Source organism: Homo sapiens, chromosome X (genome assembly GCF_000001405.40).
Source record: "Homo sapiens chromosome X, GRCh38.p14 Primary Assembly".
Classification (NCBI taxonomy): domain Eukaryota; kingdom Metazoa; phylum Chordata; class Mammalia; order Primates; family Hominidae; genus Homo; species Homo sapiens.
In genome coordinates, this window is record NC_000023.11 from 153,894,429 (window position 1) to 154,008,955 (window position 114,527).

Sequence of the window (114,527 nt, forward strand, 5' to 3'; positions counted from 1 at the left end):
AGGTTGCAGTGAGCCGAGATCATGCCACTACACTGCATCCTGGGCAACAGAGCAAGACTCCATCAGAAAGAAAGAAAGAAAAGAAAGAAAAGGAAGGAAGGAAGAAAGGAGAAAGTGACAGATTAAGCACATACATTCACTTTCTCTTCCTCATGAAATCCCACCAAAATGACAGTAAATGACTTTTTAAAAAGAAAAACTCCCAAGGACAGAAATAATGGGAAAATAGAAAACAGCAGCAAAATCATGGGAGCTGAATTTCACTGCGGAACCCACACGCATCCAGAAAATGGGGGTGAGTATGGAAGTGCCATTAAAAGTCTGTTGAAGAGGCAGTCAGATCTCCACATGCTTTTCCCCATCCCAACGGAACAGAATGTTTATTCTTTGGAGATGATGAAACAAAGAGTGTTTCAAGTGGGGAGTACCAGGAACAGCTTAGATGGCACCATACTAAAAATGAGGGGGTTAAATAAATATTTACCTACTGAATTTGGACCACTTTGGACCCTCCTGGCCCACTCTGTTTCTCAAGTGCTGACAACCAGCCTCAGGCAGCAGGCTAAAGATCTATCTCTGGGTATTTGGCCATCCCAAGGTGAACGAAAAGGTAGTAAAATTGGGGTTCTCCAATAAAACCAGCCCCGCTACATCATCCTATGATGAAGCTCATAGTTGACATGTCCTTCCTTTTCAATCAGCTCATTAGTGCCCCATTCTTTTTTTTTTTTTTTTTTTGAGACAGAGTTTCGCTCTTGTTGCCCAGGCTGGAGTGCAGTGGCACAATCTCGGCTCACTGCAATCTCCACCTCCCGGATTCAAGCGATTCTCCTGCCTCAGGCTCCCAAGTAGCTGGGACTACAGGTGCGTACCACCATGCCCAGCTAATTTTTGTATTTTTAGTACAAACAGGGTTTCACCATGTTGGCCAGGATGGACTTGATCTCTTGACCTCAGGTGATCCGCCCACTTCGGCCTCCCAAAGTGTTGGGATTACAGGCATGAGCTGCCATGCCCAGCCTGCCCCATTCTTAAATATGAGAAGACAACCAAGGATCACCAGACACCTGAGGAAAACCTTTAGCATGAAAGCAGGAAAGATCAAAATCAAAACAAACAGGAAAACAATTGTTGGGAAACACGACTATGAGAGGTAATAATTTTTAAAACTAGGCTGGGCACGGTGGCTCACGCCTGTAATCCCAGCATTTTGGGAGGCCGAGGGGGGCAGATCACAAGGCCAGGAGTTTGAGACCAGCCTGACCAACATGGTGAAACCCCGTCTCTACCAAAAAATACAAAAATTAGCTGGGCGTGGTGGCGCATGCCTGTAATCCAAGCTACTCAGAAAGCCGAGGCAGGAGAATTGCTTGAACCCAGGAGGCGGGGCTTGCGGTGAGCTGAGATTGTGCCATGGCACTCCAGCCTGGGCGACAGAGCGAGAATCTGTCTCATAAAAAAATTTTTTTAAAAAGAATTTTTAAAGCTATTAACTCACTCAGGGAGATAATAGAATGTAAAAATATCCATGAATCAAGAATAGGATGCTATAAAAAAGGAACATTCAGCGAACAAACAAGAGTTTTTTGTGGAAGCATACATGAAAAATTCAATAGATGGATATTTTTCTTCTAACAAAATACAGAAAGTTGCAAGACAACATCACTCCCATCCTAGCTACAAGAAGCTGGATAACCTACAAATCATAGGATTTTTTTTCTTTTAAGGCTATCGGGAAGCTGAGGTTGGGGGGAAAAAAAATCAAAATCTTGAAAAGCCCTTTCTAGGAGAAAAGAGCCCCATAGCTGCTTTGATTTTTGGCACAGCAGCAGCAGGAAGAGGAGGCTGCCACAGACTTGTGTACAAAAGAAACAGAGAAACTCTGAACACATTTTAAAAGGCTGAGTGTGCGACGGCATGAGGCTATAGACTCTCTAATGCCTCCCATTCAAGAGAGCTTACATTCACCCACTAACTCTTTTGCATGGGCCTTCACCAAGAAAGTTTGAAGGCAAAGCAGGTGGGCCGAAAGATACTCTCCGAGGTAGACATGTGCTCAGGCTGCTGAAGTCTGGATGCAGGACAAGGGAACCGACAGGAACCCCCCTGGGGCTCCTGACCTTCCACTGAGTACAGAGCAGCTGTAACTGGTGAATGAAGCAGGGCAGGAGGACTGAAGAGTTCATCCCCAGGCTCTAGGAAGTCTTAAGGCAGGACAGAAGAACTGAAACAAACCTTCCGGTTGATTCTAATCCTTACACTGAGTACAAACCAGAAGCGAACTGTGGTTGGAGTGGAGGCAAAAGACCTACAATAGGCACCCGGGAATGTGCGCTCAGGGATCTGCTGAAGTCTACGGGTGAGGCAGGAGAATCAAAGAAACTCCCAGCCACTCAGATCACAAGTCCCACCAAAGAGAATGTTCTGATCCTGCTCTGAAATCATTCGAAGTATACAGAAAACTGAGTCTACGCAAAGCAACAAGAAACCCCAGACTCCACTTAACTACACACCAGCCTCTAATACACACACACGCATGCACACACTAATGGCCTGACAAGAAGGGTCATGCCCTTTTTGGGGCATAATTTTATGTGTATCTTCCCCACTGTTCTATTACATATATTTACCCCAGGAGGGATAAATATATATGATTATTTACTTCTTAAAATAGAAATAGGCCAGGTGTGGTGGCTCACACCTGTAATCCCAGTACTTTGGGAGGCTGAAGTGGGAGGATTGCTTGAGCCCAGGAGTTTGAGAACAGCCTGGGCAACATGGAAAGACCCTGTCTCTATAAAAATACAACAATTAGCTGGGTATGGTGGTACATGTCTATAGTCCCAGCTACTCAGGAGGCTGAGATGGGAGGATCCCTTGAGCCCGGGAGGTCGAGGCTGCAGTGAGCCGTGATCATGCCACTGCACTCCAGCCTGGCTGACAGAGTGAGACCCTGCCTTAAAAAAAAAAAAAAAAAGGAATTTGGGAAGGGCTCACCTGGGCAGTCCTGGCCCAGGTCTTTCATGTGGTGGCTGTCAGATGGTGGCCCTCTTCATATTGCCTCAGAGCCTTTTTTTTTTTTTTTTTTTTGAGAAGGTGTCTCACTTTGTTGCCCAGGCTGGAGTGCAGTGGCGGGGTCTCAGCTCACTGCAACCTCCGCCTCCCGGGTTCAAGCCATTCTCCTGCCTCAGCCTCCCGAGTAGCTGGGATTACAGGCGCACGCCAGCACACCCAGCTAATTTTTGTGTTTTTCAGTAGAGACAGGGTTTCACCATGTTGGTCAGGCTGGTCTCTATCTCCTGACCTCTTGATCCACCCACCTCAGCCTCCCAAAGTGTTGGGATTACACGTGTGAGTTACTGTGCCTGGCCTCAGAGCCATTTTCTGTGGTCCTTCCATGATGGCTGAATTGGGCTTCCTTATAGCATCAGGGAAGTTGGAATGCTTACATGGTGGCTAAAGGCTTGAAGAGTGAGTGTCCCTGTTAACAAGGCAGAAGCTGCATTACCTTTTCTGCACTAGCCTCAGAAATCAATCAGCACCACTTTTACCATATTATCTTGAGTACAAGAAAGTCACAAGCCTGCCCAGATTATAGGGGGGAGGGTTAAATTCCACCTCTTGATGGGGAAGTGGCAAGGTTCCAGGAGAGCATGTGGGATGGGAGATATTGTTGGGGCTACCTTTGAAAAACACAATCTGCCACACACACCAGTTAAAAGGCAGAGACTGTTGGGCTAGATAAAATAGCTATATGTTATTTACAAGAAGCACATTTGAAGCATAAAGACACAGACATGTTGAGAGTAGAAGTATGGAAAAAGATATACCAAGCAACCACTGAGCATAAGAAAGCTGCCATGGCATCATACTAATATCAGGTAGAGCAGAATTCAAGACAAAGAGTTTACTAGAGATCAAGAGAGACATGTCATAATGAAAAAAGAACACATAATCAAGAAAACACAACCATTTCAAATATATAAGCACCTAATCTACCAAATATATGAAACAAAATTTATAGGACTAAAGGGTTCTAGATACAGATAAATCTCCAAACATACTGGCCAACTTTAACATTCCTTTCTCAGTAAATGATAAAACAAATAGGAAAAAAATCAGAAGAATATAGATTTGAACAACACTATCAACCTAATTGACTCAATTGATATGTACGGAACACTACATCCAACAACAGCAGAACACATATTCTTCTCAAGTGCAGATGGAACCCCAACCAACACAGACAACTTCTGGGCAATCGAGCAAGCCTCAATAAATTACAAAGGGTCAAAATCATACAAAGTACGATTTCTGACCAAAATGATGTTGAATTAGAAATCAACAACAAAAAGACATCTAGGAATTTTCTAAATATTTTGAAATGAAAAAATATCTACTTCCAAATAACCCAAGAACCAAAGAAGAAACCACAAGTAAAATTATTGGTAGAACATATCTTTCACTGAATAGAAATGCAAATAAAATATGAAAATTTGGGAATTCAACAAAACAACTGATTAGAGGAAAAGGAACTACTTATATTAGAAAAGCAGAAAGGTCCCAAAATAATTATTTAAATTTCTACTTTAAGAAACTAGAGCCGGTCACGGTGGCTCACACCTGTAATCCCAGCACTTTGGGAGGCCGAGGCAGGCAGATCATGAGGTCAAGAGATCGAGATGATCCTGACCAACATGGTGAAACCCCATCTCTACTAAAAAATACAAAAATTAGCTGGGCGTGGTGGTGTGCACCTGTAATCCCAGCTACTCAGGAGGCTGAGGCAGAAGAATTGCTTGAATCTGGGAGGCAGAAGTTGCAGTGAGCCAAGATCACACCACTGCACTCCAGCCTGGGCAACAAGAGCAAAACTTCGTTTCAAAACAAAACAAAACAAAAAGATCAATGAAATTGATAAGCCTCTAGCCAGACTGATCAGAAAAAAAAAATGGAGAGAAGATACAAATTACCAATATGGAGAATAAGAGAGAGGGGGCATTATTACAGATCCTACAAACATAAAAAAGTGATAAGAGGATGTTGTGAAAAACTTATTCCAATACATCCAACAACTTAGATGAAATGGACAAATTCCTTGAAAGATACAAATGGTCAACGCTCATTTAGGAAAAAATAGATAACCTGATTAGCCCTGTATCTGTCAGAAGAGTTGAATTTATAACTGAAAAAATTCTCACAAAGAAAACTCCAGGTTTGTGTAAATAATACCAATTCTATACTAACTCTTCCAGAAAACAGAAAAAGAGAGAACACTTCCCAACTCGTTTTATAAAGTCAGCATTATACTCATCCCCAAACCAAAGATATTACAGAAAGGGAAAACGTAGACCAGCATCTCTCATTAATACAGATGTAAAAATGGTAAACAACAGCCAGGCACAGTGGCTCACACCTGTCATCCCAGCACTTTGGGAGGCCAAGGTGGGTGGATCAGAGGTCAAGAGATCGAGACCATCCTGGTTAACATGATGAAACCCTGTCTCTACTAAAAACACAAAAATTGGCCGGGTGTGGTGGCTCATGCCTGTAATCCCAGCACTTTGGGAGGCCGAGGCAGGTGGATCACCTGAGGTCGGGAATTCGAGACCAGCCTGACCAACATGAAGAAACCCCGTCTCTACTAAAAGTACAAAATTAGCTGGGCATGGTGGCGCTTGCCTGTAATCCCAGCTACTTGGGAGGCTGAGGCAAGAGAATCTCTTGAACCTGGGAGGCGAAGGTTGCAGTGAGCCAAGATCTCGCCATTGCACTGCAGCCTGGGCAACAAGAGTGAAACTCCGACTCAAAAAAAAAAAGAAAAAAAAGAAAAAAATTCAATACTCACTTGTGATAAAAGCTTTCAGTATACCGGGTGACAGAGTGAGAGACTATGCCTCCTCCCCACCAAAAAAAATATAAAAAAAAAAAAGAAGTTACACAAAATACTATGTACTCTTTTATTTATTTATTTATTTTTATTATTATTTTTTTTTGAGACGGAGTCTTGCTGTGTCACCCAGGCTGGAGTGCAATGGCAAGATCTCGGCTCACTGAAACCTCCGCCTCCCGGGTTCAAGCGATTCTCCAGCCTCAGCCTCTGAGTAGCTGGGATTACAGGCTTGCGCCACCACGCCCGGCTAATTTTTGAAAATACTACATACTCTATGATTCTATTTATATAAAATTCTAGAAAAGGAAAATCTATAGTGATAGATCAGTGGTTGCTAGGCTTTCAGGTAGGGGAAGAAGCTTGACTGCAAAAGGCCACGAGGGAACTTTCTGGAATGTCGAAAATATTTATTCTATGTCATGATTGTGGTTGTGGTTACACGACTGTATACATTTGTCAAATCTTACTGAACAGTACAATTACAATTAATGAATTTTACTGTATGCTAATCATACCTCAATAAAGCCGAAAAAAAAAAAAGTCATTCTGGAGGAGAGAAATCATTGCCTGCGGAGGGCCATTCCAGGGTGGTGAGTGCATGAGCACTGAAGACACCCGGAGCAGCTGCTGCAATAATCTGGGGGAGGAACGTGCAGGCAGAGAGAGCAAGAGGAAGTCAGACTGGGAAACCCCGAGGCAGTTACCCAAACAGCCCACTAACAGCAACTGCAGTCGGCCGCCTCTGGGGAGGAAAGCGGGAGGGGCCACTGCCTTTAAAAAAGAAAAAAAAAAAAAATCTCTGCAGTTTTGCCAGGGAGCCGCCTCCTGCCTGACTCTCACATGATGACCTGGAGGCCATCTATGGGTACGGCCCTCAAGCCCTCAACGCTCACCCTCCTTCTACCCCCCGCCCCTCACCCCAGCACCTGCTGGAGACCCTGGCCCTCCCTTCCACTCCGCGAGGCTCTTAATCTATCCAGTTCCATGGGCTGCCTTTCCGCAGCTATAAACAGGCTCTGTCCAGCTTTCCCAGTTATTATTCACTTAGGTGAATGGACACAATTAGATGATCATCCGCAGGCTGTCTTCCTGTCATCATTGGCACACGCACACACCCTCACACACGCACACACCCTCACACACGCACACACCCTCACACACGCGCACACCCTCACACACAACCCCCCCAACGCCACACACACACACACCACACACCCTCACACACAACCACCCACGCCACACACACACCACACACCCTCACATGCACACCCTCACACACCACACACCACACACACCCCACACACACGCCCACCCTCACATACGCACACTCTCACACACACCCTCACACACTCTCACACCCTCACACACGCACACCCTCACACACACCCTCACATTCACACAAGTACACTTGAGTTTTTATTAAATTTGTTTTTGTCCCCTTCAATCCCATCCTCCAACCCGTTGTTCCTCCCTATCTCCTGGGCTCTAGGTATTCTCCTTCGGGTCACAGTCCCTGTGAGGGCCGTTCCTGTTGACAGGCACTTGGCTCCGTCCTTCCCACTGCCCACAGGCTCCACCATCTGCACATGCACCCCTCCCACACAATCGGGGGCCTCTTTCTCCTCGTCCTTGGCTGCCTCCTCTTTGTCTTCCACCCCTTACAAATCCTTCAGGGCCCTTTAAATGCCTTTTCCACCTGCCTGCTCCCTCTAGCCCCGCTGCCCAGTGTTAAGTGGGTCGCACCATTTCTCTCCTGGGTGACAGGCACAGCTTCCACCAGCCTCCCTGCCTCCACTCTTCTCTGCAGAAGCCCATGTGCTCCTGGGGCAGAGCCCAGGTCCTTCCATCTCTGCAGCCACAGTGCTAGGCCAGCGGCACTTGCAGTTTGGTGAATGGAAGGTTCTGATCATGGGGAACCGGTAGATAGAGAGGGACAAACAGTGTCCCCCCAATCTGCCTCCTGTCCTCTTCTGCCCAGACACTAGGCTGGAAGATCAGGAGCCACACCTTGGCACTCACAGAGCCCTTTCTGCAAGTCTTAGAGGGACCAGTGGGAGGTGTGCACACAGGGGCTGCGCTGGCAGGAGTGGGGGCCTGGCACACCCCCAGGTAGATGCCCTGCCCGTTAACGCCCAAGGGCAGGGGCTTGAGTGACTCATGTGGGCCTAGCGTGAATCAGCACAGTCTGCCCTTCTTCCCATGGGAGCTGCTGCCCAGCCCCATCTTTCTTGGCCCCCGAGGGGTGGCTGCCCAGGGCCTCTCTCCTGGCACAGTTCCATGTAGTGCCTGCCCATGTGGCTCCCAGTTCCTCCCCGGGGTCCTGGCTGAGCAGAATGGCACTGGATCCTGATCTGGCTTCTTGCATCCCAGAGGAGACCGCCATGCGGGCCCTTCCTCCAGATTCTTCCCTAGTTTAACAACAGGAAGCGAGGAGTCCAGGGGGGCAGAGATTGCCACGGGCCTGGCCACATTGCTAGGGGAGGTCCCAACCTGCTGCTGAGATCCGGCACTGCACAGCCTCGTTCAGGCAGAGAAACTGATAAGGAGATGGTTGTCTGCTCACCCCAAAAGGTTAGCATGGATTCCTCGCCCTAGCCGGCTTTAGACGGAGGGAACAAAGGCTTTCCCAAGGCCCTGCCAGTCCCCACCCCTGCCCATCTTACCACCGTAGTCTCCCTCAATCATCAAGTCCCATTGCACAGAAGGGGAAGCTGAGGTGCCAAGAGCTGGCGTGGCCTGTTCAAGGTCACACTACTGGGCAGGGGCCAAGCAGGGGCTGGAGCCTTGCTTTCCTATTCCCCAGCCAGGGTCCCCAAATTCTCTGCCAGTTGAGGGAAGCCATCTCCTATTCCACTGATCTGGGTGGCATTAGGAAGGCCTTTTCTATGCTCCTAGATTAGTGACAGCATGCGGTTATTGGGGACAGCATGAGGATGTGCATGCGCTGAGGAGATGCAGCTGAAGCGTCAGGCCTGGGGTGCCAGCACTCTGCAGCCTGCCCCCAAGGGGCTCTGCAAAAACATGGCAAAGATGCGGGGTGTGATGTGCACCTGTGTGTGCTGCGGGTGTGTGCGTGTGTGGTGTTGGCTGTGCGTATGTGGTGTGTATGGCTGTGTGGTGGGTACATGTGTGGGTGTGTGGCGTATGGGAGTGTGTGATGTGTGCATGTGTGTGGTGTGTAATATATGTGTGCATGGTGTGGTGTGTGTGTGGTGTGGCGTATGGGTGTGTGGTGGGTGCATGTGTGTGTGGCGTGTGGCTGTGTGCATGTATGTATGTGGTGTGGTGTGTGCGCTGTCTCTGGAAAATGCCCACCCTGTGTTCCCACCACCCTAACAGGGCCGGGAGGGGCCAGGGTGCTGCCAGGCTCTCTGGGCAGGAAGAGGAGGCCTTGGCCGCGGGCCGGACTTGGGCCTGGTCCGTGAGGCTGTTTTGGTCTCTGGCTTCACAGGCAACAGAGAAGACAGACAAACAGGAAGAAAGCAGCTGCCTTGGGCTGGGCTGGGCTGGGCTGGCCTCGGCTGAGCCAAGCCAGGCCTGGGTGCGGGGGGAGTGGAAAGAGAACTACTGGGATGGGGGCTGGAGGGGGTGTGGGGACAGGGGAAGGAGAGAGGTGTTGGGGGAGGGAGGAGGAGGGCTCAGGTACAGGGAAGGTGCGTCCATACTCATGGTATGTTCAAGAACATGAGCGAGCGTCTCTGTGTTGTGTGTTTGTGGCTGTGTGGCTGTATCATGTGAGGTTGTGTGTGGTGGGAGGGAGCCCGTGAGCACACGGAGGTCCCCAGCCCCTCTTCCTAGGACAGGTAGTTGCAGGTGGGGCAGGAGGAAGAGGGTGGGGGTGTCCCTGGATCTCACAGGGGTTCGTGAAGCCTGGCTTGGCCCCTGCCCCACTCCTCCCTTTCCTGTCCCTCGTCTCCGGCCAACTGGGCCCTAACTGGGGAGGAGGAGGGGCCTGCGTGGGCCTGGGAGGGGCCCAGCGAAAGTGTTTTCACCCCTTCCTTGCCTGGGCCCAGCGAGGAGCAGGAGGACCCCAACTTGGGAAGGGGGCGTGAAGCTCCCATGAAAAAGCAGCGCAGTCCTGGGCCAGACCCACCGCTCTCTGGCCTCAGTTTCCCCACTTATAAAATGGGAATGCTGAACTAAGTGACCTCCCAGAGCACTGCCAACCCAGACAATCCAACCAGGGGGGCGTGGTAGGGTGAGGGTGGGCGTGGAGGCTATGGCAGTGGGAGGAGGGAGTCCTGGGCCGGGACCAGGGAGGCCCTGGGGAAAGGAAGGGAAACAGGAGGCCAGGGGAGGCCTGGGGGAAAGGGGGAGGGGGAGGAAGTCCCCTCCTGGCCAGGTCACTCCCAGAGGCTGGGCTGGGCCAGGGCAGGGCAGCCGATGGAGAGCAGATCTGAGCACCCAGCCACCTTCACGCCACCGCCCAGCTGCCCAGGAGCCCAGCCAGGTAAGGGGCTGCGCCTGCCTGCCCCCCTGCCCAGTCCCCAGCCCTCGGATGGTGGCCTCTCTCGGCCTCGGTTGGGGCAGGGGAGTTCTGCGTGTCTGTCTGGGGTGCCCACTCCCAAACCCGGGACTCATGGGCTGCCTGGGGGATCCTGGGTTCTGTGCATCCGTCTGTCTGACCATCCCTCTCAATCTTCCCTGCCCAGGACTGGCCATACTGCCACCGACACGTGCACACACGCCAACAGGCATCTGCCATGCTGGCATCTCTATAAGGGCTCCAGTCCAGAGACCCTGGGCCATTGAACTTGCTCCTCAGGCAGAGGCTGAGTCCGCACATCACCTCCAGGCCCTCAGAACACCTGCCCCAGCCCCACCATGCTCATGGCGTCCACCACTTCCGGTAAGGCTTGCCCCTCCATGAGTCCGGTGGGCAGAGTGGGTTTGACGATTCAGGGAAGCCCCTCTTTCTAAAGACCTCCTTCACCCTCACCTCTGGGTGTGTCTCTCCAGGCTGCCAATGAGTGGGGAGGGGAGCACAGCCCCACTTCCCCGCCAGGGCTGGGGCTGGGGCTGGGGCTGGGGCTGCCCTTCCTTCTGGACTGCATGAGCCTGGGGTGTGTATCCCTCATAACATGGCTTTCCTGGAGTCCCCTCTGCTAGGAGCCAGGAAGTGGGTGTCCGGATGGGGGCACGGGAGGCAGGCCTGAGTCCCCCTGCACAGCACCCTCTCTAACCAGGCCCTCTTCCCGACTCCTTCCCAGCTGTGCCTGGGCATCCCTCTCTGCCCAGCCTGCCCAGCAACAGCAGCCAGGAGAGGCCACTGGACACCCGGGACCCGCTGCTAGCCCGGGCGGAGCTGGCGCTGCTCTCCATAGTCTTTGTGGCTGTGGCCCTGAGCAATGGCCTGGTGCTGGCGGCCCTAGCTCGGCGGGGCCGGCGGGGCCACTGGGCACCCATACACGTCTTCATTGGCCACTTGTGCCTGGCCGACCTGGCCGTGGCTCTGTTCCAAGTGCTGCCCCAGCTGGCCTGGAAGGCCACCGACCGCTTCCGTGGGCCAGATGCCCTGTGTCGGGCCGTGAAGTATCTGCAGATGGTGGGCATGTATGCCTCCTCCTACATGATCCTGGCCATGACGCTGGACCGCCACCGTGCCATCTGCCGTCCCATGCTGGCGTACCGCCATGGAAGTGGGGCTCACTGGAACCGGCCGGTGCTAGTGGCTTGGGCCTTCTCGCTCCTTCTCAGCCTGCCCCAGCTCTTCATCTTCGCCCAGCGCAACGTGGAAGGTGGCAGCGGGGTCACTGACTGCTGGGCCTGCTTTGCGGAGCCCTGGGGCCGTCGCACCTATGTCACCTGGATTGCCCTGATGGTGTTCGTGGCACCTACCCTGGGTATCGCCGCCTGCCAGGTGCTCATCTTCCGGGAGATTCATGCCAGTCTGGTGCCAGGGCCATCAGAGAGGCCTGGGGGGCGCCGCAGGGGACGCCGGACAGGCAGCCCCGGTGAGGGAGCCCACGTGTCAGCAGCTGTGGCCAAGACTGTGAGGATGACGCTAGTGATTGTGGTCGTCTATGTGCTGTGCTGGGCACCCTTCTTCCTGGTGCAGCTGTGGGCCGCGTGGGACCCGGAGGCACCTCTGGAAGGTGGGTGTAGCCGTGGCTAGGGCTGACGGGGCCACTTGGGCTTGGCCGCATGCCCCTGTGCCCCACCAGCCATCCTGAACCCAACCTAGATCCTCCACCTCCACAGGGGCGCCCTTTGTGCTACTCATGTTGCTGGCCAGCCTCAACAGCTGCACCAACCCCTGGATCTATGCATCTTTCAGCAGCAGCGTGTCCTCAGAGCTGCGAAGCTTGCTCTGCTGTGCCCGGGGACGCACCCCACCCAGCCTGGGTCCCCAAGATGAGTCCTGCACCACCGCCAGCTCCTCCCTGGCCAAGGACACTTCATCGTGAGGAGCTGTTGGGTGTCTTGCCTCTAGAGGCTTTGAGAAGCTCAGCTGCCTTCCTGGGGCTGGTCCTGGGAGCCACTGGGAGGGGGACCCGTGGAGAATTGGCCAGAGCCTGTGGCCCCGAGGCTGGGACACTGTGTGGCCCTGGACAAGCCACAGCCCCTGCCTGGGTCTCCACATCCCCAGCTGTATGAGGAGAGCTTCAGGCCCCAGGACTGTGGGGGCCCCTCAGGTCAGCTCACTGAGCTGGGTGTAGGAGGGGCTGCAGCAGAGGCCTGAGGAGTGGCAGGAAAGAGGGAGCAGGTGCCCCCAGGTGAGACAGCGGTCCCAGGGGCCTGAAAAGGAAGGACCAGGCTGGGGCCAGGGGACCTTCCTGTCTCCGCCTTTCTAATCCCTCCCTCCTCATTCTCTCCCTAATAAAAATTGGAGCTCATTTTCCACATGGCAAGGGGTCTCCTTGGATCCGGGTAACGGTGGGTGTGGAGGCAGCACAGAGACATACACAGACTCCCCACACACACCCACAGTCACGTGCACAGCTCTGGAATCCATGGCGCAGGCAGCCAAGTCTTCAAAGCTGCAGGACCCCTGGGGAAGCTGTTCTCACCTCCAGCACCCACCTGCCCACCCGAGACAGAGAGCTGGCTCCCATCGGGGAATCAACACGAGGTCTTTATGAATCGCCACCCAGCCCTGCCAGGCATCTGAGCAAGGGTACCCGCCACCCAGCAGCCACTGATCAGCCTTCCACAAAGCTGCAGAAGAGGGCTTTCCCCAGCATCCTTCCTCAGCTGCCTCCAAAAGGGGCCTGGGCCAGGGCTGAGGGGCAGGCAGGATGTGGAGCGGGCATCCCTGTGTGCACGGCCCCATCCCACCTCTCTGCACAGGGTGAAGTGCAGGCACCCTGCACTTGCTGGACAGGGCTGGAGAGAAGCAAGGGGGCTGGGGAGAGTGGCCGGTCCAGCGGGTAGCCGCCGGGGGCACGCATCTCCAGCAGCGGCACCTCAGTGTGGCTTGGGGGTCGTGTCTAGGCCCTGGGGGTGGGAAGCTGAGGGTGAGGCTGGGGCCCCAGGGCCCCGGGAGAAGCCTTTGTTCCTGCCCAGGCGGCTGCTGGGCGGGGCCTTTGGGCTTCGGGGCCCAGGACTGGGAGAGGTGGTAGATGCTGGCCCAAGGCCCTGGCGGACAGAGGTCTTTCCCAAGAGCTCCTTAAACACAGAGTCCATGTTCTGTGCCACAGCCTAGCGGAGGGGAAAGAAAGGGAGAGTGACCAGTGAGTTCCCCCGACTGACCCTGCCCAAGACCCACCTGAGTTCCTCCCACTCCCAAAGCAAGCCCTCAGCCAACATCCCCAGTCCCTCAGCCTCCAGGTCACTCTCCCCCACTTTGCACCTGGCATCCCTCCTGTCCCTGTTGGTGTCTCTGTCACAGTCTCCTCTGAGGACAGCAATTCCTTGGTTTAGCCCGGAAGTGGGGACCCCCCTCTTCTCGCCCCCACTCTTTCCCTGGCAGAGATCACAGCCCCCTGCCCATGGCCTCAGGGACCGCCAGCGTGCGGGGACTCCCCAGTCAATGTCCTCCCATGGCGTCTCCTGGCTGCCCTGTCCCTGGCTCCCGCTCCTGCTCCTCCGTGTCTACCGGACCCTCCCTGGGCTCCCTGGGCCTGGGGGCTTGGCCACACCTGGGACACCCGCATGTTCTTGGGCTCTCTCCTCCTTGGGCTTAGCAACTGTCCCGCGGGCTTCCACGTTCAGCCCGACAGTGTTCACAGGGCCCATGGTACAGAGCACGGAGCAGGGTCCCCCAGGTTGTGCGCTTGCCAGGGCCACATCTTGAGCCTTCGCTCTGCTCCTTCGAGAGCCGCTGCTGCCCCACCCCAATCCCCAACCAGCCACCCCCTCCTGCCTCCCTGCCATCTGTCCCTTTCATCCTCCCTGGCGTGCCAAGCGCCTGCCATGGCACCGCCTGTTACCTAGCCCAGCTACAAATGCCAGCCTTGAATCTGCCCTGGAGTCCCTTGCCTCTACCAGGTAAACAGCCTTAACTCAGCCCTGCCACTCCCTGCTCTGAAGCTGAACATGAATCCCAACGTGCAAGCCAGGTGTCTTCTGTCCCTCTCATCCCTGCCTCCGTAGCCGTCCCTCTCCATCCCCACCCGCCCTCACATCTTTGCCTTCCTGCCCTCCACAGGCTCTGCCTTGGGCCTGTGTGTCTGGCGGCAGGTTCCCTTGAGCTAAGGCCAGGGAGGGCAACGACTGGAACCTCGAGGAGGGAGGAGTTTGGCTTCCAAGGGGAGGCAGAGATCCCCCAGGACAGATGTCCCTCACCTGCCACACACCCACTCTCACCTTATCCACCTCCACGTGTTGCTCTGGGGAGGCTGGGACCAAGCAGCGTCGTCTGTGTCCAGAGGGTCCCATGGCCTCAGGTGAGGTGCATGGCTCTGGCCTGCAGGACAGACAGGGAGCCTGGTGGGGGCCCTGGGAAGTCCCTGAGCTAGCTGGGCAGTGGCTCCTCCCATCCTGGGGTGTGGCCAAGGAAAGGAGGCTGGCCCAGTGGTCCCCAAGCTCCTCTAGAGCCTCTCCCTGTCACAAGCTGGGTCATTCTGTCACGTCCTCATCTGCCAACTCCTCCCACTCCCACTGGCCAAAGCCTGACCCCAGTCCCCTCTGGCCTAGAACAGCACACGTGTGGCCCCCTGAGCCCCGTCTTCTTGCTCACCGGTGGACCAGCTCCGATGCCAGGAGGCCCTCGGGACTGCTCCCAGACTCCCCTGCAGTCTGCAGCCCTGCGCCCACCACCTGCTTCTCCGTCCTGCGGTGGGAAGGACCGGCCTGTTTCGAGTGCTCCTTCCCTGCACGGGGTCCAGGGCCAGCAGCTCCGCGCCAGCCAGGAGTGGTCAGAGAGGCTCTGTTCTCTGGCCCAGCCCAGACCTTCAGAATCTAACTTGGGGTCGGGGGAGGGGTGGATGAAGGGGAGACTCCGGGAGCCCTGGGGCCTGAGGGCGCGGCTCACTCACCCGGCGGGCAGCGTGATATACTTGTGGGGGATGAGGCCCCGCATGCCGTTGTGCTCCCCCCGCCACCAGTCGCTCGAGGCCCTCTCGTGCAGCCGCAGTACGTCCCCCCGCCGGAAGCTCAGCTCCTGGGCTGTGCGGCCCGTGTAGGCAAAGCAGGCCACAGCCTCCACGACCCCCTCCAGGTCTGGGGAGGAGAGGGGGTCCAAGCTGTGGGAGGGGGTGTGGACACTAGGGTGGGGACAGGGTGGGGCTCTCTGCCCATCGCCCTCACCATCCTCCTGTGCGGGCATCTCGGCTTCCAGCTCCGGCTCATTGTCCGCCCCCAGGCTCTCCAGCTGGGCGTCCCTGAGGTTCAGGGCAGAGCGAGGCAGATGAGGGGGGCTCTTCTCCAGTGGACCCCCCAGTCCCCTCGGCAGCACCAAGGGTGTACCCCAGGCAGCTGGCGGAAGGCGGTGCCATGCACTTCTCGTAGACGGGGCCAGGCAGCGAGGTCAGGGGCGGGAAGACCCGATCGGGCTGCACTATGAGCGTCTGCACCAGCTGGTTCACCCGGCCCTGCAGCGCCACCGGGTCCTGCCCAGCGGGCACCGGTAGCAGCGTGGGCCCGAAGCACACGGCCAGGTTGTAGGGGTCCATCATGTTCTCATCGCTGTACTGGGCCAGGCTGGGGGGACACGCACATCACAAGCAGAGAGCCCGCACCCCGAGTCCCCCTGTCCCCTCGACCCCTGGCCCCCACCCCAGCACTCGCCCCGCAGCACTCACTGGTTGAGGAAGGTGAAGAGGTAGCGCAGAACCACCAGCACCGGCGCGGGCAGCCGCCACAGCAGGCGGCTCACGTGCTCCACCCTCTCCGCTGTGGCCTCCAGCTCTGTGGCCAAAGCCGCCCAGAGAGAGCCGCGTGAGCGGGGCTGCCCCAGCAAGTGCCCTACCCCGCCAGCCTCAGGCCCCAGCCTCACCCGAAGAAGCCAGCAGCTCGCCGAACAGGTCTGGGGGGAAGAGTGGGGGCTCCAGGCTCCGGAAGTAGAGCTTCAGCACCCCGGCCACCGAGTCCAGGTCATGGGCAGTGCAGCCCTCCACCAGTGGGTCCTCCCCTGCAGATGGGCGAGTGGTGCGGTAGGGGGAGGAAGCTGGTGACATCTGCCCGAGCCCCCACCCCCGCCCGCCCTGCCCGTCCCCACCTCTCTCGAAGGCATCACGGATCTCTGAGACCCGGAGCTGGGCACCCGATACCCGGAAGATGCCTTCATGCTGCAGGCCTGTGGGAGGACAAGGAGCTGGTGGGCACTGAGCATCTTCCCCAGCCCCTCCAGGATGGCCTCCCATGCCAGGTGCTGGGAACTGGGTGCTGGGTGCCAGGACATCGGGAGGGGCTGGGTCCTGCTTACCATTGAGGTTGATGAAGCGAATGCAGCTCTCCACCACCAGGGGCACAGGCTGGCCTGAGCTCTGGGGACAGAGGGTGTTTACTTCACCATGGACACAGCATGCCCTGTGTTGTCATTCAATTGCTTTTTTTTTTTTTTTTTTTTTTTGAGACAAGGTCTCACTCTGTCACCCAGGCTGAAGTGCACTGGCGTGATCTCGGCTCACTGTAGCCTCAGCTTCCTGGGCTCAAGTGATACTCCTGCCTCAAGCTCCCCAATGGTGGGATTACAGGCATGAGCCACCGCACCAGGCTGAGTGCTTTTATTTTCTCTGAAGAACACATCATCGTTGTCGGCACAGAGGCTTAGCACACCGTTTGTTAGATCCACTCGTAGGTGTCTGATATTTTTGATGAGGTTTTAGGCAGTGCCTTACGTTGTATTTGCAAATTGTTGCTGGAATATACAAATGCAATTGAATTCTGTACACCAATCTTGAATCAAGTAACATTTCAAAACTCAAGCTGGGTGTGGTGGCTCATGCCTGTAATCCCAGCACTTTGGGAGGCCAAGGGAGGAGGATCACCTGAGGTCAGAAGTTCGAGACCAACCTGACCAACACGGTGAAACCTCACCTCTACTAAAAATATAAAAATTAGCCAGGTGTGATGGTGCACACAGCTACTTGGGAGGCTGAGGCATGAGAATCGCTTGAACCCCAGCAGGTGGGAGGTGAAGGTTGCAGGGAGCTGAGATCGTGCCACTGCACTCCAGCCTGGGCAACAGTGCAAGAACCAGTCTCAACAAATAAAAAAAAAAAAAAAAAGAAAGAAACTCAAAGTGCTCGTTTAAAGAATCTGTTGATTCTTTTGAATATGCTACACGCATAACCACATCACTGAAAATGACGATATCAGTTCTGATCTTCTGGTATTCTCCATGCCTGGCCCTCTCTGATGCTTGCTTGCTTCTTTTCTTTTCTTTCTCTCTCTTTTCCTTCCTTCCTTCTTTCCTTCCCTCTCTCTCTCTCTCTTTCTTTCTTTCACTGGGATTACAGGCACGTGCCACCATGCCTGGCTAATTTTTGTATTTTTAGTAGAGACGGGGTTTCACCATGTTGCCCAGGCTGGTCTCGAACACCTGGGCTGAAGGGATCTGCCCACCTCAGCCTCCCAAAGAGCTGGGATTACAGGTGTGAGCCACCGTGCCTGGCCCCCTCTGATGCTTTCTGATCTCAGTATTAGTTTTCTGATCTTTCTTGCTTCCCCTTATTTCACTGTCCAGGACCCCCAGTACCATGCTGGCCAGAAGTCGCAGGGGAGAAGCTCTCAATATCTCGCCCCTAAAAATGCCGCTGCCCCAGGTTTTCTATACGTTCCCATTACTAGTTAAGGATGCTCCCTTCAATCAGCGGAGGCTATAGGGGAGCCCAACAGTGGCCTGGAAGAGGCCCACCCAGAAAAGGACAGTTGATGACTGATTGAGAGTGGAGGACCCTGGGATCAGGCAGCTGCTCCGGCCACTGAGGTGACCCAGAGCTGAAGAAAGATCAGCATGTACAGGTGGGCTGGCATGTGGGGCAAAGCTAGTACCTGGATAAACTTCTCCATGTCTCCCCCAAAGAGTCTCTGGTTATACTGGGAGCTGGGGCGGGGCTGGCGGCTCTTCTGGAATTTTCTCTGTGTGTACTGGGTCCTGCAGTGAATGGGAGCTGGCTCTGAGGGGGCCAGGTGTGGAGAATAGGGTGCCCCACCCCCCAGGCCAGCCAAGCCGGCCTCTAATTCTCTGAAGTTATTCCACAATCCAGTGCGAAAACTGGGGAAGTGAGGCCCAGGGGATTGGGCAGCTGAGCTGGGCCCCAGGAAGAGAAGAGATGGCGGACCGTCGCAGGGCCCCAGCCCTCAGGGAGGACTCACCAAGACACCTCCTGCTCCTCCTTGTCACCTGTGGGGTGGGAGAACATTGGTCTGCCTCTCGGGCCAGGGGTCTTCAAGGCATCCCAGAGAGAAAGGTGTGGATAAGAGCCAAGGACAGGCGGGAGGGGAGGACCGTGGGCTAGACAGGGTCCTGGGCAGGGGAGAGGCGGGGAAGGGGGCAGCACTGGGCCCACCTCGCTGAAGGGCCTCCTGCAGCTTCTCGTGCTTGGCCTGCAGCTTGGCGAGGATGCTCCGTCCACTCAGATACTCCTGGAGCTTCTGGGCAGCCCCAAGAAGAGCCCCAAGTGTTAGCCCTGGCTTGAGCCCCTCCCTCTGCCCCAGCAATGCCCCCACGGGTCCCGCCCACCAGCCCAGCCCTCCCCACCGTGAGGTAGAAGGTTTCGGTCTCCTGCTGCTGGCCGCGCCTCCGGCCCGCCTGCCGGCTGCCTGGGTCTGAGCTGGTGGACTTGAGGGACTCGGTGGAGGGGCTGGTCTGGAAGGAATCAAGCACATCCCCGTCATCCGAGGCCACCACCTCCAGCAGGGCCTGCAGTGTCGCCTTCAGAGTCTTGTTCACCTGCAGAGGAGACCACACCAGGGTGGTAAGAGGTGGGGGACAGGGAGGGAGACAGGAAGTCCAAGTCAGAAGGAAGGGGCCAAAGGGAGGGGGGCAGGCAGGGCAGCCACTTCCAACAGCAGGCTGTACAGGCTCCAGGCCCTCGTCTCCCTCTAACCCCCGGTGGGCTGCCCAGACCTCCTCTGTCTCAATGGTCTGTCGGTCCAGGCGGCTCTGGATGTTCTGGGCTCTGGGCAGAATCTCGTCCCGCAGCTCCATTTCAACGCAGATCTCAGCCACCTGCAGAGGGCGGCGGCCAGGGGGCTAAGGGCTGGGCTTGGGCAGTAGGTGCCAAGATCCCCGGGGCATAAGGGAAGCAAGCACCCTTTTGTGGCCTGGCGGCCGGGCACAGGACCACCAGCCCAGACGCTCAGCTGAAGAATGGCAGGAGTGAACACACGTGTCCAAACCAAGACTTGTCCACAGAGGTTCGTGGCGGCACCACTCATCCAACTGACGGATGGCTAAACTCAGCGCGGTCTACCCACAGAATGGAAGAGGATTCAGCCACGAGAAGGAATGAATCCACTTATGTGAAGTGTCCAGCCAGGCAAATCCATAGAGACAGGAAGCAGAGTGGGTGCCAGCTGGAGCAGTGGGGTGCCAGTGGGGCTGGAGAGGAGAACGGGGAGTAGTGGCTCCTTTAGGGGTGACAAAAATGTTCTGGAATTACATGGTGATGGCTGCACAACCACCAAATTGTACACTTTACAGTGCTGAATTTTATGGTATATGAATCGTACCTTAATAAAACTCTATTTAAAACAGAATGGTGGCCCGGCGCAGTGGCTCACGCCTCTAATCCAAGCACTTTGGGAGGCTGAGGCGGATGGATTATCTGAACTCAGGAGTTGGAGACCAGCCTGGCCAACACGGTGAAACCCTGTCTCCGCTAAAAATACAAAAAATTAACTGGGCACGGTGGCATGCGCCTGTAGTCCCAGCTACTTGGGAGGCTGAGGCAGGGGAATCGCTTGAACCCGGGAGGCGGAGGTTGCAGTGAGCCAAGATGGAGCCATTGCACTCCAGCCTGGGCGACAGAGCGAGACGCCATCTCAAAATAAAATAAAATGAAATAGAATGGTAAGGAAGACTGGGGTCTGAGACAGAACAGGGAGAGCCCAGCCCCACCTCTTCCAGGGAAAGGAGTGGACGGAAAAACTGCTCACTGTAACTGGGCAGACATAAATTTCCCTGTGGCAAGATGAGAGCAGCTTGCCTCATGGGCAGAGTGGGAGCCAACGCTTTAGAAAGGAAGGAATTACTCTTTTAAGCATGTAGACATCTAGAAAATTGACATTACAGTTAAAATTGAGAGTGAGGATTCAGCTGTGGCTAAACACTTGCCCTGCTCTCCATCTCCACCAAGCCCCGCCGTACAGGACTGCATGAAGGCGCAAGTCACAGAGTAGAAAGTAAGGCCATTTTGAGATGGGCTCCAACATGGCTGACCCTTGAGGACATGGGACTCAGTGAAAGGAGCCAGTCACAGAAAGGCCCGCACTGTAGGATTCCACTCCTGTGAGGGGCCTCAAAGGAGAGCCGTGAACTCTGTAGAGACGGACAGTGGAAGGGTGGGTGCCAGGGCTGGGGGGTGGGGAGTTGGGGTTGAACGGGGCCAGAGCTTCAGTTTGGGAAGATGAACAAGTTCTGCGGCTGGATGGTGGTGATGGCTGCACAGCACCGTGAATGTGCTTCTGCCCCTGGGCCGCACACTTACAAATGGTGAACGTGGTATGTTTTATGCTATGTGTATTCTGCCACACCTTTTTTTAAAAGTCCATCTAGGCTGGACTGGCTCACACCTGCAATCCCAGCACTTTGGGAGGCCGAGGCGGGTGGATCACTTGAGCCCAGGAGTTTGAGACCAGCCTTGGCAATATGGTAAAACCCTGACTCTACCAAAAATACAAAAATTACCCTGTCTCATAACCTGGTCTCAAAATAAATAAATAAATAAGTAGGTTAAAAATAATTGTTTTTAAAGTACAAATCTTAGCCACGCATGGTGGCATGCACCTATAGTCCCAGCTACTCAGGAGGAGGCTCAGGCAGGAGGATGGCTTGAGCCCAGGAGTTGGAGGCTGCAGTGAGCTATGATCACACCACTGTACTCCAGCCTGGACAACAGAGCCAGACCCTCTCTCTAGAGAAAAAATAAGTGTATGCATACTCTGGGGAACATTGAAATTTTATCCCTCCTCTAAACTCACACGATCAGCAGAAAACTAACAATTTGCTCTCTGGAAAGGATATAGCAGGGATTTTGGACTCAGGGACACTGGTCCCAGATGAGGAAGATGAGAGAACACAGCAGCCCCACCATCGGAAGCTGGCCTGGTCCTATCAGCCCGGCCTCAGTGCTGTCCTGCTGAACACCGGAAATGACCCAGAGCATCAACATCAGGCAAGGCCACTGTGTGACCTTGATGGGCGAAGACAGAAACAAGACCACTCTGCGATCACGCATGAGTGAGGACAAAATCAAGAACTTCTTCCGAGCCACAAAATCATCCCTCCATCCTGGCTAATGTAAGTGACTGTCACTTCCTTGCATCACTTCAGCCTCCATCACTGTCTCTTTCTAGATAAGATTAATCAAGACATCCAATCATACAATTACCCTGCTTCCAGAAGGCATCCAATCCAGGACCAAGCCCCACTTACCTGGGCCCTCCCCCAGATCCCCTAAGGCAAGCCCAAGTCCTCTAAGGCCTTTCCACTACCCTCTCACTGAGAGGCCCCAGGCTCCCCACGGAGCAGGGCTCCCTCCAGCAATGGAGATTATAGGGCTGTTCCTGCTAGGCTTTGGCTGGAGGGTGTGGAACTAAAACCAGGTAGTTCCAAGGAAATCCACACAGCAGAGTGAGCCCCCAGCCCTCTCACCCCCTCTCCTCCCTAGACAGGGTCAGAAGAGTTTCTACTGGGGAAACTGGCCGGGCCAGGAGGAAACACCACAGACACCCACATTTGTGGGGTATGTGTTCAGGCCTCTTCTTAAATATGAACTGATGGCCAAGAATCACCAAACAGACACGATCAGCAGAAAACTAACTATTTGCTCTCTGGAAAGGATATAGCAGGGATTTTGGACTCACGAACAAAAGCAAGAAAATAGAGCAAATGCAGGAACAGGAGAAAACAAAAAACATTTCAGGCCGGGCATGGTGGCTCACGCCTGTAATCCCAGCACTTTGGGAGGCTGAGGCAAGCAGATCACCTGAAGTCAGGAGTTCGAGACAAGCCTGGCCAACATGGTGAAACCCTGTCTCTACTAAAAAATAAAAATAAAAGGGTCGGGCACGGTGGCCCACACCTGTAATCCCAGCACTTTGGGAGGCCGAGGCAGGCGGATCACCTGAGGTCAGGAGTTCAAGACCAGCCTGGACAATATGGTGAAACCCTGTCTCTACTTAAAATACAAAAATCAGCCAGGCGTGGTGGCGGGCACCTGTAGTCCCAGCTACTCAGGAGGCTGAGGCAGGAGAATTGCTTGAACCTGGGAGGCAGAGGTTGCAGTGAGCCGACATTGCGCCACTGCACTCTAGCCTGGGCGACAGAGAAAGAGTCTGTCTCAAAAAATAAATAAATAAAATAAATTAAATTTAAAAAATTAAAAAATTAGCCAGGTGTGGTGGCAAGTGCCTGTAATTCCAGCTACTCGGGAGGCTGAGGCAGGAGAATCACTTGAACCCAGGAGGCGAAGTTTGCAGTGGGTCAAGATCGTGCCACTGCACTCCAGCCTGGGCGACAAGGGGGAAACTCCATCTCAAAAAAAATAAAAGCTTCAGAAAGATTCAAGAAGTACTGTATTCATGAAATAAGAATAAAGGGTTGGCCGGGCACAGTGGCACACCTGTAATCCCAGCACTTTGGGAGGCCGAGGCAGGCCAATTGCTTGAGCCCAGGAGTTTGAGACCAGCCTGGGCAACATGGTGAAACTCCCTTGCTACAAAATATAGAAAAATTAGCCTGGCGTTGTAGTGCAGGCCTGTAGTCCCAGCTACTTGGGAAGCTGAGATGGGAGGACCAGAAGGTTGCATCTGCAGTGAGCTGAGATCACATCACACCCCTGCACTCCAGCCGAGGGGACAGAGTGAGACCCTGTTTCAAAAACAAAACACAACAAAACAAAACAAAGAATACAGACATTTTCAGATGTGCAAAGTCAGGAAACCCTTGGTGAAGGTGTCACCAAAATAAGGGTATCAAACTAAGAAAGCTGCTGCCGTGGAATCCGGAAACAGAGCACTGGGCAGAAGTGAAGCACTCCAGACTGGAAGGCTCTGGGGGAGGGCGCAGAGGAGAAGGTTGACCTCACAGGTGCCTGGTGTGGAGGACAGTGCTGGGACGAGGTAGCGATCAACTCCTAGCAATGGGCATGTTCTAGCAAGCAGCATTCCTGAGGCAAGAGAGTTATAAATTCCAGAAGAAAAGGAAAAATTGTCCAAGGAAGGACATGTGATCCTAATACAGTACATGGCTCAGCTGCCAACAGTACCTGTTGTCATGGTGATTTAAACATTGAATGTTAATTTAGCCAAAAATTCTGGGATAAGCCCACTGGGAGAACAAGATGCAGGGAAGCGTGTGGTGGCTGTGAGAGATGCTGGTGGCACTGGGTCATCATTGGCCAATGGAAAATGGCTGCTTGACACCGGGAGGTGGGTGGCTGTTTCTGGGGGTGGGAGCTGGGAACGGGAGGGGTGGGTTAGGGAGCAGCTGTGACGCCATCGGAAGCCCTGGTGATGCCGGACTCTTCGTAAAGTTCCAAGTCGGCCCGAAAGGGGCCCAATGTAATCCCAGATCATTGACAATGCCCATCAGGATAAACTGCTGCAGGAAAAACTAGCTCGACGGAGAAGGATAAAGAAGCCCCATTCCATCTTACTGCCAAGTTTGTGTCACGAAATTTAAAAACACAGAGAAACCAGCCTAGAACAATGTATGGGCAGCTACACGGCTGCCTGCTGCACGGTTTGAACAGTTAGTGTCTTGCCCTCCTTGGCCATTGCGGGGGTGCACCCTTGGAGTGAGGCTGCAAATGGAAGTGGGACACTTCTCTAGCTGCCGCACTGCCTGAGACCATGGAGAACTTGGATTCCTGAGCAAAGTGTGGGTCATGCCACTCCACTGCCCACCATTACAGTGAAGGCCAGAGAATGCCAAGCCCAGCAGGGGGTGACCCTCACCTCATCCCCATCATGGGGGTGGTAGTCAAAGCGCAGCGGGGGACAGAAGACGGTAGCATGCACCTCGAGAACCTTGGCTTTGTCCCCTGGAGGATCCAGGGCCTCCACAGCTTCTTCCAGGCTGCCCAGGCCCTGCACTTGGGAGGCTTGGGTGCGGCTCTCAGCGGCCGTGTAGCTCCGGAGCACCTGCCCCAGGGCCAGGTGGAACCCTGTGTCACAGCACTGAGGAGGAAACAAGGAGATGCTTGGGTAGGTCCTGGAGCCACAGCTTCCCAGCCCCGAGGCACCAGGCACCTTTTCCCACCTGCCCACCAAGGACTCACGTCCATGAGGTCCAAGACGTCATGCAGGTAGTAGTTACTGACAGCAGCGTTGACACTAGCCAGGCTAAGCAGGTACTCGTTGCGCGCCTTTGTGCACTTGAGTTTGTGCTCCATGAACTTGGCCTGCCGCTACTCAAGACAATGCAAGCGTGCCAGGGTCACGCACGTGGCCAGCCCCTATCTCTAGCCTTTCATGTAATGCCCATCGCCTCCCCTCCCACTGTGGACAACTACACCTGAACTGGTCAAGCCCAGAAGTCCTGCTGCCTTCCCCACGCCACAGTCCACAGTGTGCTCAGCCCAGTGCCAGGAGGTGACTTGATTCCCCGGCTGTTCACCCGCCACTTGCCTTGGTTCGAGCCACAACATTCCCCACAGAAGTGGGGGATGACACAGAACTATTCACAGATACCTGATGAGTGGAAGGTGCGCACATGGCACCCCACCATGGAGGGTGCACGAGAAACCCAGCTTGGAGCCAGCACACAGGTGCACAGCTGGAAGCGGCCACAGGCCTCTGCGGGGGCCAGAGCTGAGGGGGAACGAGTACCCCAAAGGGTAGGGATAGATCATCAAGAGCCATGAAACAGAACCTGCTGGCACCTGGGTTCTAAAACTGGCACTCTATTTTTTTTTTATTTTTTTTTTTTGAGACAGAGTCTCGCTCTGTCGCCCAGGCTGGAGTACAGTGGTGCAATCTTAGATCACTGCAACCTCCGCCTGCTGTGTTCAAGTGATTCTCCCGCCTCAGCCTCCCAAGTAGCTGGGATGACAGGCACCCGCCATCATGCCCGGCTAATTTTTGTATTTTTAGTAGAGATGGGGTTTCACCATGTTGGCCACACTGATCTTGAACTCCTGACTTCGTGATCCACCCACCTCAGCCTCCCAAAATGCTAGGATTACAGGCGTGAGTCACCGCACCTGGCTAAAGCTGGCACGCTAACCACAGCAGCCAGGGAGACCTTCCCCCAACACAGCCAAACTCTGTCATTTCCCCTAAGAACACCTGAGATGCTCGACTCCCTCCTCTGCTCCCAGAGTCCCAGAGACCATGACTGTCAGCCACGCACAGCCTGGCGGCTCCATCCAGGCATTTCCCAGCCTCCCCACTCTCTGTACTGGGCTCACCTCGAAGGCCCTTTCTCCGTGCGTGTCACCCCATCACCCACCCTAAGTGTCTTCTTGCCCCCCTCTGAAACCTTACGGAATGGCTGGCAGAACAGCAGAGCTGCAGGGGCCCCGCTGGGAGCATGGAGAGGCTGCATGGGGCTGTCCAGGGCCAGGCAACTGTTTTCCCCACTCTCTCAGGCCCTGGGAGCCTTCCGTATGGAATCCCTGGAACCTGATGGCACTGTCCTGCCACTCCTGCCCTCCCCTGCACCCAGCCCTGACTTCCCCCTCAGCACAGCAGGTCCTAGTTAGGGCCCATGGCCCATAGGCCTGCGTCTGAGGTGCCCTCCAGGCCCACCTTCTCCACCAGCCTCCCTCCCTTCTTGAGGGAGCTCTTGCGGAGGGGCCCTGCCTCAGTGGCACCAGCGGTGGTGGTGGGGACACTCCGGCCTGCCCGCTTCTCCTCCTGCCGCTCGGCCTCCCGGAGCTTGGCCTCGGCATTCACGCTCTCCATGTGATATGCCTGGTACGTCTTCTTGGCCTGCAGGGAGACCCAAAGCAAGGTGGTGCTGGTGAAGGCCACGGCTGGGCCAGCCCCCAGCCCTCTACCCCTGCCCCTCTGGAACTTGGACCTCAGAGCTGGGCGATCCCATGTGAGCACTTAGCCTAACGCCCTGTGCCTAGGGAGAGAGGCCTTTGCCCCTAGGTGCGTGCTTCTCCCTGAGCCTGGCTTGGGGTGATGTGATGGTCTGGCGGTGTTCCTCCCCCACTGTGAGTGGCATTTCTCCCTGGACCATTGGGGCAGGCCCCTCCCCAGCCCTTTCCTCACCGTCTGGAGCTCTGAGACCACCTCCAGGAGCTCATCCTGCAGCTGCTGCTCCAGATCCCTGCTCTAGAGGCAGAGGCAAGGGTGAGCACGGCACTGCCCAGAGCGGCCCCGCCAGGCACTGGAAGCTCTGCCCAGATCAAGCCCCATCGGGGGGGCACACAGGTTCGCTCTGCCTGCTCCCCACCTGGCCTCCAGTGCCCTCCCAGCCACAGTGCCTCCTGATCCCAAAGCCTCGAACACTTCCCGTGGCCCAGGATGAGAGCCTCACCTTCTTGACCAGGCGCCCCACGTCCTCTGCAATGTGACTCAGGCGCTGGGCCAGGGGCCCGGCCAGCACCTCACTCAGGGCCGCGCTCTCCCGGCTCTGCTGCCGCGTGTGCTGCAGCAGCACCGCCCAGCAGTGCAAGGGCGACAGGAGGGACGGCTCCTTCCTGGGGGTAGAGGGGCACTGAGACCTGGGAGCGGAGCTTGGGCCCTGCCGTGGCCCCCCTGCCAGCACATCACCTACCGGAAGCTTTGGTGCTCCCGGCTGCTCCCCAGGCGGCCTCCACGGCTGGAGAAGCGCTCGGCCAGCTTTTCCAGGCCCCGGGAGTATTCCAGCTCCACCTCAGCGCGGCGCCGCATGAACTCTGCCAGCTCCTGCAGCAACTCCCGCCGCAGCTCGCCCTGCAGCTCCAGGCAGCGCAGCTGCTCGCTCAGCTGCCAGCGCATCTCTGTGGGGGGAACCATGGCTCAGGCCTGGTCAGCACGCCCTGCCTGGGTCAGCCAGGCCAGCGTGGGATGGGAGAGGCAGAGGCACACAGACCCCAGTCCCGTCGGCTCTGAGGGCTCCTTCGGACCCAGCCTAGGCTGAGGGCAAGAGCTAAGAGGGGAGGAAAGAAGCTAGGCCCCTGCAGGCAGATCTGGCCTCAGCTGTCCAGCCGACCTCTGCGCTGAGGCCAACAGATGGCCAGAGCCACCCGGTTGAGGGGGAAGGGGAAGGGTGTCCCAGAGAGAGGGGAGAGCCGCCCCAGCGCCAGCCAGGCACCTTTCAGTTTGGCTTCCTGTCTCTCCCTCGTTCCTGGAAAGCCTCTGAATGGTTTCCCCTGCGACTTCCTTTCCCGCCGGTACCCAGGCTCCGGGAGGTGGCAGCCTCCCTTGCAAACACACGGATACACAACACACAGATCACAGTGCTGCTCAGGGCAAGCCTGCAGCGATCTCGCAGTCTCAGTGGCTGGGGAAGCCTGCCCTCAGGCCCCAGGGGAAAGGACAGTCCACAGTGAGGGCTGGGAGCCAGGGAGAGCTGATCCGGCCTTGTAAGTGAAAGAATGGGGCAGGGAGCTAGCCCCCGTCTTCTGACCCCACTTCCCACTCCCAATCACCCCCCGCCCCACCTGTGCATTCCCCCACCCTGCAGAGAGAGTCACACCCAGGGCCCCATACTGCCGGCCTTTTGACACCCTATCACTGGCTTGATTTGGCAACGCTGCTTCCCCCACACAGGCCTGAAGCAAAGAAGTGCCTGTCCAGCAAGTTTAAGCAACCTGCGGAAGACACTTTTGCCATCTCCTGAGTGCCCGTCCCGAGTAAATAAGATGCTAGCTCAGCTTCTGGCCAGCAGGCTGCCCACCTACTCATCTCCATCCACATCCCCAGGGAGGGACATGAATTGATGTCTTCATTCAGCAGAATGTTGATTATGCACCCATTCTGTGGCAGGCACGTTTTAAATACAAAGGCAAAGAGGTTTGACCAAGTGTCTGCCCTCTTGGAGCTGGGATTGGAATGGGGCACGAACACATATCAGAATGCCCAGGAGTGATGGGTGCGGAGAAGATGAACCCACAAAGCAAGATCAGAGCCAGGGGTGGGTGGGGACAGGGAGGACCTCTTTTTAAAGGAGGGTGGTCAAGAACAAGCCGCATCGTTGGAGCAGAAGGCTGGAGCTGGCTGTACGTGGGCAGTAGGGGGAGTCCGAGAGACCGGTAGGGACAGATGGCACAGAGCCCGGGGTCTGGGCAGAGCTCCCAGCTGGACTCCGAGTGAGAGAGGAGCCACAGTAGTGGGGTGATGTGGTCCAGCTTCGTTTTCAGGGCCCCCTCACACTGCCAGGTGGAGCCCAGGTGGCAGCTACTGTGCTAGTCCAGGCAAAAGACGGCAGGATTCAGACCAGCAGCAGCGAGGGAGGACTCCGCTGAGAAGAGCTCAATCCCATTGGATTTCTGTCCCGCCAGTGACTTCCCAGGGGCTGTTGCATGGGGACCCTGTGGGTTCCGCCTGCCCAGCATCCCTACCTCCTCCCCTGATCTCCTATTGGAGAATGTCCCCTTCCTAGTCTCAGCCCCCTTGACTCCAGGTGCCCCAGCCCTGGCTGCATGCGTCACCCATCCCTCTGTCCCTCCACTCCCTGCCCCCACCAGACTAGCCAGGTGAGGGACCCAGGAGCCTGACCCTTCCAATTGAATTACTGAACAGGAGAGCTCTTCCCACCGGCAGATCAAGCTGGGTAAGTGGAAGCCTGGGGCACGGGACCTCCCGACAGAGCAGGGCAGAGCCCACGATGCCAAGTGAGACAGATGGAGAGTGTCTTCATCCTATCCGAGGCTGGCCTCCTGTGGTTAACTCGTCAGCTCCAAGGCCAGGTGGGGTGGGCGCTAATGCCATTTGAAATCAGGAGAGTCCTCACTGAATCAGTTTAACGTTTTGTTTTGATTTTTTGTTTTGAGACGGAGGATGTTGCCCAGGCTGGAGTACAGTGGTGCGATCTCGGCTCACTGCAACCTCCGCCTCCCGGGTTCAAGCGATTCTCCCGCCTCAGCCTCCCGAGTAGCTGGGACTACAGGGGCGCACCACCACACCCAGCTAATTTTTGTATTTTTAGTAGAGACAGGGTTTCATCATGTTGGCCAGACTGGGTCTTGAACTCCTGACCTCAGGTGATCCGCCCGCCTCGGCCTCCCAAAGTGCTGGGATTACAGACGTGAGCCACCACGCCTGGCCCAGTTTAACATTTTTTGATAAAAGTAAATTTCATTTCATTCCAAGAAAGGTGTTAGACAACTGCTCGCCTCACTGGCCCTCTGGAGCCTGCCCTGCCCTGCTTCCCCCAGAGGAATACAATCCCTGGGGACTTATGACAACTGAACAGTGCAGAAGGAACCAGCAGAGGGAACCGCTGCCTTTCTTCATCACTGCCGGCAGCAAAAGCTGACTGGAAGCCATGTCCTAGTCCAGATCCGGGCATGCACACCGGCTGGTGTTGAGCAGGCAACTTGTGAATTGCAAGTCGATTGCATTGGTGGCTTTCCTGGCAGAGCTTTCGGATCTCAGTTCAGACAAACTCGTCAGCACACCCTGTCCTGACCTCCCCCTAAACTAGGGCTGGCCCTCTTCCGACCCCTTCTTGGCACCGTGCACTTTCCTTCCCTTTGTAGTGCTTATTATCATAATGCAAAGTCTATGTCTCCCCCACTAGACCCGTGAGCCATGTGAGGGCGGGGTGGCCACTGACGCCATTTGAAATCAGGGGAGTCCTCATTGAATCATTGCTTTTACTCTGGGTAAAAAGCCAGGGCTGGAGGGGCTGGAGTCGGGGTTCTCTCTGGTACAGCAGTATACTCCCAGGGCCTGGGACAGCACAGATGTATAGGAAACATCTGGCAAAAGGAGAGCTGGAATCCATGTCTGCCTGAATTACAGAGCTGGGCCCCGGGCCCCACCAGCACTTCCTGTGAGCAAGGCATTTGGTCTCACTTCTGCTGACAAGCAAAACAGAAGAAAAGATGGTCTCCAAAACCACCGCTATGCTGACCTTTGAGAATTTAGGGTGTCAAGACAGTGACCCCACTTTGTAGAATGGTAGGAAGCTTTTCCAGGGTGTGGGATGCAGACCCAGAGCAAGTGAGGAACCCTTAGACAGTCGTGCTCGAAACCCCAACTTTTCAGTGTGAAATCACTGACCCATATTTGCTGACTGAAGTTTTCCAAGTCTTTCAGCTTCATGGCATTTTGGGGAAGCAGGATGGAGATCATTACCTCCATCTGAGCAAGATGATGGCGAGGCTTGGAAAGCTGGCTCACCCTGTGTAGTCACCTCAAGCTGGCTCTGGACACAGGCTGCCTTTTCCAAAGGAGGACTGGAGCATACTTTGGTATAAATTGCTTGCACTGAATAATGATGTTAGAACCTACATCTCTGGGTTCAAAGGCACTTCAAGGGTCATTGCATTCTACGTCCTAGAAGTTGCAGTGCTGTATGACCACGGGCAAGTCACTGCACCTCTCTGAGCTTGTTTCCGTAATTGGTAAAATGGAGTGATTGAGAGTGATATGGACGAGCTGCTGGCACTGAGCTGCTGCCTCTTTCCTTTGCAAGAGTTACCATGCCCTGAATAAGATGGGCACAAGCTATTGGCTAAGAATTTGCAAAGCTGATTTGCATGTGATTTGCACATGGGTGTTTATCAGAACCCAGAGGTTCAATTTCAGAAGGCTGAGAAGCCAGCCCTGTTAAATCTCTCAACCAAGACTCACTGCGCCAGCTTGACCCAGAGACAGTGGCCCTCGCCTCTGCTCCCCCTCAGTGCTAAAGGGAGGCAAAAGGTGCTGAAGCTCCAGGGACTGCAGTGGGGTTACGGCCAGGTGATCTCCACCAATCCACTCACCCGGACTCCCTTACTCACCCCCCAGCCCAATCAAGCTGGTTGACTTCACTGTAGCTAAAATACTGCCTTCTGAGGGGCACGTTGGTGCATCTGGCTCTCTTTTACCAGCGGCCACCAGTGTCTCCACTGAACCTTGGGTGAGAAGCGGTAGACCCAAGGAGGACAGAGACCAAAGGAAGGAAGACAGGAAAGAAGGAAGGGAAAATGGCAGGCGGTTGAGGCCAAATGGGCGTCGGGAGGCAGGCAAGGGGCTCAGGCTCCCTCCTCCACCCCCGCTCCAGAGGTCGCTGGGGAGAGCATCGGGCCCTGGGCCAGCGCGGGGACGCTTGGAGCTCCCTCACGACCTTGGGTTCTCCGCAGGAAACGGGCCGGGAGCGCCCGGCGCCCTCTCACCTTTGACTTGCGTCTCATACTCAGCCTGCAGCCCCCGCTCCCGCCGCAGCTTCCCGTGAGCGGCCATGGCGGCCTCGCGGCCGCGCCGTCGAACCCCACTGCTCCCACGCGGCCGTGAGCGGGCCCGGCGCCGGGACTTGGGGGCGCTGCGGCCAGCACCCTGCGCGGGCTCCGCCCAGCCCCGCCCCCAGCGCGGCTCCCGGTGGGGCGGGGCGGCCCAGGGCTGGCACTGCCCGCGAGGGGCTCCTGGGGGGGCAGGGCGCCCCTTCCAGCCCCACTGTGCCCCGGCCTTGCCGTCCCCTCCCATTGGGCCTGCACCTAGGCTGCCTTGTGCCCAAAGCCCCGCTGCCAAGCAGCCGGAGCAGGTGTGAGAGCCCCAACGTAAGCTGGCATCCCAGGCTGCCATCCCACCACCTCCAGAAGGCTGTCCCTGGTCACCACTGCCAGACTGTACCATTCACAGCGGGGCCGCTGGCCCACTGTACCAGTGGCCATGAACACCATTGCTGCCCCAGGCTCTGGACTCCCCCTGGGTTGCCTCCTTCCCCCAGACATCCGATGGGGTCCTCCCTTCCCAAGTCAGCCCCCAGAGAGGCCCAGGGAGCCCCAGGGAGCCTTGAGAGCTGGGGTGGGAAGTTCAGAGGGGAGGGGGAAGGAAGGTCAGCACCAGAGAGCAGAACCTCAGCAGCTGGCTGCCGTTCCCTCCAGGCCCCCTTGGTAGGGGAGGAGAGTTCAGCTCCGGTTCCCCTTCTGCTCAGCCCCACAATTTCCCCATAGGCGGTTACCACTTCCTGCTGCCGGAAGAGACTGCTCTGCCTCCCTTCCCCTGCAGCTGCACCTGCCCGTCATAGGCCTGAGGGGGGCAGCCCCCTCGGAGTGAGGTCTTAGCTACCCTGGGGGCAAGTCTTGGGGCCCCCCTCATCCAGGGGTGGTGGGGCTTTCCTCCACCCTCTACCACAGGGCAGCAGCTTTTCTCCGGGAAATCGGGAAGGCGGGAGGCGGGAGGCGGTTGACAAGCCAAGCAGACAACTGGCTTCAATTTGGTGGGAGGGAAATCCCTGGGGTATAGATGTGGGGAGAGAGGCAAGGCACTTGGGCACCAGGCGTGTGTTCCGAAGGCGGGCGTGGGGGCACTAGTGCAGGGGTACTAGGCGTGTGTGTGCACGGATGTCAGAGTCAGGCTCTGTGCAAATGCGGGCACACATGACCTTGACCTGCAGATCTGGGGAGGGGAGGCTGTGCGGGTACTTCCTGCCTTTCAACTGTGAGCAATTAATTCTCTTGCCCAGAAGGAAAAAAACACTCCCTCAGCTCCCCGCCCCCTTCTCCCAGTACCAAGGCCCTTCTCGAACACGTCGTCGTGTGTGTCTGCAGGACCTGGGGCTTCAAGGCCTGGGAGCTAGCCAGACCCAGGACCTGGACTTCCAGCAGCTGGTCTCGGAAGTACCGATGTTCGAGTCCTCCAGCGAGACTAGAGAGCCTGCGCCCCTGCCCACAGCGCGTACAGCCGCACCCACACTCCAACCTGCTCCTGGTCGGGAGACTCACACGTCCCACCGCTGCCTCAGGCCAAGGGGAACCAGGGAGCCCCGCCTCTCACTAGCTGGCCCCAACACATCTTGCCCCTCCATCCGAGCCCTGACTGGTCCCCAAAGGTCCCTCCACCCAGCAGAGCCAGCCACAGGGCTCAGGCAGGCAGGAAAGGCCTCAGCCGGTGCCTTCAAACGCTCTCTTCACTCCTTTTTTCACTCCAGAGCTATTCCTAGGATGCCCCATTCAGCCCGTACTTTAGGGCCTGAGTGTTGGGCCCTGGCTTTTAGGGCACTTGTTTGGCATTTAAGGCCCTGAACGCAACTGCCCCCTGCTGCTCCGTCTATCCTTCGCTCCATTGTTCCCCTTCAAAGCATCCAAAAGCCAGGCAGCCCGCAGAAGGCGCGGACCTGCCCGCATGGGGACGGAGGCTCAGCGGCCGACAGGCATCGGGCCCGCCGGGGACGGACGGCAGAGGGCGGGCCGGGTCCCATGGGCCTGGCCGGGGCGGAAGGAGGGCGCCGCGGGCGCCGTGGGAGCCTGGGACACCTCCCTTCCACCGGTGCCGGGGCGCGGCCGACGCAGTGCGCAAGCCCGCCCTTCCCCCGCACCCTGCGCGCGAGCCCAGTGCCGCCGGACCAATCAGAGCCTGGGAACGAACCTCGCCGCGGGCTTGCGAACCGGAAGACACTGCCGCCAGGCGCGGGGCGGGACAGGACTCCGCCTCCGGCCCATACAAAGGGAAGCCCACGTCTTAAGCCAATCAACACAGCCTCGCCCGAGCCGGGAAGCGGAGAGCTGTGGGCGTGCGCAGACGCGCCTTTCCGGCCCCGGCCCCGCCCTGCCGCGCTCTGGGCTCCGCTTCCACAGCTGCCGGCTGCCTGCTGGTCACGTGCGAGGCGCCAGCCAAAGAGAACCGAGCTCCAGGCCTGTGTGGCGAGTTTTCAACCCGGCGGAGGAGCAGTGTGCCACCTGCAGTAGCAGGACACAGAGAGGGCTCAGGAATACAGGGCCCGCCCAGGGACTAGGGACAGTAAATGATGGCTTTGCAGCCGGAGGGGAGGGAAGGGAAAGGAGGAAAGACACAGAAACGAGCGTTACGGTTAGGGTGACTCCATGAAAAACAGGATTTTGATATATATGTGTATATGTATATATATATGTATATATATATTTTTTTTTTTTGAGACGGGTCTCTGTCCCTGGAGTGTGGTGGCATGATCAGGGCCCACAGCAACCTCCACCTCCCGGGCTCAAGCGATCCTCCTGCTTCAGCCTCCCGAGTAGCTGGGATTACAGGCATGCACCACCACACCCGGGTAAGTTTTCTATTTTTAGTAAAGATGGGGTTTCGCCATGCTGCCCAGGCTGGTCTCCAACTCCTGAGCTCAAGTGATCCCGCCCACCTTGGCCTCCCAAAGTGCTGTGATTACAGGCATGAGCCACCGCACCCAACAGCCGCCCAGTTTTGTATTTTGCATGAAATTGTTAATGAGGGAATACATGGCTTTATGCATTTGTGTAACCCCATAGAAACTGTACAACACAGACAGGAAACCTACTGTAAACCATGGGCTGTAGTTTACAATAACTTATCAGTATTGGCGCATCAACAATAACAAATACACCAACTAATACAAAATGTCAATGGGGAAACGCGGGGAATTGTACTAAAAATAAATTATTTTCAAATGCAAACTCAGGTTAGGGAGTAGACTCAAGAGGTATCATGGACTCACTGACCATTAGGGTGGCAGGGGAGGGAGGACTCAAGGACTGTTGATGGGGCATCTGGCTGGGTCATTACTCAGACAGGACATTTGTAGATAAGCCCAATGAGCAGTTGGATGTCCACATCTGGAGCCCACGGGTATGCTGGGGAGCTGCTGTAGCCCGAAGCAGGTGTGATTAGGGAGAGAAAGTCTGAAGGTGAAGGTGGGAAGAGAACTGAAGGCCACCAAGAGTGGGAGCCCTGCTGTTGAGCTTTGAGCCTGAGCAGCCCCGGCTTGTGCCACAAAACACATTCAGCGTGGCCAAGCAGACCTCCAAGGCAGGGTCTCTCCCATAAGTCCAGGGCCTCCTTCCCCGGGGCCACAGCTGCTGAAGGTCATGAGACTAGGGAGTCCCACCTCCAAAGCTCTTTCCTTGTACTCGGGCCTGGCAGGATGCTCTGGGTCAAAAGGCCAAGGCTCACATCCCCACCAGAGGACCTGGAGAAACACACCCTCTAAATGTGCGCGCGCTCACACACAAAGTTCCCCAGTGCCACGGAGCGAATTTATTGTGAAAGCTCGTGGGGTGAGGAGGGGATGGGGCAGGCTCTAGGAGGCTGAGTCGGAGGCCTCTGAGCTGTCCTTGACATCTGTGCTCTCTGTGGTCTCGCTGACCTCGCTGAGGTCCTTGCTGTCCCCACCACTATCCTCGGCAGCCAGGCCCTTCTCCTCGCGACAGGCCTCTCCTGAGCTCGGAGGTGAATTGCCTTTGCTCTCCACCTTGTTCTCGATGGCACCCAGCACCACGTGCCTGCCCTTCTCTTTCAGCTCCAGGTGCCGCCTCAGCTGCCACCAGGAACCCAGGGAGAAGCGGGGGCAAAGAGACAGGGCCTAAGTTTCCAGACAAAGGGAGCCTGGCCCTGTCGCTGGCTGAGGAGAGGGGCATAGTGAGGCAGCAGGGCTAGGCAGGACACGCGGGACTGAGTGGGGACACCTGGCTGGAGCCCCAGTCCACCGCTACCTGGGCTTACCGACTACCATGGAGGCCCCCACGACAGAGCGCTGCCCCTTGACCAGCCCTGCCACCCGATGAGCCTTGGGCAGAACCCTGACTCAGAACTACCTTTGAGCAGGCAGGCCACCCACTGGTCCCTAGACCTCCCCACTTCCCTTCTAAAAGCCTCCTCCCTCTGCCTCTCCCATCACCCTCCAGGCTGCTAGGCAGATGGCCTCCTCTAAAGCCCAGCCTAGGAAACTGAGGTCGTGACTCCTGGCAACGTAGCCACAAGAGCTGGCATCCAAAGTCGGTCTCGCCTGCAGCCACTGTCTTGGGGCTCCTGAGTGCCGCCCCCGCTCGCCTTGCTTGGCTTCATGCAGGCGCTTACCTCGTCGGCCATCTGAGTGAGGTCCCGCTTCATGGCATAGGCGTCCTCCCCATCTGCATAGTATTTGGGCTCCACTTCACTGATCCTGGGGGCAGAGGGTTAGAGAGCAAGGAGGAAGACCTGTATCCCGGGGACACCCTCCTCCACTCCTGGTATCGTGGCTACTGGAGCAAGGTGCCATGTTTTCTCCCTGAAGGCTCCATCCTGAGACAACAAGTCCAGTGTGACCTGCCCTCTGTTCTCTCCAGCAAAGGCTCCAGGACACAGCGGCCCGCCCCACCCGTCCTGCCCCCGTTCTGTGTCCTTAGCCTGGATACTAAGGATCCATTTCTGCGGTTTCTTGTGAGCTGAAGCCCTGAATTCAGCCTTCCCCTTCCCTCCCTGCCCTGCGCCCTGTCCCTTACTGAGCTGCCTCACAACAGCCATCAGAACCCAGGAAAGACGGTGAGCCCTGCCTGAGCAGCTCTGGGGCCGTGACTACACTGGGCAGGTGTGTGTGCAGACTCGCGTGGCCATGTCCCTGGAAGGGGAGCTGGACTCAATGGCCTAGGCTGGCCCTGCCAGGCCTAAGACATGAGGATTGCTGACTTAGCTATAAAGCAATTCCCACCAGACATCGTCATCTGGGTCACAGATCCCTCTTGCCAGCATCCAGCCCAGAGGCCACCGCCCTTCCCAACAGTCCCTCTTCTTCATCCCCTACCAAACGGGCTGAGTGCAGTTAGTGTCCCTCCACAGGCAGCCCACCCCAGCTTCACTTGCAAGCACTTTTTTCCACTGTCTACTGGGCATGCCAACTGCCAGGTTCTCTCTAGTGTGCTAGGCACACGGGGCCTCCTGGTCCTCAGGCAGACCTCCCCCATCCACTAGGCTGCCTGGCCACTGGCCCTTCCTTCCTGAATGTGCATTCTCCTCGATTCTGCTCTCTCTTGGATTCTTCTAGGTGCTTGGTCATGCTTGAGTCCTGCTCCTCAGCATCTGCTCACGCCAGGGACCCACACCTCTCTATTCCCAAACATTACTAAACAGCCCGTGTGCCCTTCGCCAGCCTCAGCCATCATGGGCCAGAGCTCCTCCATCACAACACATGGAGCACGTTTCAGCAGGCAGGTGCTGTCTCCATGCCGGCTTTTCAACCATCAGCCGCCGAGTGAATGTGGAGGTATCCTGGCAGTGCTGGGGTCCACAGCCTCTTCCCCACAGCCGGCCCACCCCCGACCTGGAAGGCAACTCAGCCGGTCTCAGGTGCCCTGATGGGCCAGACCTGGGATCAACCCCAGCCCATTAGAAAAATCGAGATCTACTTACTGAAAGTTGAGGGTGTTGGAATAGAGGTGCAGGGCGGCCCGGTTACTGCAGGGGAACAAGGCACTGCTGAGCTGCACGGATTTGGCCAGGGAGGGGTAGCACGTCCAGGTCTTGCCCCTCCTCCTGGTCCCTCCTTCCCCCCAATCCCACTTCCTGGATCTTCACCAAAAGCTGAGGTACCCCAGGACCCCCGTCAAGGCAGTATCTCTCCCCCTCAATCCCCCTTCCCTCAGCCCGGCTTCCACCTCTTCCTGACATGCAGGGAGACATATTTGGCATTGAAGTTCTCTATCATGGCTCGAGAGGCCTGGTCCATCAGTTTCTGAGCCAGACCGAGGCGCCGGTGGGAACGCTTCACAGCCTGGTGGGAGAAGAGCAGAGATGGGGTGAGGGACTGGGACCTTGAGGGCTGCCCCAACTAACCCCCACTTCCACCCCCACCAGAGAGCCTGGGTGGACCTTACATACCAATGAGGTGATATGTCCATGGGGCACATCATCTGGGTCCTCTTCCCTGGAGAGGGAGAAAGGAGAGGCTGCAAAGGAGCTCAGTGTAGGCACAGCCACCTCCAGCCCCCCTGCCATTTGTAGAGTGGACATGCACTACAGCCCCCTAAGACCCCAGCTGGGGGAGAGCCGGGAGCCTCTTGGATCAGAGCAGCCGATCCTGCCACCCTCTGCTGCCTGAAAACCCCAAGCCTGCCGGGTGTGGGGCACACGCCTATAGTTCCAGCTACTTGGCAGGCCGGGGCAAGAGGACTGCTTGAGCCCAGGAGTTCGAGACCAGCCTGGACAACACTTTTTTTTGTCTCTACAAAAAAAAAATCAAAAAATTAGCTGGATGTGGTGGCGCATGCCTGTGGTCCCAGCTACTTGGGAGGCAGACATGAGAGGATCACTTGAGCCTGGGAGGTTGAGGCTGCAGTGAGCCATGATCATGCCACTGCACTCCAGCCTGGGCAACAGAGCGAGACCCTGTCTCAAAAAATAAAAAAAGAAATGAGCTGTCAACCCACGCAAAGACAAGGCAGAAGCTTAAATGTGTATTACTAAGTGAAAAAAAGCCAGCCTGAAAAAGCTGTATATAGTATGATTCCAACTCTGTGACATCCTGGAAAAGGCAAAACCATGCAAACAGTAAAAAATCAGTGGTTGCCACGGGTTAAGGAGAGGGAGGGATGAATGCGTGGAACACAGTGAAACTATCCTGCGATAATATGAAGGTGGACACATGTCATTTGGTCAAAACCATGGGGCTTACAACACAAAGAGAAGTGCAGTAATGTAAACTATGGGTTTAGTTAATAATAATATATCGGCCAGGCGCAGTGGCTCACGCCTGTAATCCTAGCACTTTGGGAGACAGAGGTGGGTGGAAACACCTGAGGTCAGGAATTCGAGACCAGCCTGGCCAACGTAGTGAAACCCCATTGCTACTGAAATATACAAAAATTAGCCAGGTGTGGTGGCATGTGCCTGTAATCCCAGCTACTAAGGAGGCTGAGGCAGGAGAATCGCTTGAACCCAGGGGGTGGAGGTTGCAGTGAGCCAAGATCACGCGACTGCACTCCAGCCTGGGCGACAGGGCAAGACTCCGTCTCAAATAATAATAGTAATAATAATAATAGTAACATATCACATTCATTTATCACTTGTCACAAGTGGACCACACAAATCCAACATGCTACTAACAGAGGAAGCTGGCAGGGAGGGGATGCTGAGGGGTGCTATAAGAACTCCATGTCCTTTCTGTTCAATTTTTCTATAAACTTTCAACTGTACTGAAAAGAAGAAGCCTATTCATTTTTTTTAAAGCCCACAGAGGCATCCACCAGACACGTGTAGCTTCTGTCTTCCTCCTTGGTGACTCACATTTTGGCCAGGACATACCCCACAATCTTCCCATTCTCGTCCTCAGCAATGTAAGAGAGCTGGTGACAGGAAAACAGAGTGAGAAAACTTCTTGTCGGAGCTAGAAGAGCCCTTTAGAGGGACACAAACTGGACGAGTGGCGAGTTGTGTGATGGCTCATGACCTCCGGGCTGAGTGGCTTGGTCTCCCCCTCGCCACACTGTGCCCTGCCCATACCCAGAAAGAAGACGCAAAGTGGGGATCCTGCCCCTATTCTCTGCTCCCTTCGGGCGCCTTCTTTTCCTTTGCCCCTGTCTGCCAGCTGAAAACACCCAGGACGCCACCGACCATACAGCCCCCTGGGCTCTGACAGACTTGTCCACTCCCTCCAAGATGGCCAGATGGGATTTTCCTCGGCCTGCTTTCCCCCATGCCCAAATTCAGAAGCTGCCCACCTGGGGCCAGGAAAGGCCATGGTAGAAGTAGTATTTCATCTGGTAGTTCTCGGGCAGGCAGAGGAGGTTGCAGTGCTGCATGTTCATTAGGTCCTCTGGCTGCAGGGAAGGAGGGCAGTGGAACGCGCTCAGTCTAAGGCGGCGGTGACCACGGGTGAGAAGCCTGCTCCCCGTCGGTCTGCTCGGCCCCGCTCCCTCGGGGCTGGGCAGGCACTGTGACGATCTGACTTTGCACAACGCCCGGAGCACAGGAACAGGAGTGGGCGCCCCGGAGGTCCCCGGAGCCCACCCAACGGAGGCCCGACATCACGCAAACAGGAGGGAATCGCAGCCCCGGCCCCGCGCCCCGGCCTCTTCGGCGGGCTGGGCCAGCCCCATAGGTCCAGCGGCCGCAGGCACACTCAGGGCCACCGGGCCGGGCTCGGCCGGGGCCCTCGGGAGCATGCGCGGCAGCCACCCGGCCCGGCGCCCACGCGGCGCGGACAGCCTCCCGCCCCGGGCGCTCACCCTCGCATTGCGGATGTTCATAACGGCGGCGGGGCTCGCGGGTCCCAGCGGATCGTGAAGGCGCAGTCAGCTGCCGCCGCGCTCCGAAGCGACGCCGGGACGGCCGGGGCTGGGACCGGAGCTGGGCTCGCTGGGCGACGGCGGAAGGGGCGGTGCGCGCCGGGCCGGCCACCGGCCGGAAGTGCACGGCCGCCGGGCCCGTCCTCCCGGCCGCTTGGCCAATGCGCGGGACAGGCCAGCGCACGGGGCGGGCCAATGCGCGGAGCCGGTCAGCGCGGGGCGGGCCTGGGGGCGGGGCGGGCGCTGCCCCGGAGCTGGAGCCGGCCCCTCCCTCGGCGCGACAGCCCCCCTCCCGCGAGCCCACAGACGCGCGCACAGCCGCAGGTGGAGCGGACTCAGCCTTTATTCCGCGCCTCGGCAGGCGGGGGTGGGGGCGGGGGAGGGGGCGGGGGCGGGGCGGCTCAGCAGGGCGCCCAGCATCTCCTCGCACATGGCTAGGCACCGCGGCACGTGGAAGCAGCCTGCGGGTAGAGGCGGGCAGGTAGTGAGGGCCGGGGGCAGCCGAGAGGCGCAACCCCTGCGGCCCCGCCCTCTCCCCCACTCACCTTTGAAAGGACCTCCCTTGATGGAGAGGGCCACCTTGCCCTCTCGGCTCAGGTAGCCAAACCATTCCCCGTACTCGGGATCGCGAAACTGGAATAACAGAGACAGTGACAGCTAGCGCCTGCAGGACCCGCCCAGATGCCACTGCATCGCTACCAGGGGTCAGAGCCTGGGTTGACCCCAGGTGACGTGGCTCCAGAACCAGCGATCTTAACCGCGACACTGCGTCCTCCACAAAGATGAAAGCAGGGGTGGGCGCAGCAGGCAGGCTACAACTATATAACCGACTGGGCAAGGGGATGAGACACTGCTAGATGGAATGAAAGAACTCTGCCCTGGGGTGTAGAAACGTTGTCTATCGGGCCGGGAGCTGTGGCTTGCGCCTGTAATCCCAGCACTTTCGGAGGCCGAGGCGGGCGGATCACCTGAGGTCAGGAGTTCAAGATCAGCCTGGACAACATGGTGAAACCTCATCTCTACTAAAAATACAAAATTAGCCGGACGTGGTGGCACGCACTTGTAATCCCAGCAGTATACTCGGGAGGCTGAGGCGGGAGAATAGCTTGAACACAGGAGGCGGAGGTTGCAGTGAGCTGAGATCACGCCATTGCGCTCCAGCCTGGGTGACAGAGCGAGACTCCATCTCAAACAAACAAACAAACGAACAAACAAACAAACAAAAAAGTTCTCTATTGTGATTGTAGTCGTGGTTACGTTGATTCAAAGAAACAAAGAACCCGGCCGGGTGCAAAGGCTCACACCTGTAATCCCAGCACTTTGGGAGGCCGAGGCGGGCGGATCACAAGGTCAGGAGATCGAGACCATCCTGGCTAACACAGTGAAATCCCGTCTCTACTAAAATACAAAAAATTAGCCGGGAGTGGTGGCGGGCACCTGTAGTCCCAGCTACTCGGGAGGCTGAGGCAGGAGAATGGCGTGAACCCGGGAGGCGGAGCTTGCAGTGAGCCAAGATCGCGCCACTGCACTCCAGCCTGGGCAACAGAGCCAGACTCCGTCTCAAAAAAAAAAAAAAAAAAAGGAAAAGAAAAGAAACAAAGAACCCTGATGGAGGCGACGACCTGTCATGAAACTCTTAAGAAGTGACTCCCTTGGAGCTCCCATTCCCGGCTTCACAGGCCTGTCTTCCAGTAGATGCACAATCTCATCTGACTCCTGTCCTGGCTCACCATTGGTCCCAAACTCATCTCCTCCTCCCTCTGCCCCTGCCCAGTGCCCATTCCACTCTCTTTCCTTCTCTCTCCACTAGCATTCCATGGGGCACCTGTCTCAGGGAGGCTTGTCAGTTCAGCCCCTTCTCAAAAGGATCATGGACTCAATTACATTGAAGTCCACTATGAAAATGTCTCTTTAAATGGTGGCCCATAAGAGTTGGTGTATTCTTCTTTGTAGGAAGTAAAACTAGTCCTGGGCTGGGCACAGTGGCTCACGCCTATAATCCCAGCACTTTGAGAGGCCGAGGCGGGAGGATCACTTGAGGCCAGGAGTTTAAGACCAGGCTGGGAAACATAGTGAGACCCCATCTATACAAAAAAAAAATTAAAGAATTAGCTGGGCGTGATGGCACACAGCTGTAGTCCCAGCTACCTGGGTGGCTGAGGTGGAAGGATCGCTTGAGCCCAGGAGGTTGAGGCTGCACTGAGCCATGATTGTGCCACTGCACTCAGCCTGGGCGATAGAGACCCTGTCTCAAAAATAAATAAATAAATAAATAAATAAATAAATAAATAAATAAATAAAAACTAGTTCTGTGTGTATTCATTCTGTCTTTTGAGTTACATTGTTCAAGTCCTTACTTATTTTTTGACTGCTTGACATGACACAGGAAGGTAAAGAAGAATTTCCTTCAATGTCTGGATTTTTGCCTTCTGTATTCTGTTATGTTGGTTGATGCATAATGACTTACCTGTTTTTTTGTTTGTTGGTTAGTTTTTTGGTTTTTGTTTTTTTAAGACGGAGTTTCGCTCTTGTCACCCAGACTGGATGGAGTGCAGTGGCGTGATCCCAGCTCACTGCAACCTTCACCTCCCAGGTTCCAGTGATTCTCCTGCTTCAGCCTCCTGAGTAGCTGGGATTACAGGCACCCGCCACCAAGCCCGGCTAATTTATTTATTTATTTTTTTTATTTTTTATTTTTTTTAATGGAGTTTTGCTCCTGTTGCCCAGGCTGGAGTGCTTCCCGGGTTCAAGTGATTCTCCTGCCTCAGTCTCCCCAGTAGTTGGGATTACAGGCACCCGCCACCACACCCGGCTAATTTTTTGTATTTTTAATAGAGATGGGGGTTTCACCATGTCAGCCAGGCTGTTCTCGAACTCCTGACCTCAAGTGATCCACCTGCCTCGGCCTTTCAAAGTGCTGGAATGGCAGGCGTGAGCCACCGCGACCAGCCCAATTTTTGTATTTTTAGTAGAGACGGGGTTTCGCCATGTTGACCAGGCTGGTCCAGAACTCCTGACCTCAGGTGATCCACCCGCCTCAGTCTCCCAAAGTGCTGAGATTACAGGCATGAGCCACCATGCCCAGCCGATTTACCTGTTGATTATAACTTTTGTAATTGTTTAATGTCATCTATATCTTATTAAAATGTATTCCTTCAATTTCATTTTTGAGTTAGAACTGGTGGCCCCTAACACACACTCTATGAATGCATTAAATATTAAGATATAGCTGCAGGTCTAACAACCCTGCTGCTTTGGAAGTAGTGACGAATATATGTGATACTTGCAGATGTCTCTCTAACTGCAATGCAATGTAAACACATCTGGATTTCTATCGGTGACAAAGCCAGGCACTTCTATTACCAATGTGGTTCATTGCCTCCACTCATAATGGCAGCAAATGCTAGTTTCAGTTAGAGGTTAGTACAAATAAAGATGTGATTCTCCGCCCCCGGTTTCGAAGCTCACAGACCCCAGAATAAGATCCCCTGCTATAGTCCTCGCAGTACCAGGGTTCACCAGTGGAGTCGGAGTCGTGGCTTTAGAAACGCATGATGAATCTTCATTCATTCACCACCCAGGCCTTGCCACCACTGGGTGCCATGCCCTTTCCACTGGGTGCCATGCCCTTTCCACTGGGTGCCATGCCCTTTCCTGTGTTCAGCAGCTCGAGTTGCCTCCTGGGCAGCAGTCAAGACAGCTTATCACTCTGCTCCTAGCACTTGGGCTTCAGGGAGCCCCTGGCTTGGTTTTCTTCCTGCGTCACCACTGATTCTTGTCTCCTTTGCTGGGCCCCCATTTCCCTTTTTGCCTCATAGATCTCAGCAGCATCTGTACTGTTTTTTTTTTTTTGTTTTTTTTTTTTTTGAGACCAAGTCTTGCTCTTGTCCCCCAGGCTGGAGTGCAATGGTGCGATCTCGGCTCACTGCAACCTCTGCCTCCTGGGTTCAAGCGATTCTCCTGCCTCTGCCTCCCAAGTAGCTGGGATTACAGGCACCCACCACCACGCTTGGCTAATTTTTGTATTTTTAGTAGAGATGGGGTTTCACCATGTTGGCCAGGCTGGTCTTGAACTCCTGACCTCAGGTGATCCACCTGCCTCAGTCTCCCAAAGTGCTGGGATTACAGGCGTGAGCCACCGTGCCCGGCCTTTTTTTTTTGAGACATAGTCTCGCTCTGTTGCCCAGCCCAGGCTGGAGTGCAGTGGTGTGATCATAACTCATTGCAGCCTCAAACTGGGCTTAAGCAGTCCTCCTGCCTCAGCCTCCTGAGTAGCTAGGACTACAGGTGTGCATGACACCCAGCTAATTTTTTAAAATTTTTTGTAGAGACCAGGTCTCGTTATGTTGCCCAGACTGGTTTTGAAGTCCTCGGTTCAAGCGATCCTCCCGTCTCAGCCTGCCAAAGTGCTAGGATTATAGACATGAGCCACTGTGCCAGGCAGCATCTACATTCTTGTGATACTGAAAACATTCATGGTGAGTCCAGATCTCTCCGTCTGAACTGGAGACTCAGGAATCCCACTGCTGCTCCACCAGACTGTGAACCCTCTGTCCCCACCAGCTCCCACCTGGGCCAGCCCTCACTGGCTGGGATGACAGCTACAGCTTCCTCTGCTGTCCCAGCTTCTGCCCTGTTCCCTACAGACTTCCCCCATAACACCCTCCCCTCCAAGCCCCAGGACCCAGGTAACAATGGAATCAGACCAGGCAGCTGGAGTCCGTCCCTTGCCCACTCTGCCTTTATCCTCCCGGGCTGCCAGGCCCCCCTGCTGTGCCACATGCCCCACCCTGCCCAGACTCCCAGTCCCTCAGACACACCCCTGATTGACTCGGCCCCTGCTCAGTGCTTCCCTGCTGCCACCCCATAGGAAAGAGCCCCCCCACAACCCTCTCCAGTGGTATTATTCCCACAGCTGTCACTCTCACCACCACCTAGGTCTGCTTGCTTACACTCTGCTCCTCCCGCCCCCACCACCAAAATTCGAGCTCTAGGAGGGCAGAGGCTTCTTCGTTGACTGAACGAACAGCACTGGGGCTCCGGAAACTCTCAGACCAGCTGAGCGACTGTGCTCAGCGAGGGGGCAAGAGCGCAGCCGGGCCAGACTCCCCCCATTCCCCCATTCAGCCTCTAGAGGGGACAAGGAGGCAGCTCTCACCTGGCGGAAGGTGTACTCAGCCACTTGGTAGAAGAGGCGCAGCAGCACAGGGTCCCCACTGTCACTGTAACCCATGAGGAAGGCAATCATGGCTTCACTGTGTGGCCACCAGAGCTTCATGGCCCACTCCAGCTGAGGGGAGAGCAGGGGCAGGCATCTCAGCAGGAAACTCCCCTCCGCAACTTTCCAGACCTGGCTGCGTCTCCATTGGCCCAAGCTACTGGAGGTGAATTGCGGGACATCTTTGGAAGTTCTGAAGGACCCCTCCCAGTGATATCAGCTTCCTGACCTGTAGATTCTTGAATAGACACCAGGGCCCCAGACGAATGGCATATATGTCTGAGCATCAGCGTTTCGCCAGCTCCCTGGTGGCCTCCATATGACATGGTGTCAGAGGTGTGTAAACCAGAGCAACTCCATCTTAAACAGGAGCTGGGTCAAATGAGGCTGAGACCTACTGGGCTGCATTCCCAGACGGCTGAGGCATTCTAAGTCGCAGGATGAGATATGAGGTCGGCACAAAATACAGGTCATAAAGACCTTGCTGATAAAACAGGTTGCAGTAAAGGAGCCGGCCAAAACCCACCAAAACCAAGGTGGCGACAACAGTGACCTCTGCTCGTCCTCACTTCCAACAGTTTACAAATGCCATGGCAACGTCAGGAAGTTACCCTATATGGTCTAAAAAGGGGAGGCATGAATAATCCACCCCTTGTTTAGCATATCATCAAGAAATAAGCATAAAAATGGGCAACCAGCCGGGTGCGGTGGCTCACGCCTATAATCCCAGCACTTTGGGAGGCTGAGGCGGGCGGATCACCTGAGGTCGGGAGTTCGAGACCAGCCTGACCAACATGGAGAAACCCCGTCTCTACTAAAAATACAAAATTAGCCAGGCATGGTGGCCCATGCCTGTAATCCTAGCTACTCGGGAGGCTAGGGCAGGAGAATCGCTTGAACCCGGGAAGCAGAGGTTGTGGTGAGCCGAGATGGCGCCATTGCACTCCAGCCTGGGCAGCAAGAGCAAAACTCCACCTCAAAAAAAAAAAAAAAAAAAAAAAAAAAGGCAACCAGCAGCCCTCAGGGCTGCTCTGCCTATGGAGTAACCATTCTTTTATTCCTTTACTTTCTTAATAAACTTGCTTTCACTTTGCATTGCGGACTCGCCCTGAATTCTTTCTTGGGCAAGATCCAAGAACCCTCCCTCTTCTGGGGTCTGGATCACGACCCCTTTCCTGTAACACTGGCACAGAAGCTGAGAGCAGGCCTCTAGGTTCCAATCCAGCCCCAGGTTACCCTCTAGAGAAGCAACCACCTCCCTGGGCAGAAAGCCTTAGAACAGCGTGGGTCACACATGGCCCTGGGCGCTCTCCCACCTGGGTGGGGCAGAAGTTATCAGCATCCTGGAAGTAAAAGAGGCCTCCGTGGTCAGGGTCCCATCCGGAGTGGAAGGGCAACAATAGGAACTTGTCAATCACGTGGGCTCGAAGTTCGGGGTCGCCTTTCCGAATGCAATGACGGAGCAGAAACCAGCCGGCTTCCAGCGTGTGGCCTGGTGAGGGGTGGAGTACGGAAGGGCGGGGGGCGGGGGGTGGGGTTGAGGGAGGGAACAGAGGGAGCAAAAGCCCCTGGCACCTCTCTGCTCCCTCCCTAACAATGAGCGAGGCTCTGAGCTCCCTGGCCCTGGAAGCCTGCTCCTCTGCAGAAACCCCCAGCCTTGGGAAGCCCATCCTCGCTCCTCTGCCTCCTCAAGGCGCCCCCGCCAGGCACTCCCATATCTGAAGCCCAGAACACAAGGCTCAGCGCTCCCCTCCTCCTGGGTGGCCCCCAGCCCACCCCGCCCCTCACCTGGGTTCTGCTGTCTCCCCAGGCAGCCAGGAAGTTCCTTGCCACCCTCTGACACATTCTCCAGCACAGCTTGTCCATCCCTCTACCGGGAAGGAGCAGAAGGGAATGTTGCCTCCAGCCCTTTCACCCACCCAGCCACCCAACTAGAAAGACCCAGCTCCGGAAAGCCCTTCCTCCCTCCCTCTTACCCAAGCCCCTGGACCTGCTGGCTTGGGTGGGCCAGGCTCAGAGGGGCATTTAAGGAGGGGCTGATTCACTCCCTTGGGCCTAGCAAGTTGTTGTTTTTTTTTTTTTTTTTTTTTTTTAGACAGAGTCTTGCTCTGTCACCCAGGCTAAAGTGCAGTGGCCGCAATCTCGACTCACTACAATCTCCACCTCCTGGGTTCATGCGATTCTCCTGCCTCAGCCTCCCTAGAGGCTGGGATTACAGGCATGCACCACCATGCCCAGCTAATTTTTGTATTTTTAGTAGAGACGGGGTTTCACTATATTGGCCAGGCTGGTCTCCAACTCCTGACCTCAGGTGATCCGCCCGCCTCAGCCTCCCAAACTGCTGGGATTACAGGCACGAGCCACCGCGTCCAGCCCGGGCCTAGGAAGATGTAATCCTCACTTCTGGCCTGATCCTCTCCAGCAGGGGAGGGTGAAACATTGAATGGGGACAGACAGGGCGGGTTTCACGGCCCAGAGGCCTGGAAGGGACTTGGGTGGGGCAGGAGGGGTCTCCTTCTGTCAGGGCTTGCCTGGGGCTCCGCATCCTCCCTCCAGCCCTCAGGCCCTCCACCTTCCCCAGGTGGGGACATCCCCGAATCTCTGTCTCTCCAGGTGTGTCGAGCCCCAGGGTGCCCAGGGGAGTGGGGGAGTGGAAGGCCTCCCACCACCCCAGCTCCCCAGGCATCCCCCACCTGCACGTGCTGCAGAATCCTCCGGGCGCACCAGTCCCCCAGCTCTGCGTATTTGCCCGCCAGCTCCTCATCTGCCTCCCCGAGCTGCTCCACCAGGTTCAGTAGCATCATGGGCACCGCCATGGGCTCCGCAGCCGGGGCCCCCTGGAGCTGGGGCCGGCCCAGTCCCGACGCGTCCTCCTGCACCCAGTGGACGATCTGATCCATCATCTCCACCGCTTCCGTCTGGGGGTGCAGGAGGCAAGGGGAGGCCCAGGCTGAGGCTACATCCTGTGCCATCCCCCTGGACACGGCCCTGGGGTGGGAGAGCCAATTCCTCTCCTGAACCCAGAGACACCTTCATCCAGGGCCTACTTGGGGCCTGGCACCCAGCGTCCAGTAGGGGCCAGTCAGATCCGCCCCACTCTGCTCCCAGTCTGGGGGTGCAGCCCCTTCCAGGCTGTGGGGTCAGGGTCTGGCAGCACAGGGAGCCCAGGGAGGAGGGAAGGGCCTTTTCCCAGTTGGGGGCAGGGCGTGGATAGGGCCCTCTCCGTCTGCGCCCCTGTGGGGGTAGGGGAGCGTTCAGAGGTGAAGGGGACTTGGCCCACAGATGGGTCCATGGGAGGGGACTTGCGTAGTGAGTGGGAATGCATCAGGTGGCCATGGCAGGGTCGCAGGGTGGGGTCTTCAGGGGCACCCTCCTCTCACACACCTGGTACCGCACTTCCCCTGTGGCTCTCCACAGCTCGTTCATGGCCATGGTGTAGAAACACTCACTGAAGATGGTTCGCTGCACCTTGACCGGGCGGCCGTCCCGAGTCAGCACAAAGGCACACTTCTTGCCAGGAGGTGCCACCCGGGCATACCGCAGCAAGAACTCACCACCTGGAGGTTGGGGGGTTGGCATGCCAGGGGTAAGGCCAGGACGCCCCGCACACACCACCCTTGAGCCTCCCCAAGTCCTTCGCTGCTTCTAGATCCCTCTAGGAACTCCGCACATGTGCCCTGTTGAGTAAACATGGACGGAGTCACTGGGAGATGGGCAGGAAGGGGGCACCTACCTGCTTTTGCTGCGTCCAGAAGCTGAGCATGGCGGAAGCGCTCGAAAGTGCGGTACAGGCGACAATACATCCATACCTGCGGGGTACGGGAGGGAAAGTGGCTTAAGTGGCCGGCTGGGGTGAGGTGGGGAGACCTTTGAGGCGATGGGCCGTGTGCCTGAGCTTCCAGGCTGGGAACACCATACCTGCCTCCCCTGCAGCCACACATACTTGAGGTCATCATACACCCGCCCCTCGCGGCCAAGGCACGTGAAGAAGCCCCTGTGGGAAGGCAGGGTTAGCAAAGTCTGGAACGGGCCTTGCCAGCCCCTCCTGCCCCTCTGGGGCCAGCAAATCTGTGAGGTGCCTGAGAGTGAGAAGGGGCCTCAGGAAGGGCAAAAACCCTGCTGAGGACTCCAGAAGCACGCCGAGTACCCGTGCTCCTGGTCGTGGGAGTGCTCCATCCAGAAAGCCACCACGCGGTCCAGCTCCTGCCCCACGCGCTCCTTCCAGGCCTGCAGAGTCTCTCGCTCTTTCTCCATGTCCTAGGGGAAATGGGGCTTGAAGGCGCAGCCCCCACATGGGACCTAGGCCCCCCCAGCCTCGGGAACCAGCCCTCAGGGATCTCCCCACCTCTGCACGGGGCTTCAGACGTCACCATCCCCGGGACCCTCCAAGACAGCACTCCCCCCAAGCACCCCACCACTGGCCTGTCGCGCTGGGAGACCCTTGCTCATCCCTCCTGCTCCTCTAGGAAGCCAGACAGAGTTGGTCGCGGTCCCGTGACTGTCACTCAGCTGACACAGCCGCGCCCGGCTCACCCTCCCCCTCCTCTTCAGGGTTCCGCTGGGCCTGGGGCGGGGCTTTGAGCCCGACCCCCGCACTTGTTCCTGCCGCGACCCTCCACTCGAATGGGCCAGTCCCTCCAGGGCCCCTGCTGGGAGCTCTGGTCTCAAGATCCTGCTTGGTGGGAAAAGCTGGGATGGCCGGAGGGTCTGGGATGAGGGGGAACGGGGCTGCCACCCACCCCGCCCTACACCAGGGGCCCCGGCAGGGCGGCTGAGGGCCTTGGCCCTACCAAGCCTGTGGGGCAGGGGTGCAGCAGGACAGGGAACAGCTAGTGGGCCTGAATGCAGAGGTCCCTCTGACCTGTCACCACACAGGGTAGACAGGAGGCAAGTTCTGTTTTTGTTGTTGTTGTTGTTGTTTGTTTCTTTGTTTTTTGAGACAGTGTCCTGTCGCCCAGGCAGCTCACTGCAGCCTTGACCTGCCAGGCTCAAGCGATCCTCCCACCTCAGCCTCCTGAGTAGGTGGGACCACAGGTGTGGGCCACCATGCCTGGCTAATTTTTGTATTTTTAGTGGAGACAGGGTTTTGCAATGTTGCCCAGGCTGGTCTCGAACTCCTAAGCTCAAGCGATCCTCCTGCGTCAGCCTCCCAAAGTGCTGGGATTACAGGCGTGAGCCACCGCACCCAGCCTAGCAAGTCCTCTCTTTTGAATCAGTTTGTCACCAACTACCTCAACAGTCAGTAATGGGCAGCCATTGGCGCTAATTTTTTTTTTTTTTTTCCCAAGATGGGGTCTTGCTCTGTCGCCCAGGCTGGAGTGCAGTGGCATGATCTTGGCTCACTATAACCTCCGCTTCCCGGGTTTAAGCAATTCTCCTGCCTCGGCCTCTGGAGTAGCTGGGATTACAGGTGCCTGCCACCATGCCTAGCTAATTTTTTTTTTTTTTTTTTTTTTTTTTTTAGTAGACGGTTTTTCACCATGTTGGCCAGGCTGGTCTCAAATTCTTGACCTCGTGATCCACCTGCCTCGGCCTCCCAAAGTGTTGGTATTACAGGTGTGAGCCACCGCGCTCGGCCTTGGCACTGACTTCTTTACACAAGTGACACAGCTCTAAGGCCAGACAGTAACTGCAGGTAACAGCCCACACCCCCCTTCTCTGGGCCTGTTTTCCAGCTGCCCAGATCTGTCTGTAGCTCTATGACTGACCCGATGATGCTACAAGGCAGCTGGGCTGAGGTGGTTCCTACCTTCCAGGCCAACAGTGCACAAAATGGGTTCCAGCCTCTGGGCGTGGGTACTGCACTGCTGGTCTTTGATGCCACAGTGGCTGTCTCAGTCCCTGCTGCAGGCTGACCCACCCAACCCCAAACAGTTCCCCTTTGGGGTGCTTGGTAATGAGGCTGATGCCCTGGCAGCTGGGGAGGCATCCTCTGTGTGCTCCCACCCACCCTCGGCCTCGGCTCATGCTCAGGGGATGAGCTTTGTGCCCAGCCGGGCTGTATCTACCTGCCCTGCTCACAGGCCTGTCATGTTCACATTCATGTCCAGCCTCCCTCCTGCCTCCCCAGACTGAGTGGTGCCCTCAGACGGAAACGCGGTATTTTCAGATAAACACCAGAGGCATGACTGATGTGGCCCTTGCCTTGTGGAGTGTGATGCAGCCGCGGTGAGACAAGTGAGCTGAAGGAATGCGGAGGGTGGGTAGCCCCACAGGTGCCAGCTACAGAAGTGGGGTAGGAAGAAGCCTTGTACCACCCCCACCAGGCGAAGCGCCCACAACGCCATTTGCCAAAGGTATGGCAAATCCGCAAGGCCCCTCGGTTCTGGGGCCAGCCCCATGTGGCCCCTGGCCTCCACCAGCCCCAGCCATGACTCCTACCGCTCTGCTCTGAAGGACACTTTCCCACCCCTCTCCTTGGGCCTCTGCGAGGCTAGGCTCCAAGGCAGGTCACAGTTGGTGCGGTGGGTAAGACAGAGCCATGGCTCCTGGTGTCAAGCCCTGGCCAGTCTGCTTCCCCCCACCCCCACATGACACAGCAGACCCCACAGGACAGAGGCTTCCCAGAAGAGGTCGCATTCGACAGGGCCTTGCACACACACCCATGCCACAGGTGGAGACACGGAGGCTTTGGTTACTCCAGGAGCTTCTGGTAGCGGAGTGCCTGGGTGCTCTGAGAGGAAGGCTGGGCAGTAGAGGTGTGTAGGGGAAACAAAGGCAGGCGGCAGGGGCTTGGAGGGGGCGGGGAATGCAGGTGCGCCAGGAGCACCAGGCCCCAGAAGCAGGGTGTCACTCCCCTCAGACCCGCCTAGGCCTGTGCTGCTCCGGCCACCTTGCCCCGGAGCTTTCTGGGCCTCCTGGTACAAATTCAGCCCACGGGATCCCAGCTGTCCTACCGACCCAGCTGCTAGGTGGTCAGTCTGGATCACAAGCTCTTGCTTCTTCCCCTTGGGGGCATGGCTCACATTTAAGAGGAAGCCAGAGGAAGGGATCCACCTCTGCAGTACCCGTGGTGTACTTGACTCAGCCCACCTCCCCCCAACCCACCCAAGGAGGCTGCCGCTGGTGACCTGCCAGGCCCTTGCCCCATCCTATCCTCTAGTGCAGGAGGGGAGGGAGGGAGATCTGGGCCCCAGACACAGGAAGTCAGCAGCAGCTGCCCAAGGGGCTCTTTGGCCCTTGCCCTGCAAGGCAGCTACCAAGCAACCTGCTGGACCCTGGTCCGACTTGGTCCAAAGACCGGAGGCCACAGCAGAGGCCTCACTCTGGGGCCTTCTACGCTTTCACCAGAGCTCAGGTCTCCCTCCAGGGGGCTCCCGTGAGCCTCGGGCAGGTCTCAGCCTTCCCGCTCAGGCTTCCTGAGAGGATGCCGGGACACAGTGAGACACCTAGTGGTTATTTCAAAAAAAGTCTTTTAATTGTTCAAAATAGCACAAAACGACATCGCACTATGGTAATATTGAGTCACAGGGGTTACTCTACAATAGTGAACGGTGTACTCTCCTCAGAAACAAATCAATAGGCGCGCGAGAGAAGGGATGGGGTAAAACAACAGGACCAGGTGAGTGGGCTCCAAGGTGACTAAACGTGACATTTTCCACAGCGAAATATACTATAATACAACAAACCAGAGGCCCTGGAGGACACAGGCTGCTGCGTCTCCAGGCAGAGGTCGGTAGGGGAGGGCTGGAAAGATTGGCTGCTCGGTTCAAATCCTTCTGACTTGCTGGCAAGCCTTGCTCCTCGACAGAAGTTTGGGGTGGGGGGCAGAAAACTCCAAGCAGATCCCCCAGCCTCGGAGCCTGGCCTGAGTTCCATGCTGCACAGCTGCTGCTGGTGGCCTGCTCCATTGCCCTAGCCTCCCTTGTGGGTGACACTACACAGTCACCCTCCCAAGCTGCCTCCAAGGACGCCTGGTTCCCCTCCATTCTCCACCCTTTCCATGACGATTTGGGGGAGGTGGAGCAGTGGCTGCGGAAACCAGCAGCCCTGTTTGGGAGGCGGTGCCGGTGGTGCTCAGGGAGGGGGCATGGGGAGAGCTGGAAATCCAGGACAAGGAGGCCCCAGCCCTCCCTCAAGCTCCCCTAGGCTCGACCCTATAGATGCGGAGTGATCGCCCATGAGGAATGAGCTGTCCTTCCTTTGTTCCAGCGGCCTGAGGACAGGCAAAAGGGCAGAGGGCAGGGGCCAGCAACAGGAAGTTGGGCTGGGTGGCAAACAGCAGGCCCCTCGTGGCAGATTTCACACCTCTCCTGCCCTGGCTGGCCCCAGCTTTTCCTCCAGAAAGATCCCTGCCAAGAATTAGCCAAGAAGAAAAAAGTAAAAAAACAAAAACAAAACAAAACAAAACAAAAAAAAGAGAAAAGAAAAAAGATTACACATTCTGTACACAGCTAACAACAACAAAAAAGGGACAAAACCCCACACGCTAAAATTACAATGAAAGTGTGAACTTCACCAATTGCAACCTAAAAAACACAACAAATGCAGCAGTTGGCAGTGCGGCCTGCAGGGAGGTCTGCACAGGCGCTGCCCAGGCCGCCGCGGGGCTCCTTGCCCCTTTTTTCTTTTTCCTTCTTTTCTTTTTTAAAATGGGAAAGAAGAGGGGGAGGGTAGAAGAGGTGGGAGCACAAAGGCCTCTGAGAAAATGTGTAAGCTTCCTGTGGGGTCACTGAGCAGGGTGGGCCGGGGGAGCCTGAGGAAGGGAAGTTAGGTGACTGGAAACACAAGGGGAAGAAAAGAAAACAGAACCAGACACCCAGGCCAGGGTGCCAGGAAAGCCACTCTGGGGAGGGCCAAGAGGGACGCCTTTCCTCCCCTCCATGCCTGCCCCCGACCTGGCCCTCAGGAACGCACAGCCTTGGGAGGGCGGAGCTGGCTGTCCTCAGCTCCGCCTTCCCTCCCCGCAAAAGTCTCTCCCCAGGGTGGGCGGCAGCGGGGAGGAAAGGAAGCGCGCTCCTCTCTCTGCTTTCCCATCTGCCTCTGCTTCCTCCCAACAGCAATGGTAAAATGTGCTTTCTTTAGATTATTTTAAAAACAGAGAGAAAGAGAAAGGGGAGAGGAGTGAACAGCGGCTCGCGAGGGTGAAGTGCGAATGCTGGGACGGGGTGGGAGGGGTGGGCCCTGGCGGGTGTTCCTGAAGCAGGGGGGTCTGGAGAAGAATCCAGGGGCTAGTCAGCTTCCTCTCACTGACCATCGGCCTTAGATTTCTTTGGAGCAGATTTCCTTGGAAGGCAGAAAAAGGAAAGAGAAAGTTAGTGTGGGCCCTGCACCACTGGAGGCCCTGCTGGTGCAGGGCCGGTTAGGGGCCCCCAGTCATTTGACAAGAGGCTGAACCCAGCTATTTCCACCCCTAGTCTCAGAAGGTTCCCGAGAGGGGCTTCCTGCTTACATTTCTGGAGAGGACATGGGCCGCTTGTTGGCTGGCTTGGTGCCAGAGCTGTCTTTACTGGTTTCTGGAAGGAACGGGAGAGATGCGTGAGCAGCATTGTGACAGAACGAGAGCAAGGAACACATGCGCCCTGCCCGCCTGCAGAGTCTCTTGGTGCCACATGGCATGACCCGCAGCTGGCAAGGGTGGGGCGCCTGCCCTATGGGTGGTCACCTTTTACGCCACTCCTTGGGACCAGAACACGACACCACTCACTCCCCTCTGGACGTAGGTTAGAAACCCACTCAGCTCAGCTCCCACCTCTCACTGCCCTCCCAGGTCCCAGAGCCCCAGGGGAGCTGGAGCAGGAGCATGACCTGACAGGAGGCAGGCTGGCCTCCATCCCTCACCTGCTGCACTCCAGGGACCTGGGACGTGCTGTTTTCGGGCCTGGAAACCTACACTTTCCCGCCAGCCCTCTCACTGCTTGTCCCCTCAAACATCCTGGGGTGGCGTCCCCTGCACCCCCAGGCCCGGAGCTGGGTCCCCTGCTCTACTTGATGGCCACCCCCGTGGGGGGCTGTGTGCGCGCCAAAGGAAGCAGGGAGACGCCGCACATGGGAAAAAATCTCAGATGGTGACAGTTCCTCCTGCTGCACCCGGCTTCCTGGGCCTTCCCTGTGCCTGAAGAGCTCCACGAAGGACACTCACCCTGCAGCCACCTCACTTGTGTGGCCGGGCCATAGCCCTTCTCATTGCGGGCGGCGATGCGGAAGATGATGGCGGGCTTGGTGGTGTAGTCGATGTGGGCGTTGGAAAGGCTGGAGGACTGCACCAGGCAGGAGGGGCTGGGCCCGCAGTACACCCGCATGAAGGCCAGCTGGGCCGGGGTGGAGCTCTTGAGCTCGCCCCCAGCCTGTGAGCTCTGGATGGCCAGGTACACGGAGTACTCGATAATCTTGCCGGAGGTCACAGAGGGTGGCTCCCAGGTGAGGTGAGCACCATCCGGACTCTAGAAGCCAGGGGGTCAGAAGGTCAACAGAACAGGCTAGAGGCTTCCAGAACTGACTAATCATGGTTCCCATAAGCCATTTTCTAACACAGTAGAGATATTCCATGTGGTAGTTCAAGGAGCTTCAAAGAGATCTTCCCCCAAGTGGAAGGACTAAGACAAACTGGGACTCAAAACCTAGCTCTCCTATGCCCCCCCCCGGCCACCTCATGTGCTGAGGCAGGCAGAAACCAACCAGGGACAGACGGCCACCCCACAGCAAGACTCACTTTGCTGATTTTAATGGCACAAGGGGCCCCTGGGAAACCAGGCAGGCACGTCTTAAAGGCTGAGATTTCGCTGAAGGGCCCCCGGCCACAGGCATTGATTCCGGCAACACGAAACTTATAGGCTGTGCCTGGCTGCAGCTCCTGCTTCTTCAGCTGGTTATAGTCAGGGACGGTGCCCAAATCATCCTAGGAAAAGAGGAGTGGCATGAACGCCACTGTGGAGAAGGCAGCTCTGGGCCACCCCAGGAACACTGCAGGTCCATGGTAACTATGGGCCAGAGGGAAAAGAGGTCAGCGGTGGCTGGCCCCTCACGGCAAGGAGGGACGTGGCGAGGCTGACTGTGGCCCGGTACTGGCGGGAAGGAACCAAAGCTCTCCTTTTCTACTGCTTCAGGGGGGATGGTCTCTGCCCACCTTCCTCAGGCTTCCTGGCTACTCAGCTTGGCCCAAAGATGGAGGAGTTTCCTGTAAGCCCCGCTCAGGGTGGTGGAGCCAAGACCCACCCACCTGAGGACATCAGCACCTGGGGACACTTACGTCTGATGGGACAGCATCATCTGGTGGCAGGAAATAGTGTGTCACCATTACATTGGTGCCCTTAATGACTCCCACATCAAACCACTGGTTTTCCTTCTTCATGGGGGCTTTGCTGGGTGGGGGCGGCAGGTCTGGCTTCTGCAAGACAGAATCGGTGCGACGAGATCAGGCCCTCAGCACCTAGAGGCAGTGCTGCCCCCCAGGCCACGGACTCAGGAGCCCCAACACACCCGACTCACCACACCCAGGGACTCGATGCCATTGGCCACTTCGGTCAGGGTAGCTGCAGCCTGCAGCTTGGCTGGGCTGGCCACCACAACCGGCTGGGGGGCCACAAATGTGTTGGATGGAGCCAGGCCTAGGAAGAAAGAAGGTGTCAGCGGGAAAGACTCGGGAAACCTGGCTCCCAAGTGAGACCGAGCCTCCCGTCCTGCCCTCACCTCCCTGGGTGCCCCCACCACCCCAGCACCAATTCGCCCTCAGTCGCTTACTCTCAGTGGCCGTTGAGGGCAGCAGCGCCACAGTGCTGGGGACCGTGCCGGCCAGCTCATTGAGGCAATTGCTCTCAATGGCTGGGTCGTTGAGACTGTCGGCAGGGGCCAGGGCCTCAGTGGGGAGGTGGTGATGCTGCTGCTGGGCCTGGGCCTCCTGCAGCTGCTGCTGCTGCACCAGGGCAGCCAGCTCCTGCTGTGTCAGCACAATGGGTATGGTGGTGGCCTGGCCCTCCTGACCCTCGGCCGACAGGTGCCCCAGCTCCGCCTGAGTCACGGTTGCTGCTGCCTCGGAGGTGTCCATGGGCTCGCCGGTGCCTGCTCCAGGGTCGAGAGAAACACTACTTACTAGGAAGGCTGGCCAGAAGCGGGCAGCCCGGGCGGAGGCCCCCAAAGCCTGTCCTAGAGACCCCGTCCACCTCCTACCGTGCTCCACTGTAGGCTAAGCCCTGGCCGAGGGGCCCTGCCTGTTTCCCAGGCGCTAACCCCAGCCAGCCTGTTCTACACGGCAGTCTCTACTACTTGGCCTGCCTGGGGTCCCCTGTGCTCGTCCTCCCCATCACATCTGGCTCATGCCACCCTCGAGGGAAATGGGCTCCTCTTCCCAGGCTGTCTCCGCGGCCTATTGCTCCCCCGAGCGGCCCGGCTTCCCCAGGGTTGCACCGGCACTCACCCATGACGGCCTGCTGCGCGGCCTGGAGCACCGCCTGGATGGCCAGGGCCTGGGCTTCCTCCGTGGCTGCGGCCTGGGCAGCTGCTTCTGCAGCAGCCGTCACTGCCAGCTCCTCGGGGGTGAGCCCCGTTACCATGAGGGTGGTGGTGCCAGCTTGGGCCTCGGCCATTAGCTCTTGGGGAAGTGATAACTGGTCTACTTCGGACTGTGTGGGTGGGGGTGGCTGGACCACCACAGTGGCCACCACCGCAGAGCCGGCAGACTCCTGGCCCGAAGATGGCTCCCCTGTGCTGCTCAGATCCACGGCGGCCGGGAGCTCAGGGGTCTGGGAGGCTGACAGGACCTCGGCGGACTCCCCCATCAGGGCTGTGGAAGCCGACTGCAGAAGCTGCCGTGGCGGCAGCTGCTGGCGAGGACCTGGCGACACCTGGAGTTCCTCTGGGGGCTGCAGGATGTCAACAGCAGAGAAGGGCATGTCAGAAGTTTCTGTGTTGGCTATGGTCACTGTTATTTTGGCCGGGATGGGGACTTCAGTAGTCAGAGCCCTTGGGGCAGTCTCAGTCATTGATGAGATCTTCTAGAAAGGGAGAGAAGCCCCTGTCAGAGGGGAGGAGAGGGGCCAGAGCCAGGCAGCAGGGCTGAGAAGCAAGCCAGCCCTCACCTTTCCTTGTGGGCCTAAGTTTTCATTCTTGATGGGCCAGCTCCAGCCCATGTTAAATAGGGAGGGGACAGTGGTTCTCTGACCAGCATGAGGAGAAAGGCCCTTGAGACCCCCGGTCAGGTTTAACCCGTCCTCAGTCACCCTGGCCTGGACAAATGGGCACTCAGACCCCCGCCATGTCTTATACAGGCTGCGGTGAAGTGACACGCGATGAGAACCAGTCCCAGAAATAAAAGCGCCCCAGAGATGCGGGGGACGGTGAGGCTCCTGCCTCCTGCCGCAGCAGGCACCGAGGCTGCCCTTTTATGGTCCGGAAAAGGGACCAGGAGCGGCCCCATGCCTGGTACAAGAGCGACATCTGGCGTCTGAGTGTGGAACTGCACGGGCGTAGGCCGGGAAGGCGGGGAAGAACACGGCCCCCTGGGCTCTTACCGGCACAGAGGGGCCCGGGACCGGTGTGGACTGCGTCACGGTGGTCACAGCCCGCGTCAGTGTGGAGGACACGGTTGTCGTGATGGCACTGGAGCTGGTGATGTTCACGCTGTCGCCCTGGGTGCTCTCCACCTCTCCCTGATCGCTGGCAGCAGGTGGGGGGTCTGTGGGGGCGACAGGCAGGCGGCTGCTCAGCAGGAGCCCCCCCGGCCTGTACTTGGCTTGACCACCACAGGCTTCCTCTACCACCAAGGGGAGGGCCAGATAAGGCAGGACAGGCTCCTGGAGACCTCTGTCTGCTTCAGGTACAGCCAGGACGCCCCAGCTCTCCCCACTGGTAAATTGGGTGCCAAGGAGCCTGACTGGTGGACTCTGGACGGACCCCCGCCATCGTTGTCTTGGCCTTTCAGCCTGGGGGGCTGGGAGACCATGAAAGCCAGGCTGGCCACCTTCACTTACCTTGGTTTGAACTCATGTTGGAAGTGACAGTGGTGGCCGTGTGAGTGGTGCCCGTCTCGTGGGTCTCACAGGGGGGGTTGGAGCACACCCTCTGTGTTGGGAAAGGAGCCAGCAGCGCGGTGCCAGCCTGGGGGGTGACGCTGGGTGCCGCCGCCACCTCTAGGCCAGACTCCACGGTCCTGTGGGAAGAAGTGGCGTCGGGAAGCAGGGCACCCACGCTGACCGACATGGTGGTGCCAGTGGAAGTGGTCTGGTGTGTCTCACAGGGGCGACCAGCAGGGGGCTGCTGCCCACCCTCGGGCTGGCCCGTGCCCCCGTTTGAAGTAGCGGTGGTGGCCGTGTGGGTGGTGCCCGTCTCGTGGGTCTCGCATGGCGGGTTGGAGCACACCCTCTGGGCGCTGCCTGCATTCGAGGTAGTGGCGGTGTTGGTGGTGCCTGTCTCGTGGGTCTCACATGGTGGGTTGGAGCAGACTTGGGTCACGGTGGCCGAGGGGCACAGCAGTGCCTCCAGGGCTGTCACAGTCACTGTGGTGCTGGGCGAGCCACCCTGGAGGCTCTCGCACACAGGTGCCATGCGGGGCTCCCCAGCACCCACGCTGGAACGGGTCATGGCAGCGGTGCTGACCGCATGGCTGTGGCGCCCCGCAGGAAGGTCCTTAATGCTTGGGCTGCTCAGCCTGACTTTGCTGCTCAGAGGGGCCAACTGCACAAAAGCAGGGCTGCGGCCCCCGGGCTCCCGTGCCATGCTCGGCCCAAGGAGTGGGCCGGCCGAGCACGGGGCCCCGGTGGCCATCACAGTCATGGTGGTGCTGGTCGCGCTGGTCTGGCGGGTTTGGCACTGGGACTTAGAGCCCTGGGCTGCCTCCAGCGCCCCAGTGGCCACACTGATCCGGATCACGGCAGGGGTGCCAGCTGCACAGGCCCGACGGGCATCTCGCTGGTGGTTGGCGCCGACGCTCGACATGGCTGTAGTGGCAGTGTTGGTGGTGCCCGTCTCGTGGGTCTCGCAGGGTGGGTTTGAGCAGCCATGCTGCCCGGCCATGTTGGAGGTGGCGGTGGTGGCGGTGTTGGTGGTGCCCGTCTCGTGGGTCTCGCAGGGCGGGTTCGAACAGACTCGGACCACGCTACCATTCTGCTGGCCCACAGTCGAGGTCACAAGAGAAGCAGCTGCCTCCTGTCTGTCACAGACGAACTGCACTTGGGTGGGCTGGGGGTGTCCCCCAAGGTTAGCCACAACAGTAGTGGTGGCCGTGTTGGTGGTGCCAGTCTCGTGGGTCTCACAGGGTGGGTTGGAGCACACCAAGGTGACAGTGCCAGGCTGCACATCACCCTGGCCTGAGTCGGCGATGGTAACTGTGGCGGTGGGCTGTTCTGTAGTCGGGGAGGCCAGAATGGACACAGGGAGGTCATGCACAGGCTGGGCCTCCACCCCACTAGGTGCCGTGATCAGAGTTACCTGGGTGGGCTGGGACACGGGCTGGGGAGACACACGAGGAGGAGAGTTAGTGCTGCAGCTGGCTGTCTGCCTGTCCCTCCCACTGTCCTGCACTGTCACCACACAGGCTGGGACCACTGACCACTTCTCAACGGCCCTGGCAGACGTAAGACCCACTCACCCCTGCCCCCAAGACACTGACTTGCTCAGAGGCCAGGGAAGAGGCACCACTTTGCCTCAAAGGCAACTGGGATGAGGAAGAGGCTGTGAGGACAGGGCAAGGGGAAGGCAGGAGGCTGGCTGAAGTCAAGTCCTTTGTCAGAGAATGGAAATCCCCCTCAATGCTCAAAGGCCAACAACAAACGTTTCACCGTTTTCCTTAATATGTATGAACAGAACACTGCACACACATGCAGACGAGCTGCGGCGTCCTGTAGAACACTGCGAGAGGAAGAACCCGGTGTTCAAACACCAGGCATGGCCAAACCATGACAGCCAAACCACGGACTATGACACAGGGACCATGTGACACCAGGGAAAATGCCCCAGGTGAGGAAAGGCCTGCCATGGCTGCACCCGGCAGCAGCGCAACACCAGGAAGGAAAGGCCTGTGGACGGACGGCGTGAGCCTCACGTGCTTCCACTTGTGTGGGGTCCCTCGCCCACACGTGGCCTCAGGCCCTGCCCTACCTGCATGGTGATGGTTGGGGTTGTGAGCCCGCCTGCCGCTGTCAGCGTGGTCTGTGCGGCCGACACAGTGATGGCAGTGGGGTTGATCACCTGGCTTGAGAGGGTGGCAATGGTGCCCAAGGTGGTGATGGGCGTGGCCAGGGAAGCACTAGTGCTGTGGCCCCCCGCCCCGGCAAGGCTGGTGGAGACGGTGCCTGTCACTGTGCCTAGGGTCGTGACACCTGAAGGAAAGGAGGCAAGAGTTGGGCCAAGGCTGCTGCTGTCTCCTTCCCAGCAGCTCCTCCTGCACAGGCTGGGGCACTCTGGAGCTGCTTGCATAGAAGGCTCGGGAGAGAGGAGCTGCTGTGCCACCCAGCTGTGCCATGGGGATTGAAGGCCAGCCCTGCTTCGTTATAATCTAGGGGTGGCAGGGGACCTGGCCTATGGGTACACACCTGTGGTGCCTTTCACAACCAACGTGGTGACGGCTGGCTTGACGGCGGAGACGGTGACGGGTGTGACCAGGCGAACACCCCCCATGGGCACAGTGCGGAGGATGGTGCCTGGCTGTCCCGGGGCCCCCTTAAGCACCACCTGGAACACCAGAGGAAAGTGCCACCAACGTCACCACCAGGCTGGTAGATGCCACCGATGCTGCCCCTCCCAGGCCTGTCGGGAGGACCTGCGTGGCGTGCTGGGGTGGACTGCACTAGGACACTGGGCTGAGAGACGGCTGGGAGTGCCTCACCTGGGTCACTCCCTGCTGCCCGTGGCCAGTGGCAATTTTGGGGACAGCAGTGATGATTTTCGCAGGTGCTCCAGTTCCTGAAGTCATCACCTTGGTGGTGATGATGGTGATGGGGGACTTGATGCCAGGACTGCTGGTCACACCTGGATGGGAGAGTGGGGCCCAGGGGAGACAGGCTCTGTGAGGGCTGCCCCTGCTGCCCCTAGACTATAATGAACATCCACAAGTCACAGCCATAGCCCTGCCCATCTCCTCACTACCCTTAGACACAAAAGGCAGCAAGGAGAAGATAGAAAAGGGTAAACTAAACAGAAACACAGCACGCCTTATAACCCGGACTCCATTTCCCCTCCAGTGAGGACTTGCAGACACTCATATGTCGGGGGAGGCCCCTACCCGTGGCGCCCGCCTGGGTGATGATGGCCGACATGGGGATGGTTTTGATGATGGTGGTCGTGCCGGGCTTGGTGGTACTGGGGGAGACGCTGCTGATGCCCAGGATGGTGGGCTTGGTCCCCGCCCCACTGGCCTGCGTGGTAGTGATGATGGTGGTGGGCTTGCCATCTGCTGAGGTCACCAGCTTCAGGATTGTTCCCGCTGGCAGGGGCCCTTTGGTCTGAAAGGGGGAAGCAGGTGCATGAGCCGGCATCACTGCCAGGAAGGGAAGTGTGGTCTGGCTACTCTCCGCCGGCAGCCTTGGCGGCTCAGGGAATGTTCTGGAGGCTGTGGGCGAGGGGAGTGAGCAGCAGAACTTGCTGAGCCATGTGTGCTCATGGGATCTTCCATGGGCAGGGACATGAGTTCTTCCTGTGGCCTGGCACCCAGGCCCCCACTCTTGCGTATGTGCAAAGACTGAGAGCTCACCTGGATGATCTGAGTCACAGGACCCGTGGACGCCTGGCCTGTGACTGCTGAAGTCTGAACTGGTTTGGTCTGGACCACCGACATCACTTTGCCCAGATTGGAAATCTAAAAAGGAAGGGATGGAGCAAGGAGTGATCTGGAAACCAAACAAGGGCATGGCCTGGCTGAGACTCTCCTGGAGCTGGCCCAGGGCGGCCATTCACCACTGGCAGTGGCCGTAGCCTGGCAGCACCCATCACTCACCAGAGCACTGCCTCCTGGGACAGAGATGGGGCTCTTCACCAGGGTGATGGTCTTGGTGACCCCGCCCACAACTGTGGTCACCACCTGGGCTTGCTGGGCCACTGTCACAGTGCCTGACTTGTGCACTGTGATGATAGGGCGGGTAGACGTGTTGGTGGCGGAGGAAACCGATGTCCCCACCTGGGCGGCTGCAGTCTTCAGCATGCGAGTGGCAGGGTTGCTCACCTGGAGGAGGCAGAGACGAGTGACAGGCCAGGCAAAGAAAGCGATGGGGAAACCACCCAAGATGTCCACGGTGGGCCCATAGCTCCTGCCTCAACACTCACCTTCCTCCTCCTCCTGCTCCCAAGCCCAAGAACAGCTTGGTTCCCCCTTCCTTTAACAGGCAAGGGAGGAGGCTGAGCCTGCAGCTCTCACCTGAGGCCATGACGCCCCTAATGGAGACAGCTTATTCTGCAGCCCACGGTCCAACGGCTAACTCTAAAGCCCGGAGGGAATGACTATGCTTGTTTGACCACAGTGACAAGCCCCGGAAGACGCTCACCATGACTGGCGAGGAGGCCACCTTCACAGTGGCTGGGAGGGTGGTAGTGCCAGGTGTCACAGCCATGGTCTTCACGATGGTGGTACCCGCTGGGACACTCAGCACCGTGGGTGCCGAGGAAGGGGGGATCTTCTGGGTGGCAGCGGCCGCAGCGGCCAGTGCGGCCATCCCACTCATCTGTGGGCTACTGCCAATCACCTGCAGCAGGCACGGGCATGTGAGGCCAGGTCACAGGTGCCACCCACCTCCCTGCTTGGTGGACCTCACCGGAACCTGCCCAGGGGCTGCCCTGCTCTTGGGAGCCTCATCCCGCCAGCATGGCTCAGCTTTCTCTACTGCCAGACCCCGCTCTCCTGGCCCCAGACACAGAGGGCTCCCACCACCCACCATGCACGGCAACCCCCGTGGCAAGAGGCAGCTGGGAGCTCTGGATCCTTTCTAAAGACCAGAGTCAGGTCCCGTTGATTCTCATGGGCCTGTGGCAAGCCCAGCTGGCTAGATCCTCCTCTCAGGCTGCAGGACAAGAAAGTCCACGTGGCAAATGCTCTTAGGATCAGGCAGCAGGTTAGGCCTTCTAGGCATTAACCTATTAATTCCCACCATGACCTCGCAGGAGCGTTTCCCCATCTGCACGTCCCAGGAGGGAAAGGTGTGGGGTGCGTGGTACCAGAGCCCGAGAGGGATGTGAACCCCTCAGTACACTTGCAACTTAATCCACTGGATCAACAGGAAATCCCACCCGCCCCAGTGACCACTCCTCACCGTTCCCTGGGCACTCTGTGTTGGCACAACCATCCGCACTCCGGCGGGAAGGGAGGTCACGGTGACAGGGGCTTTCCCAGCCTGGCTGGCAGGTCGCATGGTGACCAATGGAGTTCCTGTTGTAGCCTGAGGACCGGTCACTTTGAGAACAGCAGGGACACCTGATGAGAGAAGGGGCCAGCCGTCAGCCATCACCTTCTGCACGATGTCCCCAGCCCCTTTGCAGGCAGCCCTGAGCCACTTCTGTTGGCCTGCTTGTGTGGGAGTCTGGCTCTTCTCTGTGCCCTGAGAGTGACCATTTCCACAGGTGGGGCCAGGCTTTAGCATCCCCCTACAACCCTTGGAGACAAGCCCAAAGCTCCCGGCTGCTGGCCTGCTGTCTAGGCTGCCGTCTCGCAGCCCCTACTTGGCCGCTGCCTCTCCCCGGAGGCTAGCCCCCTACTTTCAAACGTCCCTGGTCCCCTGGCTCACCTTGAGTCCTGGCTGCGGTGGGCACAGAAATGGAGCTGCCAGGCACCGTTGGCAAGACCTGGATGGTGGTGGTGGTCGGGGGTGCGGGGGCAGCCTGGGGCAGGAGCGTGATGCCTACTTGGGTCAGCGGCTGCACAGCAGGTGCGGCTGCTGCTGGGGCAGGGCTCTTGGGAGGGTTGGCAGGCACAGATGGGACCGGATTGGGTGTAGGGGAGGTGGCAGTAGCAGCCGTGGCAGGAATGTCATATTTCTGGAGCTGGAGAAGGTAGCTGTCGGCTGTTGCCACTGCCCCCCAGCTCACCTCCAGGGAGTTGGTGTTGGCGCGTACCAGTTGTACTCGGGCTGGGGGTGGTGGCTTTTCTGTGGGAGAACGCAGTTGGTGAGAAGGGGCGGGAGGCTATGGGAGGAGGGGAGTCGGCTGGGCCGGGCCTACCTGTCTCTAGGTACCAGAGGTCCTTGCAGCAGACCTGGTTGTTCCAGGCCTTGCGGTAGCCGTCACGCCCACTCCAAATGTACAGGCGGGTGTTGATGGCGACTGCGCAGTGGCCAGCCCGAGCACGGGGGATGTTGTCCTCCAGTGTATCCATCAGGATGGTCTCCCAGGCCATGGTATCTGGGGGAGGGCAGACAAGGGAGGTCAGCAAGGAGGATGGAGGAAACCCGCCACCCCTGGTTGCCCTTGGTTCTTTTGTTGTCAAGGATGGGAATTAAAATCAAGAAGTTATTGGATTATTACATTAAAAACAACAAAACAAAGAAACCCTTTGTGGCAAAAAGCAACACAAAAAATAAAATTACAAACCACCAACGGCCAACTAAGAAAACCATGAGAAACACAGTCAGAGGTTTACCTCCTTGCCCGTTAAAGAACACTACAACTCACAGAAAGAGACGGCAATGGGAAAGTGGTTTAGGGAAAACGTGATAGAAAGATCTTAAGAAAAAACACACACTCTCACGCAAAAGAAATCTAAACTTCAACCATCGGCGCCTGGCATTTTTATTTTCAGGCCCGCAGCAGCTGGGGCTCAAGGTGAGCCGGAGGGGGAGCTTCGGCCACCCATCAGGCTTGGCAAAGAGTGGCCTGACCATTCCGTGAGGGCACCACTGGAGGCGCCTACGTGGGCACAGCCTCTGTGCAGGGCAGTTCAGCCGCATCGGACAGCAACCCTACTTCTAGGTTTTCACCCCTAGGATACACTTGCACACGGGTGGAGATGGTGCAAGGATACTCACGGAGCGGCGCCTGTACAAGTTACAGCAGCACAACCGCAACTCGAAGGAGGCTGCTGCGGGGCAGGGACGTGGAGTGATCTCCAAGATACGGCGGATGAGAAAGGCCAGGTGTGGCACTGCGTGCGCCAGGCTGCCACTGTTTGTTTTTAAAGGGACCTATGGCTAATGCTCAGATATGAAGAGCCCCTGCAGGGTGGACAGGAAACCACCCACATGGCTGCCTCTGAGAAGCAGAACCGGAGAACCGGGAGGAGGGAAGGAGGCCCTGCACCGTAGAGGCTTTTGCACTTTTGGATGTTGGGCCATTTGGATGGAGAGCTCATTCAAAAAACTCAGAGGCGGAACATTGCTTCAGAGAGCTCTGCCCACTGGATCCTTCCAGTGGATTCCAAAGGGAGCCGGGGGCCCAGCTTGCTCCCCGCACACCCCACACAGCTCTTAGGCTGAGAAGGGCCAGCCTCCTGCAGCCTCCCACAGGCCACTCGGAGCCCGAGGAGGCCATACCCAGGTTGAGACAAGCCAGCGTGTTGGTACACTTCCACTCCTTCTCGTGTGTGGCCACTTTGACGTCATCCATGACGAGAGGCACCCAGCCACCAAACACGTACATTCTGGGAGTGAGGAGGGAAGAGTGGGAAAGGATTGTAGAGTTGGTGCCAAGCTAGAGGCCACCTCTGCTACCCCAGTTCTAGAGCTCAGTCCTCTGGCTCTCCCCAGGAGAGTCCCCAAGGATGCGTGAAGCCTCCTGACGTGGCCCTCTCCTGCCTGGTGGCTCAGCCCTCAGGAGAACTGTGTCACCTCTACCACATAAAAGTGCCGTTCAGCTCATCTAAAGCTCACCTTCATGTCCACAGTTTCTAGGTTCCCTTTAGGACCTGGACATCCACAAAGACACCCAGGTGCTTGCACAGAGGACCTAGAACACTCTGTACCTGATAGGGCGGAGCCTCACAGGCCCGGGGAGGGTCTCAGACTCAGCTTGTGTGTGGCCCTCTCCCCCCTGAATCTGTCTTTCCTTGGTCCCCCAGGGTCGTAATGGAAAAACAGGGCTGCCAAATGCCAGCCCAGCCAGAAAGAGGCATCCTCAGGCCTTAGGGTCTGACAGGACAAAACTGAGTGAGAGCCCTTCGGGGGAGGGGCCACGCCAGTCTAGAGAAGAGAGACGCAGGTGAGCAGCCACTTACTTATTTCCGATGGTGGTTGCCGAGTGGAGACTGCGAGGAAGAGGCGCCACCCCGCTGAGACTGGGCTTATTCCACGTCAGGGTGTCTGCAGAGAGACGGAGGGGAAAGGGTTACACAAGGTAGACTGCACACAGGTCGTTCCCTGGATTCAAGCTAGCTCAGGAAGGTAGGATCTGTCTCAGTGAGAGAATTCCATCCCTGGCTTCCCTATAGCCTACGGCAGGCCCTCTGACTGTTGTCATGGTAGCTAGATTCCTGTGTTACCCAGGCGGTTTCGACCAGGCTAGCAATAGCGCTCCTTCAGGTACATCCTGAGCACCTGCCCTGAGCCAGGACTGCACTCTGTGCTGGGGGAGGAGTGGTGGGCACACCCCGAACTCTCCATGAAATACGTTCACCGCCATAACCACCTTAGGCTACAGACATTTTGGCAAACTGTTGGAAAATTCTCTCACGGGAAACTGCTTCTTTGGAGTGCCGACTCTGATCTATAGGACAACATCGCCATCTCCTCTCTCCCAGCTGAAGAGGCCTCCGGAGATCCACAGTTAGTAATCTTTCCCAGCCACTCCTGATACCACCACCTGGTGACCGGCCCAAGCAGTCCCCGAAGGCCTCACGGTTTACCGGCATCCAATGGTACCACAGCAGTCAGACCAGGATGCAGCACTCCACACAGTCTGACCACTGACGAGTCAAGAGGGACTAATGCTACCCGGATCCAGAGAATTCCATTCTAGAAAGCCTTAATGACTTATTCTCTTATAAGCCCGCAGACCAATTCAGCCCACTCAGCCAGCACAGGGCAGAGATAACAGCCCCAAACCTAGGGACGATCCAGGGTTCCCCACCCTGGCCCACCATGACAAGAGGAAAGCACGAAGTGGTATGCTCCAGCTCCCTAAGAGCCCCACCTCACCATACAACAGCGCCACCCACGGGGCCAGCCAAGAGGCAGACCCGCTTTGTCCCATGGCTGCTGGGGTGCTACCACCCTGCTCACCAATATCTAGGGTCCACAGGTCCCCCAGCCTGCAGCCACTCATCCCGCCGTAGATCACCAGCTTGGACTTCTTATTGTCTTTTTCGGTGTAGACCACGGCAGTATGTGACTCCCGGGGTGGTGGTAGGACCCCGTAAGTGATGGGAATGTCCCAGGCTACCACTCCAGAGCCTGGCCGTAATTCCAGGATATATAAGTCATTCAGGTACCTGACGAGGAAAGATCAGTTACGGCAAGTCTCGACTCCTCACGCCAGAGGCTTCGCTGGATGGCTATCAGTGAGTGGCAGCCTCCCCAGAACACAAAGGGGCTAGGGCTGTGGGAGCTCTGAAGTTCTTCTACCCTAGCTCTTGAGGAAGGGGCTGCCAGAAGCTCCCTAGGATGAGTCCAACTGGAACAGGGGACACAGGGTGGGTGAGGCTGCACAGCAGCCCCGAGTCCAGACCCAGCAGCAGGCCCCCGCCATGCACACAAAGCTGGGTATTATATGAGGGCTCCGCAGAGCAAGAGGGGGCGCTGGCTTGGGACTACCTCCAGACAGAGAGTCCTTGGCCACGGGCCTTGGAAAATACCCATCAGGAAACTTGTAGGCAGCGGAGGCTGAGAAGGAACGCGAGCAGCTCTAAGCCGACTCCGAGAGCTGGGCCAGCCCAAGGCAAAGTGGCTTCCACCTCCAGCTTGGCCCTCCTCCCACGAGGCCTGCTCAGGGTCAGTAGCGATTTTGGAGCCCGAAAGCTCCTGAGAGGGCATCCGGTGCCGCTCTCTCATTTACAACCCAGCACGAGAAAGGGACCCGGCCACGGGGCTCTGCTGCGCACATTCTTTAGGACACCATGGAGCCCTGTGCATGTGAGAGCACACCCACCCGGGGGGTTCCAGAGAAAAGGACCAAGCCTCACCTTGGAATGTTGTTCTTTGGGTCCTCGCTATCATTGGCCAGACCCCCAAACAGGTAGCATTTGTTGCCCACAAGGGAGAAGCTGTGCCCGAGTCGAGGACACGGAGGGGGCCCGTTTTTGGGCGTCTTTGCTTTGAGTCTCTTCCACTCCCACCGGCTCGCCTGCAAAATCAAGACCTGGAGACTGAACCGTGGGATGAGAAGGCCACCACTAGGGACCCGGGGCAACTTGTGGTGGAGGAGGAAATGGCCGGGGGTGAGCGAGGTGCCTTGCTGGAGCAAGAAGGTCCTGGGTGTTGGTCCTTGCTGCCTTCTTCTGAGGTGGGCCAAGTTCAGAGCAGCCTTGGCAGACTCTCAAGCGTCCCTTCCACCTCCCGCTTGCCTCAACCCTGAAGCCACTACCGTCAGGTCACATGGGGCCAAGGAGGCAGAGTGAGAACCTGGGGCTGCTTTACCTGGAGTTCGTAGAGGTCATTGCTGTATTTCCCATACTCCACCATCCCACCAAACACCAGGAGGCGAGTCCCGTCACACACGAAGCCATAGGCTGCACACCCAGGGGGAATGTCCCCCCTCACGGCTGGGATGAACCACTGGTTGGTTGCTGGGGAACAGAAGGAGGCAGAAGTCAGAACACCCGGGAGCCCCCATTCCTCTCATTCCCCAAATGTGCCAGCCGTCAAGCTTGGTGAGAGGGGCTGAGCCAGCACCATCCCTGCGGGCGCTCTAGCAACTCCAGCTGCGCTACCTGGGCCATCTTCCAAACCCCTCGACTTCAGGCCAGTGCAAAAGAGCCTGTGACCACCCTGCTTCTCGCCAAGGTCATCTTAATGAGCGGGAAGTTACTGTGCAAGATCCCTCATCAGCTACTGGGAATCTAGCCACTGCCTTCCTTCCCTAGCACTCAGTGATCAGACATGAATTTCTCCCCAAAATACCCTCTTGGTGGGCCTGTGCTCCTCCTCCCTGGAGCCCACATTTTTGTCCCTTCATCACAGGGTCAGGACAGCCAGAGCCCAGAGCAGCACTTTCAAGTGGCCAAAACAGTGACCGCTGCAGGCTACGAAGAGCCATGGGGATGAGACCCGGCCTCTGCTCTGACCTCCCGGACTTCCTCTGGTCTCCTAGGTGATGGTCCACCAGCATCCCTCCCTGCCCCTGCTGCCACACCTATGGTACTCCAGAACATTCTTGCAAGCCAGAGGCAGCAGTCTCAGCAGAGCTGTGACAGAAGCTTCTCAAAAGCTCATGAGGGTGAGGCGACCACCAAGAAAGAGGGAAATCAGACCTTAGGCACTGCTTTGCTTCCACAGGATGGCACAGCAGCCTTCAGCTGGGACCAGGCCCCTCCCTCATGTCCTCAAACTTGACTCCCCTCACACCTGGCAGGCCAGGGCTTCCCCGAAAACCTCCTCCTATGAGGGGTCCCTCAGAGGATTCACCACACTCTTTCCAGAAACCCCAAACTGGGGGCCAGGTGCAACCCCGACTCTGTGCCTCTGAGCTGGCCTGGGTGAGATCTCAGCAAGCAGACGGCAGAAGGAACTGAGGCCCCTCCACATGACTCAAGACGCAAGATGGGTCCCCCAGGACGTGACAGGGCATGGGGGGATTCCTGTGGGGTGGGAAGGCTTCCACACAGGGATGCTGTGATATTGTGATATAATACAGACTATTCAGTTTGGTGGCCAAAAGTGTTGTGAGACCATAGAAGAGGAAAAACAGTGTTTTTTTTCCATATTCAGGTGTGCACCCAGGGCCAGGCGGCTGACCATGGTTGGGAATGCATGCCCCACTGCACTCTGGTCCCACCCAGTCTCACACTGTCACCCCCAGGGCTCAATGCGGAACCGTGTGCAAGGCTAGCCCTTATCCAAAGCACAACTCCCAGCCTGGGTAGCACAGGGAGACCCCGTCTCTACAAATAATTTTAAAACACTGGCTCAGTGTGGTGGCATACACTTGTGGTCCTAGCTACTCAGGAGGCTGAGGCGGGAGGACTGCCTGACCCTCAGAGTTTGAGGCTGCAGTGAGCTGAGACCGCACCACTGCATCCCGGCCTGGGCAACAGAGCAAGACCTAACCTCAAAACAAACAAACAAACAAAAAAAACAGAAAACCCCACACAGCACAACTGTACCACCACCGCTCCTCCTGAGGCGAGAGCACCCCCACCCCGCTCTCCAGCACCCACTCTGCGGGTAGGCTTCGAGCAGGCTGACAGCCTCTGCAGCCATTCAGCTGAGTCACTGGGCCTCGGACATGCCGAGCACTAGAGCTCCCCTGCCATTTCCCTAAAGCAGAGGGACAACACCTGTGCCGCCCGCATGTGCAAGCTCGGATCCTGGCCCTCTGCCTCTTTCTCATTCCCAGTGCAAAAACCACCCCAGAAAAGCAAGAGCTGCCAAGGCCAACAGCCTTGCGCACTGGAGAGCCGTCCTGACCAATCCCTGGAGGGAGCTCCATGCAAGCTACCAGGGTAAACGCATAACGAGACCTAAGGCTGCCTGGGCCAACTGCTCTCGGTAGGTAAAGGGGCAGAGCCCAGGAGGGCAAGCGACACCTGAGGTCACAGCGTAAAACAGAGACAGAGACAACAGCCCCATCACTGACTTGAAGCAACCGATCTGTGCCTTCCCTAGGGTCCCATGTCCAGGCAGCCACCCTCACTCCCCTGAGCACCCTCGTGGTCAAAGCCCACAGCTATGGGGCTGCGGGTCAGAGTTTGGGACAAAGCTAAATGGCACGTGGGGTCAGTGGGCAGCTTTCCTATCACACGCTGATCAGTGAGCCGGTGGGCCAGGCCAGAAGCGCCCTGTGATATCTTTGGGGATCCCGCTCACCAGATCCTTCTACAGGACCCAAGAGGTGCTGATCTCATTCTAGAACACTCCAGGCAGGGCAGGGGCCCTCCCCACCCCCGTCAAGAGAGGTCTGTCAGGGAGCACAGCTCCTGGTGTGACGACAAACCTGCGGCTCCTCATCTCACCCACGAGTCCTGGTTCCGCCCCCTGAAAGCACACGAGCAAGCTCTCCTCCCTTCTCCCAGCTTTTCAATGTGACAGCTGCTCTCAGTCACCCCTGAATCATCTGGGGGGTGTCATGTAACCCAATCCTTGGGCCCCTCATCCTGGAAATGCTGGCTCTCAGCTGGGAGGGGAAGGTGGGGAAAGGACCCTGCACTAGATGAAGACCACTCCAGCTCCCCTCTCCTGAGCAAGGCTGTGCCCCGGCCTCTCTGTGTTTCATCAGCTCCCCCAACCACTTCATGCTCTGCAAGCTCCATCCCTGGTTGCCACTGTCCCATCACCACCTAGAGACTGGTGCCCATGCAGTGAGGTGGCCGGTCAAGTTCAACGAGCTGCCTTCCTCTCTGTTCTACCTGTCACATTAGAGCATTTCCTGTGTGGCATACGACGTGCTGGGAGGCACAGAGGACACCGATCTTGTGCTCATACTCCCAATGGGGTAGGAAGGCTGCATGCCCCCCTCCCACGATGAGACAAACACCCTAGAAGAGCTCTGACCAAGCCGGGCCCTTGGGAGCACAGAGCAGTGCGACTGCTGGAGAGGGGAGGACAGGAGTGGAAAGGGCTTCTCAGAAGAGGTGACGTTTCAGCCGGGCCTTGAAGGGTGAACAGGATTTCCCGACAAATGAAACTAGCAGGGCCAATCAGGAAGTGACTGCAAGAGTCTAGTAAGAGGAGAGGAGGGCTTGGTGTGGAAGGGGACACATTTGATGCCTGCCCAACGCAATGAACAATTAGATACAGGGACAGAGGAGAGAATGGAGGCATTTCAAAGGTGATGGGCCCCAAAGACAGGTGGCAGAACGGCCTCTATGAAGGTTTGCACTCCCGCCCAACTCCGCCACCAGCTGGGAGGGCGACCCTGGACCTGTCACTTCCCCTCTTGGACCCCAATTTCCTCATCTGCAGAAACAAGGAAGTAGTTCCACTAGGTATTTTCCAAGGCTCCCTCCAGCTCCAAGAACCTATGGACATTACAGAGCCACCGTAGCCAAAGCTCTCGCTCCCCCACCCCCCACACCTGGCAGCACTCTGAATCCTTTGGCTTGCCACATGGAACTAAAATTCCCTAAGGACAAGCACAGTAGCTACCCTAAGAGCTCTCAAAGCACACACCCCCTGAAGCTTTCTTATCCTAGCAACGGGAACCCCTTCCAGATCAGCTCTCTCCAAAGGTACAAGGCTTTTTGAGGACTGATCCCGCAGAACTGCAAGGGGCACAGGCGTGAGAATATGCCCTGATCTCATCCCAAACACAACAAAAGAAGACAAGACAAAGGTGACGAGGCCGGGCTGGCGGGAGGGGGCAGAAACCCCGGTGAGGAAGAGGGCTTCAGGTCTGCCAGCTGCTCTCTCGTCTGAGGAATTGCCGATGACAGTTTCCAAACTGCTACCCTGGAGGATCCCAGAGCTTCATTTTAAGCAGCCCTTTGGAAGGCAGGCTACCCCTCTAATGCACAACCTGTCTTTGCAGACTGGTAATGAATTCATGCCAAAGTGGTCAATTCATTTTAATAAACTAATGAATATGCAGAGGCCCCAGGAAGCCAAGGCAGCAGTGGTGGTGGACTCTGGAGCCGACTGTAATTAGGCCCCTGCCCTACTTTCTAAAATTGCATTTCCCTGCCAGGGAGCCTGCTCCAGGCCTTATGAGAAGAAAGTCGGTCCACAGAGTGGAGAAGGTGCTGCTCATGGTGACGGTGCCTCTATAAACAGCCCCACCACTGGAGAAGCCTTAGCTTACTGAGCTAATTCCTGCTACTGCAGCTGCCTGGGCTGGCGCGGGGCACCACCAACCACCAAGCGCCCCCGCCCGGGGGCTGCTGAGAAAGGCCCTGCTCCCTGGAGGCAACAGGTGCTGAGAGACCTGGAACGAAAAACGGTCACAGACAACCCACCAGCCTTTCAAAGTCAACGTGGTAGGTGGCGATAATCTCCGAGATGTGGAGAAACCAGCACTTTCTGCCTTGGGGGGTGGGGAAGGAAGCGGCACCCAAGAGCCCAGCTCCAGCCTTCCCAACTCCCTAAACCAACTTTCTCCCTCCAGGCAGCTCCAGCTTCCCACCCCCAGAGCATCGAGGCACTGGAGCTCAGCCAAAGAACAGCAGCCTCTCACCGCTCAGGACACAAAGCCCACTCAGCGAGGGTTTGTCTGCAGGGCCACCACCGAGGCCAGGGGATCGCTAGAGCCCCCAGGAGAGAACGGCCGCGGAGCAAGGGGTTAGTGCTGGGAGCCGTGCCTGCCACTCAGGACTAGGGCATCCCAAGGCCCTCCCCCAGCCGCCTGCAGGGGGCTTTTCCCTCACCCAGACTCTTCCAGCTCTTGCCTGGGACCGAACTCACCCTGACCCTGCCTTCTGGGCAAGGCCAGGGTCCTGTGGGCCAACGGGCAGTCAGTAGGCAACTTGGGAACTGACCCTTGTGCTAGGGGCACAAAACGGGCCAAGTAGCCACCAAGAAAAAGGATGCCACAAAGCTGTCGTGGACAGCAGCAGGCTTTCTGCCCTAGAGACTAAGCAAGGCTACTAGGCAGAGGCAACAACAAACGGCCCCCACGAAGGCCGTGGTGCATCAGCCATACCTGAAGAGAGAGGTTCCTCCCCTTCCCAACTAACGGGCTTTGGGTTTTGCAGGGAGGCAGAAGAGCGGGTGGGGTAACCCCCTGGATCCGCAGAAGCGGGGAGACACACGACTACGCAGGCCGCTGAGGGGTAACTGGAATTCAGCTTGTAAACCAGAAGGCACCAGATTAGGAGAAGGGGCGACTTGGAAAGAAATGCTGCAGAAGTAAACGTGGAAAGGGAGAGGCGGCCCTGCCGCCGGCCCGTCCTAGGGGTCCCCAAGGCTCCGGCATTACCCGGGTCGGCGGATGTTAAACTCTGCGTCCTAAGAGCGCTTCCCTTCCCTCCCTTTTTCGAGAGACAGAGAACGAATCTGTAATCTAGAAATGGTCATTTCTCCAGAATGGGCACTCGAGATGAGGGAGAGCTGAGCAGGCGCAGGAGAAGGGAGGGAGGGAGGGAGGGGAGCTCTGCCTGCGCCAAGGGGACACATCCGCCCGCCCCAGCCCCAGCCCCAGCCCGCTGGGTAACGGTGTGGGTCTGAAGTCACCACCGCTGGCGACAGCCCCTCTCCCTCACCAGTCGGACTAGGGGCTTTCTTTTAACTAACGAAAACCAATCCTCAAACACGGGAGAGACAAGGGAACGGGGAGAAGATCAGAGAAAAGCACTGAAGCCCGGCACAGCAAAGGGGAGGGGCAAGCCGATCAGTGGGGAGGGAGGGGGAGGAGGGGAGAAGGGGGAGGGGGACGGGGAGAGGGGAGAAGGACGGGTAAGGGAGGAGGGGAGAGAGAGAGGGAAGGGTAGAGGGTGAGGGAGGAGATGGAGGGAGGGAGGAGAGGGAGGGAGCAGATGGAGGGAGGGAGGAAAGAGGAGGGAGAGGGAGGAGATGGAGGGAGGGAAAGAGCCGAAGACCCAGCGGGCTTTGCACTCACCCGTGTTGTACACGTGCAGTTCGTCCACTATTCCCTCGTTGCCGCCGCCAAACACCACGATGAGCTCCTTGATGGCCACGGCGCGGTGGCCGTGGCGGGGCCGTGGCACCGGACCCGACCAGCCCACCACTCGCTTCCAGCGGGGCTGCAGAAGCACCGCTGGCAAGTTGGCGGGCGACACGGCCGAAGCCATAGTTCCGGGAAAGGGTGCGGTGGGGAGAAGTCAACAAGCGGGAAGGGAGCCCCTCAATTCCTTTCACACACCCCCTTTCGTCTAAGGCAGCTCTCACGGAGAAGCGGTTTCTCACACAGCGGTAGACGACTCCATGGAGGCCGCCATCTTAACTGCCCTCCTTCCCTTTGGCTCTTCCCTTTCTTCTCGCTCACCCCGTCTCCGCAAGAGCCGCCCGAAACTGTCGAGCGCCTAGGCTCAAGAAGCTGGAGGCCGCTGAGTCCCGTCGCCCCGACTACTTGTCCGGGCGCTCCCGCTTACAAGCTCGGGCGGGAGGCCCTGGGAGCCGCCATCTTGAGCCGCCTCTCTCTCCTCCCTTCCTCAGTCGTAGCCCTCCCCCGCCGGAAATGGCGGAGCCCCGGCCCGGTTCCCACACCCCCAAGTCCCCAGCACTGGCCGGCTTCCGGGGCGGGTGGAAAGGAGCCACAAGCGCCGCGGTCGTCGCAGCCCCGCCGGCGCTCAGACCACAATTGTGGGAGCCGCCATCTTGAGACCGTCCCGCTTCCCCGCCCAGCGCCTTAGTGCAGCCGCCGCTCCCGAAACAGCCTCGACACACCTAACGAATGGAGGCGGGCCGGAGGCCGGTGGAACCAGCTCGAGCTCTCGAGGGCCGTTTGGGGGCTCGCGCCGTACGGCTTGTGAAGTCTCGCGCCTCTCCCCTTAGTCCGCCTCTGCTGCTCAGGCTGCGCCTGCCGCCGTGGGAGCCGCCATCTTGAGACTAGCTCCCCGTTCCCCCCTATTCTCTTCCTCCTAGGTCAGTTCTTCCACTGCACACCAAACTCAAGGCGGTGTCCGATCCTCACTTCCCGCCTTATGACTCCTTCCCACAGGAGCCGCTTCAAAGAGCTAGAGTTAGGCCCCGAAGCGGCAACTGTACGGCAGAAGAAGCGGTAACGGCAGGGCGCTCATGCCTCCTCCCTGGGAGCCGCCATCTTGTGTGAAGAAGTAACAACTAAACATGGCGGCAGCGGCGCCGGCGGTCGGGCGAGGAGGCGGAGCCGGGTGACGTCACCGCTTCCCCCCACTCGCCCTCGCACCGCTTCGCCCCTGGGCCCAAGCCTCTTAAAGGACCCCTGCGCTGCCTCGCGGCGGGGGTGGGGGTCGGCGCTGCCGCGCGCTGGGCTAAAGCTCGAGTCGCGCTCAGATCAGGTGCAGGCGCAGGCGCGCCCCGCCCCACGGCCCCCCCACCGGGCGAGCCTCCACGCCTCCGCCCTGGGAGCCGCCATCTTGCCACTTCCCCTCGCCCGGCCGTCCGCGGGCGTCAATAGCGACTTTCAGCACAAAACAAAGATGGCGGCGGCGGCATCTCGGAAATGCCCGGATGAGACTGCTAACCCCTCCGACGCGCTCGGCCCCGCCCCCTTGGGAACGGTCTCTCGGGTTGATAAGGGACGCACGCCCGAAGAACTGCCTTTAACCAGCACTGGGGACAGCGGCACGCAGGTGGCCGGGGTTGGCGAACAGCCACTGCAGCCGCGCCTGCGGCCGGGAAGCGAGCATTTTCGCGCCCTGCACACCCAGCAGCCGCAGGAGGCGGCCCGAGGCGCGCCGCGGGGGAGCCGGGGGCGGGGCGACAGTGGGAGGCGACGCAGCCGAGCGCCGGCGCCCGGGGGTGGAGCCTCCGCCCGCTCCCAGGCTCCCAGGCTGCGGGGCCCGCCCTCGGGCGCCACCGCCTCCGCCCGCGCCGCAGCAAAATGAGCCGGGCCGCGCGCCCCAGACCGCCGCGCGCTCGGCCGCCCCCACTGCCGAGAGGCCCGCAGTCGGGCCGGTGGCGCACGAGCCGGGCGGGCGACCGCGGGAGGCGTCCGCGTCATCTCGCGTCACCTCGCCCCGCCCGCTTCCCAGGCTTCGAGTCCCGCCCTGCGCGCAGGCGCACCGGCGCTGCTCGGATCCTCCCTTTTCGGAGATTTGAATTTCCCCCAGCGAGGCGAGTGAGGCGAAATACCCGTATGGTGATAGCTGGCCTTTTCGCGCCAATACTGTAAGTGCTCACCGCAGCCCTGGGAGGTGGGTCCCGGCCTCGCCCCCACGTTTCGCCTCCTCTAGGAGGCCGCCCGGGCGCGGCGGCGGCGGCGGCGGCGGCGGCATCCGCCCTGCCACGCGCAGGCCGCAGCGCGGGGACCCAAGCTGCTGCCCGGGAGCGGCAGTCGCCAGTAGAAATGGACAGACCGGTCCTGTCAGAGCCTGTGGCTTTTGTTGTAAACGTCTAGAAGTTCAGTTAAATTACAAGATCTACCAGATCTACCGGCGGGCAGAATTATTACTTTGAAGTTACTGAAGTTATGCGTCCTGCTGGAAGACCTTGTAATTTAATGCGTTAGTAAAGAAGCACACGTCACCCTCTCACACATTTTCAACAATATTTTTAAAGTCGCCTCTCAACATATTACATGTATTTTGTAATCGTCTGTGTTTTAGTTCATGCAGTTGGAAGTATCCATTTGAGAAGGGACAAAGAGAAGAATTCTTGCCTGTCTGTGCCACCACCTGCTCTTTGTGACCTTGGCTAGTTACCTCACATATGTCCCCAAGTCCCCCACCCATGGTAAATAAGAAAACTAAGGCCTGATGCGTTGGCTCATGCCTGTAATCCCAACACTTTGGAAGGCTGAGGTGGGAGGATTGCTTGAGCCTAGCCGGGGCAACATAGCGAGACCCGGAGGCATGGTGGCACACGCCTGTGGTCCCAGGTACTTGGAACGCTGAGGTGGGAGGATGGCTTGAGCCAGGGAGTTCAGGGCTGCAGTGAGCTGAGATCGCGCCACTGCTCCAGCCTGGGCGACAGAGCAAGACCCTGTCTCAAAAACACACACACACACACACACACACACAAAAGCAGCTGCTGGTTTCCAAGGGCCTTGCCTGGAATCAGTCCAGAAGCTAAATTAATGTTAATTGATATTCCTTTATCCACAGAAAGACAGCAAGAAAGGTCATGCGGAGCGGGGGACATAACTAACCATAAATGCTAAAGGCCTGGAGGTGACAGTGCCTGCTGTTTAAACGCGTGCGGGAGAGTCTGGGGCCTTTAGCCAGGAGATTGTCAGGCTTCCCAGGGCTTCCCTGAAAGACCCCAGACCCAGGGGCCAGTGCTGTTGAGGTGTTGGCTTTCCCATGCCAGGCGCTGGGGGAAGCTGTGACGAGATTTGAGTGTCACATAATAAGGATCATGGCAATTCAAAGGTACAGGGAAGCTAGGCTATAAGGTAACCAGCTCGGTTTTCCTGGGGGTCTTGGACAGGTGCTTTGATTACATGGTCACTGTCAGCCCGTACCCCCGGTCAGATAGACTGAACCCCTGCAGCCGGAAAGAGGAGTTGCTTTCCATGCCCTTCCTGGAGTTCTTCCTCGATCAAGTTGACAGTGTTTGACTCTTGTTCCAGCTCTCCGCCCTGCTTGCTGGCAGGCAGGAGGGTCAGACTAGCATGGGTGCCATGGGGCCCTAGGTGGGTGCAGGGAAGGACCTGTAGACGCCATGCGGGGCCTCAGCTGGTGTCTCAGCTGGAGTCAGGAGCTGAACGGGGAAGTGCCTGAGAGGAAATGACAGCTGAGTCAAGGGCAATGGCCAGGCGAAGTGGGCAAAGGGCTTCCAGGACAGAGCTGGGCCTGAGGAGCTCACAGGGCTGGATGGGGATGGCACTTTAAGTCTGGCCAAGACTTTGGGACATGATCCAGGACATGGAATGGGAAGCTGGTCATGGAAGGGTGGAAAGCCAGGGCAGACATGATCCCATCCAGGGCTGCTCAAAGATGCTGGGGCTGCGGTGTGCACACCCCTGGACCCAGAGGCTTTTTTGACTGGGAGGACGGGGCAGGAGGAGTTCGGGTGCCCCATGCTGAGATGGCAGGCTTGTGTGAAGCAAGGACGTATGGAGTGATAGTGAGGACTGTGGTTCCTGTGTGGCAACACCATGCTTCAGAGGGCAATGGGGCACCCACATGCCAAGCCTGGTGGCCCTCCTCAGCAACGGAACTCCAAGGCAAGAAGGCTGAGAATGAGGCCCAGGAGGATGCGGTGGGCCCCAGGACCTGCTTGAGAAGTGAAATAGCAAACAGGACTGGTAAAAGGGAGCAGAGGTGCTGGCTTTGTTCTTTAATATAATTGAATTGAAATTGAGCAGGGCTTCACTGGGCATCTGAGGAAGAGCAAGGAATCAGACCCTGTCCCACCCATTTGGGGCCTAAATTGCAGTAGGGCAGATGGACATTGCACCTCAAAAATAAACAGTGCTTGTCACATGAATCATTTGCAAATATTTTCTCCTATATTGTCTCTTCATTGTTGATTGCTTCTGTGCTGTGCAAAAGCTTTTTACTTTAATATACTCCCATTTGTCTGTTTTTGTTTTTGTTGCCTGTGATTTTGGGGTCTTAGCCATAAAATCTTTCCTGGAGCATTTCCCCATTTTCTTCTAGTAGTTTTATTTTATTTATTTTATTATTTGTATTTATTTATTTATTTATTTTTTGAGACACAGTCTCACTCTGAAACCCAGGCTGGAGTGCAGTGGCACAATCTTGGCTCACTGCAACCTTAGCCTCCTGGGATCAAGCGATTCTCCTGCCACACCCTCACAAGTAGCTGGGATTACAGGCGCATGCCACCACCCTGGCTAATTTTTATACTTTTAGTAGAGATGGGGTTTCACCATGTTGGACAGGCTGGGCTGGAACTCCTGACCTCAGGTGATCTGCCCGCCTCAGCCTCCCAGTGTGCTGGGATTACAGGTGTGAGCCACCACACCCAGCCTTTTTTTTTTTTTTTTTTTTTTTTTTTTTTTAAAGACAGAGTCTTGCTCTGTCGCCCCAGGCTGGAGTGCAGTGGTGTGATCTTGGCTCACTGCAACCTCCTCCTCTTGGGTTCAAGCATTTCTCCTGCCCCAGCCCCCTGAGTAACTGGGATTACAGATGTGCGCCACCACGCCCGGCTACTTTTTGTATTTTTAGTAGAGACGGGGTTGCACTGTGTTGGCCAGGCTGGTCTAGAACTCCTGACCTTAAGTGATCTGCCCGCCTCAACCTCCCAGTGTGCTGGGATTACAGGTGTGAGCCACCGCGCTGGCCTCTTCTAGTAGCTTTATAGTTTCAGGTCTTACTTTTAAGTCTTTAATCCATGTTGAGTTGATTACTGTGTGTGGTGAGAGATAGGGGCCTAGTTTTCATTCTTCTTCACATACTTATCCAATTTTCCCAGTGCCATTTATTGAAGAGACCATCCTTTCCCCAATGTAGGTTCTTCGTGCCTTTGTACTACTTATAATAGCTAAGATATGGAAGCAATCTAAGTGTCCACCAGTGGATTGATATGTAAAGAAAATGTGGTATAGATACATGATGGAATATTATTGAGCCATTTAAAAATAAACTGTTGGCGGGCGCGGTGTTTCAAGCCTGTAATCCCAGTACTTTGGGAGGCCAAGACGGCCAGATCACCTGAGATCAGGAGTTCGAGACCAGCCTGGCCAACATGGCGAAACCCCATCTCTACCAAAAATACAAGAATTAGCCAGGTGTGGTGGCAGGCGCCTATAATCCCAGCTACTTGGGAGGCTGAGGCAGGAGAATTGCTTGAACCTGGGAGACGCAGGCTGTGGTGAGCCGAGATTGTGCCACTGCACTCCAGCCTGGGTGACAGAGCGAGACCCTGTCTCAAAAAAAACCAAAACCAACTATAAAAAATAAAAAAAATAAAAAACTATTGGCTGGGTGCAGTAACTCACGCCTGTAATCCCAGCACTTTGGGAGGCCAAGGTGAGAGGGTCGCTTGAGCCTAGGAGTTTGAGACCAGTCTGGGCAACATAGCAAGACCCTGTCTTTCAAAAAAAATTTAAAAATTTGCCAGGCATGGTAACATGCCTGTGGTCCCATTTACCTGGGAGGCTGAAGTGAGAGGACCACTTGAGCCTGGGAGGTGGAGGCTGCAGTGAGCTGCAATCACACCACTGCACTCAGCCTGGGAGACAGAACGAGACCCTGTCTCAAAGAAATAAACAAACTAATAAGATAAATCTTGTTATTTGTGGCAACATGGATGAGCCTAGAGGACGTTATGTTAAGTGAAATAAGCCAGGAACAGAAAGATAAATATTGTATGTGTTAATTCTTATGTAAAATATTTAAAAAATCAAGCTCATGGAAATAGAAGCATAGTGGGTATTAGAAGCTGGAAAGATTAGAGAGTAGGGAAAGATTCGGAGGAGTCGGATAACAAATACAAAATGCCAGCTTCATAGCATGAATGGATCCTGCTGTTCTGCACTGTAGGGTGAGCACTGTTAACTACAATTTCTTGTGTATTTTCAAAAGACTATAAGAAAGGATTTGGAATGTTCCCAACACAAAGAAATGATAAATGTTCCAGGTGATGGATATGCTAATTACCTTGTTTGATCATTATACATTATATACATGTATCAAAATGTCACTCTATATGCTATTAAAAATAATAAAATAGGCTGGGCACAGTGGTTCACGCCTGTAATCCCGGCACTTTGGGAGGCTGAGGGGGACAGATCAGTTGAGGTCAGGAGTTCAATACCACCCCAGCCGATATGGCAAAATCCCATCTCTACTAAAATACAAAAATTAGCCGGGCGTGATGGCCCGCCTGTACTTCCAGCTACTCGGGAGGCTGAGGCAGGAGAATCGCTTGAACCCGGGAGGCGGAGGTTGCAGTGAGCCGAGATCCTGCCACTGTACCCCAGCCTGCCCCACAGAGCGAGACTCTGTCCCAAAAAATAAATAAAATAGGCCAGGTGTGGTGGCTCACGCCTGTCATCCCAGCACTTTGGGAGGCCGAGGCGGGCGGATCACTTGAGGTCAGGAGTTGGAGACCAGCCTGGCCAACATGGTGAAACCCTGTCTCTACTAAAAAAAATACAAAAAATTAGCTGTGCATGGTGGCGGGCGCCTGTAATCCCAGCTACTCAGGAGGCTGAGGCAGGAGAATCTCTTGAAAACGGGAGGCAGAGGTTGCAGTGAGGCAAGATCACACCACTCCAGCCTGGACAACAGTGCAGACAGTGCAAGATTCCGTCTCAATAAAAAAATAAAATAGGCCAGGCACGGTGGCTCATGCCTGTAATCCCAGCACTTTGGGAGGCCGAAGCAGGTAGATCACGAGGTCAGGAGTTGAAGACCAGCCTGACCAAGATGGTGAAACCCCGTCTCTACTAAAAATACAAAAATTAGCCGGGCTAATTTTAGTTGTAATCCCAGCTACTCAGGAGGCTGAGGCAGGAGAATCACTCAAACCCCGGAGGGAGAGGTTGTACTGAGCCGAGACCACGCCACTGCACTCCAGCCTGGGCGACAGAGCAAGAGTCTGTCTCAAAAAAACAAAATAAAATGAAGTAATAATAAAATAGTGCTAAGTGGTCTGCATATACAGATACTTTTTTTTTTTTTGAGACGGAGTCTCATTCTGTCGCCCAGGCTGGAGTGCAGTGGCACGATCTTGGCTCACTGCAACCTCCGCCTCCCAGGTTTGAGCGATTCTCCTGCCTCAGCCTCCCAAGTAGCTGGAACTACAGGCATGAGCCATCACGCCTGGCTAATTTTTGTATTTTAGTAGAGATGGGGTTTCACCATATTGGCCAGGGTGGTCTTGAACTCTTGACCTCAACTGATCCACCCACCTCAGCCACCCAGAGTGCTGGGATTACAGACGTGAGCCACCACGCCTGGCCACTTTTTTTTTTTTTTTTTTTTTTTTTGGGGGGGAGAGGGAGTTTCGCTCTTGTTGCCCAGGCTGGAGTGCAGTGGCGTGATCTCGGCTCACTGCAACCTCCGCCTCCCGGGCTCAAGCGATTCTCCTGCCTCAGCCTCCCGAGTAGCTGGGATTATAGGCATGTGCCACCACACCTGGCTAATTTTTTGTTTTGTTTTGTTTTGTTTTGTTTTGTTTTGTTTTGTTTTGTTTTTCTGAGATGAAGTCTCACTCTGCCGCCCAGGCTGGAGTGCAATGGCACGATCTTGGCTCACTGCAACCTCTGCCTCCTGGGTTCAAGCAATTCTCCCGTCTCAGCCTCCCAAGTAGCTGGGATTACAGGCGTGCGCCACCACGCCTGGTTAATTTTTTTGTATTTTTGTAGAGACAGGGTTTCACCATGTTGGCCAGACTGGTCTGGAACTCCTGACCTCAAGTGATCCACCCGCCTCTGCCTCCCAAAGTGTTGGGATTATAGGCGTGAGCCACCGTGCCCGGCCTAATTTTTTTGTATTTTTGGTAGAGACGGGGTTTCACCACATTGGCTAGGCTGGTCTCAAACTCCTGACCTCAGATGATCCACCTGCCTCGGCCTCCCAAAGTGCTAGGATTATAGGTGTGAGCCACTGCGCCTAGCTTTTTTTTTTTTAGAGATAGGGTCTTGCTCTGTGGCCCATAGCTCACTGCAGCCTCCATCTCCTGGGCTCAAGTGATCTTCCTGCCTCAGCCTCCTGAGGAGCTGGGACTATAGGTGCACCACCATGCCTGGCTAATTTTTATTTTATTTTTTAAATTTAATTTTATGTATTTTGTGTAGAGACAGGGTCTCACTTTGTTGCCCAGGCTGGTCTCAAACTCCTGGACTCAAGCAGTCCTCTCACCTTGGCCTTCCAAATTGCTGGGATTACAGATGTGAGCCACCATGCCCAGCTACATATGCTTTTTGATGTATAACAGGGTAATGTCCAGATAAACCCATCATAAGTCGAAAATATAGGAACTGGACTTTCAACTTAAGAGGGGTTTAGCTGGGTGCAGTGGCTCACTCCTGTAATCTCAGGACTTTGGGAGGCCAAGGCAGGAGGATCACTTGAGGCCAAGAGTTCGAGACCAGGCTGGGCAACATGGTGAGACCCTGTCTCTACAATTTTTTTTTTTTTTTTTTTTTAGATGGAGTCGCGCTCTGTCGCCCAGGTTGGAGTGCAGTGGCGCGATCTCAGCTCACTGCAAGCTCCGCCTCCAGGGTTCACGCCATTCTCCTGCCTCAGCCTCCCGAGTAGCTGGGACAACAGGCGCCCACCACCACGCCTGGCTATTTTTTGTATTGTTTTAGTAGAGACGGGGTTTCACCGTGTTAGCCAGGATGCTCTCGATCTCCTGACCTCGTGATCCACCCGCCTTGGCCTCCCAAAGTGCTGGGATTACAGGCATGAGCCACCATGCCTGGCCCAAAATTTTTTTAACAAAAATTAGCAGGGCAGGCCGGGCGCTGTGGTAGGGAGGCTGAGGTAGGAGAATGGCGTGAACCCGGGAGATGGAGCTTGCAGTGAGCCAAGATCGCACCACTGCACTCCAGCCTGGGCAACAGAGCAAGACTCCGTCTCAAAAAAAAAAAAAAAAATTAGCAGGGCAAGGTGGTGGTATATCCCTGGTCCCAACTACTTGGGAGGCTGAGGCAGGAGGATAGCTTGGGCCCAGGAGGTGGAGGCTGCAGTGAGCTGTGATTGTGCCACTGCACCCCAGCCTGGGCAACAGAGCAAGACCCCCGTGTCTAAATAAAAATACCCAGGCCATGGCAGCAGAAAGCAAGGAAGAAGCCACGTGGAAGCCCTCCTGGCGCTTCTTCCAGGGAGGTGAGCAGAGAGCACCTGGGGCCAGGAGGCGGCATGCCTGGGTTTCTGCTCCTCCTCACTGTAACTTTCAGCCAAGTCAAACTGCTAGAGTTTCAGTTTCTTTATCTGTGAAATGCCGGGGCTGGCACAGATGGTTTCTAAGATCCCTCCCAGGCCTGGAACTTCTAAGCGATTAGGTCAAAGGTGAGCTAACCGGGCTGGGCACAGTGGCTCATACCTGTGAATCCCAGCACTTTGGGAGGCTGAGGCGGGTGGATCACTTGAGGTCAGGAGTTCAAGACCAGCCTGGCCAACGTGGTGAAACCCCAACTCTACTAAAAATAGAAAAGTTAGCCGGGCATGGTGGTACACGCCTCTAATCACCGCTACTAGGGAGGCTGAGGCAGGAGAATCACCTGAACCTGGGAGGCGGAGGTTGCAGTGAGCCAAGATTGTGCCACTGCACTCTAGCCTGGGCAACAGAGTGAGACTCCGTCTCAAAAAAAAAAAAAAAGGTGCACAAACCGAGGCCCAAGACAGTTAAGGTGCAAGATCACATGGTTAGTAAGTGGGAGAGCCAAGGTTTGAACAGTCTGGCATCAGCTGACCAGGAACTGGAGCCCACCCTTCTCTCTCCCTGAGCCCGCCTACCCGCCCACCCTCTTGAGTGCGAAATTTATTAATATGGAAGGGAGAAGAGCTTTAATGATTGGAGTCATTTTCAGAGCATTAAAGCTCTTCTCCCTTCCATATTAATGTATTTCTCAGCTACTAGGGCTCACTTACAGCACCAGTGGCCCCAAAGCAGTTGACAGTCAGTGGTAATTAAATTGTCTCTCTGGTTCTGTGACTGAAGGAGACAGAAGGCTTTATGGTGGCCTGAGGAAAGAAGGTGATTTGGGGCTTGGCACTTCAGGAGAGGGCAGGCGAGTGAGCCAGGGAAGCTGGCCTGGGAAGCCTGCGGGTCACCCCCTTGCCTCCCGGCCTGGTGCTTGAGTGGCAGACGGTGAATCCTCCTCCTCCTCCATCCCCCACCTTGTGTCAGAGGCCAGAGCTCGGACTCCATCTAATGGTCTCTAGTTCAGCTGGGTATTTGGTGAAAAGGGCTTTGGGGCTGGAGACGTCCACTTTTATAACACACTGACATGGGAAGGCGCATTCTGAGTTGTAATGACAGAGCTAGACAGGTCTTGTCTGTAGATGCAGTGGCTTTAAGGAAACTAGGACGATGGGCAGGATTTTCCTAGGTGCCAGGAGAAAGGGGTGATAGAGGATTCTAGAGGCTTGAGAGAGTCAGTGTGCAGCGGTTTCACTCTGATTTGCTTCTCCAGTGAAGATGGTTGGTAGCTCCTGAGGCCGGGGGTCAGGAACATGGAGGCGGTGCTGGGGACGGTTTGTTTTCTAACCACACTCCTTTTGTAACCACAAAGGAAAAAGGCAGAACGTTCCTCCGCTGGCGCCAGCCAATCAGCAGGACTCCTGCCTTCCTTCGGGGCAAGGTCGCAGCATCTGCCTCGGAAATCACGAAATCACGGGGCTTCTTTCTGCTGGCTCAGCCGGGAGGCCCAGAGTGTTCTGCAGAGGCTGCGTATTGAAGGCTGCTCTCTGAAGCTCCCTGCCCCAGGTCACGCCGCCGGTTCCAGATGAATCCAGAGTGGGGGCAGGCCTTCGTGCACGTGGCCGTGGCCGGTGGCCTCTGTGCCGTGGCTGTGTTCACGGGCATTTTCGACAGTGTTTCCGTGCAAGTGGGCTATGAGCACTACGCCGAGGCGCCCGTGGCCGGCCTCCCTGCCTTCCTGGCCATGCCGTTCAACTCACTCGTGAACATGGCCTACACGCTGCTGGGGCTGTCGTGGCTGCACAGGGGCGGCGCGATGGGGCTGGGTCCCCGCTACCTGAAGGACGTGTTCGCAGCCATGGCCCTGCTCTATGGCCCCGTGCAGTGGCTGCGCCTGTGGACGCAGTGGCGCCGTGCCGCGGTGCTGGACCAGTGGCTCACACTGCCCATCTTTGCATGGCCCGTGGCCTGGTGCCTCTACCTAGACCGCGGCTGGCGGCCCTGGCTGTTCCTCTCTCTTGAGTGCGTCTCCCTGGCCAGTTATGGCCTCGCTCTGCTGCATCCCCAGGGCTTCGAGGTCGCACTGGGTGCTCACGTGGTGGCCGCTGTGGGGCAGGCGCTGCGCACCCACAGGCACTATGGCAGCACCACCTCGGCTACCTACTTAGCTTTGGGGGTGCTCTCTTGCCTGGGCTTTGTGGTCCTCAAGCTGTGTGACCATCAGCTCGCACGGTGGCGTCTCTTCCAGTGCCTCACAGGCCACTTCTGGTCCAAGGTCTGTGACGTGCTCCAGTTCCACTTTGCGTTTTTGTTTCTGACGCATTTCAACACTCACCCAAGATTCCATCCCTCTGGCGGGAAGACGCGTTGAACCCAGGGAAGAACCTGCTGAAAACCGATGACCCCCAGCATTGAAATGGACTCTGAGATGGCAGCGTGGTGCCAGTGTCAGACATCCTGTGTGTGATGATATGCACTGATCACACAAGACTGCCCTTTCCTGAGAAGCTGCGGGCTTCGGTGTGGAGGGGTGGAGTGCTGTGATCTCGACAACTTACTTTCAAAGACATAAAGCACAGATCTCCGCACAGGGGATGTGTGTGTTCCTGATGTAATTTGCATAACTTTTCTGTAGTTTGAAATGTTTCCAAATAAATATTGGCAAGGGGAGTGGAAATGACACCAAGAAGCCCCTCATGCTCATGGTTGGACAGAGAGCGATCGTCTGGAGTATCTTTGGGGTGTCAGCTCTGGGTGTGGACTGGCAGCAGTGAGGCAGGCCAGTCAGTGGGGTACCAGTGAGTGTCCTTAGAGGCGGCTGGATTCAGGGAGACTGAGTCACACTAAATACGTGCCCAGCAGACTGATGGGGAAATCACTCAATTATCCCCATGACATCTGTGACTGTTAACTGTAGGCAGGTCACGTGAGAGCCACATCACCTCAGATCGTCTGTGGAACCAGGCAGTGTGCATCCAGATGAGGAAACACACAAATGTCAAAAGTTGAACTCTCAACAGAAAGTTGCTTTGTGGGTCTCCCCTCAGAGCCAGGGTGTGGCTTAGATGCCCTTAGTGGCTACAGTCTGAGCAGTCCCCACCTGCCCGTCACCCAGGTCCTTGCGAACCAGTCTGCTGACAGTATCGTCAGGCACTGTGCTGGAGGCGGCACGTGCTTCTCATGCAGGCAACAGTTTTTGAGCCCTCGAGCCCAAGGCCCAGACTCTCTAGTTTGTGGTCAGGATGCTGGGTCATTCTTAGCCGCAGCCAGAGAGGCACTGAGGACTCCGTGCCACCCTCTCTACTCCCGGGACAGTCCTTCCTGCCGGTCACTATGTTACTTAGAGGCCTGCCTCACCTCCTTTCATCTGAAGGCATCTGGTCTGTAAAGGGGACTTCCTTTTTTCGAGACAGAGTCTTGCTCTGTTGCCCAGGCTGGAGTGCAATGGTGTGATCTTGGCTCACTGCAACCTCTGCCTCCCGGGTTCAAGCGATTCTCCTGCCTCAGCTGCCTGAGTAGCTGGGATTACAGGCACCCACCACCACGCCCGGCTAATTTTTGTATTTTTAGTAGAGACGGGGTTTCATCATGTTGGCCAGGCTAGTCTCTAACTCCTGACCTCAGGTGATCCGCCCGCTTCGGCCTCCCAGTGCTGGGATTACAGGCATGAGCTCCCGCGCCCGGCCTGTAAAGGGGACTCCTGAAGACAGGTAATGTCATTTAACTCAGGGGCTCTTCATCCCAGACTCCATAGTCTTGTCCCTGGAGCCTTAAGTACTAAGGAGGGTCTGCTTTAAGCCCACAAATTAAATGGAGAAGTGACCAGCTCCAAAGGTGAGGGCAGAGGAGAGAGGATGCCCTGTCCCTGCCAAATGGCATCTCAGCATGGGCCACCCATGTGCACCTGCTCAGTGCCCTCGAGGTTGGCATTCGGCCCACGACTGTGATGACTGAGATGTTTCTGGAACTGGGCACCTGGGCTGGATGTTCTGTCCTGGCTGGCTGAGCACATTGCCACCAGGTAAGGACCTGGGGCAAATGGCAGGACCCGACCCAGGGCTTGGGGCCTGGGGGTGGGGCACGTGGTTGGCAGGGGAGAGCAAGGACAGCACCTGCTTGGGAAACAGCCTGGTTCCATTTGAGGTCGTCTCGAAAGCACCATGTGCCCTAGAAGAGGGAAGAGGCTGCACACATCACCAGAGAGGCCACCCTTACTTCACAGAGGCTGGAGGGAGGGCGAAAAGAAGGCGGGCTTCCATGCGGGCTCAGAGACAGGGTGGGGGCAGGCTCTTCATCCAGCAGTGGGGGATCCCCTTTTGTGATTTCTCTGTGAGTAGCTGTTTCCCTCATTGACAGAGGACTGCTGGGACTTCATGCCACACCTCGCAGCAACAAGCACTCATCACGATTTTACTTTTTCTTCCTACCAATACCTGTGTAATAAACAGCCCTGCGAGCCTCCTGGGTCAGGCGGGGTCCCACGGGAAACAGGTGGTGTGCCTAGATTGGGGTGATTCAGGGCGGTTTTGTGGGACACCTGGAAGAGTGGACCCCACCCAAAGGAGAGGCTTATGTGGAGGGGACACCTCCAGAGGGGCAGGGACTGCAGGAAGCCTGGCTCCGCTCCCTCCCTCTCCTGCCAGAGTTGCCAGATTATACGCCAGGCGATGAACAATGGTTTTGCACAAGCGTGTCTCAAATGTTGCATGAGACATTTCTCCTACTAAAAAAGTATTGTTTACCTGAAATTCAGATTTCACTGGGTGTTCTGATTGTTATTTGCTAAATCCAACAACCACGTCCTGAGCCAACACAAGCAGAGCCAGAAGCCCCGGAACCTGCGCAAGGCAGAGCAGGTGGCAAAGAAGGCTCCAGGCAGGCCCCGGCCTGGAACCTGCACTCCCCAGGCCCTTTTTGAAATTAGTGTTTCTCCAAGTATGGCCAGTTGCCATTAGTCACACAGCTTCCTGCATCCCTTCCTGCCCAGGCGAACCCCCCTTCTGGGGCCGGGACCTCAGAGTGCCTCAGCCCTGGCCCGGGGTTTGCGGATTCCACCAACCCCTGAGCCACTGGAGGAAGGAGGCTGGCGGCTGTGCCTCCCTCCAGCTCTGCAGTCCACGGAGGAGCTCGGCCTCGCCCAGGGGGATTGGCTGTCAGGGCCGCCGTTGCCGTTACTGGTCTTGGTCTCAGTCTCGCTGCTCCACTGCGTCCCCAGCACAGCTGGGGAGCCAATGGTTGCCAGATGGGGCCTCTCCCCGACCTTTGACCTAACGGTTTAGAGGTTCCAGGCCTGGGAGGGATCTTAGAAACCATCTGTGCCAGCCCCGGCATTTCACAGATAAAGAAACTGAAACTCTAGCAGTTTGACTTGGCTGAAAGTTACAGTGAGGAGGAGCAGAAACCCAGGCATGCCGCCTCCTGGCCCCAGGTGCTCTCTGCTCACCTCCCTGGAAGAAGCGCCAGGAGGGCTTCCACGTGGCTTCTTCCTTGCTTTCTGCTGCCATGGCCTGGGTATTTTCTCCCCACATAAAATAGTTTTAGGGCCTGGCGCTCTGGCTCACGCCTGTAATCCCAGCACTTTGGGAGGCCAAGGCGGGTGGATTATCTGAGGTCAGGAGTCCGAGAGCAGCCTGGCCAATATAGTGAAACCCTGTCTCTACTAAAAATACAAAAAATTAACCAGGCATGGTGGTGGGTGCCTATAATCCCAGCTACTCGGGAGGCTGAGGCAGGAGAATCGCTTGAACCTGGGAGGCAGAGGTTGCAGTGAGCCGAGATCACGCCACTGCACTCCAGCCTGGGCAACAAGAGCGAAACTCTGTCTCAAAAACAAACAAACACACACACACACAAAAATAGTTTTAAGCCCGGTGCAGTGGCTCACGCCTGTAATCCCAGCACTTTGGGAGGCTGAGGCGGGTGGATCACCTGAAGTCATGAGTTCAAGACCAGCCTGGCGAACATGACAAAACCCCATCTCTACTAAAAATACAAAAATTAGCTGGGCATGGTGGTGGGAGCCTGTAATCCCAGCTACTTGGGAGGCTGAGGCAGGAGAATCGCTTAAATCCGGGAGGTGGAGGTTGCAGTGAGCTGAGATCGTGCCATTGCACCCCAGCCTGGGCAACAGAGTGAGACTCCATCTCAAAAACAACAACAAAAATAGTTTTAGGCCAGGCGCAGTGGCTGATGCCTGCAATCCCAGCACTTTGGGAGGCTGAGAAGGAAGAATTGCTTGACCTCAGGAGTTTAAGACCACCCTGGACAACGTAGGGAGACCCCATCTCTACCAAAAATAAAAAAAATTAGCTGGGCTTGATGGTGTGTATTTGTAGTCTCAGCTACTCAGGAGGCTGAGGTGGGGAGGATCACTTGAACCCAGGAGATCCAGGCTGCAGTGACACAGTTGTAATAAGATGGCATCACTGCACTCCAGCCTGGGTGACAGAGCAAGACCCCATCTCAAAAAAACAAAAAAATTACAGCATAGGGCACACACTATCATGCATTCGCTTTTCTGGGCCCCATTTTGGCTTGGTGACGTGCCAAGGTCTGCTAGAAACTGCACACACTGGCCCGGAGCAGGCCCTTCTCCAGTTAGGTCTCAGGAGTGGGATTGTAGGGCTGAAGGGAACTTCAGTTTCAAATCCCTGGAGTGCTTTTCCCAGTGACGTTCTTGATTCACATCTCTAGCAGCAATGTGAGAGGCTTCTCCGCCCCCCACCAGCAAATGTCAGGGTGGGTGCATTTTCATGGTGTGCCAATCTGATGAGGGTGACATGAGATTTCATTGTGACTAACTCAGACCCCTTCCCCTCTCTCACCGACCCCCCGCCAAAAGTAGTGTGTGTGCATTTTTGAGACAGGGTCTCCCTGTGTCCCCCAGGCTGGAGTGCAGTGGCGCAATCATGGTTCACTGCAGCCTTCAACTCCCAGGCTCAAGAGATCGTCCCACCTCAGCCTCCCAAGTAACTGGGACTATGGGCGCAGGCCACCATCCCTGGCTAATTCTTTTGTTTTGTTTTTGTTTTTGTTTTTTTGAGATGGAGTTTTGCTCTTGTTGCCCAGGCTGGAGCGCAATGGCGCAATCTTGGCTCACTGCAACCTCTGCCTCCTGGGTTCAAGCGATTCTCCTGTGTCAGCCTCCCGAGTAGCTGGGATAACAGGCATGCGCCACCATGTCTGACTAATTTCTGTATTTGTAGCAGATACGGGGTTTCTCCATGTTGGTCAGGCTGGTCTTAAACTCCCGACCTCAGGTGATCTCACCTCGGCCTCCTAAAGTGCTGGGATTACAGGTGTGAGCCACTGCACCCAGCCTCCCTGGCTAATTCTTAAAAAAAAAAAAAAAAAAAAGAAAATTTTTTTTTAAAATTACTATGAAATGTATTATTTGTTATTAAGTTACAAATTTTTTTTTTTTTTTTTTGAGACGGAGTCTCGCTCTGTCGCCCAGGCTGGAGTGCAATGGCGCGATCTTGGCTCACTGCAACTTCCGCCTCCCAGGTTCAAGCAATTCTCCTGCCTCAGCTTCCCAAGTAGCTGGGATTACAGCTAAAATTAGCCCGGCTAATTTTTTTGTATTTTTAGTAGAGATGGGGTTTCACCATGCTGGCCAGGCTGGTCTCGAACTGACCTCATGATCCACCCGCCTCGGCCTCCCAAAGTGCTGGGATTATAGGCATGAGCCACCGCGCCTGGCCAGAGCCCAGCCTAATTCTTACATTTTTTTTCTAGAGATGGGGTCTCTCTGTGTTGCCCAGGACCACACTCCTGCCTTGCCCTCAAAGTGCTGGGATGACAGGCATAAGCCACTGTACCCAACCTCCTCATTTTGTCCTCGGACTCCTGGGCTAAAGCAATCCTCCCACCTTGGCATCCCAAAGTGTTGGGATTACAGGTGTGAACCACTACACCCAGCCTATTGTTTGTCTTCTGAAGATTTATGTGGTCATGCATGTCTGTCTTTTTCTTCGTAGCTTTCGGGGTTGGTCTTCCTTAAAGCAGTTTTCTGAGTGTCTAGGTAACACTTGTCTGTACCTCAGCTAACTTTGTTAAATCTCAGCATCGCCTGTAGCTGCTTCAGATGTTTTTATTATAACATTTTCATTATAAAATTATTAGATAGTTAAAAATTATGTTTATAAAGAAAACAATGCGGCTGTCACATTGCTGACATGACGGTTTACGTAACTATAGTGAAGTAGTGCACTTGGTGAGGGAGGGAAATGCCAGCACGCTTGGGCAAGGTGCCTCATTGCAGCCTGGGAGAACGAAGGTGGGTGAGGCATTTCCCTCCCACGCCGAAGGCCTCCGGGAATAGAAATACCGGGTAAATATCCACTGGCCAGTTCGTATCCTCCAGTGGGTCATCATGTGATTGGGGAGCGCTTCTTCCCATTCAAAGGGGATCTTTGGGGACCCGGGTTTATGGAACCCTCTCTGCGTTGGTCCTGGGGGCTGCTTCTCTGTTCAGTGACCCTGTGACTGGAGGGCACTGCCTTGGCCCGGCGCGTGGCCATCTTGTTCCTAGGGTCACTGGAGCCTGATTGCTGTGGTGGCACGCCAGGTCCTTCAAAGCTTTCATGTTTTTATTTTATTATTATTTCTTTTCTTTCTTTCTTTCTTTCTTTCTTTCTTTTTTTTTTTTTTTGAGACTGAGTCTCACTCTGTCGCCCAGGCTGGAGTGCAATGGCGCAGTCTCAGCTCACTGCAACCTCCGCCTCCCATGTTCAAGCGATTCTCCTGCCTCAGCCTCCTGAGTAGCTGGGATGACAGGCATGAGCCACCACGCCTGCCCTATTTTATTATTATTTTAAATTTTATTTTAGTTTCGGGGGTACATGTGCAGGTTGGTTCCATAGACAAATTGCATGTTGTGTGGGTTTTGTGTACAGATTATTTCATCACCCAGGTATTAAATAGTAAGCCTCATACCCAATAGGTGATTTGTTTCTGTTTTTCTAGCCTTTCCTTCCATTGCCGGCCTTTCACTTTGATCTTTGCTGTCTGTTTCTCTTTGGAACCGCTGACTTCTGGTTTTGCTCTTGCCTCTTCTCGGCCCCACTTGACCTCCACTGGGGCCTGGGCTAGCTTGTGTGTGCCGCCACCATCTCGGCCAGCTCAGGTCTGTTTCTTTGGAAGATTCTGTGCCCCTCCCATGCCTCTCCTGCATGTGGCCCATGCACAGTAGTGTGTGGCTGCCCTCGCCCTTGTGTGTGGGTTTTTTGTTGTGTTGTTGTTGTTTTGTTTTGTTTTGTTTTGTTTTTGAGATGGAGTCTTGCTCTGTCACCCAGGCTGGAGTGCAGCGGCACAATCTCGGCTCACCGCAACCTCCTCCTCCCAGGTTCAAGTGATTCTCCTGCCTCTGCCTCCTGAGTAGCTGGGATTACAGGCGTGCACCACCATGCCCGGCTAATTTTTGTATCCTTAGTAGAGATGAGGTTTCAGCATGTTGGCCAGGCTCGTCTCGAACCCCTGAACTCAGCTGACCCACCCACCTCGGCCTACCACAGTGCTGGGATTACAGGCCTGAGGCCCTGCTCCCAGCCTCCTTGTGTTTCTCTACGTGCACATTGTGCAGAGCCTCCCCACCCGGCTGGACGTGACCGATGGCACACGTCCCCAGTCTCACGCTCCTGTGCACGCCTCTTGGTGCCTATGTGTGAGAGCTTCGCATTTCAACTCGAGTAGAATTTGCCAAATCCCTTGCCAGATTGGGGGCAGAGCTCCTCAACAGCACTTGATGTGGTCACCGGGGTGATCTGCTGATCTGACAGGAGTGAGTGACAGTTTCATTTTGTCCTTGTTTGCCTTTTTCAGCTTAAAATCGAGGTTGCCTCAAAACATTAAACATAGAATTCCCATAGGGTCCAGCAGTTCCACTGCTGGGTATAGGCACAAAGGAGTTGAAAGCAGGAGCTTGAAGGGATGCAATTCACAGCACCCAAGAGGTGAGAGCTGGCCAAGTGTCCATGGATGAATACATAGATAAACACAATCTGCTTTATCCACACAATGGAATATTATTCAGCCATGAAAAGGAAGGGAATCCTTACGCAGGCTACCACATGGATGAACCTGGAGGACATCATAATTAGTGAAAGAAGCCAGGACAGAAAGTACCTGATTCCACTTTTGGGAGGGACCTGGTGTCGTCAGACTCAGAGACACACCACAGGATGATGGTCGCCAGGGTGGGGAGAGTGGTGGGGAGTTAGTCTTTTTTTTTTTTTTAGACGGAGTCTCGCTCTGTCGCCCAGGCTGGAGTGCAGTGGTGCAATCTCGGCTCACCGCAACTTCCACCTCCCGGGTTCACACCATTCTCCTGCCTCAGCCTCCCGAGTAGTGGGACTACAGGCGCCCACCACCACGCCCAGCTAATTTTTTTTGTATTTTTAGTACAGGTGGGGTTCACCATGTTAGCCAGGATGGTCTGGATCTCCTGACCTCGTGAACCACCCGCCTCGGCCTCCCAAAGTGCCAGGATGACAGGTGTGAGCCACCGCGCCTAACCTGGAGTTAGTCTTTTTTTTCTTTCTTTCTTTTTCTCTTTCTTTCTTTCCTTCCTTCTTTTGTCCTTTCCTTTCTTTCTTCTTTCTCTTCTTTCTTCTTTCTTCTTTTTCTTTCCTTCCTTCCTTCTTTTCTTTCTTTCTTTCTTTCCTTTCTTTCTTCTTTCTTTGCTTCCTTCCTTTTCTTTTCTTTCTTTCTTTTCTTCCTTCTTTTCTTCTTTCTTTGTTTTTTTCTTTCTCTTCTTTCTTTCCCTTTCTTCTTTCTTTCCTTCCTTTCTTCTTTCTTTCCTTCCTTCTTTTCCTTCTTTCTTTTCTTTCCTTCCTTCCTTTCCTTCTTTCTTTTCTTTCTTTCCTTTCTTTTCTTCTTTCTTTCTTCTTTCTTTCTTTGCTTCCTTCCTTCTTTTCTTTTCTTTCTTTCTTTCTTCTTTCTTTCCTTTCTTTTCTTCTTTCTTTCTTTCTTTCTTCTTTTTTTCTTTCTTTCTTTCTTTTTTTTTTTCAGAGACTCACTCTGTCACCCAGGCTGGAGTGCAATGGTTAGTGCGATCTCAGCTCAGTGCAACCTCTGCCTCCCCGGTTCAAGCGATTCTCCTGCCTCAGCCTCCAGAGTAACTGGGACTACAGGTATGCACCACTGTGCCCAGCTAATTTTTTATATTTTATTTTATTTTATTTTATTTTATTTATTTTATTTTATTTTATTTTATTTTTGAGATGGAGTTTTGCTCTTGTCGCCCAGGCTGGAGTGCAATGCACGCTATTGGCTCACTGCAACCTCCACCTCCCAGGTTCAGGTGATTCTCCTGCCTCCGCCTCCCGATTAGCTGGGACTACAGGCCTGCACCACCATGCCCGGCTAATTTTGTATTTTTAGCAGAGACAGGGTTTCACCACGTTGGCCAGGCTGGTCTCAAACTACTGACGTCAAGTGATCCACCCCCACTCGGCCTCCCAAAGTGTTGAGATTACAGGCGTGAGCCACCGCGCCTGGCCTCTACTTATTTATTTCTTGTAGAGATGGAGTCTCACCATGTTGCCCAGGCTGGTCTTGAACCCCTGGGCTCCAGTGATCCTCCTGCCTCAGCCTCCCCAATTGCTGGGATGGCACACATGAGCCACGGGGCCCAGCCTCCTCATTTTGTCCTTAATATCTGCTTGTAACCACCTCAACTCAGAATACCTACCAAAACTTAGTTTGGATGTGTTTCCCAGGTTGCAATCCTCAAATTTGGCCCAAATACACTCTCCTTGTATTAATTTTACCTCAGTGTGTTCCTTTAGGTCGACCTCATAAAATCTGGTATGGGTAATTCTGCAGAGCCACTCCCTCACCACCGCTGTCTCGGGCCATGCTGGCTAGCAGCGATCGAGGGCTTACTGTGGACGAAAGTCAGTTTAGAGAAGTTGAATGGCCAAGTTCACAGCAGTAGGAAGTGGCTGCGGTGGGCTTTGCCCTGGGGCTTTGGACTTTGCCTGGAGCTGCTCCTCACTCATTCCAGGAAGCTCTTGCACCATGACCGCTGTGACTTGGGATCCAAATTTCAATTGAAAATATATTTTTTTCAATTTTTTTCATTTTTAAAATTTTTTTAGAAACTGAGTCTGGCTCTGTCACCCAGGCTGGAGTGCAGTGGTAGGATCACAGCTCACTGCAGCCTCAACCTCCTGGGCTTAAGTGATCCTCCCATCCCAGCCTCCTGGGTAGCTAGGAGTATAGGTGCTCACCATCATGCTCAGCTAATTTTTCTTCTTTTTTCTTTCCTTTTTCTTTCTTTCTTTTTTTTTTTTTTTTTTTGTAGAGGCAGGGTCTTGCTATGTTGTCCAGTTGTCCTGGGCTCAAGCCATCCTCCCACCTCAGCCTCCCGAGTTGCCAAGATTACAGGCCACTGTGCCTGGCCCGATGTTTTTTATTGGGGTAAAATACATAATAACATAAAATGTACCATGTTAACCAGTTTTGTGGTTAGTTAGTTCAGTGGTGTTACCTACATTCGTAATATGGTGCAACCAACATCATCGTCCATCTCCGGAACTCTTTTCATCCTTCTAAACTGAAACTCTATCCCCATTAAATGCTAACTCCCCAGTCCCCCTCCTGCAGCCCCTGGAAACCACCCTTCAGGTGTGCCACAGGTCAAATGTGGACACAGGGAGGCCACTGCACCCGGCCCTCAGCATCTGAACTTCCACCCCTGCTGCTTGAAGCTCTCCATCTCGCCGTCCAGACAGGCTGCCTTCCCCGCTGGCTCTGTATAGGATGCAACCCCAACAGGTGGAGAAGCTCAGCCCGCAGCACCCACACGGAGCCGAGATGTGCAGGTTGCCGAGCCGGCCCCGCTGGGGGGGCTTCTGCTGGGACAGACATAACAAACAGCAGATGTAGCCCCCTGCCGAGGACTTCAGATTGGGAATTGTCAGAGATTCCGGAGATTGTCAGATTGGATGGAAACCCCCACTTCCAGCATATGCTGTTTACTAGAGACACACCTCAAACATATGTCCATGGAAATATTACATGTGAAAGAATGAATGCTAGGCAGTTACTACCAAAAGCAAGCTGCCATGGCTATATTAACATCAGACAAAATAGGCTTTGGGACAAAACAAAAACAGTTTAGGAATGATGTTAAAATAGGCTCTACATATCTTAAGCAAAAGTTGACAGAACTCTAGGGAGAAATAGGCACATGAAGCATCGTAGAGGGAGGTTTCTTTTTTTTTTCTTTTTTTTTTTTTTTTTTTTGAGACAGAGTCTGGCTCTGTCGCCCAGACTGGAGTGCAGTGGCACAATCTGGGCTCACTGCAAGCTCCGCCTCACGGGTTTGAGGGATTCTCCTGCCTCAGCCTCCCAAGTAGCTGGGACTATAGGCGCCCGCCACCACGCCCGGCTAATTTTTTGTATTTTTAGTAGAGACGGGGTTTCACCGCGTTAGCCAGGATGGTCTCGATCTCCTGACCTTGTGATCCGCCCGCCTCGGCCTCCCAAAGTGCTGGGATTAGAGGCGTGAGCCACCGTGCCCGGCTTGCAGTTTTCTTTTTTAAAATGTTTATTTCTATTTTGTGATTCAAACTGAGGATCATCTTGCTGCAAAGAAGTTTTTAAGTTGATAAGAAACTGCTGAACAGTGATTCAAAGTGGCTGTGCCATTTCACACTCCTGCTGGCCGCGTGCGAACCTTTCATGCACTCCGCCTCCTCACCAGTGCTCCCTGCGACCAGTCTTCAGTGACAGTCATTCTGGGTGCGATTTTATCTTGCATTTCCCCATGAGAAATGGGCATCTCTTCCTATGCCTCAGTGGGGAGAACCAGAGACGGGGGCAGAAGAGGGGCAGGAGAAGGCAGGGAGGGTGGTTGGAGGAGAGAGCATTGGGTGGGGGTGGCAAGTGCTGGAGGAGGGGGACGGGGAAGTGGGCCCTTTGCTCTTGAACCATTTTAACCCCAAGCAAGGTGCATTCAGGGTTTGGGCAGGGGTCTGGCCCTCATGTCACCAGATCCTGAGTGACTGTAGGGGCCTCTCATCATGTCTTCACTCCTGGACTTGCTGGCTCCAGGTGAGAAGACGTGGACACTGCTGTGGGCTGCAGAGGTTTGGGGGTGTGTGTGTGTGTGTGTGTGTGTGCATGTGTGTGTGTGTGTGTGTGTGTGCGTGTGTGCGTGTGTGCATGTGTGCGTGTGTGTGTGTGTGCATGTGTGTGTGTGTGCATGTGTGTGTGTGTGCATGTGTGTGTGTGTGCATGTGTGCATGTGTGCGTGTGTGTGTGTGTGTGTGCATGTGTGTGTGTGTGTGTGTGTGTGTTTGAGACAGGGTCTCACCCTTTCTCCCAGGCTGGAATGCAGTGGCGCGATCTCGGCTCACTGCACCACGGACCTCCGGGCTCAGGTGATCCTCCCACTTCAACCCCCTGAATAACTGGGACTACAGGCGCACGGCCCCATGCCCAGCTAATTATGTAATTATGTCACTTTTCATAGAGACGGGGTCTCCCCATGTTGCCCAGGCTGGTCAGGAACTCCTGGGCTCAAGCGATCCACCCGTCTCAACCTCCCAAAGTACTAGGATTCCAGGCCTAAGCCACTGTGCCTGGCCTTCAGGGTTTTAAGGAACAGTTTCATTTCCACAGTGGGGCGGCTTGAGAAGTAGGGGCACCCCACCAGCAGCTGAGCAGAGAAGAAATGGTGGCTATCAGACAGCCCAGGCCTAGTGAATCCTCCAGTGAATTATTCCTGGCCTTTAAGAGACAGGTAATTCCAGCGAGGCGCAGTGGCTCACGCCTGTCATCCAAGCACTTCAGGAGGCCGAGGTGGACGGATCACGAGATCAGGAGATCGAGACCATCCTGGCTAACGCGGTGAAACCCCGTGTCTACTAAAAACACAAAACATTAGCCGGGCGCGGTGGCGGGCGCCTGTAGTCCCAGCTACTGGGGAGGCTGAGGCAGGAGAATGGAGTGAACCCGGGAGGCGGAGCTTGCAGTGAGCCGAGATGGCGCCACTGCACTCCAGCCTGGGCGACAGAGCGAGACTCCGTCTCAAAAAAAAAAAAGAGGTAATTCCAGGGTTTCAAAGAAAGTAAAGTTTCCAGATGTGCTTTATGAAGCCAGAATAACCTTTGTCCCCCAGGAGAATGTTAGTGTCACAAAGACAGACTCTTGTGGGTCCTGCTTGCTTCTCCGCTCTGAGTCCACAGCGGTGTCTGGCACACAGTAGGTACTCCTGGGTGACTCACTGAATCTGGTTGCAGACTTGACACACACACACATGCACACACGGAAAAGTATCGATACTGCTGTTAAACACTGGTAGGCATTTCTAAAATAAAAACATTAGCTAATATCATCCAAAAGCAGATCAAGGCATGAATATCCAGGCTGGGCGCGGTGGCTCATGCCTGTAATCCCAGCACTGTGGGAGGCTGAGGTGGGAGGATTGCTTGAGCCCAGGAGTTTGAGGCCAGCCTAGGTAACATGGTGAGTCTGTCTCTAAAAAAAAATACAAAAGTTAGGTGGGGATGGTGGTGCGAGCCTGTGGTCCTAGCTACTCGGAGGCTGAGGGAGAATTGCTTGGGCCTAGGAGTCTGAGGCTGCGGTGAGCCATGATCACACCACTGCACTCCAGCCTGGGTGACAGAGGGAGACCTGTGTGAAAGGAAAATAAATCTTGGGGCCCCCAAATCACTCAGCTAAAGGGAAAACTCAAGCTGGGAACTGCTTAGGGCCAACCTGCCTCCCACTCTATTCAAGGCCACTCCTCTGTTCACTGAGATAAATGCTTATTGGATTGCTTCCTTTGGAGAGGCTCATGAGAAACTCAAAACAACACAATCATTGGTCTCTTATCTACCCATGACCTGGAAGCCCCCTCCCCACTTCAAGTTGTCCCTTTCTGGACCAAGCCAATGTTCATCTTACATATGTTGACTGATGTCTCATGTCTCCCTAAAATGTATAAAACCAAGCTGTGCTCTGACCACCTCGGGCACATGTCGTCAGGACCATCCTCAACCTTGGCAAAACAAACTTTCTAAATTCACTGAGACCTCTCTCAGATATTCAGGGTTCACACCTGACTCTTAAAAAAAGCAAAGAAGTGAATAAACTATAACCAAATGTACACAACATATTGTTATTAACCATAGTCACGATGATGTACAACAAATCTCTTGAACTAATTGGAATTCCTCCTAATTGGAATTTTGAATCCCTTGGCCAACATCTCCTCATCCTTCCCTCCCCACCCACCACCCTGCAGCCCCTTTATGAGTTCAGCTTTTTTATTTTCTACATATCAGTGAGGTTGTGTGGTATTTGTCTTTTTGTACCTGGCTTATTTCATTTAACATAGTGTTCCCCAGTTTCACCTATTTTGTTGCAAATGACAGGATTTCCTTCTCTTTTATGGCTGAATGGGATTCCGTTGTGTACAGATATCACACTTTCTTTATCCATTCACCCATTGATAAACTCTTAGGTTGATTCCATCTCTTACCTGTTGTGAATAGTGCTGCAATGAACACGGGAGTGCAGGTATCTCTTTGACATGGTGATTTCAAATTTAAATATATACCTTTAAATATATACCAAGTAGTGAAATTGCTGGCTAATACGGTAGTTGTGTTTGTAGTTTTTGGACTATACTGTTCTCCGTACTGTCTGTGCTACTTTACATTCACACCAACAGCGTACGAGGTTCCCATTTCCCTGCATCCTTGTCAGCATTTGTTATTTTTTTAAACATCTTTTTGTTAAAAGCCATTTTAACTGGGGTGAGATGATATCTCGTGGTGCTTTTGACTTGTGTTTCCCTGATGGTGAGTGATGTGGAGCATTTTTTCATAGACCTGTTGGCCATGTCTATTCAGATCTTTTGCCCACTAAAATTTTCTTTTTTTGAGACAGGACCTCACTCTGTCACCCAGGCTAGAGTGCGGTGGCATGACCACAGCTCATGCAGCCTCATCCTCCTGGGCCCAGTCAACCCTCCCACGTCAGCTTCCTAAGTAGAAAAAGGCCAGCTGTGGTGGCTCACCCCTGTAATCCCAGCACTTTGGGAGGCCGAGGCAGGTGGATCACCTGAGGTCAGGAGTTCGAGACCAGCCTGACCAACATGGTGAAACCCTGTCTGTAGTAAAACTGCAAAAATTATCCGGGCGTGGTAGTGGGCACCCGTAATCCCAGCTACCTGAGGCTGAGGCAGGGGAATCACTTGAGCCCACGGCACGTGGATCACCTGAGGTCAAGAGTTTGAGACCAGCCTGGCCAACATGGTGAAACCCCATCTCTACTAAAAACGCAAAAAATGAGCCAGGTGTGGTGGCGGGCCCCTGTAATCCCAGCTGTCTGGGAGGCTGAGGCAGGAGAATCGCTTGAACCTGGGAGGCGGAGGTTGCCGTAAGCCAAGATGGTTCCACTGCACTCCAGCCTGGGCCGCAAGAGTGAAACTCCATCTCAAAAAAAAAAAAAAAAAGTGAAATCTGCAGAGATGACAGCTTCATGAGCTGATTGTATGAAGCCACAAACAGTACTGTGCTTAATGGTGAAACACCACAGCATTTTCATTAGTCAAGAATGAGACAATATTCCCAGGATCACCACTGTTTCTTCCCGTTTCCCAATGTTAAATTGGCCAATGCAATTGAAAAAGTTAGCCGGACGTGGCGCACAAGGAATACGTGTTGGAAGGATGAAGCAAAGTTCTCATTCTTTGTAAATCACTTGATTGCACCACTGAAACGTCCTCTGGTCTGCTGGGCAGGTTTGAGTCAGGAGATTCTGGCTGTCTTCACTGGGCCTATCTGAGACTGGGTGTCATTTGCTTTGCTCTTGTCTGATTTTACTGTCAGACATCACTCCTGTAACCAGTCTTTGTAGTAAGTCTCATTTCTTGCATGTACTTGGAAGTACATGCAATAAATGGTTTTATTTTCCCAGCGACTGTGCCCGCCCCCACCCCATTGAGTTGTGCCAAATCCCCCTTAAGACGTGGGGCCCGAGTCCATCATGTTTCAGTCAGGTTGCTTGTAATTAGTCTTATTCTGGTTCTTTTTTCTTTTCTTTTCTTTTTCTTTTTTTTTAGACAGAGTCTCGCTCTGTTGCCAGGCTGGAGTGCAGTGGCACAAACTCGGCTCACTGCAACCTCTGCCTCCCGGGTTCAAGTGATTCTCCTGCCTCAGCCTCCCAAATAGCTGGGACTACAGGCTTGCACCACCACACCCAGCTAATTTTTGTATTTTTAGTAGAGACGGGGTTTCACCATGTTGGCCAGGATGGTCTTGATCTCTTGACCTTGTGATCTGCCCGCTTCAGCCTTCCAAAGTGTTGGGATTACAGGCATGAGCCAACACGCCCGGCCTGGTTGTCTTTTCTTTTCTTTCTTTTTTTTTTTTTTTTTTTTTTTTTAAGACAGGGTCTCACTCTGTCACCCAGGCTGGAGTGCACTGATGAGATCTAGACTCACTGCAGCCTCAACTTCCTGGGCTTAAGCGATCCTCCCACCTCAGCCTCCCGAGAAGCTGGGACTACAGGCGTGCACCACCACGCCTGGCTAATTTTTGTATTTTTAGTAGAGACAGGGTTTCTTCATGTTGGCCAGGTTGGTCTCAAACTCCTGACCTCAGCTGATCCACCTGCCTCGGCCTCCCAAAGTGCTGGGATTACAGGCATGAGCCACGACTCCCGGCCTACCCTTAATTTTTTTTTTTTGAAGTGCACAAGCTAATTTTTTAATTACTATTTGTAGAGATTAGGTCTCCCTGTGTTGCCCAGGTTGGTCTTGAACTCCTGAGCTCACGCAATCCATCTACCTTGGCCTCCCACAATGCTGGACTGCAGGTGTGCACCACGCTCTGGCATCATTCTGGTTCTTAAACCCAAGGGTACTTATTTTCCAACATGAACCTTAACCTCACCCTTCCAGAAACTTCTCAGGCATGGGCAAGGTTGCAGTCTCCCTTACTGCAGGCAGCAATGACTTTAGCAACAGGTGATCTTGGTGGGCTCGTAGGGGAGTGGGAATGGGCAGTGGCTTTTGTCCTCCTTTTGTTGTCCGCTGGGGATCTTGGTTGGGAAGCCTGAACCCAGCATTGTTTCCTAGCCCTGTGTTCAACAATGCCGGGAGCGAGGTGCCTTCCTATCCCCGTGATAAACAGTTCTGGGACCTGTTGCTCTGCCACACAATCCTGAGAACTAGCACAAGTCAATTCGCTTGCAGGACCAACACACCCATGCTCCTGAAAGATGAGACTCGCAGAGCCCGGCCCGAGACTGCACCCAGCCGTCCAAGGCTGACCATGCTTCCCACCCGGCCCTCCCCACGCCGGCTCGGACTTCGGGCATTTTCTCTCCTCCTTTCCTCCCTGGTGATCTGAGGCCGGCTCTGTCGGGGGAGTGTTCTTCCTCTTTGCAGTGAGTCCAATAAACTCAGCTTTGCCTGAACAACAGGTTTTTCTGGTGGTGATTTTGGGGAGTCTACAGCCAACAGCTGAAATTGGGAAAACGGGGCGGGGGTGGGGAATCCCTTTTTGTTTTTTGTTTTTATTTTTTACAGTAAAGTGAAAGCAAGTTTATTAGGAAGATAGAGGAATAAAAGAATGGCTGCTCCATAGACAGGGCAGCTGGGAATCCCTTTTAGCACCTGGTGGCTGCAGATGGGTAGAAATACAGACCATATTTGGTTCTTAGTTTAATTAGCCAGAGACGCAGAACAGGGTGGGAAGCCAGACGGCCACACCTAGCACCTCATCAGGCTGCAGCCAACCAGGGCCTCTCGGGGCTGGGAAAACTCGATTCTTGCTGTACTTGGGCTTACTCGGCTCTCCATCTTATGCAAACACCTCTCCTTATGAAAGGCAAGAAGAATTTGTTCTACACTGGGGATGGGTTGTGCCTGTCACATGGAGCAGCCTGGGGACCTAGAGGGACCCTTTAGAAGCTTAGCACCTAGCAATTCCTTTTCACATGTGACTCATGGTCTATTCAGTTTTAGTACTTCTTTTTTTTTTGACAGAGTTTTGCTCTGTCACCCAGGCTGGAGTGCAATGGCGCGATCTCTGCTCACCGCAACCTCTGCCTCCCAGGTTCAAGTGATTCTCCTGCCTCAGCCTCCCAAGTAGCTGGGATTACGGGCACGCGCCACCACGCCTGGCTAATGTTGTATTTTTAGTAGAGACGGGGTTTCTCCACGTTGGTCAGGCTGGTCTTGAACTCCCAACCTCAGGTAGTCCCCCTGCCTCGGCCTCTCAAAGTGCTGGGATTAAAGGCGTGAGCCACCACGCCCGGCTTTTTTTTTTTTTTTTTTGAGATGGAGTCTTGCTCTGTCGCCCAGGCTGGAGTGCAGTGGCACCATCTCAGCTCCCTGCAACCTCCGCCTCTTGGGTTCAAGCAATTCTCTGCTTCACCCTCCCACGTAGCTGGGATTACAGGTGCCCACCACCATGCCCGGCTAATTTTTGGATTTTTAGTAGTGACGGGGTTTCACCATCTTGGCCAGGCTGGTCTTGAACTCCTGACCTCGTGATCCATGGCGCCTGGCCTACTACTTCTTTATTCATTTATTTTTTGAGACGGAGTCTCGCTCTGTCACCCATGCTGGAGTGCAGTGGCACGATCTCGGCTCATTGCAACCTCCACCTCCCGGGTTCAGCTTCCCGGATAGCTGGGACTACAGGTGCGCGCCACCACGCCCAGCTAATATTTTGTATTTTGTAAGTAGAGACGTGGTTTCACCGTGTTGGCCAGGGTGGTCTCAAACTCTTGACCTCAAGTGATCTGCCTGCCTCGGCCTCCCAAAGTGCTGGGATTACAGGCGTGAGCCACTGTGCTTGGCGCAGTTTTACTACTTCTTGAGACAACTCTGAAGATTTCTATTTTTCACAGAAAGTCATTCAGTTAATCTAGACTTTTCAAATGTATTGCCATAAAGTTATATTTACTATTTTAAAATTTTAATTTCCTCCTTAACCCAACATTTATTTAAAAGGGTCATTTCAGCCGGGCGTGGTGGCTCACGCCTGTAATCCCAGCACTTTGGGAGGTCGAGGCAGGTGGATCACCTGAGGTCAGGAGTTTGAGACCAGCCTGGGCAACATAGTGAGACCCCATCTCTACAGAAAAATAAAAAATTAGCCGGGCGTGGTGGCACACATCTGTAGTCCCAGCTCCTCGGGAGGCTGAGATGGGAGGATCACTTGAACCTGGGAGGTCGAGGTTGCAGTGAGCCATGATCGCACCACTGCACTCCAGCCTGAGTGACAGAGCCAGATCCTGACTGCTGCTCATAGAGATCTCGCCTAAAGATCTTGCCTAAGTGCAAAAACACACACACACAGAAACTGGAACAACCGAACTGACCCTTTGGGGAGGCTGGCGAAATAAATGACATGGAGTACATTCATACAGCTCTAAAAAAGGACAAAAGTCAGGGACATCTGTGTCCAGGGAACACTCTCGATTTGTCTTGTTAAGTGAAACTGGCGAGGCGTGGAATCATGAGAGAAGCGTGAGTAGAGGGGACTTAAACCAGGGACTGGTGGCCACAGCTAGTGTTAGCCAGGGGACTGGAGGCTGGGAGACTGAGAAGGAGATTTTCTTACTTCGTACGTGTCTGTACTGTTTGGATTTTTTTTTTTTTTTTTTTTTTGAGAGGGTATTTTTTAAAAGGAAAAGCTTGTTTTGTTTTTCTTTTTAAAAAATAGGCTCTAAAAATTCTGGAGAGAAATAAAAAAGGCAACATGGTGGCCGGGTATGGGCGTCTCTTCTGATTCCAGGCTGGTTGGCACTGGCCACCTTGCTCAATGGTTGCCTTAGAAACCGGCCTAGCGAGGGGGTGTCAGTTGTCTCTGGTAGCCATTAAGGCAGTGACTCAGCAGAAAACCCAACCCAAGAGGGAGTTGTTCATTCACTGACTTTCCTTCTCTCCCAGAAAAGCATGGGTGAGGCCATTTCTGTTACATTTGCGATCGGGTGGCAGCTGCTCCGCCGTGAAGGCGGTAGCGAGAAGTCTGCCCGCTCCTCCAGCCTCTCACTAGGTGAGTGGCGTCTCTGTGCTGCCCTGTCCCTCAGAAACCACAGGTTCCGGTCCCTCTGCCAGCCTGTCCCCTGTCTCTCCCCTCCCGCTGACAGGGTGAAACCAGCTTCCGCTCACAAGCACTTGCTGGGGGTTGCCACAGGCATGGCTCTTGGGGAGATCTTTAGTAAAAAACCCAACCAAACATCACGAGTGGAACCGAGTGTGGATCATAAACTCAACTGAGAGAAAAGCCAAGGGACGCATGTGGGCAAAATACACAGAAAACCCAGCATGGGCGCGGGGGCTCTCGCCTGTCATCCCATCACTTTGGGAGGCCAAGGCGGGTGGATCACTTGAGGTCAGGAGTTCGAGACCAGCCTGGCCAACATGGTGAAACCCCATCTCTACTAAAATACAAAAATTGGTCGGGCATGGTGGTGGACACCTGTAATCCCAGCTACTCGGGAGGCTGAGGCAGGAGAATTGCTTGAACCGGGGAGGCGGAGGTTGCCGTGAGCTGAGATCACACCACTGCACTCCAGCCTGGGTGACAGAATGAGGCCCTGTCTCAGAAAAAAAAAAAGAATCACGTGCTGAGACATGCTACAACACAGATGAACCCCAAAATCATAATGCTAAGTGAAAGAAGCCAGACACGAAAGATCCCATGAGTATTATCCCATTTATATGGAGTGTTCAGAGTAGGTGAATCTATAGAGACAGAAAGGAGATGAGTGACTGCCTCAGCTGGAAGGGAAAATGGGGAAGAAATGGGTAGTGACTATTAAAAGGTATGGTGTTTTTTTTTCTTTGTTTTTGTTTTGTTTTGTTTTGTTTTATTTTGTTTTTTTGAGATGGAGTCTCGCTCTGTCACCCAGGCTGGAGTGCAGTGGCATGATCTCGGCTCACTGCAACCTCTGCCTCCTGGGTTCCAGCAATTCTCCTGCCTCTGCCTCCTGAGTAGCTGGGACTACAGGCGCCCACCACGATGACTGGGCAATTTTTGTATTTTTAGTAGAGATGGGGTTTCATCGTGTTGGCCAGGTTGGTCTCAAACTCCTGACCTCAGGTGATCCACCCACCTCGGCCTCCCAAAGTGCTGGGATGACAGGTGTGAGCCACCACGCCTGGCCAGTGTTTCTTTTTGGAATGATGAAAATATGCTCAAATAGAGTGCTGGTTGCACAAGTCTGTAAATCTATTAAAAACACGGAGTTGCACACTTCAAACAACTGAACCTTGTGGCGTGTGAGGTAGATGTCTTAACACAGCTGTTAAAAAGCCCAGGATAGCTGGGCACAGCGGCTCAGCTGTAATCCCAGTACTTTGGGGGGGCTGAGGAAGGAGGATCGCTTCAGCTCAGGGGCTTGAGACCAGCCTTGGCAACCTAGCGAGACCCTGTCTGTACTAAAAATAAAAATAATTAGCTGGGCATGGTGACATGCACCTGAGGTCCCAGGTACTCGAGAGGCTAAAGCGGGGGCTGTGGGCAGGAGAACAAGGCTGCAGTGAGCTATGATCACGCCATTGCACTCCAGCCTGGGCAACATAATGAGATCCTGTCTCAATAAACACATGAAAGAGACACATACTGTTATTTCAAACTTCACTCAAAATACACTGCCTTCTATGTGCTGGGACCCAGAGAGGGTTTGTGGCATGTTTGTAGGAATAAGTCCGGATCAGAACGGAGCTGAGAATGGGTGTTCACTCGTATTCTTCAATGTCTCCTATTGAGATGATGTTATCCACTTGTTATTTTCTTGACCCTATTTTCTGCCAAGAAATAAAGTAATTTGAGAGAGAGAGAGAGAGCGAGATCTAACGTGGAAAAACAGATCTGCAGGAAGGCATGGAACGCACTAGAAAGGTAAAAAATGGGCTGTTTAGACCAACACTAATAGTGTCCTTTGGGATTTAAAATATACGAAAACAAGAGCACCCGAGGCCCGGCGGAAACACAGTCTCGCTGCTGGGAGGCTCTGGCGTTGCTTGAGCCACTGCACCGCAGACTCAATCCCTAGGGTAACTGCTGGAGTAATAATGAAAAGTGACACTGAGAAAAGGCAAAAAAAGAGAAAGAAAGTAACCAACGACAGATGGGACAACAGAGAACAAATGGTAAGCTGGTCCTCACACACAGCCAGAGCAGGAGGGTGGCGGGGGTCAGGGTCTAATGGTGTGGAGGAGGAGGAGGAGGATGTTGAGGGTGAAGAAACAAAGCCCATGCCCCCGAGTTGTACACTTATAAATAGTTAAACAGATGAATATTATGTTGTATATATTTTATCACAATAAAAGATCTCACATACAGCCATATTGGCAAATCCATTAAAATGAAAATGGATAAACACACAAAGATTGCCGGGCTGGCGTAGAGGGAAAATAAAACCAATCAATCAATATGCTGCCTCAAAGAGACATTCTTTCTTTCTTCCTTTCTTTCCTTCCTTCCTTCCTTTCTCTCTTTCTTTCTTTTTTGACAGAGTCTCACTCTGCTGCCCAGGCTGGAGTGCAATGGCGTGATCTCAGCTCACTGCAACCTCCATCTCCCGGATTCAAGTGATTCCCCTGCCTCAGCCTCCTGAGTAGCTGGGATTATAGGCGTGCACCATCATACCCCACTAATTTTTGTATTTTCACTAGAGACAGGGTTTTACCATGTTGGCCAGGCTGGTCTCAAACTCCTCACCTCAAGTGATCTTCTCACCTCAGCCTCCCAAAGTCCTGGGATTACAGGAATGAGCCACCGTGCCCGGCTGCATTTTATTTTATTTTATTTTATTTTTGAGATGGAGTCTTGCCCTGTTGCCCAGGCTGGAGTGCAGTGGCGTGATCGCCGCTCACTGCAAGCTCCGCCTCCCGGGTTCACGCCATTCTCCTGCCTCAGCCTCCCGAGTAGCTGGGACTACAGGTGCCCGCCACCACGCCCGGCTAACTTTTTGTATTTTTAGTAGAGATGGGGTTTCACCATGTTAGCCAGGATGGTCTTGATCTCCTGACCTCGTGATCCACCCGCCTCGGCCTTCCGAAGTGCTGGGATTACAGGCGTGAGCCACTGCGCCTGGCCCATTTTATTTCTTAAAAACAGCTTTTTTTTTTTTTTTTTTTTTTTTGACAGAGTCTCACTCTGTCGCCCAGGCTGGAGTGCACTGGTGCCATCTTGACTCACTGCAAGCTCCATCTCCTGGGTTCACGCCATTCTCCTGCCTCAGCCTCCCAAGTAGCTGGGACTACAGGTGCCCGCCACCACGCCTGGCTAATTTTTTGTATTTTTAGTAGAGACAGGGTTTCACCATGTTAGCCAGGATGGTCTCGATCTCCTGACCTAATGATCTGCCTGCCTCGGCCTCCCAAAGTGCTGAGATTACAGGCGTGAGCCACTGTGCCTGGCCAAAAACAGCTTTATTGAGGTATAATTGACATAAAATAAACTGCACATTTAAAGTGAACAGTTTGAAAGTTATATCTGCCAAACCATCAACACAATCGAGAATGAACCCACCAGGCCAGGCGTGGGGGCTCACGCCTGCAGTCCCAGCTACCTGGGAGGCTGAGGTGGGTGGATCGTGTGAGCCCAGGAATTCGAGACCAGCCTGGGCAACATGGCAAGACCCCATCTCTACAAAAAATACAAAAACTGGCCGGAACTGGGATCTGGAAGGCGGAGGGGACGCAGTAGGCATTTGTGCACTGTGAGTCCTGGTGTGGGGCCATCGCAGCACTGCCAGCTCCCATCAGGTCTCCCTGATCAGATGTTCCAACATGTGTATACAGATGTGTACAACACCCAAGAGAAATGAGTGTGTATGTGCAGCAAGACAGATTCGGAAATGTTCATAACAGCTTTATGCCAGCCCCAAACTCAATCCAAACGCCCAAGAGTAGAAAGAGTCAAATGCGGCCCATTCTTACAATGGAACGCTACCTGGGAAGGCAAAGCAATCGCTTAGCGCTACTCACGGCTGCAACAGAACAACAGTGCAGAGCAATAGCAGGCAGACGCGAGTTCGTACCACGTGTGTTAATCCATTCTCACACTGCTGTACAGAAATAGCCAAGACCGGGCAATTTATATAGAAAGGAGGTTCAATGGGCTCACGGTTCTGCAGGCTGTACAGGAAGCATGGCTGCATCTGCTTTTGGGGAAGCCTCAGGAAGCTTCCAATCATGGCGGGAGGCAAAGGGGGAGCAGGCACATCAGATGGCCACAGCGGGAGCAAGAGCCGGACAGTGGAGGTAGCACACACTGTTAAACAACTATCATGAGAACAGCACCCAGGGATGGCGCGGAAGCATTCATGAGAAATCTGCCCCCATGACCCAGTCACTTCCCACCAGGCCCCGCCTCCAGCACTGGAGATTGGGGCAGGGACACACATCCAAACTAAATCACGACACAATCTCATTGACATGAAATTCCAGAACATGCAAAACTATCTATGTGTTTAAAGCCAGGTTTGGATGTTCTCTGGTGCTACTCTCATCAAAAAAGGCGGCCCACAGCGCCTCTCCCCTTGCATACACTGGCCTCAGAGGCTTGCGTCTAGTGAGCAGGCTGCCGGGGAAGTGGCAGCACCTGATCCCCAGGCCAGGCCATCAGATGACGTGGCCTCCGCTGGGCTTTCTAGCTTGAGATGCTCCCCGGAGAACCCAGCCTCACAGGCACATGGAGGTGTCCTCACCCCGGCAGCGTCCTCCGCTGGACACGAAGGAGCCGCTGGGTGGTTCCAGCTCGTGGCCATCGGGCTGCCCCGGCTAACCGACTGCAGCGGGTGAGCTCTGCCAACTGAGACCTCACAGAGCACAGGCTCGCGAGCAAAACAAACATTGCCATTATTTTCAGCCCGTACATCTTGGGGTGGCTTGGTACCTAGCAAGAGATAACTGGAGCAGATTCATATGTGGGTCTATGTGGTGGCTGCCACATGGCCGTGTACATATAAAACAGTCATTGGGCTGTACGAGTACGGTTTGTGTACTTTTCTACCTTTAACTTATACCTCCCTAACAAAGTCTTTCAGAAAAGCCTAACTCCTGAGGCTCTGGTGTGGGCAGCTGGGTGGGCGCTGGAACTAGTCCCACACGCTGAGGTGGGAAGCTCATGGTGAAAGGGAATCCCAAGTCTGCTTGGCCATCTAAGTTTACGGTGCCTGTGAGAAAAATCAGAAGGCCAAAACCTCAGGAGAGAGAGCATGACGGAGGCGCTGCCGTTTGGGAATGGACATGATAGAGCCGTGAGAATGAGGAAGATCACCGTCGGGAATGAGTGCAGGCAGCTAAGAAGGCGCAGAGGCGTGTCTGGAGGGACTCACACCTTGTAGAGGCTGGGTAGAGAGAGCCCACGCACGCTGAGAAAGAACACAGACTTCAGCGTCACAGAGGTCACAAGAGACAAGCGGTTGGTGGGGGAGTAGGCACCGGCGAGAGAAAGTCCAAGAGGACTGGATGGATTTGACAACACGGAGATCCCTGGTGTTCTGGATGAACGCTGATTGGATGGAGTGGCAGGGGTAGAAGCAGAGGAAGAGGGACTGCACAGGGAATGGGCAAGTGAGAAAACAGACAAGGATTCTGAAAAGTTTAGCTACAAAGAGGAACAGAGAATTAGGGTTGTGGTTGGAGGGGGTGTTGGGTCAAATGAGTTTTTATTTTTATTCTTCAAGAACGGAAGCTACCAGGACATGTTTGATGAAAATAGATCCAGAGGCCGGGCGCAGTGGCTCACGCCTGTAATCCCAGCATTTTGGGAGGCCGAGGTGAGCGGATCACCTGAGGTCAGGAGTTCGAGACCAGCCTGGCCAACATGGGGAAACCCCGTCTCTACTAAAAATACAAACATTAGCTGGGCTTGGTGACACATGCCTGTAGTTCCAGCTACTCAGGAGGCTGAGGCAGGAGAATTGCTTGAACCCGGGAGGCAGAGGTTGCAGGGAGCTGAGATCATGCTGCTGCACTCCAGCCTGGGTGACAGAGTGACTCTGTCTCAAAAAAAAAAAAAAAAAGAAAAGAAATAGATCCAGAAGCAAGGAAGAAATTGATCATGTCGGGTGACATTATGAGTGAAGAAGTCCTCAGAAAAGAGGAGAAACTTGCAATTCTGGCCACAGTGGAATAACTGATGCCAGTTGTAAACACCTAAAACACTGGGCAACTATTTTTAGATATCGGACAATAGGCTGTGCAGGGCTGTGACCAGAGAGAAAACAAAGAAGGTGAGCCTTACAAGTACCCTGAGTTTCTGCCTGGAGGCACTTTCACACCATGGTTCAGCAAAGGGGCCTGAGCGGAACCAGCAGTCTCACTGAATTACTAGAGCGACCAAGCCAATAGCAGAGAAAAAACAGAATCCCAGAAATATGTAATTAATCCAAAAGTCAAAACAGATGGGGTAATAGAAAACAAATAACAAGATGATAGACTTAACTCCAACCATTAAATGGAAATGGATTAAACAGACCAACTA

At 55.4% G+C, this 114,527-nt stretch overlaps 6 protein-coding genes, 1 long non-coding RNA gene and 2 other non-coding genes across 31 annotated transcripts, besides 37 other annotated features; 4 read left to right on the top strand and 5 right to left on the bottom strand.

Annotated features, from left to right (window-relative positions):
• On the top strand, positions 8,197-12,738 carry AVPR2 (arginine vasopressin receptor 2). Of its 3 annotated transcripts, none has more exons than NR_027419.2 (4): positions 8,197-8,464; positions 10,546-10,742; positions 11,591-11,988; positions 12,095-12,738. NR_027419.2 is itself a non-coding variant. In NM_000054.7 (4 exons), the coding sequence occupies exons 2-4, from the start codon at positions 10,718-10,720 to the stop codon at positions 12,298-12,300; spliced, it is 1,116 nt and encodes a 371-aa protein (NP_000045.1). In that variant the 5' UTR covers positions 10,245-10,343; positions 10,546-10,717; the 3' UTR covers positions 12,301-12,738. The 3 variants fall into 3 exon arrangements, 2 of the variants coding, with proteins under 2 accessions (NP_000045.1, NP_001139623.1); NM_000054.7 differs by lacking the exon at positions 8,197-8,464 and adding an exon at positions 10,245-10,343 and having other exon boundaries at positions 11,104-11,988; NM_001146151.3 differs by lacking the exon at positions 8,197-8,464 and adding an exon at positions 10,286-10,343 and having other exon boundaries at positions 11,104-12,738.
• On the bottom strand, positions 12,950-31,836 carry ARHGAP4 (Rho GTPase activating protein 4). Of its 2 annotated transcripts, NM_001164741.2 has the most exons (23): positions 31,708-31,836; positions 27,177-27,381; positions 26,937-27,099; positions 26,669-26,731; positions 26,198-26,380; positions 25,139-25,258; positions 24,727-24,855; positions 24,404-24,625; positions 19,350-19,451; positions 18,981-19,172; positions 18,790-18,874; positions 18,596-18,623; positions 18,272-18,374; positions 16,701-16,761; positions 16,494-16,571; positions 16,272-16,406; positions 16,078-16,183; positions 15,743-15,976; positions 15,584-15,657; positions 15,313-15,496; positions 15,015-15,107; positions 14,642-14,741; positions 12,950-13,534 (listed from the first exon to the last, which is right to left on the bottom strand). In NM_001164741.2, exons 1-23 carry the CDS (start codon positions 31,772-31,774, stop codon positions 13,301-13,303), a joined length of 2,961 nt encoding a protein of 986 aa, NP_001158213.1. In that variant the 5' UTR covers positions 31,775-31,836; the 3' UTR covers positions 12,950-13,300. The 2 variants fall into 2 exon arrangements, with proteins under 2 accessions (NP_001158213.1, NP_001657.3); NM_001666.5 differs by lacking the exon at positions 25,139-25,258.
• Positions 14,485-15,178: an enhancer, noted in NCBI's record as "H3K4me1 hESC enhancer chrX:153174367-153175060 (GRCh37/hg19 assembly coordinates)". NCBI's record gives its function as "activates a minimal SCP1, AML or CMV promoter by ChIP-STARR-seq in naive H9 embryonic stem cells {active_cell/tissue: H9 hESC(naive)}" and the evidence as "EXISTENCE:reporter gene assay evidence [ECO:0000049][PMID:30033119]".
• Positions 15,179-15,871: an enhancer, noted in NCBI's record as "H3K4me1 hESC enhancer chrX:153175061-153175753 (GRCh37/hg19 assembly coordinates)". NCBI's record gives its function as "activates a minimal SCP1, AML or CMV promoter by ChIP-STARR-seq in naive and primed H9 embryonic stem cells {active_cell/tissue: H9 hESC(naive and primed)}" and the evidence as "EXISTENCE:reporter gene assay evidence [ECO:0000049][PMID:30033119]".
• Positions 26,513-27,015: an enhancer, noted in NCBI's record as "H3K4me1 hESC enhancer chrX:153186395-153186896 (GRCh37/hg19 assembly coordinates)". NCBI's record gives its function as "activates a minimal SCP1, AML or CMV promoter by ChIP-STARR-seq in naive H9 embryonic stem cells {active_cell/tissue: H9 hESC(naive)}" and the evidence as "EXISTENCE:reporter gene assay evidence [ECO:0000049][PMID:30033119]".
• Positions 28,996-29,496: an enhancer, noted in NCBI's record as "H3K4me1 hESC enhancer chrX:153188877-153189377 (GRCh37/hg19 assembly coordinates)". NCBI's record gives its function as "activates a minimal SCP1, AML or CMV promoter by ChIP-STARR-seq in naive H9 embryonic stem cells {active_cell/tissue: H9 hESC(naive)}" and the evidence as "EXISTENCE:reporter gene assay evidence [ECO:0000049][PMID:30033119]".
• Positions 30,003-30,132: an enhancer, noted in NCBI's record as "active region_30042". NCBI's record gives its function as "activates an Ori minimal core promoter by ATAC-STARR-seq in GM12878 lymphoblastoid cells {active_cell/tissue: GM12878}" and the evidence as "EXISTENCE:reporter gene assay evidence [ECO:0000049][PMID:35858748]".
• Positions 31,591-32,180: a silencer, noted in NCBI's record as "silent region_21073". NCBI's record gives its function as "represses an Ori minimal core promoter by ATAC-STARR-seq in GM12878 lymphoblastoid cells {active_cell/tissue: GM12878}" and the evidence as "EXISTENCE:reporter gene assay evidence [ECO:0000049][PMID:35858748]".
• Positions 33,591-34,150: a silencer, noted in NCBI's record as "silent region_21074". NCBI's record gives its function as "represses an Ori minimal core promoter by ATAC-STARR-seq in GM12878 lymphoblastoid cells {active_cell/tissue: GM12878}" and the evidence as "EXISTENCE:reporter gene assay evidence [ECO:0000049][PMID:35858748]".
• NAA10 (N-alpha-acetyltransferase 10, NatA catalytic subunit) lies at positions 34,797-40,609 on the bottom strand. Of its 3 annotated transcripts, none has more exons than NM_001256120.2 (8): positions 40,456-40,609; positions 39,949-40,047; positions 39,533-39,573; positions 38,111-38,156; positions 37,888-38,003; positions 37,643-37,687; positions 36,335-36,419; positions 34,797-35,795 (listed from the first exon to the last, which is right to left on the bottom strand). In NM_001256120.2, the coding sequence occupies exons 1-8, from the start codon at positions 40,474-40,476 to the stop codon at positions 35,559-35,561; spliced, it is 690 nt and encodes a 229-aa protein (NP_001243049.1). In that variant the 5' UTR covers positions 40,477-40,609; the 3' UTR covers positions 34,797-35,558. The 3 variants fall into 3 exon arrangements, with proteins under 3 accessions (NP_001243049.1, NP_003482.1, NP_001243048.1); NM_003491.4 differs by having other exon boundaries at positions 39,515-39,573; NM_001256119.2 differs by lacking the exon at positions 37,643-37,687 and having other exon boundaries at positions 39,515-39,573.
• Positions 40,299-40,878: a silencer, noted in NCBI's record as "silent region_21075". NCBI's record gives its function as "represses an Ori minimal core promoter by ATAC-STARR-seq in GM12878 lymphoblastoid cells {active_cell/tissue: GM12878}" and the evidence as "EXISTENCE:reporter gene assay evidence [ECO:0000049][PMID:35858748]".
• RENBP (renin binding protein) lies at positions 40,841-50,215 on the bottom strand. 2 transcript variants are annotated; one of them, NM_002910.6, is made up of 11 exons: positions 50,156-50,215; positions 49,881-49,990; positions 49,652-49,727; positions 49,467-49,542; positions 49,118-49,290; positions 48,427-48,651; positions 47,522-47,603; positions 47,050-47,225; positions 45,674-45,805; positions 41,061-41,148; positions 40,841-40,976 (listed from the first exon to the last, which is right to left on the bottom strand). In NM_002910.6, exons 1-11 carry the CDS (start codon positions 50,180-50,182, stop codon positions 40,858-40,860), a joined length of 1,284 nt encoding a protein of 427 aa, NP_002901.2. In that variant the 5' UTR covers positions 50,183-50,215; the 3' UTR covers positions 40,841-40,857. The 2 variants fall into 2 exon arrangements, with proteins under 2 accessions (NP_002901.2, XP_016885187.1); XM_017029698.2 differs by having other exon boundaries at positions 50,079-50,215.
• Positions 40,869-41,374: an enhancer, noted in NCBI's record as "H3K4me1 hESC enhancer chrX:153200750-153201255 (GRCh37/hg19 assembly coordinates)". NCBI's record gives its function as "activates a minimal SCP1, AML or CMV promoter by ChIP-STARR-seq in naive H9 embryonic stem cells {active_cell/tissue: H9 hESC(naive)}" and the evidence as "EXISTENCE:reporter gene assay evidence [ECO:0000049][PMID:30033119]".
• Positions 41,375-41,879: an enhancer, noted in NCBI's record as "H3K4me1 hESC enhancer chrX:153201256-153201760 (GRCh37/hg19 assembly coordinates)". NCBI's record gives its function as "activates a minimal SCP1, AML or CMV promoter by ChIP-STARR-seq in naive H9 embryonic stem cells {active_cell/tissue: H9 hESC(naive)}" and the evidence as "EXISTENCE:reporter gene assay evidence [ECO:0000049][PMID:30033119]".
• Positions 45,017-45,781: an enhancer, noted in NCBI's record as "H3K4me1 hESC enhancer chrX:153204898-153205662 (GRCh37/hg19 assembly coordinates)". NCBI's record gives its function as "activates a minimal SCP1, AML or CMV promoter by ChIP-STARR-seq in primed H9 embryonic stem cells {active_cell/tissue: H9 hESC(primed)}" and the evidence as "EXISTENCE:reporter gene assay evidence [ECO:0000049][PMID:30033119]".
• Positions 50,058-50,187: an enhancer, noted in NCBI's record as "active region_30043". NCBI's record gives its function as "activates an Ori minimal core promoter by ATAC-STARR-seq in GM12878 lymphoblastoid cells {active_cell/tissue: GM12878}" and the evidence as "EXISTENCE:reporter gene assay evidence [ECO:0000049][PMID:35858748]".
• Positions 50,367-51,130: an enhancer, noted in NCBI's record as "H3K4me1 hESC enhancer chrX:153210247-153211010 (GRCh37/hg19 assembly coordinates)". NCBI's record gives its function as "activates a minimal SCP1, AML or CMV promoter by ChIP-STARR-seq in naive H9 embryonic stem cells {active_cell/tissue: H9 hESC(naive)}" and the evidence as "EXISTENCE:reporter gene assay evidence [ECO:0000049][PMID:30033119]".
• Positions 50,398-50,457: a silencer, noted in NCBI's record as "silent region_21076". NCBI's record gives its function as "represses an Ori minimal core promoter by ATAC-STARR-seq in GM12878 lymphoblastoid cells {active_cell/tissue: GM12878}" and the evidence as "EXISTENCE:reporter gene assay evidence [ECO:0000049][PMID:35858748]".
• Positions 53,129-77,390, bottom strand: HCFC1 (host cell factor C1). Of its 17 annotated transcripts, none has more exons than NM_005334.3 (26): positions 76,220-77,390; positions 70,150-70,298; positions 69,696-69,856; positions 68,797-69,005; positions 67,794-67,878; positions 67,114-67,220; positions 65,807-65,986; positions 65,374-65,733; positions 64,903-65,063; positions 64,141-64,338; positions 63,597-63,821; positions 63,354-63,458; positions 62,886-63,105; positions 62,490-62,632; positions 62,197-62,335; positions 61,763-61,983; positions 59,638-61,114; positions 59,179-59,342; positions 58,086-58,530; positions 57,413-57,730; positions 57,161-57,279; positions 56,922-57,059; positions 56,385-56,570; positions 55,815-56,115; positions 55,125-55,188; positions 53,129-54,958 (listed from the first exon to the last, which is right to left on the bottom strand). In NM_005334.3, exons 1-26 carry the CDS (start codon positions 76,410-76,412, stop codon positions 54,919-54,921), a joined length of 6,108 nt encoding a protein of 2,035 aa, NP_005325.2. In that variant the 5' UTR covers positions 76,413-77,390; the 3' UTR covers positions 53,129-54,918. The 17 variants fall into 17 exon arrangements, with proteins under 17 accessions (NP_005325.2, NP_001427777.1, NP_001427778.1 ...); NM_001440848.1 differs by having other exon boundaries at positions 57,152-57,279; NM_001440849.1 differs by having other exon boundaries at positions 57,413-57,733.
• Positions 53,297-53,836: an enhancer, noted in NCBI's record as "H3K27ac-H3K4me1 hESC enhancer chrX:153213176-153213715 (GRCh37/hg19 assembly coordinates)". NCBI's record gives its function as "activates a minimal SCP1, AML or CMV promoter by ChIP-STARR-seq in naive H9 embryonic stem cells {active_cell/tissue: H9 hESC(naive)}" and the evidence as "EXISTENCE:reporter gene assay evidence [ECO:0000049][PMID:30033119]".
• Positions 59,025-59,264: an enhancer, noted in NCBI's record as "active region_30044". NCBI's record gives its function as "activates an Ori minimal core promoter by ATAC-STARR-seq in GM12878 lymphoblastoid cells {active_cell/tissue: GM12878}" and the evidence as "EXISTENCE:reporter gene assay evidence [ECO:0000049][PMID:35858748]".
• Positions 71,252-71,910: an enhancer, noted in NCBI's record as "H3K27ac-H3K4me1 hESC enhancer chrX:153231131-153231789 (GRCh37/hg19 assembly coordinates)". NCBI's record gives its function as "activates a minimal SCP1, AML or CMV promoter by ChIP-STARR-seq in naive H9 embryonic stem cells {active_cell/tissue: H9 hESC(naive)}" and the evidence as "EXISTENCE:reporter gene assay evidence [ECO:0000049][PMID:30033119]".
• Positions 71,911-72,570: an enhancer, noted in NCBI's record as "H3K27ac-H3K4me1 hESC enhancer chrX:153231790-153232449 (GRCh37/hg19 assembly coordinates)". NCBI's record gives its function as "activates a minimal SCP1, AML or CMV promoter by ChIP-STARR-seq in naive H9 embryonic stem cells {active_cell/tissue: H9 hESC(naive)}" and the evidence as "EXISTENCE:reporter gene assay evidence [ECO:0000049][PMID:30033119]".
• HCFC1-AS1 (HCFC1 antisense RNA 1) lies at positions 74,337-75,663 on the top strand. Its single transcript, NR_046608.3, has 3 exons — positions 74,337-74,642; positions 74,771-74,943; positions 75,357-75,663. It is a non-coding gene; the product is annotated as an HCFC1 antisense RNA 1 (long non-coding RNA).
• Positions 74,796-74,974: a silencer, noted in NCBI's record as "fragment chrX:153234675-153234853 (GRCh37/hg19 assembly coordinates)". NCBI's record gives its function as "represses an EF-1alpha promoter that drives an FKBP-Casp9 reporter gene in an ReSE screen in phorbol 12-myristate 13-acetate-treated (for megakaryocytic differentiation) K562 erythroleukemia cells {active_cell/tissue: K562(+PMA)}" and the evidence as "EXISTENCE:reporter gene assay evidence [ECO:0000049][PMID:32094911]".
• Positions 75,761-76,000: an enhancer, noted in NCBI's record as "active region_30045". NCBI's record gives its function as "activates an Ori minimal core promoter by ATAC-STARR-seq in GM12878 lymphoblastoid cells {active_cell/tissue: GM12878}" and the evidence as "EXISTENCE:reporter gene assay evidence [ECO:0000049][PMID:35858748]".
• Positions 75,990-76,839: an enhancer, noted in NCBI's record as "NANOG-H3K27ac-H3K4me1 hESC enhancer chrX:153235869-153236718 (GRCh37/hg19 assembly coordinates)". NCBI's record gives its function as "activates a minimal SCP1, AML or CMV promoter by ChIP-STARR-seq in primed H9 embryonic stem cells {active_cell/tissue: H9 hESC(primed)}" and the evidence as "EXISTENCE:reporter gene assay evidence [ECO:0000049][PMID:30033119]".
• Positions 75,990-77,240: a biological region, named in NCBI's record as "NANOG-H3K27ac-H3K4me1 hESC enhancer GRCh37_chrX:153235869-153236718".
• Positions 76,481-77,240: an enhancer, noted in NCBI's record as "active region_30046". NCBI's record gives its function as "activates an Ori minimal core promoter by ATAC-STARR-seq in GM12878 lymphoblastoid cells {active_cell/tissue: GM12878}" and the evidence as "EXISTENCE:reporter gene assay evidence [ECO:0000049][PMID:35858748]".
• Positions 77,471-77,710: a silencer, noted in NCBI's record as "silent region_21077". NCBI's record gives its function as "represses an Ori minimal core promoter by ATAC-STARR-seq in GM12878 lymphoblastoid cells {active_cell/tissue: GM12878}" and the evidence as "EXISTENCE:reporter gene assay evidence [ECO:0000049][PMID:35858748]".
• Positions 77,941-78,390: a silencer, noted in NCBI's record as "silent region_21078". NCBI's record gives its function as "represses an Ori minimal core promoter by ATAC-STARR-seq in GM12878 lymphoblastoid cells {active_cell/tissue: GM12878}" and the evidence as "EXISTENCE:reporter gene assay evidence [ECO:0000049][PMID:35858748]".
• Positions 78,326-88,766, top strand: TMEM187 (transmembrane protein 187). Its single transcript, NM_003492.3, has 2 exons — positions 78,326-78,432; positions 87,422-88,766. The coding sequence occupies exon 2, from the start codon at positions 87,635-87,637 to the stop codon at positions 88,418-88,420; it is 786 nt and encodes a 261-aa protein (NP_003483.1). The 5' UTR covers positions 78,326-78,432; positions 87,422-87,634; the 3' UTR covers positions 88,421-88,766.
• Positions 78,501-78,610: a silencer, noted in NCBI's record as "silent region_21079". NCBI's record gives its function as "represses an Ori minimal core promoter by ATAC-STARR-seq in GM12878 lymphoblastoid cells {active_cell/tissue: GM12878}" and the evidence as "EXISTENCE:reporter gene assay evidence [ECO:0000049][PMID:35858748]".
• Positions 86,046-86,155: an enhancer, noted in NCBI's record as "active region_30047". NCBI's record gives its function as "activates an Ori minimal core promoter by ATAC-STARR-seq in GM12878 lymphoblastoid cells {active_cell/tissue: GM12878}" and the evidence as "EXISTENCE:reporter gene assay evidence [ECO:0000049][PMID:35858748]".
• Positions 86,669-86,749, top strand: MIR3202-1 (microRNA 3202-1). The gene has a single exon (NR_036174.1). It is a non-coding gene; the product is annotated as a microRNA 3202-1 (primary transcript).
• Positions 86,670-86,748, bottom strand: MIR3202-2 (microRNA 3202-2). Its single transcript, NR_036175.1, has one exon. It is a non-coding gene; the product is annotated as a microRNA 3202-2 (primary transcript).
• Positions 89,963-90,012: an enhancer, noted in NCBI's record as "active region_30048". NCBI's record gives its function as "activates an Ori minimal core promoter by ATAC-STARR-seq in GM12878 lymphoblastoid cells {active_cell/tissue: GM12878}" and the evidence as "EXISTENCE:reporter gene assay evidence [ECO:0000049][PMID:35858748]".
• Positions 90,855-91,214: an enhancer, noted in NCBI's record as "active region_30049". NCBI's record gives its function as "activates an Ori minimal core promoter by ATAC-STARR-seq in GM12878 lymphoblastoid cells {active_cell/tissue: GM12878}" and the evidence as "EXISTENCE:reporter gene assay evidence [ECO:0000049][PMID:35858748]".
• Positions 90,855-91,589: a biological region, named in NCBI's record as "CRISPRi-validated cis-regulatory element chrX.2695". NCBI's record gives its function as "regulatory_interactions: ABCD1 | IRAK1".
• Positions 90,864-91,589: a transcriptional cis regulatory region, noted in NCBI's record as "candidate enhancer chrX.2695 targeted for multiplex CRISPR interference". NCBI's record gives its function as "positively regulates ABCD1 and IRAK1 gene expression with high confidence in K562 cells {active_cell/tissue: K562}" and the evidence as "EXISTENCE:mutant phenotype evidence [ECO:0000015][PMID:30612741]".
• Positions 91,385-91,514: an enhancer, noted in NCBI's record as "active region_30050". NCBI's record gives its function as "activates an Ori minimal core promoter by ATAC-STARR-seq in GM12878 lymphoblastoid cells {active_cell/tissue: GM12878}" and the evidence as "EXISTENCE:reporter gene assay evidence [ECO:0000049][PMID:35858748]".
• Positions 105,797-106,297: an enhancer, noted in NCBI's record as "H3K4me1 hESC enhancer chrX:153265676-153266176 (GRCh37/hg19 assembly coordinates)". NCBI's record gives its function as "activates a minimal SCP1, AML or CMV promoter by ChIP-STARR-seq in naive H9 embryonic stem cells {active_cell/tissue: H9 hESC(naive)}" and the evidence as "EXISTENCE:reporter gene assay evidence [ECO:0000049][PMID:30033119]".
• Positions 107,843-107,987: an enhancer, noted in NCBI's record as "145 bp enhancer 190/191 fragment used in the MPRA reporter construct; PK_construct_3420". NCBI's record gives its function as "activates an SV40 promoter by MPRA in HepG2 and K562 cells {active_cell/tissue: HepG2 | K562}" and the evidence as "EXISTENCE:reporter gene assay evidence [ECO:0000049][PMID:23512712]".
• Positions 107,843-107,989: a biological region, named in NCBI's record as "NFE2L2 motif-containing MPRA enhancer 190/191".
• Positions 107,910-107,920: a transcriptional cis regulatory region, noted in NCBI's record as "NFE2L2 motif; enhancer activity is reduced when this motif is scrambled". NCBI's record gives its function as "necessary for full MPRA enhancer 190/191 activity {active_cell/tissue: HepG2 | K562}" and the evidence as "EXISTENCE:site-directed mutagenesis evidence [ECO:0005528][PMID:23512712]".
• Positions 107,940-107,989: an enhancer, noted in NCBI's record as "active region_30051". NCBI's record gives its function as "activates an Ori minimal core promoter by ATAC-STARR-seq in GM12878 lymphoblastoid cells {active_cell/tissue: GM12878}" and the evidence as "EXISTENCE:reporter gene assay evidence [ECO:0000049][PMID:35858748]".

What these genes read in the sequence shown, in the direction of transcription:
- AVPR2 (NM_000054.7), top strand. Translation starts at nt 10,718, where the DNA reads ATGCTCATGGCGTCCACCACTTCCG. An exon ending in CATGGCGTCCACCACTTCCG is followed by an intron (nt 10,743 to 11,103) that starts GTAAGGCTTGCC and finishes ACTCCTTCCCAG; the next exon opens with CTGTGCCTGGGCATCCCTCT. An exon ending in CCCGGAGGCACCTCTGGAAG is followed by an intron (nt 11,989 to 12,094) that starts GTGGGTGTAGCC and finishes CCACCTCCACAG; the next exon opens with GGGCGCCCTTTGTGCTACTC.
- ARHGAP4 (NM_001164741.2), bottom strand. Translation starts at nt 31,774, where the DNA reads ATGGCCGCTCACGGGAAGCTGCGGCGGGAGCGGGGGCTGCAGGCTGAG. An exon ending in TGGGGCGCCTGGTCAAGAAG is followed by an intron (nt 26,732 to 26,936) that starts GTGAGGCTCTCA and finishes CTCTGCCTCTAG; the next exon opens with AGCAGGGATCTGGAGCAGCA. An exon ending in ACATGGAGAAGTTTATCCAG is followed by an intron (nt 16,762 to 18,271) that starts GTACTAGCTTTG and finishes CTCTGTCCCCAG; the next exon opens with AGCTCAGGCCAGCCTGTGCC.
- NAA10 (NM_003491.4), bottom strand. Translation starts at nt 40,476, where the DNA reads ATGAACATCCGCAATGCGAGG. An exon ending in GGGTATGTCCTGGCCAAAAT is followed by an intron (nt 38,157 to 39,514) that starts GTGAGTCACCAA and finishes CTCCCTCTCCAG; the next exon opens with GGAAGAGGACCCAGATGATG. An exon ending in ATGGACATATCACCTCATTG is followed by an intron (nt 38,004 to 38,110) that starts GTATGTAAGGTC and finishes TTCTCCCACCAG; the next exon opens with GCTGTGAAGCGTTCCCACCG.
- RENBP (NM_002910.6), bottom strand. Translation starts at nt 50,182, where the DNA reads ATGAGCAAGGGTCTCCCAGCGCGACAG. An exon ending in GGGGAGACAGCAGAACCCAG is followed by an intron (nt 47,226 to 47,521) that starts GTGAGGGGCGGG and finishes ACCCCTCACCAG; the next exon opens with GCCACACGCTGGAAGCCGGC. An exon ending in CTGAGTACACCTTCCGCCAG is followed by an intron (nt 41,149 to 45,673) that starts GTGAGAGCTGCC and finishes CTGTTATTCCAG; the next exon opens with TTTCGCGATCCCGAGTACGG.
- HCFC1 (XM_047442051.1), bottom strand. Translation starts at nt 76,412, where the DNA reads ATGGCTTCGGCCGTGTCGCCCGCCAACTTGCCAGCGGTGCTTCTGCAG. An exon ending in CCAAAGAACAACATTCCAAG is followed by an intron (nt 69,006 to 69,695) that starts GTGAGGCTTGGT and finishes TTTCCTCGTCAG; the next exon opens with GTACCTGAATGACTTATATA. An exon ending in GTGCCATTAAAATCAGCAAA is followed by an intron (nt 56,116 to 56,384) that starts GTGAGTCTTGCT and finishes CCTGGCTTCTAG; the next exon opens with AGTCCGGATGGTGCTCACCT.
- TMEM187 (NM_003492.3), top strand. Translation starts at nt 87,635, where the DNA reads ATGAATCCAGAGTGGGGGCAGGCCTTCGTGCACGTGGCCGTGGCCGGT.